The sequence below is a fragment of the Sceloporus undulatus genome, chromosome 1, assembly GCF_019175285.1.
Source record: "Sceloporus undulatus isolate JIND9_A2432 ecotype Alabama chromosome 1, SceUnd_v1.1, whole genome shotgun sequence".
Lineage (NCBI taxonomy): Eukaryota > Metazoa > Chordata > Lepidosauria > Squamata > Phrynosomatidae > Sceloporus > Sceloporus undulatus.
Window position 1 is genome coordinate 208,438,420 of NC_056522.1, and position 131,760 is coordinate 208,570,179.

At 40.4% G+C, this 131,760-nt stretch overlaps 2 protein-coding genes across 9 annotated transcripts; one reads left to right on the forward strand and one right to left on the reverse strand.

The window, feature by feature from the left end:
• Positions 1-26,173: 26,173 nt before the first annotated feature.
• DCAF17 (DDB1 and CUL4 associated factor 17) lies at positions 26,174-58,689 on the reverse strand. 6 transcript variants are annotated; one of them, XM_042456224.1, is made up of 16 exons: positions 58,594-58,689; positions 57,988-58,066; positions 53,415-53,639; positions 50,352-50,455; positions 46,667-46,757; positions 42,530-42,666; positions 41,648-41,726; positions 40,082-40,171; positions 39,455-39,562; positions 37,891-37,996; positions 36,491-36,633; positions 34,291-34,400; positions 32,898-32,985; positions 31,162-31,245; positions 28,920-29,075; positions 26,174-26,452 (listed from the first exon to the last, which is right to left on the reverse strand). In XM_042456224.1, the coding sequence occupies exons 3-16, from the start codon at positions 53,586-53,588 to the stop codon at positions 26,264-26,266; spliced, it is 1,659 nt and encodes a 552-aa protein (XP_042312158.1). In that variant the 5' UTR covers positions 53,589-53,639; positions 57,988-58,066; positions 58,594-58,689; the 3' UTR covers positions 26,174-26,263. The 6 variants fall into 6 exon arrangements, with proteins under 6 accessions (XP_042312158.1, XP_042312168.1, XP_042312179.1 ...); XM_042456234.1 differs by lacking the exon at positions 58,594-58,689 and adding an exon at positions 58,306-58,583; XM_042456245.1 differs by lacking the exons at positions 57,988-58,066; positions 58,594-58,689 and adding an exon at positions 51,476-51,522 and having other exon boundaries at positions 53,415-53,549.
• A 93-nt stretch (positions 58,690-58,782) lies between these two features.
• Positions 58,783-98,661, forward strand: METTL8 (methyltransferase 8, methylcytidine). 3 transcript variants are annotated; one of them, XM_042456285.1, is made up of 10 exons: positions 62,815-62,953; positions 68,366-68,521; positions 75,202-75,293; positions 85,357-85,709; positions 86,298-86,347; positions 89,041-89,104; positions 90,912-91,051; positions 91,991-92,097; positions 92,189-92,254; positions 98,615-98,660. In XM_042456285.1, the coding sequence occupies exons 2-10, from the start codon at positions 68,379-68,381 to the stop codon at positions 98,629-98,631; spliced, it is 1,032 nt and encodes a 343-aa protein (XP_042312219.1). In that variant the 5' UTR covers positions 62,815-62,953; positions 68,366-68,378; the 3' UTR covers positions 98,632-98,660. The 3 variants fall into 3 exon arrangements, with proteins under 3 accessions (XP_042312226.1, XP_042312219.1, XP_042312232.1); XM_042456292.1 differs by lacking the exons at positions 68,366-68,521; positions 75,202-75,293 and adding an exon at positions 58,783-58,953 and having other exon boundaries at positions 62,796-62,953; positions 98,615-98,659; XM_042456298.1 differs by lacking the exon at positions 68,366-68,521 and having other exon boundaries at positions 62,855-62,953; positions 98,615-98,661.
• Positions 98,662-131,760: the final 33,099 nt, after the last annotated feature.

The following is a 131,760-nucleotide window of genomic DNA, read 5'->3' on the forward strand; positions in this document are numbered from 1 at the left end:
TCAGTGGAGGTACTTTGATTCAGAGTTCCTGCATGGCAGAAGGGGGTTGGACTGGATGGCCCTTAATGTCTCTTCCAACTCTATGATTCATGTTTTCATTCTTCAGCCTTCTGTCCAGGAGGATTCCCAAATGCCCTTCCTTCTGAGAAGGCACAAGTTTGTCTTTATATTAGTGTTTTCAGTTTTTATTTTGTTTGGTTTAACTGGTGGTGTTTATCAATTGTTGTTGTTCCCCACCTCGATCCATGGGGAGAGGCAGGTAATAATAAATTCAGATTAATAAATTATTACAGTATTATTATTTTCCTTCTTACCTGCCTTTCCCCATGGATCGAGGCGGGGGACAACAACAATTGACAAACACCACCAGTTAAAACAAATTATTAATATTAACAATTTATTAATTAACACTGAATAAATAATAAATGTGCAATGTCCCACATTTTTCTTGCATGTCCTCTATTTTACAGTGGCTTGTCCTCCGGTTGACCACAGATCCTCCTTTTCCAGGACCTTTCCTCCATTCCAGTCTTCTGTCCAAGAGGGATTCAAAAAAGCATCCTCCCTTTTCAGCATGGCTAAGAAGCATGAGTTTAACTTTCTTTGGTCATCGTGGCCTCCCTTTTTCTTGAGGGTCCTCCATTTTACGGTGCCTTGTCCTCCTTTGTGTGGAGGACCTCTGACTCAAGCCACATTCAAGTTGGGCAGGGAACTGAGTTTGTCGTGCCATTTTTATTTTTTATTTTAATTTTAAATGTTCAGAATCTAGATTCATAGGGTCACAAGAGTTGGAAGAGACCCCAAGGGCCAGCCAGTCCAATCCCCTTCTGCCATGCAGGAACTCACAATCAAAACACCTCTGACAGATGGCCATCCAGCCTCTGTTTCAAAACCTTCAAAGGAGACTCCACTACCTTATCCTCAAAAGTGCCTCCAGTGTGCATTTATGCTGTAGAAATAATTAAGTTTGACACCACTTTCAGTGCTGTAGAGCTATCCGATGGAATCCTGGAATTTATAGTTTTACAATGTCTTCAGCCTTCTCTGCCCAAGAGTGCTGCAGCCTCCCCAAACTACAAATCCCAAGATTCTGTAGGATGCAGCCATGGCAGTTAAAGTGGGGTCTTTTGTTGTTGTTGTTGCTGTTGCCATGTGCTTTTATGTAGTTTCCAATTTATGGCAACCTTAAAATGTCTCCATCATGGGGTTTTCTTGGCAATATTTGTTCAGAGGAGGTTTACCATTGCTTGCCTATGAGGCTGAGAGAGTGTGACTTGCCCTAGGTCACCCAGTGGGTTTCATGGCCAAACAGGGGGTTGAATTATGGTAGTGGCAGTTCAAGGGTCAATCTACTACACTACACCTCACTCCCAAAACCTGGATTATTTCTACAGTATAGTGCAGATGCACTCCCAGTAACAGGGATTAAGGTCATCTGCCACCCAATTGTACATATACCTGCCTATCCTCAGGGGACTGCAAATTTAGGTCCGAAACACACTGCAGAAATAATCCAGTTTGAGACCACTTTAATTGCCATGGTTCAATGCTAGGGAATTCTGAGAACTGCAGTTTTGTGGGACATTTAGCCTTCTCTGTCAAAGGGCTCTGGTGCCACAATAAACTACAATTCCCAGGATTCCCTAGCGCTGAGCCAGGGCAGTTAAAATGGTCTCAAACTGGATTATTTCTGCAGTGTGTTTTGAACCTTAATCGCTCTCGCTTCTTGTGAGTTGATTCTTGTGGCAACTTAAAAGACTGCCAGAGTTTTCTTTTGATTAACTTTTGTCCACTTTCTTTGGGAATGAGGTACCCTTATTAGTAAGTCGTCTGGACTTAACAAACATTCATTAGCTCCTTAAAGACAAACAAACACATATCTGGTTTAAACCAATTTAATCTGATATGAAGTCAAAGGCTTTTATGGCCCCCAAAAAACAATGTAATCTGACATAAACTTTTATTCAGCTATGTTGGGCATGCAGCAAAATACAACAAAATACAAAATCCACAGCAGCAATACCATTTGTAGAGTCAACACCAAAGCATAAAATGCATTATGCAAGTTTTTGACACTTCATTGGTTTCCTCACCAGGGAAAGATGTTTAAAATCATACAAAAGAAAAAATGGTGATGATGTCAGAGCCATGCTCCTTATTGGCCTTGTGAGGATTAGGGATTAAAAAGCTTGTAATAACATTTCATCTCCCATTAGCGATAGAAAAGTAACTTTTCTTGAGATCCAGATGTCTCTGGATCAAATTCATAAAATGTGTTAAACTTTCAAGGCCTCATTCCCACTACCTTTTAAACTGGATCACAATTTGGTTTGAACTGATTCAAACAACCCTGGTTCCCACGTAAATTGATTTGCTGAAGTGATTTGGTGATGGGGACCATGCATTTAATCTTTTTGACACTGATTTTTTCCACGACTTTTTCACCAAACCGATTCAACGCAAATGTGAACCACAAGCGGTTCCACATCGATTCAAATTTGCCCTTTGGGTGACTGGAACCAAATAATTTTGAATGAATTCGTTTGTGAATGGGATTCATTTGTGAATGCACACCACAAGTGGGTTATTTGGATGCCAGGAAATGACAGAAAATATGATCGGGGCAAGTGTAATGTAAAGCACGATCCAATGTGAGTGTCAAATCGCCCATCGATTTATCTGTAAGTGGGAATGAGACCCAAATGTCACATATTTTGCAGTTGTTTTTGCTGAAACAGAATAATGCAGCTAGTTCCACACACAATTTTGACTGTGAAGTAAATGGGATTTAATTTTGTGTAAACCTCTGTATAATCTCACTGTTCATTTCTGACTTATGGTGATCATGGGGTTGGCAAGTTTCTTCAAAGGGGGTTTGCCATTGCCAACTTCTGAGGCTGAGAGAATGTGACTTGACCAAGTTCACCCAGTGAGTTTCCATGGCCAAGCCAGGATTTGAATCCTGATCTCCAGAGTCATAGTCCAATACTCAAACCACTAAACCACACTGTCTCTCAAACAGGGTTTTACCAGTGTGGTAAAGAGCCTCCATTGGTTTGAATGTTGTACTATGAATCCAGGAGACTCAGTACTCCACACAGTTCTCCAGAGCCACTGGGTGATGTTGGGCAAGTCACACACTCTCAGCCTCAGAGGGAGGCAATGGCATATCCTTTCTGAACAACTCTGGTCAAGAAAGCCATAGGATATGGCCAACATATATTGGAGTCAACTTGAAGGCACACAGCAATGATCTTTGACATATTTTTCACTGTTTAAACCTGGGTTAATCTTCCATATGTCGGGCAGTATAGGCAATAGTCACTTTAATGGAAGTTGTAAGCAGGGTTGATTTGAAGGCACATAACAGGATTACATCTTTTAGGACCAGCCCTACTATTAGGCAGATATAATTGACAAATCTCTGTACAAATCTTGCCAAGAATACTTGATGATAGGTTTGCCTTAGAGTCACCATAAACTGGAAACAACTTGAAGCTACACAACAACAACAACTACTTATTTGCCTCCCTATAAATTAAGGCTGGCAATTACAAACAATTTGACAAATAGAACTTGAAGGGGCTGCCCTGGGCATTTGTTTTGAGTATAATGGAAGGACAGTCAATTGTTACTTAATTTATTATTGTAATAAACACACACTTATGGACAGAACTACTTATCTTTCCTCCAAAATCTTCTTTACAATATACATTCTCCATCACGGTTAATAATGTTCCCATTCATCCTGTGAAGGAAGCATGTAGTCTTGGATTTATTTTTGACACTTCTTTGTCCTTTGCTTCCCAGATTCACACTGTAGCAAAGTCATGCTGATTTTGTTCTTTATAACATTGCCAAAATTAGACCTTTTCATTCTGCTTCCTCTGCTAAGACCTTAGTTCATGGCTTGGTTGTTTCCAGTCTTGAAAATCAGCATGACTTTGCTACAACTTCGTCTTCTGCCCTGCCTTCAACACCACCAGCCAGCTCCAAGTCAAACTGGGAGGCTGCCTGTGCCTTTTTCCACCAAGGCAACAGCTGAAGCTGTTTAATATTGTTTTTCAGGACTGGGAAAGGGAGGGAGGGGGGTTGAGAATGGGGATTAATACCCTATTGTATCTGTTTTGCCATGTTAATTGCTATGCATTTTTACTGTCGCTGTGAATTGCTATCCATTTCTTCGCTTTTTATCGTTAGTGTGATTTGCCATGTTATTTGATTATTATTGTTATTTGCTATGTATTTTTTTACATATTGTATTATTATAACTTGTTATTTTATAATTTTTGCTGCTTTTGATTTTAGATTGTACACCATAGGTAGGTTTTATCTGTATCTTGATTGATGACTATGTAAAGTGCTGTGTAAACTTACGGTGCTATATAAATAAACAACAACAACAACAACAACAACAATAATAATAATATCTTTTGACAGGGCTCCCATTGTCTCACCTTAGTCCTCTGGCTTCCATTCAACATTCTGCTGCTAAGATTACCTTTTTGGCTCATTGTTTTGACCATGCTACCCCACTTTTGGTATCTCTTTACTGGCTACCCATTCCTTTTAGGATTCTGTATAAGCTTCTGCCTTACATAACCTAGCCACCCCTTATCGTTCAGCGCTTATTTCCTTTTACCCGCCTGTTCGAGATCTGTGTTCCAGGAGTTCTGGGCTTCTTACCCAGCCAAAGGTTTCCTCTTCCTTGGCCCAGCTTTGTCCTTTTTCACTTGCTGCACCATACTCCTGGAATTGCTTCCCTGAACATCTGCGGACTATCTCTTCTCTTATTAGTTTTAAATCTAAATTAAAAACTTTGTTTTCCACAGCATTTGGAACTTTATTTTAATATTGTTTTATAGTGTTATATTTGATTACATGTATTAGTTACTTTTATAGAATTCTATTTTATTTCCATAATTTGTTTATAATTACTGCATAGTTTTATATTTATCATTCCTTAGATTGTACGCCTATGGCAGGATTTAATGTTTTAAATTGATTGTATCTGTAGAATCATAGAATCGTAGAGTTGGAAGAGACCGCAAGGGCCATCCAGTCCACCCCCTGCCATGCAGAAACTCTCAATCAAAGCATCCCCAACAGATGGCCATCCAGCCTCTGCTTAAATACCTCCAAGGAAGGAGACTCCACTACACTCAGAGGAAGTGTATTCCACTGTGGAATAGCCCTTACTGTCAGGAAGTTCCTCCTAATGTTGAGTGGAATCTCTTTTCCTGTAGCTTGCATCCATTGCTCCATGTCCTGTTCTCTGTTTATTGTGCTATAGAAATAAACAACAACAACAACAATAGGATTTTCTCCCCCAGGTGCCAAAACAACAGCTAATTTTGGATATTATGCACTTGGGCTTGTGGAAGTGGGTTGGATATGTTCTTCTCCCTGAACCATAAGCAACTATGACAGGGACTGGCAATTCTGTGCCTCTGTTCCCAGCTGCCCTAACCAACTCAGCCAATGGCAAGGTATTGTGAGAGAAGCAGCCCAGAAACATCTGGAAGGTTACAGATGTCTATGGGTACTGGCAGGACTTAACATATATTCTGAGATAATGATAAGGAGTCTTTGAACTTTGGAAATAGCATGTCTTAGAAGATTCTCCCTCCCTGCACCACACACAAACAATTATTTGCAAGACTTTTTAATTCAACATACAAAGAATGAAAAATGTACACAACAATCATTTTGTGGAATTAGTTTGGCTGTGAGAGACATAAAATGTGAGTTCTCAGGGTGGTCATTCTTTCACGGGAATCTAGCCAAGACAGGGTCATCCTGTATCATGACACTTGCAGGGGAAACAGGCAGCTGGAATGTCCTGCAGGGGGAAAACATTAAGGACAATTCCAGATAAATGGTGACTAGTGCGATGGAGTAAAAGTCACTGCACTGCTATTTCAATTAGTTTCAGAGCAAAGTACAAAGCGGCAATTATTACCTTTAAAGCCCTACATGGTACAGGTCCAGGTTACCTAAAGAATTACTTTCTCCCATACAATCTGCCCCGTACACTCAGGTCCTCGGGAAAAGTTTGCTCCAACTGGCCAGGACTAGACTGGCAATGATTTCCTAGAGGACCTTTTCATTTGATGCCCCCGACTGTGGAATGAGCTGCCAGAATTGAAATGACAGTTAAAAATGCTTATGTCATTTAAAACAACATTAAAAACACATCTCTTCTGGCAGGCCTACCCAGTTAATTTTAAAACATGACTTTTCAATTTGTATATCTTTAAAAACTGTACTCATATGAATGTATTTTAATGATTCTCTAGTACTGCATTTTCACTGTTGGTTTTATGCATTTTTTTCTTTTTCTTTTTCTAAAAAAATTGTGTTTTGTATTCTAATATGTTGTATCACACTTCAAGCTTTGAGGAGAGGCAGGAAACAAATAAAGTTGTTATTATTATTATTATTATTATTATTATTATTCCTTCTTCCCTTCCTTAATGGGAGGGTAACGGGAAAAGATGGACATCCTTCCACAGGCAAGCAAAAGCCATTGTATATTAGCTGAACTGCTATGGAAAAACCCATTTAACTGGGTGGGCATTCCTACCTTTATTGAGGCATTTAAAATTGTTTTTGGGTTATTTGAATTTCACATTGTTAGTTTCCTTAAGTGTCATTCTTTGGGTGATATGCAAAGTACTTACCCATTTGAGGATGAAAATACTACCAGGTGCAAGAATAGCAATAGCAGCTTCATTTATATATCACTTCATACTGAACTAAGCAATCTCTAAGCAGTTTACAACTGTAAGCTAATTGCCCCCAACAATTTGAGTACTAGAGACCTCGAAAGGATGCGAGCCTGAGTTGAGCTTGAGCCCTTTTGCTGGTATTGAACTCGCAACCTTATGGTTTTGAGTGAGTGGCTGCAGTACAGGCATTTAACCACTGCACCACTGAGCATTATGGATTTATAAACACTGACTTCCAACTACCAATTAAACTATTTTGTACTATACATCCTATTTACCCATTTACTAAACTATTGTTATTATGTAGTATAATTCTTTCATCTAAATATTCTTTTGTTATGTCTATCTCACTCCTATTGTTTTATAATTGGTGCCCTGGTGGCGCAGTGGTTAAATGCCTGTACTGCAGCCATTCACTCGAAACCACAAGGTTGCGAGTTCAAGACCAGCAAAAGGGCCCAAGCTTGACTCAGGCTTGCATCCTTCCGAGGAGGGAGCTAAAATGAGTACCCAGACTGTTGGGGGCAAATTAGCTTACTTGCTAATTAGCTTACTTGCTGTTCACCGCTATGATCTTTGGAATAGCGGAAAAAAAAACAAAAAAAACAAAAACAAAATAATACACTATATATTTCATCTTTCTCCTCCTCATTCCTCTTTCGTCCCAGACTTAGATATAATTCAAACATAACATTATTTTCCTCTACCAATAACCTAACATGCCACTATTTACCCATTAATTGTTCATGCTAAGCTTATTACAACTTCTTCCACCCCATTGCTCCTTCATAAAATTAATTACCAATTCCCAATCTTTGTAAAAACCTTCTAGTGATTTATTTTTGATCACCTGTGTTAGTTTGGCCAATTCAACTATATCATACAATTTCCACATCCATTTCTCTTTATCTTTGCCTTCCGCTTTTGTGAGAATGTGATTCTTGCCACTGTAGACATATAAAATAGAATCCTTCCATATTTTCTCCCATGCTTTCTTCAAACATTCCTAGTAAATAACTTTCAAGTTTTAACTCTATTTCAATATTCAATATACGAATTATTATTTTATTAATCACATTCCAATAACTCCTACCAAATCTGCATGTCCACCAACAATGGTAAGAGGTTTCTGGTGTCTCACTGCATTTCCAGCATTTGTTATCTGTTTTTTAAAAATAAATTTTCATTATTTTATCTGGTGTCTGATACCACCTTATACCAATTTTCTCTCAAATTTCACCTAACTTTGCCATACTCACCTAACCAAGGCATTGCTAAAATCATAAATTATGTTGGATAATGCCATAATGAGATACTTAGTCATACTTGAGCTTCACAGAAGCTGTTCTTCTATGCAACTCAACAGAAAAAAAAAATGAGTCCATGCTCTGGGACAAACTTGAGCAAAAGAAATGACCCAGTGGTTGAAATTCTATACATACATACCCAGGCATTCACTGAACTGTATATGACTGACTTCTGATATATATGGTTTTACACTGCAAAAGTGATGATGAAATATTAATACTTCCTCAAGTGGGCATGGTAAACCTCTAATGAGGGACACGAAGCACTGAACATTCTCAGTGCTCTCTGGATATTTTAGCTTTGTGAAAAATGTATTAGACAGTGCTAAATAAAGTTTTATTCTGCTTATTTGTGAAGATATCAGTGATACATTTACTCTACTACTGTAATGAGACCATACAAAATAATGACATTTAAAAAAAATGATACAACATACTGATTGGATTGTATGGGTAAATAAATATTTTATGTCACGTTGCGAGGATTACCATCACTGCCTGTATTTCATTCACTTTGCACATTCAATGATCTTTTCTCTCTGTTCATTATCCAAAGTATTACATAGTATCAAGTATCAAGCATTCTCTAAAGATGCCAGCCACAGATGCTGGCGAAACATCAGGAAGAACTCTTCTAGAACATGGACACATAGCTTGAAAAACCCACAAAAAAAACTATGGATGGACAAATACCATTGAAATAACTCTTTTGATTAGGTGGTATTTTCTAGAAATTAGATGAGGTATAAAAAGGCACTCAAAATTACCTTATTATGTCTGTTTGGGCCTCAGCTACTGTCAAGATTGGCCATGCTTTTAATCATCAGATCTGTAGTTCAGCATATCCAGGCTTAAATGAGGCAAATAAGAAACATTGTTCATGGAGTGGAGCTGAGCAATTAAGAATTTATTCTTAGTATAAATAATGTTTCTCCTAACACTGATGAATAATATTGCAAACGCAAAACAAATATTTTACAACATGAGGATTAAGACTACTGCTGTTTGGATTTAAGTGACATACAGCCTAGGGGTACTTCTATGTCCAGAATGTAAAGATTTTTATGAACACAATCCCACTATACCCAAAGCAAGAGTTCTGTACCTTGCTGGGCATCCTCTATTTTTCCTTTTATGGAAAAATAAAGAGCCAAAGAAGGCTTCTTGTGTCAGAATATACTTATAAATATGTAGCTGAACCTTTCTCATATACTTTTCTTAACATTTATTTATTCATTTTTCATTTCTTCAAAGAATACATTATCTCATCCACCAAAGTTTCACCTCGGCTTCTTATGACCAAGCCAATGTCAGGACTTGGCATAATCTGTCTCCTCCCTCAGAAGAAGGCCTAGTGAAAATCTTTTAGAGACTGAGTACCCAAACTGCAACCCAAAACCTACTTATTTCTCACAAAGTGCCAACACGGCAATTTAACCTGAACACTGAAAACAACTCATACATTAACATCTCCAAATGACATCTCCAGGCCTCTTGGAGTGATCTTCCACTATCTGTTTTTGCCGCTGGGGCCAGCGAGGGGTGAAGTGCGGCTCCCAGGCGTTGTCCTCATCAAGGGCTAAGGGGATGATGGAAGCTACAGTCCAGGCCTGCCTGACCCAGGGCCTTGAGAGACCCAAGTGGGAGAGGGCAGTCTGGTGGCGGGAGAGCCCTCTGTGCTGGGGCTCTAAGTGTGCCCTCTGGCACGTGTGCCATAGGTTTGCCACCACTTTTTAAGGGCCAAAATAATGGATTTTGATATGACCCATTGATAAGTCGAGTATAGAATTTAGGCGCAGTAACAAAGGATGTGAAGGGGGAAACAAAAGGAAAATATCACTTCCTTCCCCTTTCCCCTCTCCCAGCCACCAAACACCACTTCTATGGTGCTGGAGGAGAAGGTTTTAATAGCGATTGGAAAGGGAAGGGAAGTGGGGGAATGTGGGGTGTTTTGTGGGCAGAGAGATACAAGGAGAGGAGGAGGATGAGAGAAGCTTTTACCATCCTGTTGAGGAGGAACTCACCTCTTTTACACACACACACACACACACACACACACACCCTACCCTACCTCAACAGTTCTTTCAGAGATGATGTCTGAGGAAAGCCACCAAGAATACTGATAACTGCTCAGACAAACTGGCAGATATTTATAACAAAGCAAAAGGTCTGCAAACAAGAGAAACAAAACACAGTTTCAAAATACCAAGTCAAAGTTCAGTTAGAGAGTGGTCAGGCAATCCAATGGTCAAGGGTTCCAACAAGGCAAGTTTAGCAAGGCAGTCCGATGGTCAAGGGTTCCAACAAAGCAGGTTTAGCAAGGCAGTCCAAAGGTCAAGGGTTCCAGGGAGTCCAAATCAGTCAGCAGTCCGAGAGTCAAGGTTTCAAGCCAAGAAGACAAAGGGAGTCAGAGAGAAATGTGCTTTCACCTGGAAACTCAGTCTCTGACAAATGGCTCAGCATCCTGCACCTATTTAATATTTCCAGTTCATGATCACAGGTGCTTCCCAAAAGCTGAGCGTTTCTCGTAAAGTCTCCATGATCAGCAGAGGCACGCCCTTTCAGACCTTCTCTGGCTAAAGGTAGATATCTCTGCATCTTGCTCTTTCGTATCTCCTGTGTTAGAATCTCTGCTGTCTAGAGGCTGGGCTGTTGAGCCTCTTGACATGGCACAGACTCTGCTGGAGCTGGCAGAGCAGAGCTAGGGTCCGGCTCAGCTTCAGGTTCAGTCTCAAACTGGGACTCTAACTCAGCCTACTCAGCCTCCAAGTCCTCAACCTGGCTGAGCATGGCAGATGACTACACAGGCTGGGTGGGGAGGGGGGTGTTGGTGCTTTTCAGGACCTTTCTAAGCAGCATTAATGTATCAATCCATGTATAAGTCGACCCAGGATTTTAAGGTCAAATTCTGAGCATAAATTTCTTGACTTGTCATTGAATATATATGGTATCTCATACTTAGCACTATGCAGTGGGCCCCTGTTATCCACTAGGGTTTGGTTCCAGGACCACTCTGTAGATACCAAAATCCATAGATGCTCAAGTCCCATGATATTCAGTGGCATAGTAAAATGGTGACCCTTATATAAAATGGCTAAATCAAGGTTTGCTATTTTAAATTTATATATTTTTAAATATTTTCAAGCTGTGGATGCTTGAATCCATGGATAAAGAATTTGTAGATACAGAGGGCCAACCATATGTGGATACGGAGGGCCAACTGTATTATTTGCTCTTGTCCCTTACCACCATTCTTGCTTTGGGCACCCAATGAAGATTGTGTCTGCTGGGCAGAGATGTAAGACCTCTTTTATATTCTGTGAAAAGCTAAGGACACTGATAGTTTTAATTGCATTCTGTTATTGTGTGCCTTCAAATAATTTCTGACATATGGTGACCCTAACCCTTGCATGTTTTTTTTTCCAAGATTTGTTCAGAGGAGGTTTGCCATTGCCTTTCTGAGGCTGAGAGCATGCGACTTGCCCAAGGTCACTCAGTCGAATTCATGGCCAAACTGGGAATTGAACCCTGGTCTCCAAAATTGTAGTTCACACTCAAACCACTACACCATGCTGGCTCAGCCTTAATTAGATAGTCAAACTCATATTATACAAATACCTACATAAACACAATCTTTTGTACCTTTGCAGTTATAGGAAAATCCCAGATTTCAACTCAGTTGATAAATGTGTAATTTCTGATGTCTGTAATATAAGTCTTCCCTAGTCTGCTAACTGCCCCAGTGTGTTTGACTACAGTCTACACTATCCATGGCCATGTTTGGGTATGATGCAAGTTGTAGTTCAGTGCATTTGGGTGGGTGCTATGGAGAGGATGGTTGATTTCTGTTTCTTTAGACCAAAGGAAACCAGAAAGTGGCTCAGGAATGAGAACATATTGTTTGCTTCTTATGCCATGAACCAGAAATACACAAAGTCAGTGGTGGGCAAAATGTCTTCAGTAAGGCATCCTCTCACCTCCAGTTCTTCTAATCAGAGTTAGAGAAAGGCTTTTACAGTCAGTCCTCTGTATCCAAGAATTCAACCATCCACAGGTTGAAAATATTTTTTAAAAAAATATAAACTGAAAAACAAATCTTGATTTTACCATCTTATTCAAAGGGCACCATTTTACTATGCTGTTGTATTTAATGGGACTTGAGTATCCAAGGATTTTGGTATCCATGGAAGTCTTGGAACCAAACCCCAGCAGACACCAAGGGCCCACTACTAACAAAAGGCTATGCTCAACTTTTGCATAATTTTACAATGAAAGTCAGTTTCCTCTTCTTTGGAGCTGTTTAGAGAAAAGAATATTTTAACTGATAAATTTCTATCCAAAAAGAAGTAGAGGGATTGATTTGTTCCCCATCTTTTAGTATTTTTACCTTGTTCATAATAATGTAGGTATTTCTGTTGTTCTCTCTCCACCACCTATATTGTTTTACAGTTTTTACTTGTTGCCTTTTGCTATTTCACCATGGTGGCTAAGAGCTCATCCCACAAGCAAGACCAAATCCTTCTTCCTTTCCTTTTCTTCCTCCCCATCTTCCACATTTATATCCCTTCCCAGGTACTGGAACTAAGGTTGGTTTAATTAAAACAAAAGCAATTAAAGTAATTTATAAAAACATAAGTAAAAACATTTTTTAAAACCTGTTAAAATTGATAGAATTAAAGCCATTCAAACAGAGCCATTAAAATACAAAGGATACAAAACAGCAAAACAACACCACTAAAAGCTTTTGCGGTCAATTCCTAAAAGTCTGTTGGAACAGAAAAATTTTCACTTACTAACAGTTTGGCAGCAAGGAGGGGACCTCTTGGCTTCTCTAGGGAGGATGTATAAAGCCCAGGAGCAGCAACTGTATTCCCGTAAAAGATGCCAGGAAGATGGCAGGCCTGAGAAAGGGCCTCTCCTGAAGATCTTAGAGCCCAGACAGACTCACAGTGGGGAGACAGGGTCCTTCAAATAGCCCAAGCCCAAGTTGTAAAAGGCTTTATAGGTTATACTAATACAGCCACCCTTACTTTTTTGCAGGGAATCTGTTCTGCCCCCCCTCCCCCATGAAAACATATTTTTTGCTTATATTCAAGCTTCATTGGCTTGAATATAGGCACACACCCCATTGTTTCCCCCTCTGTTTGTCCCTTGTGCATAAGTGAGGGATGCGAGTTTAAAAACCATGAGAACGGAGGGAGGACTGTACTCTGAATTGAGCCCAGAAACAGGCCAGTGGCCAGTGGAACTCTTGCAACAAATGAATAGTGTGCCCCCTGTAGCCAGCGCTGTTAAAAATCTGGCTGCAGCTCTTGGGGCCAACTAAAGTTGCTCAGCCCTTTTCAAGGCAGCCATATAGAATGTTTTAGTGTAATCCCAATGGGATGCAATTGAAGCATATTCACTGTGTTCAAATCAGGTATTTCCAGGAATGGGCACAACTGATGTCCTAGATTTGAATCATGCAGATACTTTCCTGGTCATGGTAGAAACTCAGGCCTCCTGGTTCAAGACTGAGTCAAGGAAAATACAAACCTGCATTTTCAGTGTAATCCCAGCAGAGACAGAATCTCTATTCCTTGGTCAATCTTTCAATTGACTAGGAGGATCTTTGTTTTGTCTGGATTAAGCTTCAGTTTTTTTAACTTTCAGTTTTTTTTTACTAAACTGGGCTTTGCATCAGTAACACTTCACTTTTTATTACTTTCAAATTTAGAGGCAGGACAACTCCTCACTGTCCTTGTGCTCCATTTTGGGGACTCAAGAGTGAAGACAAACACTCCCTTTCACTGGCTGTTGATGACACATGTTTGGAAAATTTGGATACATATTTTAGGCACAACTGTCTTCATTCTTCTAGAAGCCAATACTTTGCTTTGTTGTTGTTGAAAATGCTCTTTCTTTCCAAAGGGACCATATGGAAGCTTTCAGGAATATTTTGTTACTCTTCTCATATTACTTTCTGTTGAGGATACTGAACAGTTCACAAGATGATTTCCAAATTATATCTCACTTGCATTAACTGAGACAGACAGGAAGGTAAATCTATTCTAGTTGTAATATCTACCATATCAGTACTCGGCCTCACAGCCAGCATATGACTTTGATGCATGGCGATACAATTCCACAGTATGAAATATAAACTTATGATTACAAAATAACTTAATTGTACCAAAAAAATTAAAGAAAGAAAGAAAGAAAAAAGACAGACAGACAGACAGACAGACAGAAAAAAAAGGAAAACATATCAACCAGGCAGATGCTGGATGGAATATTGTTAGTGTGCTTTTTCACTTCTTTAATTTCCTCTTCAAGAAAGCAGTTCCAACATTCCTCAGGAAATCTTTAATGGGAGCCTTTGACAGATTCTGAGCCATCTTAATTTTTCTTTTCTTTCTCCTCCGTCTACTTCTACTGGGTCTCATTACAGATAAACCTAAGCAAAGCTTTAAAGTAAATGTGAACAGAACACAACATAACCTTCATATTAAGAAACGTTATATGAAGAATCTGTTAAAAAATGTAACAAAGTCTGGAAATCTTTTAGGTCAGTGCTACTCAAAGTGGTGGTCCCTGGACCAGTTCCTGTCCCTCAGCAATTGTCAGTTCCTAGCAGTGGCATTATTGGGTGGGATGGGTGTTGTAGTGGTGTGGACCGCATTGGGTAACACTCCAGAGGGGGGGGGGGCACTCAGAAGGCTGGGTTGGGAGCAGGCGGCTGCTTCTGGGTCCCATGTGGCAATGGCCCCGCAAACATGGAAGGCTGGGGAGGCAGCTGAGAAGACAAAGTGCTCCCCCCACCTCACTGCTGCAGTGCCATTCTGCACACTGCAGCGAGTGGAGGGAGTGCCCTTTTGGCCCTGTCCCTTGAAGCCCCACCCTCATAAGCCTTGCCCCTCTGCACCAGGTTACACTCTGGGTATGAACACCACTAGTCCACAGCACATTTCAAGGAAAGAAACAGTTGTAACCACTGAGAACAAACATGATGCTGATCCTTGGCCCATTTGGGGAAAAAACCCTCTCAGATAGCCTGGGATATACAGTCAGCCCACCTTATTCATGGATTTTTTATCCACAGATTCTTGAAAATATTCACAAAAAGTCTAAATTCTAAATATTGTACCAAACCTTGCTTTTCCATTTTATATAAAGCACACAATTTTACTATGCCACTGTATCTAATGAGATTCAATTATCCATGGATTTTGTTATCCACGGGGGATTCTGGAACCAAACCGGAGCAGGTAACAAGGACCCACTGTACTGTTTTAGGTTAGGTACAAATTTAGGTACACGTTTTCTTATATCTATCTTACCTATATAAGATGGACAATTAGGATATTCTACTGGAGTTAAAAAGAAGACGTCTTGGGATTTATCACTTTCAGCACAAACCATACAATGTCTAAAGATTCCCTCAATGTTTGTACTTTGCTGGAAATCAATTTGTCTGGATCAGGGGTAGGCAACCTTTTTGAGCCAGGGGCCGGGTTGCTGTCCCTCAGGCGACTGGGGGGCCGAAGTCGGGGGTGGTGCTTCCACCCTCTGGTGCGGGGCCACGTGCCGAGGGTGGAGCTTCCACCCTCCAGGGGCGGGGCCACATGCCGGGGGCGGAGCTTCCACCCTGCAGGGGCCAGGCCTCCCCATCTTTGCTGGCCCGACGGGGCCCCAGGCCCCGTCAGAGACCGGCAAAAAAGCTGGTGGGGGCCGCCACAGCTGGAGGGCCCCCTGGAGGGCCCCAGCGACGGCACCGGGCCTCCCAGAGGCCCTCTGCCGCCCTTGGAGCCCTCCTGGATGGCCCCAGCGATGGCACCGAGCCCCCTAGAGGCCCCCTGCCGCCCCCGGAGCCCTCCTGGAGGGCCCCAGCTGCAGCAACGGGCCCCCCAGAGGCCCCCTGCCGCCAGAGAGGCTTTTCGCCTCTCTGGGCGCCGCAATTTCGGTCGGTAAAATGGTGGCGCCCATAGCCCTAGAGGCCGCTCTGGGTGCTGCCATTTTTTCGCCCAAAATGGCGGCGCCCAGAGCGGCGAAAAGCCGTGATGGGAGGCCGCTGCGGCAGCGGCAACAGGAGGTAGGGGCCGGCCAGCAGGCCTCTGCGGGCCGCATTTGGCCCACGGGCCGGAGGTTGCCGACCCTGGTCTGGATCCTTCATTAGTCGAATTCATTTCCTGATGACATTCTAAAGCTAATAATGTTGGTACAACCAAATGATCCACCACCAGAACTGAGTCATCAGTGAAGTATAATTCATTGTGTGCTTACCTGTAAGGAAGATGTGCCAGAGTTAACCTCCACTGTATATTTTGAGACTGGCAAGAATCATGTCTACATTTATCGATTCTCTTCATTCACAGTGATTGCCTCTTGAGTAGATTTGGCAACCTCTGTGATCACCATATCTCCATGTTCATCTGCCATGTTGTCCTCTAGGTTCAGAATTGGAAGGCAGGGCAATCAACCAACACTACTGTTCCAGGCATCTGGTAAATACAGTGGACCCTTGTTATCCGCTGGCTGGGATTTGGTTCCAGGAACCCCCGTGAATAACCAAATCCATGTGTGCTCAAGTCCCATTAAATACAATGGCATAGCAAAATGGTGTCCCTTATATAAAATGGAAAAATCAAGGTTTGATACTTGAATTTGATACTTTTTTTTGAATATTTTCAAACCGTGTATGCTTGAATCCGTGTATAAAGAATCCGTGTATAAGGAGGGCCAACTGTAACTCAAATTAAAAACAAAGTCCATCAGTTTAGTAATCTACTTGGAAATATTTGGTTTTGGTCAGCCAGATCCCCAGGAAATAAATAAAGCAGATAGTGCTTTGTGATTTGAAAATAAATAAAACTGTCTGCCCACCAGATATTTTCTGAAGTGCTGTACAGCCCCCAGACATGACAATCCTTCCCTTTCAATGACATAATTTGTTCAGTGTCAGTAAATGCTTCAGATGCAAAAGCAATTGTTAATTCCTCCTCCATTTTTAACTGTGTTAAGAAAGCACTCAAACTACATTCAGAAGGATTGGTTTTTTTATTTGAAATTCTTAATAGGTTTGTAAAATATTTACTTTCTTCTGGAGCTTCCTTAAAAATGTTGTGTAGCAACATGTCTGTCAACATGAAAGCAAAAAGAAAGACACTTCTGAATCCTAATGATTTAACTTAACTAATGAGTCACTGTTAGAATAATAAATGACCACTGTCCTCCTGGTATCAAAGGAAGTGCTAGATGTTCTGAGCCAGTTTGATTCTTTGAAAATGTCCTCTACATGCTGCATACCGTTGAAACTGTACATGCTTTTTCCACAGATGATGTAATAGAGCCACATTTACAGCAAACTGTTTCACAAAATGAGAATAATACAACGACCTAAGATAGACCAAAGTCTGCCTTTATTCTGTCATTCTGGTGCTTTTTTTATAGCTTCTACAAAGACTAACTTACATGAAATGTTCTTTTTGTGTATCCTAAACATGGATACAGGGACATAGTGGCTTAGTGGTTAAGATGCCAGTTCTTATGATCAGAAGGTTGGAAAATTGGCAATGCAAGGCCCAAGTGCCACGTGATGGGGTAAGCTCCCATCACTAGTCCCAGCTTCTGCTAACCTAGCAGTTTGAAAGAATGCAAATGCAAGTAGATAAATAGGTACCACTTTGGTGGGAAGGTAACAGCGTTTGGTGAAATCATGCTGGCCACATGACTACCAGATTCATCTTTGGACAACGCTGGTTCTTCGGCATAGTAACAGAGATGAGCACTGCCCCCTACAGTTGGTTACGACTAGACATTCTAAACATGTTACCAAGTTGTAGAAAACTGGCACGAATGCACATTGATAGTAAAACTATGTTGTCAATGTTGATGTAACCCCCCACCCCCCAGAATAGTATCATATTCTGTTATCATTTTGCCATGGACTAAGATGTCATCCTGGAAGTATTAAACTCATGACATAACAGCAAAAAGAATGCATGTAATTTGGTGAAATACAGAAACCATAGAAGCCAATCTTTTTCAAATGAAACAGACCTTCTGGTATGACAAAATCTGTGTACTTTCAAGATTTCATAATCAGAGGAATCTGGTGATGCCCTGCAAGACTTATCTAAAGTAAAGAATGAATCTTCCTTCAAGGAAAACAACATTCCATTGATATAGAGCAAAGAATGACAATATACTACTATGTTAAAGTTTACATCTCTAAAATGAAATGCAAATGTGAATAGATCCATTTTGTTTTTGTTTTTTCCAATATATCTTAATTCAGATGAATTAACAGTTCAAAATGCCTGCCTTGCACAATTTTAATGACTCATCTTTTAAAGCTTGCCATGGTGTTAAGGAAACTTTCCTCACCTGATGTTTTACAGATAGTACATTAACTTCCATTTGAATTTTGTGTCTGAAAAACTTGGCAACAGCTGTAGTATTGGGGGGAAAACACCTGAAAACTGGGTGGTAATCTTTCCCTCTGGTTCATGCTTCCTTTGTAATACAAGCTACATGCTATTAGAGCCCAAGGCTATGTGCTCTCACCTCTTTGATGATCTCACCTTAATACAGAAATTTCTTTTCTTTTTTTTTTGGTCACATGCACTTTACCTTCTGCAATGTGGCTCTTAAAACTGGCTTTGAAACATCTACTGACAATAGGAGGGTCTCCATAAGCATCTGGTTTTACAGTGCGCCCGCGTCATATGTGGGCGCCTTTTATGCAGCTTTCAGCTTCTGCTGAAAGCCACATGACGGAACTAGAACTAGAATGGCGCATGTGCCTGTGGCACGCGCACAGCACTGCGCCGCATGCATGAGCCCCATTATTTTTAATGGGGTTTGAGCATATACGCTATTTGCTTTATGTGGGGAGGGGGGTCCGGAACAGATCCCCGCGTAAAGCAAGCGTGCACAGTTTATCTGGAGTAAAACTCAAGAAGAAAACAAAACTAGTCATCATACCAAAATATGATCTAAACAATATCTTACCAGAATTTATCAAAATATAAGGAACAAATTTGTGTTACTACAATGATGAATGCAAAGAAATAAAAGACAATAACAAAAAAGGAAGAATGAGAGACATATTCCACAAGATACAAGAAATTAAAGGAAATTCGAAACCAAGGGCTGGGACCCTCTATGCCAATAAAAATAACATAATTCAAGACCAAGAAGGAATAAAAAGATGTTGGATGCAATACACAGAAGAGTTATATAAAAGAGATGACAAAATAAAAGACACATGGAACAAAGAGCCATATGAAGATGAATCTCAGATTCTAAAAAGTGAGATGGAAGTTGTAATAAAGGAAATGGCAAAAAATAAATCTCCAGGAACAGATGATATTCCAGTCAAACTGCTGCAATCCACATTGACAGAGTGGATTGGGCTAACTAACATATATCAACAGATATGGAAAACAATACGATGGCCAACAGATTGGAAACAATCAATATATATCCCCATCCACAAAAAAGGAGACACAAAAGACTGCTGCAATTATAGGACCATAGCACTAATCTCCCACATAAGCAAAATTATGCTCAAAACTCTGCAACATAGACTCCAACCATACATGGAAAGAGAAAGCCCAGAGGTCCAAGTGGGGTTCAGGAAAGGAAGAAGCACTAGAGACCACATTGCAAATATACGATGGCTAATGGAGTGCACCAGGGAATTTCAAAAGAAAATCAGCATGTGTTTTATAGACTATAGCAAAGCTTTTGACTGCATAGCTCATGAAAGGCTATGGAATGCCCTTAAAGACATGAGACACATCTGATAGTCCTGATGAGGAATCTGTACTCAGGACAAGATGCTATTGTTAGAACATGGAGAAACAGAATGGTTCCCATTTGACAAAGGGGTCAGACAAGGCTGCATCTTATCACCCTACCTATTCAACCTGTATGCAGAACATATTGTAAGAAAAGGAGACTTGGACAAAGGAGGAGGAGGAGTGAAAATAGGACATAATATCAACAATCTAAGATACACAGATAACACCACAATACTAGCAGAAAACTTCTCAGACCAGGAACAACTACTAAGGAAGATCAAGGAAGAAAGTGCAAAGGCAGGCTTACTGTTGAACATAAAGAAAACAAATAATGAACACGGAGAATCTACACAATTCAACCTAGACAATGTAGAAATAAAAACAGATTTCTCTATGTACAGTAGTAAAAGATTTTTCATGCCTGGGGTCCTAAAATGCAAACATCTACAAGTGAGCACAAAATTTAAAATCATAAAAGCCACTGTATTCCCTGTTATTATGTATAGATGTGAGAGCTGGACAATTAAGAAAGAAAATAGGAAGAAAATCAATGCATTTGAGATGTAGTGGTGGAGAAGAGTGCTGAGAATCCTGTGGACAGCCAGAAAGACTAACAAATAGGTCCTACAGCAGATCAAGCTGGAAATCTCCTTGGAAACCAAGATGACAAAACTGAGGCTGTTGCACTTTGGCCACATCATGACAAGGTACAGCTCACAAGAAACAACAATAATGCTAGGAAAGGTGGACAGAAGTAGACAGAGAGGAAGGCCACATGCTTGATGGATGGATTCTATTAAGACAGTCAGGAGTATGAAGTTATAGGGACTGAGTAGAGCAGTGGAGGACAGGGAGTCTTGGAGAGGTTTCATCCACAGGGCCGCCATGGATTGAGATCGAGATGAGACTACTCTGGAGCCAGGATTCTATTCCCAGCTGGACCATGAAACTCATTGGGTGACATTAGGAGTCACATACTCTCAGCCTCAGGGTAAGACAATGGCAAACCTCCTCTAAATAAATCCTGCTTTAAGGGTGCCATAACTTGGAAACGACTTGAAGGCACACAACAAGAAAATAGCTGATCAGGAATTATGGTGCAAGGAGACACAGAGCCAAGAGGCCGAGTTCATGTTCTCCTTATTTTAACCTGGAAGCTGGAGCCAGAATACCATAAAGGCACCAGATCCTGTCTGATGCTGGAAGCTAAGCAGGGTCAGCCCTGCTTAGTACTTGGATGGGAGACTGCCAATGAATACCAGGTGCTGTAGGCTATATTTCAGAGGAAGGAACTGGCAAAACCACCTCTGAGGATTCCTTGCCTTAGAAAACCCTGAGATTCATGGGGTTGCCATTAGTTGACTGGCAACCCAAAGGCACATACACACATGCTAGAGCTTGATGGTTTGTGCTTCTTAAGGGTATGTCATCCTTATTGCCATCAAAATGCATTTCTAAGAGCACATATACAGACACCCTCTCCCCCGGTATTTGTTGCAAATTATCTTTTGCTTGGGACACCCTGGAAAATGTGTTTTGCCTTGGGATTCCCACAAAAGTAACAAAAGTAATTTTGTTTGCTATGTAAAAATTTCTTTGCCAGGCCAAACTGAAATGGAAGATATTTTCTTGGGAGGATCTGAGATGCCTGCACTTCATAGCTTGAAATGTCGGAGAAGAGGCCAAAGAAAGAGATTTAGCACCGTGTACAGTAGTCTCATCCCATCAACAGCTGTAGTCAAAGGAAGATTTCTTAAAAGTTTCTCTTGGACTTTAGATGAGAAGGTTTTCATGGCAGCTGGATCCCTAATAATTTTCTCAGCAATGCTACTGAAATCACAAGTAGCAACAAGGGAATGTGAGCAGTGAATGACATATTGATCAACTAGCTCACCTGGCGGTTAAATTCTTGAATAACTTTTGTAAATTTCAGCAGGTATGTTTATAGGAAGGTTAAAGTGACTATGGAGAGCTACTTTATAAATATTTGTGCAGTGGGGTCACAGCAGCAGGAAAGGGTAAATGTTTAGGTATCGTCTGACCCAAAGCAATCAGTCAATAAATCTGCAGTAACATCGGTCTGGATAAGCTGATAATTGCCAACATATGCCTTCCCTTGTTTCTCTTGAAGAGGTGGTTCCCCTGAGATGGGCAGAAAGAAAGATGGCAGGCACACATAATCCTTATTGGTTGATAGATAAGAGCAGAGGCTGCAGTAAGATCAAGAAGGAAGGGATGTGAATATAGTGCCAGCTGCAAAAGCAGTAGGCCTTGCTTGATGCCTATGTCTCTGGTGATCTGAGAGCAATAGCAGAAAGAGAAACAGGTCCACAGCTGAATCACTAATATGATAGGATAGTTTGCTGTTTTATTAGTTCTGTGGGTGCCCTTTAAAAGTTCATTACCATTTGTTTTGTGTCTGCCCTTTCCTCAAAAAAGCAATTCTAGCCGTTTCTCAGGAATTCTTTATTGGGAGCCTCTTGCCAAATACAGCAGTCTTTCTTCCTCTATCCTCTCTTTCTTCACTGCAACGCTTTGGCTTGTCAGACCTTAAGGGCCTCATTCTAGACAAGCTTAGCCAAGACTCAAAGTAACAGTTAACCGGAGATAACAACTGGCAACCTTCCTCCATTTTGAAATGAGGGGGAGGAAGCAAAAAAGCAGTAGTTGAACCTCTAGATTTGATAAAGTTGTAACAGAATAATTACTATGTTGGGATTATAAACCTCCCAAATTCCTTTGATATAAACATGACTTTTGGAAGCAGAATTCTGGTTTGACTATACATAGTGTAGCAGATGCGCCAGATGGTTTGTTGTCATATAGAAATGCAAGGTGTATGACAGACAAAGCACACACAGTTTGTGCAACCATGCGCAATAGCTGTTTTATGATCAAAACATTAGCACCTTTATTTAAGAATAATTTTAAAAATATAGCTCTCAAGGGTTTAAGTAATTTTGCAGGAGCAGCTAAAAGACTGAATGGCACGCTATCCCTTCCATTCCATTCGTATCTGTGTCTTAGGTACTTCACAAACACCTTACACACTGTCTCTTTAACAAATCTATATAAATAAAAATGTAAATGTTTGTTTGTTAAAAATCTTAAATCTCTGAAAGTTCTTCACCGATTGCTTTGAAATTTTGAAACAACGTTCCATTTGAATACACACGTTTTTATATACCTAATATGTTTTTATATGTAGATGTCACACCTGTGACAGGTAATAATATGGTTTTTTTAAAAAAAACATCACTATCTGTTGGATGTAACAGCAACACACTCCAATGGATATGCCATTTCAATTTAAGAGCCTGCAATTCCCAATTCAGTTGGCGTTTGCAATCACCATCAACAAAGCTCAGGGCTAATCTTTAGTTATATGTTGCATGTTGCAGTGTCGGCAAACCAGACAATTTCTATATCTACACAGACAATGGAACAACAAAAAATATTGTAAAACCACAGACATTGTGAAATTAAATATTAGAAATATGCGCTTTCTCTTTTCTTTCTTTTCCATTTAATCAGACTGAGCCACAGCAACGTGTGGCCAGGTACAGCTAATAGTTAATATAAAGACTGCCCACAGAAAATACACTAGAAAGTTTCAGGGTGTTTTTAAGGGGGCATAAAAGGATTTGATTCCCCTGCCAGTACTGATGCCTAGTATTGACAGTACTAAGGTCAGTGGAGCAGGTGTACTGAGATGCAGTGGCAGTGATGTGCTTGTTTTGCTGGAGTGTGGATTCTGTGGTGCAGTTGCTTCCATGACTTCAGAGGATCTTTAATTCAGGTTTCAATGAACCATCATGGTTGGTGCCTGATTGACAAACTCTAGTCTGGAGGTGCCTGCCAAATTTTACGCCATTTTTGTATTTCCCCTTCATGGCTGGGCATGGAAGCCATTGTGCTTGTATAGCAGCAGCAGTATCCATTCCCAATTCGAAAATTATAGCAGGGTTAGGAATTGGGCACTCCTCCAGATCTTGTTGAACTGCAACTCCCAACACCCAAGTCAACCTAGCCAATGAATGACAAGGATTTCTGAGAGATGTAGTCCAACAACAATCCAAAGACCACCCCATTGCCATCTATGATACTGAGTTTCTTTCTCTCTGTAGAGCTGAAGTCTGAAACACCATTGCCATTCAACAACTGTAATGTTCCCTTTATTAGAAATCTAGAATGGAATTCTTGAGATCTCTTCTGACAAAACTTCCAGTTAGCTGCCTCTTAAACTTTTCATATTAAAATTTCATTTTGATATTAAAACATAGGACATTTTTTCAATAGAAAACAGTGTTTGTAACTATGGCTGAAAATATTAGTTTGCATTCAATATGTAGCTCCATTTGTAAATTTTCATGTGTATAATTTGTAAATTTTAATGTGTTCTATTTTGTTTGTTCCCCTCTAAAAATAATTGTAATGACATTTTAAATATTGCTAATATTATTACAGCTTAAGCAGTAAACATCTATTTACAAACTTGAACAAGAACATATAAGTCTGTTCCTCATGAGGTACTTCAGTTCTCTGCAGCCCACTGCTATCACGATACATTGGACAACTTGCAGAAGAAAGATGAGAATTTAGATATTAATGTCCATCACTAAACATGCTTAAAAATGTGATTATGGCAAAGTGGTGATTATAGATATGTTTAGGGAGGACCCAGGGGAAAGCGTTTTTTAAACAGGGTGACTTCCACCCAATTCCTGGTGTTTAAAAAAAGGTCTCTCCTGAGCGTAAAATGGCCAAGGAAGAATGGGTGCAGTGTTTCAGGTTTTCCTGGTGAAGGGGGCTAATGCACCCCTCCTAGTCTTCCATAGTTGCCCATCCTTGAGTTACATCACATTCTTTATCTGCTGGAATTTTTTTAAAAAAGACAACGAAGAGCACAATTATATACACCAGGACTTCGTGACACAGGTCCAAACACACTGCAGAAATAATCCAGTTTGAGACCACTTTAATTGCCCTGGCGCAATGCTAGAGAATTCTGGGAATTGTAGTTTTGTGATACATTTAGCTTTCTCTGTCAGAGAGCTCTGGTGCCACAACAAACTACAATTCCCAGGATTTCCTAGCACTGAGCCAGGGCCGTTACAGCATTCTCAATCTGGATTATTTCTGCAGTTTGTTTTGGACCCTAGTTAATTGCTTGATTACCAAACATACAATCTCCTACTCAAACCAAGTGCCAAATATCTGTTAAATTTAACAATGCATCTTGAATTTTATCACACCAAATATCTCATATATCAACCTGAACGAGGGGTGAGAGATTGCTGTGATGTCCCATAAAGACCTTGGTATGTTTATAGAGATAAGGAACAATCTTCTTGAAGTACTGACAGACAAAAGCTATGGATTGTATGTTAAGCAAATCTGTGTTTTTTCTTGTTACTTTGGTCACAATACAGTGATCAATAGTCCACAGGTTTTAAAACACTGTCAGCGTGCTATTTTTTAATGTACCTGTTCTCATTGTCTATTAGTAAATATGTATTTTCAGCCACAGGGTGATTGATTTTTAAAGAGAAATTAGTAGATTGGAAAAGCTTTGTGTGGTTGAAAAAAACACAACAAAAATCTTTCAACATTCACAACAGGAAATGGTACAACTCATATTCATTCCCAGGAGCATTTTTTCCCCCCAGAAATGAATTTTCCTTTTACAGATATTCTCTCTCAATCGTGTCATAGCTTAAAAGAGACATTTCTGGCAGGAAACTTGCATTAAGCCAATATAAACAGTCTGGAGAAATGGAAAAAATAGGATCCTCCCAAATTCATACAATAGTAGGATGAACAGCCAAACTGATTTCTTGCGTCATTATCATGATTTCCAACTCACTACTAGAGAACTTTATACAGCTTTAAACACACAGAACTTTATTCAACCATAGCCACAGTGCCTGGAAAAATTACTTGTTTTGTACTACAATTCCCAGCTATTAGCATTGTTTTCACATTAATAAATGACCTATTATTATTCTCTTATGAGATGTGAAGGTGGTTGAAATTTTCTTCTTTCCTACTTGAAGTTTTTTTTAAAAATAAATAAATAAATAATATATAAATATCAGCCAAGATCCTGCACCAGGAGATGTAGCTATGGTGATATATCTACAACGCCTCTCACCGCTATCCTCCTCATAGGCTCATAGCCAGTACTCAGGTTTTGAAGAGTGGAGTAGTGAGTAATGGTGTGTCCAGCCCTCTTCCAGCTTTGAGGTGCAGAGGAAGATAGTTGTAACTAAATCTCTCACATAACAGACTTTAAAAAAATAAATATTGCAATGCAATCTTAATTTGAGAAGGACTTCCTTTACCCAGATGAAGTTGAATAATATTTTTTAATTACCACAAAGAGGCTTGCAAGTCTTTGGTTGCTGTCCACAGAAAAGCTACTATAATGAGGGAAATTCTAGAAATATTCCAAAGGTCTTCCTATTTTTTTACAAAACTGTCGCTCTCCTTTTTCCTTCCTTACGTCTTCGTCTTCATTTGAACTGGTGCAGATCATTTGGTAAACATAACAATTGAAGTTCCTGTTGGACTTTTGTTCAATATGCAGAATCACGTTTCTGTCAAAGTAAACTTCATGGCTGTATGTCTACAAGGTAAACAGTAATTTTCAGTTTCATTAGGTAAGGTGGGGAATGTACTCATATGACATATAGATGGGTTGTGGTGAGAAACAACTCAGACAAGCCATCACATATTTGTTTCAGAGTTTAACTAGTGAACACAGCTCCACTTCAGACTCTTTCAACAACGTACTCCTTTGATGTCTTGGGACTACAACTCCAATCATCCTCAGTATCCTTGCTGACATTTGGGATATCCTTCAGACTAGGATATCCTCCTAGCCACATTGGCTGGTATGGCATGGAGTTGAGGAAAGATGTGACTATGGGTAAATAGCCTAATGTGACTGCAGTGTTCTAAAGCTGACAAGTGTCAAGGCTGATATTGGTTTGCCTCCTATACTGGGAGCACTGAGGCTTGTACAATAAGGTCACCACGGGTGTGTCTGTTTTCTGGGGTGTGAAAAATGAGAGAAGTGAGCCCTGGGGCAGAATTTGCCAGCACTGGAGGAAGTAGAAAATAGATTTTTTTTGAAAAAAATACTTGTTTGGATTACAACTCTCAGAATAACCCCACCCCAGGTGACTGGCCATGCGGACTAGAGAAATCTGAGAGTTATAGAATCTCAGAGTATCACTTCCAAGCTTTAGCAGAATGTAGGTGAAGCTTGGTACAGGAAAGATGGCACTTCATTTCTACAGAGATAGTGAGGCTTTGGGATTAAAAGGAAATGCAGCTGGCAAGGCAGGGTGGAGAGAGTAAAAAGAAGTAGAGTTAGGAGGCTTTCCCTGATGTGACACAAGATCTCTGTCAACATCTGAAAGCAGGTTCCCACTTCTGCTTGCTGCCTTGAATGTGCAGATTTAACAGCCCAGGCCTTAAATCAATTAGATTCCACATTGGAGCACATACTAACTAGGAGATATGAGGGTTAATAGTAATATGTGGAGAAAGACCAGGGAGTCAATGCTTTTATTCCAATGTCTGGGAGCCACATAGATTGACATTTACTTCTGGAAAGTGATTGGCTTTACCTTTGAAAACTTAAGTGGTTCTACTATAATTAGAAATGTATATTAACTAATTTTTGATTAACACATACAGTGGGCCCTTGGTATCTGCTGGGGTTTGGGTCAAGGACCCCTGTGGATATCAAAATCCATGGATGTTCAAGTCTCATTAAATACAATGACATAGTAAAATGGTGTCCCTTATGTAAAATGGCAAAATCAAGATTTGCTTTTTTAGAATTTATATATTTTAAAAATATTTTCAAGTCATGAATGGTTGAATCCATGGATAAAGAATCCATGAATACAAAGGGCCAACTATATTTCACAAATTTGACTTTGATAACTTTAACTAAGCCCACTATTAGACTGAATTTGTTTTACTATCAGCAAACATGCCTGCCTCCATTTGAAAAACTTAGCTGTTAGTTTTGTACCTTGCTTTTTTTAAAAAAAATTAAAAAAACGTTTTAAGTGTCGGTTGTATATTTATGCAAGCAGATATTCATTTTAAAAAGTATCAAATCAATTTTATAAAATTGCAAAAGTACAGGAGTGGGGGGATAACAACCTTACAGTCACCAGAAAAAAAATATAGTCCCAGCCAATTTGTGTATTCAACCCAGAAAGCTCAGCTCGAGAAAGGAAATATACACATCTGATAACAATGTGGTAGTATGGCTCCAGAGAATGGTGGCTGCTGTTTCTAGTCACATCTTTGTACAGTGGTCCCTTGGTATCTGTGGGGGTTGGTTCCAAGACCCCACATGTATAGTGAAAAATGCAGATGTTCAAGTCCCTGTTAATAAAATAGTATAAGACAGCAGCAAAGATGGGAACAAGCCCCAGTCACCAGGCAGGCATTACATATGTAGGGAGAAGAAAGAAACCCAGATTGCCCTCCCACAACTTTCCAAGTTCACCTCCACAATCTGGCTGAGCAGTCTGACAGTAGCAGAGAGAGCAGTAAGCCCAGGCCACCAGGCTTCAGGCTCACTGCCTCTGGAGAGACCACCAGCTGCTTGCTTCTGCCTTGAGAAGCAAGGAGGTGCACTGCTGCTTCATTCACTTGCAAGGTGGAAATTGGTGGTTGGCAGGCTTCCCTGAGGGAGTGGGGAGGAGGCAGAAGACTGCTTGTCTGGCAGCTGGAACTTGCCACTACCTCCAGTGCTACCCTGGGACTGCTTGGCCAGGCTATTGAGGTGAGCAAAAGATGACTGGGGGAGGGCAATTTGTGTTCCTTTCTTCTCCCTCCATATTTTTTCTGAATATTTTGAGTTTGCAGGTAGAGATACAGATACAACAGGCCCACTGTATACCGTTCCATTCCCCTCCCTCACCTTGCTTTATGAATTCTACATTTAGAGTCTTCATGGTACCGACAAATAGATAAACCACACCAGATTGAATTTATTACATTTATAATCTGCAAAGTATGTAAAGCTATTAATCAGAGCTTTCGTTAGCATGTTATATACTCACCACATCCCAAGATTCTACAAAAGGAATGCTCTTAAGTTGAGTCCCATGCTCATTACTGTGAAGATCAAGATGAGCTTTTCCATCAAATCCTATCTGAGTAACTGCCACAATGGACAGTAGATTCAGCTCATCTTCATAATCCACGATTTTGAAAGTCTTATTGGAGGGGAAAAAATGAAACTAGCTTAATGGGCAGTTCACATTTAGGACACTTATTTATAGTGCAGAAAAAAGAACTAACAACAGGAAGGAAAAGCAAAAGTAAATGTCCTGCTTTATAAAATGTGCTCATAGCTATTTTTCCAGTCACCATCTTTTCAACACATTTCACTCAGGGCATTAGAAGGTGGTGATAATTCCAGAGGTTTTAGACAGTGTACAGTTGATAGGATGGCCACATGGGAAAAATAGGTTTGGGCCTTTGTGTAGAAAAGAAAATTACAGCAGGTGTTGCTTTTGATGCAAGCTATACCTGTTGGAATTCCCTTTTCCAGACAACTATGGATACAGGGAAGCCTTGTCCTCTTCTTTGTGTGGCCACCCTAAGTGATGCTAAGTTCCACAGAACTACCTTGTTCATTCAAAAGAGCTGCTCCAGTCCAAGGCTCTTGTACGTGGAAAGGAAGATGAATGTATGGATTTGAATCCCTGTACTAGCAAAGGTCCTACTCAGCCATTATTAAATATAGAGGACTGTTCACAATCTATATTAGTGAACAGAAGGGAAAAGAAATGGCAATGAAAGGAAGAGAAGTATCATTAGGATTTAGACATATAGATGTACTTAGCTGAGGCTGAGCCAGGCTGGCCACATGATGAAGTAGATAGGGCTCTTTTATCTTTATTAGTTTTATGAAAGATGGGATTTCACTAGGTCTTTGGAAGTAGGGTCGTATATGAAAAATTTAATAAATAAATAAATAAGGTGTATCTTGTACCATACGGTACAGCTGCTGAAATATCCTGTTCACATATTAAAGGTACAGAATCTGTGCCTTTTCCCCATGTAATCACTCTAAATATAATATAGGCTGTATTTGCACTGCAGAAATAATGTTTCCTAGTTGGCTCGTGATTAGCAAGGATACTCTTTTTTTTTAAAAAAAAATATAAAGATACTGTGATTGTGTTCACAGAAAAAACTGATTTAAGGGATGCTAACCTTGTGAAGTTTTAGTACCTGAGACATCTGGCATAGTTCTAGGGACCCTGAAGGGAGATGGAATCAAATTGGCTGGTGAAAATTTGGGGTATCCCATTTTACTACTTGCTGTATTGCCTACAACCAATTTCAAGCTATTTGAGAGAATTCAGTTCATGACAAGATGGTAAATAACACAGGGGAAATAGTACGGATCTGAGCAATGTGCTCCCTGCATCATTAGCAACTATTTTTGGAAACCATTTTTCACCCTCCATCAGGAACTGTAGCCGAGATGACACAGCCACAAGAATTCTAATTCCTCAGCTTCTGGAAACCATTTCCAGCCTTGTTTCCATGGAAATGAATATCATCTGGCTGAAAACATGGCAAGGGTTCTTCCATGGCCTTTAAAACCTGTCGTTCATTTACATTCGACTTACTAAATTTAAACAGAGAGAGAAAACACACAAGCAGGCAGAATGTCACCCATTAAATATCTCCTTTTTGATTTTGTGGCCTAAAAGACATTTCACAGTGGAAAGCTGTTGGTTTAAAATGTTTTCCCTTATTTAGTAGCGGAATGGATTTAAATATTTGTCCAACATTCATGATTACCTGGATATATAGAGTGTTGAAGAGCCTGCCGTATTAGCTGCAAATTCCCCTGCATGCAGTTGCTTAGTTTTCCCTTTTCACTGCCTTACGGCTGAATCTACACTGCAGAAATAATGCAGTTTGACACTGCTTTAACTGCCCTAGCTCGGTGCTATGGAATTCTAAGATATATAGTTTATTGTGTCATCAGAGTTCTTTGATAGAGAAAGTTAAATAGCTCACAAAACTATAAATCCCAGAATTTCATAACATTGAGCCATGGGAGTTAAAGTGGTGTCAAATTACTCTATCACAAAAGGTGATTGCTCATTTCATTCCTATATAAATTCAAAGAATATGTTTCAGAGTATTTTAAATAAACAGATTATTGTTTTAAGGGGCTGGATATATGAGTAAGGAATATTTTATATGTATACACAATTCATTTTATTACTGCATTATTCAAGATCAATCTTTGATTGATAGTCTCAGAATTTAAATTACCTCTTGCTCAGGGTCATCATCCAATAAGTTAAAACGCTTCTTCACTACTCGGCCAGAAGCTGTTACAGTTACAGAGTTGTTAACCTTAATGATTAAAAATATAGAGAAAAGATGAGAAAAACAGATAAATAATAAACTACAGTAAATAATAATTAACTAAAGCGTTAATTTTGCTTTAAGCTAAATACATGTTCCTAACAATACCATTGCTACTGATAGATGAGAGACTGCTTTGTGCTTTTAAGGGTTAAGAAACCTGAAAACTGCACATGGCTCTTAGACAATAGGCACTATAATTAAAAAGCATTTGAGAGAACAATTAAGTCAACAGTACACTCTGAACTGTTGCAACAACAATAAAGACCAGAAGCCACAATCTTGAAATGTCATGTTTCAGCATTTTGGTCTTTCAAAGCCAAAGAAGCCACTTTGAACTCTTCAGTGATGAAATACTTTGCTGCTGTTCAAAATTATCTTAGAAGCACTATTAAGTTGATTCTCATGCAAATATCAGCTATATTTTTCTCTCATAAATATATACCAATTCATTAAAACAAAATAATTCAAAGTAGTAACACTATTAAATATCCTGTTACTCAGTGCTCAGTGTTAGATCCAATCAACATCTCTCATTATTTGGGACTGTGGTTCAATAATGTTTCCTTGAAAATGTCTCAAGTTTCCTTCCTACCTTACAAGCCATAAGTCACATTATGAAAAGGAAGTAGCAAAGGAAAAGAGAGAAAAACATACCAAGGTTACCAACTGTAGAATCTAAAGCTCATGACTACTGAAGGCCTATCCCACCTTTTTAAAAAAATATTTTTAACCTATATGTTCTCATAATTCAATCTGCAATGCCAGGGCCAGAGGCTCTTTGTTTTAATAATACAGGAAAAACGAATTTTTACAAAACCTAATCCTCCCATCCAGGCACTTGTTTTAGTTCTCCCTGTCACAAGCAAATGCCTGAAAAATACTATAAAATTTAGCAACTTATGCCTAGGGTGAAAACTTTCTGATGTTAGCAATTTATTATTGATCAAATCAAATACTGCCATAGAGACTATTATATATGATGATGCTAACTTACAACTGCCTAACATACTTTGTAGATCTGTTTGCAGGCTGATTTAAATTGCAATGCAGAAAACCACACAGTCTTCAAATGTAATTCACCACAGGTTACAGTGAGTATCTTCACCAGGGGTATGTCTGATCTTCTAGACATTTTGCCTCACAACTCCCATTATCACCATCCAGCAAGGACAATGGTACAAAAATGGGGGAGTGGCAGTCCAAAACATCTGGAGGGCCAAAGGTCCCTCATTCCACTTTTAAGTCTTTTCAACACTATGTTCCTGGAGTCTACTTCCATACACCTTTCAAGTAATTTGAAAGCATTTTAAGGCCGCTCACTCAAGCTGTTCATGGCTTCCGCACACCACCATGATTGCTTACAGGTGTGACAACTAAGGGTTAATTTATACAAGCATCTTCATTATCTGCTAACTCTCAGCTGAACTGAAAAGTACAAACACTAACTGGTTACACAACTCTGACTACAATGATTAATCTATAACAGAGAATTAATATATGTAAGTCTACAAATGATGAAGAGACACCTGTGAGCCAACAGTAATGTGTCCCAGTTAGATCATTCTTCCTCAGTTCACTTCTGGGTCAGTACTTCTACAACATACAGAATGCACAAATATAAAAAGGTATAATCTCACATTATTTTCCCTGTTAGCTTCTATGATAAAGTCTTCCTTAACTTCCTGCTGTTCAGCATTATTTTCCATTTCTTTCAGCTTCAAAACTCTGTTGGGGAAAAAAAAGAAAGAAACGAAACAAAGGAGAATTTCAGTTCGAAGAAGGTACAATGCAGGAACTCATTTTCACCCAGACATAAGTTCTGCATTCATTGAGAGAAATGTAGATATGGACAACTGAATTATAGAGCCAGTTTAAGCATCTTTTTAAAGGAGCAATGGAATTAAGACTCTATGATGTGCTGGGCTCTTTTCTAGCTAGATTTAACATTTGGTTGCCTGTAAAATTTCACCTTTCCTCCCAAATGACTTAGATAGTCAACAGTCTTATGATTTTAAATGTGAAGGGGGTAATGGGCTGTAGTCCTTTGGATGCTGACACCAGTCCTTGGTATCTCCTGCTAAAAGGATTAGGTAGCAAATAGTGCAAAACACATTTGCACCTAAGAGCTTGGAAAGCGACTATCAGTCAATTAGATGACACCAGGCTGTAAGGAGCTACAGTGGTACCTCGGGATACGAAATATCCAGGTTACGAAATTTCCGGGATACGAAAAAATCCCATAGGAAATAATTGTTCCGGGTTACGAATGTTTTTTCGGGTTACGAAAAAATTTTTGGTGCTTTTTTCGGCTTTTTCGCACGGAATCGCGGCTTTTCCCCATTAGCGCCTATGGCATTTCGGCTTACGAAGGCTTTTCGGGTTACGAAAGCGGCCGCGGAACGAATTAATTTCGTAACCCGAGGAAGCACTGTATAGTGTGACCTAGTACAAAGAAACTTTTTATCTTATGTTCTGTTATTATGGGCTATGGTAGGGGTAGGAATTATGCAGCCTATAAAGCTATTTTATGGGTCCCTCCCAGATTCACCCACCAGAAAAAAAGGGCAAATTGTTGTTCCTTGATGAGTGATTTTTCCTGAAACAAGGCACAACTCTTCCCACACACACATTTAGAAAATCAAACTAACTTTTTAGAAAATCAGAATGTGACATGGAATCAAAGAGAATCTTACTAGATTGTACTGACGGTCTTTCTAGGATTCTTTTTCCAACAGTTGACAGCCTAGTTTATCTAAAAAGCCCACAAGCAAAACCTGAAAGCAGCAGTCCACTCCCTTTCTATGTCCTCAGTATCTAGTAGTCACAGGTATACTGCCCCTGCAAATGGAGGTTCCATGTAGCTGTTGTGACCATAGGCCTATCTTCCCCAAATGTGTCTATTGACTTTTTTTTAAAGCATCAGCCAAAAAAAGTGAAATCTTGGCCAATAAATTCTTGTAATCTTTCAGTACGGACTGGAGAATTATTCTATCACAGTTTAATACAGAAAAGCTTTCAGCAAGCTCTTACTTAATCAAATTTGGTCCTACATGTAGTATCCTTCCAGAACTGTCTGGGTGGAAAAATATCCAGTCAGGCTCCAATGAGCAACATTTCATTTCCTGTACACCATTCTTTGCCTGAAATGATAAAATAGAAAATTGAGGATGTCTAGAACAAATACTGAACAAAACACATATCATGTTAACAATAAAAAACTCTGCCATGATATTTGTATCCTGATTGTCCTACCAGGAGATCTGGTGGTTCACTGTAAATGGTGCCATTCCCAGTCCAAATCCACAAATCCACCATATTTCATCATCTTCTCACAGGCAGGAAAAGGCCATTTGATTCAGGTGGGTCTTTGGCAACTGACCATGGTTGCTCTTAAAGGGGCTCTTAATTGGAGGGGGGGGGGAATGACTGGACTTTATACTGAAACGGTTTTAAAATGTGCTTGGAGCCCCCTTTTTGAGAAAAAGATAGGACATAAATACAATCATTCACAATATTACCCATTGTCTTATACAAGGCATTATTTTGAGTACTTGAAGATTTATGATTTAATTTGGACAGGAAACTCTCCCACTGATGCAGATCACAAGCATTTCACACCATTATTATGTTGATTGTTGCTGTGGCCGAATTATCACCCGATAACGAATGGTGATGACTCTCTCTATAATCTTAGAGCCTTATTAAACAAGAAAAATCCCAGTCAAAAATGTGATTTTAAAAGTAGACCCCCCCCCCCCGCAAATGTGAGATTTTTTCAGACATGTTTGCACCACATAGCAATTACTGTACGCAAAAATAAAGCAAACAGAAAGTCGACAAAAATGATACCTTTTTACTTTTGGCAACCTTCAGCGGTATCCCCTCACACTCATTTTCATTGTTTAGTAAATTGGCCAATAATCAACATTGAAGTATGACTTATTTCAGCCATATTTTTTATTCCTTTAGGCCTGTTTTAGGGCCATGGAAGTGCCCCCCCCCGAAATAACATCCAGTATTCACATGAAATAGAATTGTGTGGTAAACTTCACAATGTATATCACATTTTAAGTAATATTTTAACCTATAATCCTATTCCTAGGGTATAGTAACTGTGGGATTTAGATGAAAAATACACAGGGCCCTTGGTATCTGCTGGGGTTTGGTTCCAGGATCACAAACCCCCCCTCCTCCGGTGGATACCAAAATACATGAATGCACAAGTCACATTAAATACATTGGATAATAAAATTGTGTCCCTTATAAAAATGTCAAAATAAAAGTTTGCTTTTTGTAATGTATATTTTTAAAAATATTTTCAAGCAATTGAGGATTGAATCCATGGATAAAGAATTCATTGATATGGAGGGCTGACTGTAAGCCATTTCCCACCTAATTTGTTATATAAAAATGTTAACAAAGTGCAGTTGGCTTGTTTGTGACAAAAACAACAAAAATGGGTGAGCTAGAAGTTGTATGGGTACTTAAGCCTTTGGAAGTAAAAAATAATTAATCTGAAACACAGTTTCCTGATACAGCATTATTGGATATGACACCATTCCTAAGGATTATTCTTAGAAGCAAACGGGAGAGAGCACAATTCCTAATTTTACAATACACACCCCAGGTATCACTGCAAGTCAAAAATGGAATGTTCTCAATATAACAGGAAATATTAGCAGCCAATATTCCTAAATGAGAACCAGCGTGGTGTATTGCTTTGAGTGGGGGAGTACAACTCTGGACACCAGGATTCGAATCCCCATTTAGCCACAAAATGCATTCGGTGACTTTGGGCAAGTCAAACTTTCTTAGCTTTCAAGCCTCCCGGAATGAATCTTGCCAAGAAAATCCTGTGATAGGCTAGCCATAAGTCAGAAATGACTTGAAAGTACACAATAACAATGTTCCTAAATATACTGGCATAAGACACCTATTTCTGCAATGGCAAAACATCTACATTCTATATGATTATGGGACAGGTATTTTGCCTTTTTATGGATTAGTCATCTCATACTCATGTCTGACATTATAAAGATGCACTCTGGGCATTGGTTATCAATTTTCTTTTACACAAATACAAGCACAGACAGACAGAATAATGTAATACTGAAAATAATCTATATAAAACTCTCTAATGAAATTGATAATCAGGAAACGTGGAAAAAAGCTCTTGATTATCATCCTCTCTCTCAGGACACAAGTGTGTAAAATCCTGTGAAACCATTACCAAAGTGTGGTCTTTCAAAGAACAAACATGGAAGATTCCTTTTTGACTTTTCTTGTTAGGAGTGATGATGTAATGCCAGGGGTATCCTCCAATCTGAAATGTGCTTTCCAGGGATGACACTTCAAAAAGCAGATCAGGAGTATCTGTGAATAACACTGGATGTTAAGAATCCTAGTAAGATGAACAGCTTTATAAATCCATATGCTCAAGTAAAACTGTAAAGATTGATCAGTTTGTGCTGAATGAAGAAATATGCCTCTTACTATAGACATGATCTAATGTGGTCATTCCACAAACAGAAATGCTTCTATCAGCCAAACTGGAAAGGGCAGCCCCCACTCCAAAACTTATTTGGGTTTCTTCTGTGTCAGTTACAGTAACAGCACATTGCTTTCTTCAAAAACAGCGTATCTACTTTACCACAGAGTTGTACAGACAGAGGAGGATGTTAGGTACATAGCTGCATACACTTTCAGTTGATATGGCCACAAGGCCTAACTGGCTCCTCACATGAACATTATGTGGGCCTGAAAACATGTCACAGAGTCCTTTGCAATTTGAAGTGGAAAAGATTCCATGAAGGCAGGATGTTCTAAAACAATAGTGCAGTTCACTGAGATTTACTGGTAGATCACTAGATGATCTGAAGTAGGTGCACAACATCCTTTGGTAAGCTTCACATTTGTGTGAGGCACAGAGATCACAAAGAAGAAGAGGTTGCTTACCTGTAACTATGGTTCTTCAAATGGTCATCTCTGTCCTCACACAAACTTGCCCTAGCTCCCCTCTTTCAGGTCCCTGATTTTACTGTGGACTATGTAACTGAGGAGACAGTAGCTTGGTGGGCTGGAGTATGAGTGATATGCAGGAGAGGGCAGGGTATCTAGCCAAGCTACTCAGCTCTAGAAGTCTCTGAAGGGGATTTCTGCGCAGGCACAAAATCCATTTGTGTAAGGGCACAGATGATTACTTAAAGAAGCACTGTTATAAGTAAAGAACCGTTTCTTTCAACAACACCATATTTTTATACAGTGTGTTTTGTAATTGACATTTGGATGAGTGGCATTTGGCAAGTTTTAATGCTGTAGCATTAATGCTGTAGCATCCTGTCCCAAGCATGGGACAGGATAACAGTCCCAAGGAATACATATATGTTTAGGCTGAAATCCCATAGTGATTTACCTAGGAGTAAATCCCATCAAACTTAATGAGGCCTATCCTTGTGTGTGTGTGTATGTGTTAAAGCATTACTGTGATTACCAAAAAAGACTTATGGATCACATATAAATTAAATTAAAATAATAGAGCACTATGATTAAGAAAACATACACATTATAAAATCACCATTGACAAAAATGTGATTTTGCTACATTGATGAAACTATTAACTTTCATAAATACCTGTTATTTTAATGTTACATGGAACGCCAAAAGGGTATTTCCCCACAATCCCAATTTTGCCGTTCCAATTGTATTCGTGTCCCAAATCCACTTGGTGCTGCATAAACTAAAAGTAATTTAAATCTGATTAATTTTTTTGCCACATACAGTATATGATGAGGTTCTGATGTAAGGGACATTAGAAAATACACATACAATCAGGTATATACATGTGCATTACATCTTATAGCACATATACATGACAGCATATATGTATGTTCACCAGAAGGGATACATATAGCAGAATCTTATACATATCTCATTAAAAACTGCCAATGAGATCAGTACAACTTACTCCTAGACAAGTGTGTTTAACCCTGTTATTGTTAATTATTGATTATTGTAGTTGTTGTTACTACCATCACCTTCACCTTGTTTCTTGCTTTGTAGTACATATAAATGAAATAATGGTATTATTTGGGGCTTTATCTATATTTTAATATATTGAGGCTTGAATCCAAAGGTGTTTTGCTAGTGGAAAACATCTCCTCTCATAGAAGGGACTCTGCTTACTTTGCAGAAAAGTGCTGTCTGAGAAAAGTGACCCCAAATTCAGAGAAGATTTTCTCCTTTTTGCAGGCTACTGGGCAAGACTCTGCAAACGCTTCTTCTTGAGATATTTTAATGACTCACCAGAGGCTCATTCTCAAACCTGGCACTTTCCAGGCAGCCAATGGCTGTGTTGGCAAAAAAGATGAAGAGAGTTGCAATCCAACATATCTGGGGGGCACTAGGTTGAGGTATACTGTACTAGAGTTGGCACTGGGATGGGCAACTGATGGAGCATGGGAGCTATAGTGACCATGCAACAAGGTTTCCAGTTTGTGAATCCACTTCAGGTTTCATTTTGAATTGTGTCTCTTTTACCACCTTTCTTTACCTCCAGTTGTTGGGAAAGCAGGGAGAGAGGGAGGGAAACTGTCAGAGAAGAAAGCAGAAAGATGAAGCCAACTAAGCTAGAACTATCTCCTCTACCTCCTTAGAGAGCCTATACCCAGCTTAGGTGATGACATCAGGTATCCAGCACCTCTTACTAGACTCTGCTTCCTGCTGCTCAGTGATGATGGAAGTGAGGTGTTTAGTTTTTTTCTTCCCCAGCCATCCAGCTGAAAGAGAGCTGCCCACCACCAGTCCAGGCACACTTGTTAAGCCTACACACCTGCTCCCACTTTCCCTCAACTGTTTTCTTCAGCTCATGCTGCTGCCCAGCCAAAACATTCCCTTGCATAAAAAGAAAATAAATATCCTTAAAAAGGTATATTCTCCCATTCAATATAGGTGTCTCCCCACCCCCATCTGACAGGTTAGGGATCAGAGCACTGTAGGTATCACATTTTGATTATTTCTGCTTTTTGACAGGTGGAAGGCGATGCCTCTAACCCTTTTTGAAAATCGTCTCTCCCATTCCACTTAGGTCTCCTCCTTACTGTTTGTCCTAACATTGCCGATTGTGCTACCTTAGTATATCACATACTGTACACTGATGATGCTGTAACACTACCATTAAGCAAGAACCTTCTCTTACCTGCTCAGATATAGTCTGGAAGCTATAGAGTCTGACAAGACCTGTACTGTGAGTCACAATCAACATACCATGAGACATTGCAGCATCTGTCATGCTTTTTCCAAATATCTGATTTGAAAGAAAGAAAGAAAGTATCTCATAAGCACAGAGATCAGTAGAAACCTTCTGCATTTGACAAAATCATCAGAACTACAAGTTTCCCATAATGGAACAAACAGCAACTGAAGGGGGGGGGGGCAACAATGATATTTATCTGGAAAAACTAGCAGCATGAAAAAAAGATTAAACCCCTCCCCTAGCGGCATATTCTCATGTCAGATCTAGCCTAGTTTTGTTAACATGTTAATGGGAAAGTAACTGGTGCTTGGACAAGGCCACAGTGTTGTTCCTCATGTGCCTCATTCATTAACGTTTTTGAGAAGTGGCTATATTGTATGACCTAACGGGTAAAAGTACAAAAGTATAATTTTTGCAGTCTCATTCAGCAAGTGTGACATAACTGTGGGAAAAGGAAGTTGAGCATTCTAAGAGATCACAAGAAAAAAAGGTAATTGTGGTGATGTATTCTGATCCACATTATGATACTACAAGATGAGCGAGAAATCATCACTGAGACAGTAAACTTACTTTTTTGTCCAGTTCTAGCATTCCAATAAATGACAGTGGCAGAACTCTGAAGACAGCAAGAATGAAGAGCACAGATTGTTGGATGCCTGCCTAGGAAGAAAAACATTATAAATAATTATATATCAGTTTGTGTGACATGACAGACAAATGTGAATTGTCTTCAGTTCCCTCTCATGACACATATAAAAATCATGCACATTTACAAATATTTTATACACTTTTCTTCCATTTCACACACACAGGCAGAAATCCTACATTACACAGCCATGTAAAAATTCTGCAGGTGGAACCTTACTACAGCTCACCATTCAGCACTCATAGGATTCATGGTTTTGCTGTGATAGCCCCCTCACAGACATTCCATGACTAATGAGGAGGGGAGGATGTTAGAGGAACAGCTGGCTCTGTCCCATATGCAGATGCAGAACAATGACATCTTCCCATTGCAGGTGCTTCTCTAATTCCTTGAACTTGACACCAGCCACAGAATGGCCATTCAAAGGGGCTATCACAATAAAATATTGAATCCTGGGGGTGGCTTTGGTCACTGCAGTGTGTGGAAGACGAGCAACCTCCACAATGACAAAAAAAGGCATACAGAGGTGTAAGATGGACCTACATTTGCATTTATCACTAACAGGATACTGGATATTGACTCATTGCTGATCACTAACAACTTTTCCATATACAAAGGGATTTTGTAGCACCTTTGAGACAAACTAACTTTTAGTTAGGGCAGGAGTAATTATGACTAGCATAGTTACTGGTTGGCACCAATCATGGTTGGCACCAATTACTGGAAACGAGTAATACTTGGCTAAGAGTGGGATCATGTCAACCCAGAATAACATCCCTATAGTGCATTTGTATGCACTAGGTTGCCCAAGGCTTCCTATGGCTACTACTTGGATGCTTACCTAGCATTAGAGAGCATCGGCTGATGTACTGGGATGACCTCTTTAAGTTACTGCTGTGGGGCCAATTGGGAATACCCAATTCAGGTAATGATTATGACAAACCCTGGATGAGACAAGAGTATTGACTGTGACGATCACACAAGGTAGAGAGAAAATTACTGATTTTGACGGAGCGGACAAGGTTGCAGATAGACCGATTGTTGCGGACAAAGCAAACCACTGGACATTCCTCAAAGATCTTTATCTTAGGATGTGGGAATCTTGTGATGATTACCACCCTGTGTCATGCATATAAACATCATTGTGGGCACAGGAGTCATGCAGTCACATTACCAGCAGACCTTAAAACATGTGGATGGGTTGCATGAGGCTTGGTCTCCCTCAGAAAACTCAAAAAAGAACTGTCCTGGGTGATAGTTTTCTAAATAGCCTATGCTACAACTTCTTTTGTTCTGTTAGTCTCAAAGGTGCTACAAGATGCCTTTGCATACTGATATGCCAGACTAACATAGCTATGTTGCTGAATCATGCCATATAGAAACCTGTACCAGTAGTTGGCTCCTATATCAACAAAATGCTGGTCTAGCCAGACCTTTAATCTGATCCAGCAGGGCTTTTCTTAACATCTTTTCCTTTCAAGACAACATACCTGCTGTGCAACCCCTGAAAGCTTCTGCTGAGTTGACTTAACAGCCATAACCTCTTGAGGAGTGTCCCAGCTCAGATATCTATTGAGAATAAAGGGTAAACTGACCACATTTCAGCAAAATAAAATACAATATATTTCTGAAAAGACTAAAAGCCATGTTTTCAAAGTTCTTTCCAAATAAAGCACACTTGCACCAGTAGTGTTAGCTAAAGTGTCAAGTCCACCCAAGACTGACAGGCCTGCTATGAGCACTTCACTCTTTCAGATGACTTATTCCAGGGGCAGGGAACCTTTGGACTTCCAGATGTTTTAGACAACAACTTCCACAATCTGTTACCATTGGCTATGACGAGTTGAGGCATATGAATTCTTTGCCCAATAAAGAGTACCATTAAGACCATTCTGGACCATTTCCTTTGGATTAAAGCAGCTGCCATCTCTTGCAACTTCTCTAATCATTCTGTTATTAAACAAGAGACCTTCCACAATTTGATACAAGTTTTCAGCCCAGTCCTACATACTTTAATAGGAAGTTTTTGCAACTCATTATATTTTGAATTGCAGACATACAACCTATCTTATGTCTGTTTACTCAAAAGTAAGTCTCCCCAAGTACAGAGGTCAGAATTATGTGGCTCTTCTTTTGGACTGCAATTCCCAGCAGCCCGTTCCAGGACAGCCAATGGCAAAGAAAACTGGAAGTTGCAGCTCAGCAACACCTCAAAGGGAAACACAATTCCGACCCTGCCCCAGTAAATGGACTCAAGATTGTAGCCAAAAGAAGTAAGTTCCACTGACTAACTTGTCAATGAAAAGGATCAGGCTTTCACTCCTTTATTTCCAGTAATGTGAATAGCGTTCTAGAAAGCCTATCTTTATTACCTGAATTTGCACTGGGATGCAAGATACACTTTTTCAAGTATTTCTCCTGTAGTTGCAGAAAGACGAAAAAGCCAGTTATGAGCTGTCAGGACTGCCAAGGAAGATTTGTAGTCTGATGGACTGGGCAGCATTTCACCCTGAATTGAAAGGATTTAGCTATATAAAATGTAGAGAAAAGTCATACAGTATATACATAATGTTTCACAGTTAAAGTAAAGCAAATATGCAATTGAAACATTTACTTGGACATAGTAAAGTACACTGAAACCTAGAGGACAAGATTCCAAGTATTTAATTATAAGTTCCAAGGACAAATCACTGAACTACAGAAATAATTATCTGAAGGTGTAACTAAAATGGCCAGATGAGAAGGAGCTGGGGTTCATTTACCTTTAATAGTTGTGTGATAAGGAACAGATACTGAACTTCCCTATGCAGAAGCCCCATTCTCTTTTGTTTCTATTCACAGTAGGTCAGAGTTTGGAAAAGCTAAATTTTTGGATTATAGATCCCAAAATTCTCCATCCAGCATGCTCACTGGGAGTTAACAGTCCAAAAAAGCACTGAGCTAGATGTAGGTGAAATTACATAGAAATATAATTGCTATTTCTTTGTTATTTGGATGTTATTCTTTATGTGCCAATGCTGATGGTACTGGACTGGCATTAAACTTATCTTGCCTAGTGCATCATGCAAGGGCTTGGTCCCCAGTAGAATATTCCATCCCTTCAGCCACAGAGTGCTGCTGTCTACCATGTCATTGTCTCTTGGTGAAACAGGAACAACAGTGACCAACCTCAAGGAGTTATTCCAAGAATGGGCAAGACAGGGGTCACAATTCTATTGTTGTTTTAGGAGCAACACTCCTTTTTTCCTTTCTTTCACCATAATGCCAAATGAGAAACTGTTTCTGAAATTTCCAAACATACGATAGAACAAATGGGCACAAGTGTGCCTGTCTATACACTAAACACAGTGTGTCCCATGTGTCTTGTTGTGTAAATAACAGTTCTTAGATTATGAGTGCATGCACACACACAAGCAAGCATCACTTTATCCACTAAGAGAAGAAACATATATTAACCACAGAAGTGGCTGGCTGCTCTGCACTTCTGCTTTGGCCTTGACTATGAAAAGCAATTTACTGTGCAACACATGGGCTACTGTTAAAAAATAACCAGCAGGACAAATCTCCTGTGGGATCACATAAGCAGCTGCACAGGTACCTGGACCGTGACTGAGATTTCCCACCAAATGGTACTAAGCCAGCATGGGCAGCTCCTCTGCTTAAGCGCACAGGCTGCGGACACCACCCCATTATGTATTTTACTTTCTAAATTTTTATTTTTTTTTAAAGTGGGGAATGCTCAACTTATAGGCCACATGTGTCTCCCAAGAGCTTTCTGTGGGTCCCCAAGTTCTTGTACACACAGCCCAAATTGGGAGAGGGAGAATAAACTTAAATTTGGCATATCACCACTGCCAGAGGTTTCTAGGAATGGTAAATATTTCTGAAACACCCTTAAACACTCCCCTCATTTTTAAAATCAGTCAAATATAGCTGGAAAAGGAAATCAAAGGTAATTTTTCATTTAAAGGAAAGTCTGATAAAATACAATAAATATTGATCAGTTAGAGGGGAGTAAGTCATTTTAAACTATATGTTTAGTGTTTGTATGTATGTTATATGTTTGATGTTTGTAATGTGATTATGATTGTAAAGTCTAATTTAAATTTTAAAAAAGAGAAAAAAGTAATTTCTCATTTCATTCCAACCATTTTGGGGGAGATGTAGCTTGCTGTGGCATGAAAACTCCAACCCTTGTTCTAATAGCCACAGATAAAACCACTGTTCACTGTTAAGGATCAGGGGCTTGCAAAAATTAAACCAATATAAAAAGCAAAAAAGGAAAAGGGCATCCCTAAAAGCAGCTGGTGATGGAAAGGCACTTTACACACTGCCTATCAGAGCAACTACTGTTCAATAAGCATATTTGCAGAAATCTAAACAGAATAAGGCTTCAGGCCTGTGTATACTCTAGTGAAGAGTGTCCCATTGAGTTCTGTGAAATTTACTTCAAAGTAAACCTACAAAGGCACAACCTAGACTGAAATAGACTATTAGAACATACCAGTGACTGGCATTTTCACTGAGAAGCAAACTAGAATGTGGTTCTATATAGCCATATTCAGGCATTCTAAATGCAGACCAAATAAATAAGCAAAAGGGGGGGGGGAGGAACCATGGTAGCCCCACCCTATCCTTAAGAGGAAAGCAACAGCAGCTGCTGTCTACAGAGGCTCACCATGTAATTCATAAACACTGATTTCCCAGAGTTTTGAATTCAATGGTGAGCTTCCACATTGACGAGTGTCTCCTCTTCAGATAATGACTCACCATGTGGTAGAAGGGGCAACAAAGAAGAAGGAGATGGCATATCAATCTCACATGTTTAAGACCAGGAGCCCTTTTACATTACACAGTTATAGTATTAGGCTTCCATTGTCACTGCTATGTTTCTATCTTGTGGAATCCTGGGATTTACAATTTAGTGAGGCACTAGAACTCTCTGGGAGAAAATGCTAAATACCCTTCCCTAAACTGCAAGCTTAAGGATTCTACAGGATGCTGTCATGGCAGTTGTAGAATCATAGCACTATATTTATGCAGTGTGAAAGAGCATGCTTGAACAGGGAAAGATAGAAATCATTTCCTAACATTACTGCACATTCAATAAAAATGAAGAAGCAGGGCTATGCAGAAAGAAGGGGTAGGCAACGCTCCCTAAACAGAGTTTGTCCCCATTACAATTGGTGTGTCCATGAGGATGCAATTATTGGGAGAAATGTATAAGTCTGGCACAAAATGTAAAGGTTTGGGCTTCAGACAATAATAATAATTAATTTGTTTTATTTATATACCGCTATTCCAAAGATCCTAGCGGTGAACAGTAAGTAAGCTAATTTGCAAGTAAGCTAATTTGCCCCCAACAGTCTGGGTACTCATTTTAGCGACCTCGGAAGGATGCAAGCCTGAGTCAAGCTTGGGCCCTTTTGCTGGTCTTGAACTCGCAACCTTGTGGTTTTGAGTGAATGGCTGCAGTACAGGCATTTAACCACTGCACCACCAGGGCTCAACAATGTTGATAGCTTGCCCATTATAGTACAGACATTACACAGCTTGGTTCTCACTAACAGAATCCTGCTACATGAGGAAACACTGACACCCTCCCCCATGTGTTAGCCTTCAAATTCTTAAGTTCCAAGGAACTGTGGCAGTAGTAGTCTAAAATATCTGGAAGGCCAAAGAGTTCTCATCCCTGTGCTAGGTGGTACTATCCATCCCTCTGAATGGCACACACAGAGATATAAGGAGTCTCCCAACCACTTCGCAATACAGTATATACAATAGGTCCTTGTTATACACTGGGGTTTGGTTCCAAGATCCCCCATGGATAATAAAATCTGTGTATGCTCAAGTCCCATTAAATATAATGACATAGCAAAATTGCGTCCCTTATAAAAAATGGAAAATCAAGGTTTGATATTTGAAATTTATACTTTTTTTGAACATTTTCAAACCGTGGATGCTTGAATCCATGTATAAAAAAAGTGTATAAGAAGGGTCGACTGTAGTGTCTCCCCATCATACTCTGGCCATCCTATTAAGGGAGATTTTGCTACTGCAAAATATCTTCCACAAGCAATGTAGCATAATAAACGAGTATCCTGTTTCAACAGCCTCACTTTAAATTTTCAGAGCACATATCTGATTTTGCTTTGCAAATGATCAACCATCTTTCTTTAAGATATTTTATACATATTCAGCCTCCACAAACCTGAAAGGAAGGTCATCTAATGATGGATTTTTCTCCATGCATAGTGTATTAGAACTAGGCTACCAGAAGTTTCTTGTAAATAAGTAAATAGCTGAGCAGACAGGTGCTGTCCACTGAGACTTCAATTTACAACATACTGCTTATTTCAGTCCCATAAGATGCCCCATAGAGATTATTTCATTTGTTGGACTTCTAATTAAAAGGCGGATGGGAAAAAAACATACACTAAATAAGACACAAGGGAGTCTGGTCCATTTTCTGCTAAACAAAGTTGTTTTGTTCAAAAAAAGAATCTTACCACTGGACATTCCAATAATAAAACATCCTCTATTTTTTCCGATTTAGGGCATGCTGGCATTTCATAAATTATCCTTGGCTCTGGTGTGATGCTAAGAGGTAGGAAAAAAGGGAATTCAGGTGTTTCACTTTCCATTATTCAAATGCACTTTTTATGAACTATTATCAATCCTTCCTCATGCTTTGTGTGAGCTGCCTTCAGATCTTCCTCCCAGTTTTGTGGCATTGTTACCTGATCCTTATTCAGAATGCGAGAGCCTTCCTCTCCTCTCTTCTTCTTTATCACAAGATTCTTCCAGCAAAGGCTCTTAGATGTACCTGCTCATTCTGCCTTTTCCAAAAAGAGGCCCAGGTACATTGTAGCCACCAATCTTATGGACAATGCCCAACTATTCCAACCTGCAAGGTCTATATTCTGGGCTGATGACAGCTGTAATGCAAAACCTCTGGAAGATGCCAAGTTGGGGAAAACAGCCATGTCCAATCAACTCTATTTTCATCTAGTGTCGTAGCAAAAATCATTTAATTTTGCCCACAATACCGTATATACTCATGTATAAATCTAGAAATTTTAGTCAAAAAATTGACCCCCAAAACCTGAGTCAACGCATCCATAGGTCAATGTAAATAATGTACTTTAACTCTTATTTACAAAAGGAACCATGCCCTGGTGAAAAGCAAGAACAAAATCTGTCCTGGAAGCATTGAACCCCCCCCCCCCCCCGCCGCCGCCTTCTACTCTCTCATCCATCCGGCCTTTAGGATGAGCACAAACAGTTGTGCCTGCTATAATTTTGTAAGTTGTTTGGCATTGTTTTCCTTGATTCATCCTTTACATCCGCTGTCACATGCCCCTAAGTTTTATCCTCGACTTATACATGAGTCATATCAAAATCTATAATTTTCGCCCCATAACCTATCCTCGATGTATACATGGGGTTGACTTATAGTCGAGTATACATACAATATATGGTAAATAAATGAACTGTTAGAGAGCTGCAGTCCAACAGCAGTTGGGCTGCCTTGTGTCTTTCTGGAGTTCTACCTGGATGAGTTCCAGATCCTGGTATCCAAATTCACTCATGAGAATGAATAGGATGATATTCTGTTCTCTCTTGCTATATTTCAACAAAGCCTTTATTTACTGATCTAAAACCATTTCTATAAAATCACAGGGAAAAATTAAAGCTACACAAAAACATGGGCACAGTAAAATCCCAAATCACATGAATTCTCAGTTGAACTGTAAAGTGCCAGAAGTAAAAGCAACTTTAAAGTTTTTTGGCATGCAAGAAGGACACAATAAAACAACAACAATATTTACACTCCCAGGGAATGGAAACAACTATGGCTTCTGTTCTTTTCTCTTAGCTTTGGACAAAGCAGTCTTAAATCCACTGACAGCCACCCAAGAGGGATTAGGAAAAGGCAAGAGAAGGGATGCTCTCTGCCCCGAGGGCACAAATTGCACCTACAGAATGTTCTGCAGGCATCAATCTATCAGTAGCAGCCAAGAGCCCTGGAATGGGACATCCTGTGGGAAATGACAGAGATTGGATTGGATTTGTTGTGTAGTGGTTCGAGCATTGGACTATGACTCTGGGAAGCAGGATTCGAATTCCACAGGTGACTCCCTGGGAAACTACCAGGTTACTTTGGGTAAATCACACTCTCAGCCTCAAAGGATGTTTCTTCAAACATGCCAAGAAAACTCTATGACAGGGTTGCCTTAGTATGCTGCCACAAGTTGCAAACAACCTGAAGGCAGATAACAACAACAACAACATTGTATCCAAAGCCCTTTCATCTTCTGGAGAGGTCTCAGAATCAGAATTCTTCTGCCCTGGTCTGGGATTGACAAAAATAATTTCCCCCTACAAACCATTAGGGGGAGAGCAAATGAAAAAGCAACCATGTGGCCTCAAATAAGGCAAGACTTCCTCTTCAGTGGCTTCACACAACATGCATTCCTCTTGACATGAGCCCACAGGGCTTTGGAAGTGGCAAACAACCTGCCATTTCACACACACTTCAATCCTGCTGACAATTACACAGTATGCCAGCTTGCCAAGCACGTGCAGAGCATCTCTCAAAGATGCTGCCATTTCAAGGACATGGATCTGAAAGTAAACACCAGTGAAAGGGTTGAATTCAACATATGGAAGGCAAAAGGAAAAGAGGAAGGAAGTCAGGGCCCTGAACTGCCTGAAGAGGGCAGCTGAGAATCTTGAAAGAATCTCATTCATAGGTCACTATAAGTGAAAATTGACTAGATGGCAAATAACAATAACAAATGTCTGCTAGGATCTGTAGTTGTAGCCCTGTACAAATTTAACTGAAATAATTATAAATTTTCATATTTAAATTCCAAAACTGCTAATTATTACTTCGAAAGGCAATCCGACAAGGAGGAAGAAATCCTGGAGTTGACAATAAATAAAAAGAGCAACACTAAAGTATCAGCCTAGTTCTCCAGTTTGCTTTTAAAATTGGCCAGCTGGAAGTTTGTGGAAAATCTGTAAATTGAACACAGCTGCCAACAGCCAAACCCATCACCTGGTGATCAGAGATATAGGATAAATGGACATGGAGATTCCATTTAGCTAACAGAGGGGTGAAGAAGACTGGTGGCCAATTGGCCCAGGACTATGGTGACCAGATGCCGCAGTCCTGGGGCTGGCTGCTGTTACAGCCAAATGGGCCGCTAACAAAGAGTGCTTTTTCAATACTCCTTTTTTGGCCAGCTTTGAGTGGTCTTTGAGTGGTCTTTGAGTGGCCGCAGAGCAACTTCTGGCTGCTCCAAGGGCGTGCATCATCTACATACCCTGCCCCTGAAGCAGCCAGAAGCTGCTCTTTCCTGCCCATTTGTTTTGAGCTATGGCTGACCCATCTTCCATTAATTTGTACATTTTTTAAAAAAAATCTAGAACAAAGACCATAATAACACCACATGGAACTGAATTACATAAGCTAACTTTGTGTCATGTGACTACTTTCTCTCGATTCCTCTGGGCCATTTAATTTCACTAGCTGACTTCAAATTCCAGATAGTCTTGTGGATTAAAATGACTACAATATACTCATGCACTTAAGATGTGTGGAGAAGAGAGCTAAGGATACCATAGACTGCCAAAAAGATAAACAAATGGGTCCTAGAACAGATCAAGTTGAGCTCTCCCTGGAAACCAAAATGACTAAATTGATTCGGTCATACTTTGGTCACATTATGAGAAGGCATGACTCATTAGAAAAGACAATTATGCTAGGAAAGGTAGAAGGCAATAGAAAAAGAAGAAGACTCAATTGGATAGACTCAATTGTGAAGGCCACGGCCCTGAGTGAGCAGAACCTGAGCAAAGTGATTGAGGACAGGAGGTCTTGGAAATGTTTCATTCATGGGGCTGCCAAGAATCAAAGCCGGACTTGAAGGCAGTTAACAACTGAAGAACAACATAAAATTACATATTAAAATGATTATATTATTTACAATATTAAAACAATTTAAAGCATACACTTAAAATGATATAAGCAGTTTAAAAAGTTTACAGGCTTCCATTATATAAATATTTCTGTATGGGATCCCTGTGTTCCAACAGGACAAAACTACTCAATTCTTCACAAGATCTGGAAGAATAATGCATTCATAATGGAGATTTGTTTTTTAATATTAAAAATGCTATAGTTACCTGCTCACACAGCGGCGATAATTATCAAAATAGATCCTTCCACTCTGATAAGTTATTGGGGATGTAGAATGACCAATCCAAACATTTCTGAATGTTGTATTTTCCTGAAATAAATCACAGTGATAAAGAAAGGTCTGTGGTTTAGAAATTTAAAATGTCCATAAAAATTCATTATGTTTATTATTTTTTTAAATAAAGTATATGATGTTTTCACCACTGTACTAAAAGTTCTTAGGAATTCAAACTCCTGACTTTATTTTTAAAATGTGTTTCTATCTCAAGGAAAAGATTTTGTTGCTTATATTTTGTTGTATATTTTGGAGTGCAATTGATAAATCACAGCATGCATTTGAATATAAAGTCTAACCAAACAATCGTAAATCAGTGGTTCTCAAACGCTGGTCCTTCATATGTTCTGGATGTCCATTATCATTATCATCATCATCATCATCCTTTTTCTTCTTATTTATGTTTTGCCTTTTCCCCAATATTGGGTCCAGACGTGGGTCCAGACTATCTGAAGGATTGTATCTCCCTATACAAGCCATTTTGAGTGCTAAGATCGGCAGAGGAGAGCTTTTTCTCAGTACCACCACCTTCGCAGGTGCAGTTGGTGAGGACTCGAGAGAGAGCCTTCTCAGTGACTGTTTCCAGACTGTGAAACTCCCTTCCACAGGAGATCAGGTCAGTCCTCTCTCTGTTCTCTTTTCACTGGCAGCTGAAAACATTTTTATTTAACCAAGCTTTCAGTGGATGAATTTAACTTGTATAGTGTGTTGTGCTATTTTAATGGTTTTATTGATTTCATCTAGGCAGTTCTTACTTATGTTTTAATATTAGTAATATTTTTTAACTTTTGTAATCAGTGTTTCAGTTTTCTTTTTAAATGTGAGCTGCCTTGAGTCCCATTTTGTGAGAAAGGTGTGATATAAATCCCCTAAATAAATAAATAAGGACTCAAGGCAGCTTACCAATTAAAATGATTACAATATAATTAAAATCATACAAAGAATCAACATTAAAACAGAATTAAACTATTAATCATATCAGAACAACTAAAAGCACACACATAAAAAACACACAGTTAAAACAGTACAGTGTAAAACAATACAGCACCCACTTACCCTAGCTAGTATGATCATTGTTCAGGAGTTATGTGGATTTCAAATATCTGGACAACAAGAGTTTGAAAGCCACTGTTTTAAATAATATCTACCATCATATAGTCCTGCTTACTCTATCAGTTGTTCTGAAAAACTCACTTCAGCATTTAAAGAGCCAACAATGTCTAGCAAAATCAGGTTGCTTCCATTACTAGTAGAATAACTGACTATGTAAACATTAACAGGAGCGCTGCTTTGGCGCAGAAAACTTAACAGATCACACATAATAACACAGGATGCAATACTGTGTGTACTTATTTATTTTGTTAAAAATATGCCCAAAGTTTCTGCTCACTAATGGAAATCAAAGAGCCCAGCAACAGTAAAATCAAAGAGAAAGAATTACAATTAAAACATAAAGCAGAGGTTCTCAAACTGTGGGGTGGGATCCCTGTGGGGGGGCATGAGAGCTGTTCAAAGGGGGGGGGGGTTTGCAAAACTTGGATGTCCTGATCCCTTCTCCTCCTCCTAAACTTTTTTATGTGTAAAGTTTACACATGTTGAGCTAAATATTGAATTTATTTAAATAAATTTGTTCTAATTTGAATGATGTTATTTCGATATAAAATATGATAATACATGAACATGGAAATAAAAATCCACATACTAAACAAATGAAATATTTTTATTCATAGACTACATTGGACGGAACATGATGTCCACACATAAATATAATGGGGATCATAATGGTTGAAAGTTTGAGAACCACTAACAATTTGAGAACCACTGACAATACAGTTGACCTTTGGGGTCTGCAGGCTTGCCATTGGCAGATTCATGGACAGCAAGCATGCGTTATGCCCAATGGTGATGTGTGCACATGGGCACACCATTAGGGACAGTCACATTGTCCTGTGGCAGTGGGCCGCACCGCTATTAGGTTCTGTTGCCCCAATGGCGGCATGGCCGCATGCACATGCTGCCATTGGGGACAATGTGGACTTGAGGATCTACGGATTTTGGCATCCGGGAGTGTGTGCCTCTGGAACAGACCCCTCACGGATACTGAGGGCTGACTGTACAATTAAAGCATTAAAGACAGCTGGTGACTCATGGTTGAGCAAAAATTGTAAATAACGATGGCCAGAATTCTGTTGGGGATTTACGGTGCTACAAAGATCCCACTCCAATGCTCCCAATCCCCACCTACTGGGAAGCAGCCACTGGGGTTCACAGGGTCTGTTTCTCTGTTGATCAGGAAGCTGATTAACAGTCCATTCCAACCCCTTCCTGTGAGTGATCTCCAGTGTGACAGAAATAACCAGGAGGCCTGTCACAGTTTCCCCTTGACAGAGAGATCACTCACATGAAGGGAGGTAGGATTGATTGCCACCTGCTTCTTGAGTGACAGGGGAATGGACTGTTGTTAACCACTGAATGTACTCCAGGTGTTAATCCAGGCTTTAAAAGAACTGTTCTGTCTGCTGAAGCCCATTACTAAATAGTTTCAGCATCTTATAAAACTCCTTTTTAGTTAACAAAAAGCTAAAATGGATTTGTTGCCCAACAGGCATAGGAACTACCAGCCACTACTGCCTTAAACAACAAAAAGTACTATTAATCATGATTCAGTACCACTTCCAGAGGAAAAAAAAAAAGAAAACTTCCTTAGTATTACTTCACACAATATGCATTGCCTTCATGGAGAGGATATCAATGTAGAAAACAGCACTACATCAATGTACAGAAGATTAGAAAATGGCAATTTTAAATTTCTATGCAGAAGAATTCAAGGAATATAATGTTAGGGTGGGCAAAGTACAGGCTTCCAGGTGCTGTTAGACTACAACTCCCACCATTCCTCAACACTGACTGTTCTGACTAGAGCTGACAAAAGCCATAGTTACACAATATTTGGTATGCTGCCCCCCATCAGCAGTAATGGGCTGAGTAGTGTTACCTGGCATATTAGCTTCTTCAGGATTTCCATGTTTTTTCTATAAACCAAACCAGCATCTTTAGTGTAAAATCCCTGTGACCTTCTCATCAGCAGACAACACATATTGTGAATTCTATATTTATCAGAGGAGTGGAGTCTTGTCGTAGTAGCTGAGGTAGATGAATTAGAATCCATTTTGGAAAAACATCCAACTTTCACTTTGCTCACAACTCATTCAGAAGGTGGCTAAAAAGAAGAAAATGTATGATGATTCACTTTTCCAATTCAAAAATCTGTTACAGCAAAATGATGTCTGTACAATCCTACATATACTGATTCAACCCACACTCATTTTGTTCAAGAGGGTCTACAGGCTCCTGCAATCCAATGCTCTGTTACTCTTATGTGAATTTCACAGAACGCAGTGGTGGTTACTACTAAGGAGATTGTACAGTGCCTTTTAACTGCTTGCATGATAAAAGCCTCTTTGGAAAGTTACAATGCTCTTCCGAGTCTAGAAGACAGAAACATTACTACAGAGTATTTTATTAGTTTCCAAGCCTCTGATGCCATTGTTTATCATCAGTTCTAAAGCAACCTTGACTCTTTCATCGCACTTTTCCTATAATCCAAGACTACCTTACCTATCAAAGGAGCAACGTATTTTTAATTCTGTCAGTAAAATGTTGGTTGTAATCTCAACACTGGAATCTCTGACACATCTACTTGGAAGGAAAACCTAATGAGCACTCTCAGACCTTATTTTTAGAACAAACATACACAGGAGTAGATTGGGTGCATCACTGAAAGCATAGTCAGCCTTCCATATCCACGGATTCTTTATCCACAGATTCAACCATTCATGGTATGAAAATATTTTTAAAAAACCTTTAAAATTCCAAAGCGCAACCCTTGACTTTGTCATTTTATGTAAAGCACAGCATTTTGCTATGCAATTGTATTTAATGGGACTTAAGCATCCAAGGATTTTGTTATTCACAGGAGACCTGGAACCAAACCCCAGCAGATACCAAGAGCCCACTGTATGTCGCATGTAGAATAATGTTATAAGAAATACAGTCACTCTCCCCATAGGTGGGCTTGCCTCCCGCGGCTTTGAGCTTATGTGGAAGGCAAGCCCCAGCAGGAGTAATAGGGCATGTACCTGCACGTTGCCAAAAGCACGCGCCCCACTGTTTTCTATGGGGCTTGAGCATTCTCTCTTTTTCCCATATGCGAGGATGGTGGTTGTCTAGAACAGATCACCCACGTTTGGGACGATGGACTGTATTTGCATAGAAACTACTGTCCTAAACATGCTTACTCAGAAAGAATTCCTATTGCATCCTTTGGGACTTTCTAGGGATTAACACAATTGAATATAATAGGATTCAGTTCAGAGTAAACATATATGAGCTGTACTGAAAATACCGAAGTGTGGGAAACTCAAAAGCTCTTCTAGTAGTTTTCAAAGAAGTACAGTTGACTCTCCTTTTTTGCAGGGGATCTGTTCCAAGCCCCATTGGCTTGAATATAGGTGCAGGCACACACCCCTTTCATTCCCCCTCCGTTCACCCCTCATGCATCAGTGAGGGACATGAGTCCGAAGACTGCAAGAACAGAGGGAGGAATGTAGTTCTGTTTGTCTCTTACAGTATACTAAGGAGGAATGGAAGCGGTGGAGAAAAAAAAGCGTAACAGCACCTATAAGATTAAGGGTGCATCTACTCATTGTAGAAATAATGCAGTTTGCCAACACTTTAAGTGCTGCAGTTCAATTCTATAGAATCCCGGGATCTGTAGTTTTACAAGGCCTTTAGCCTTCTCTGCCAAAGTGTGCTGGTGTCTCACAATACTACAAATGTCAAGATTCTGTAGGATAGCTGCATGGCAGTTCAAGTGGTGCCAGACTGCATTATTTCTACAACTGTACATGCACCCTTACTGGTTTTTATATTAACATGAGCTTTTGTAGATATAAACTCATTTATTTGGAGGCAGTACAGAGAGATATCCAGATCTCAAGATGTAAAGCACATTTACACAGTTGTGGGAATGGGAGTGGGATGAAATGTAATGGGAAATCACCAGCAAATATTGGGTGATGTCAACAATATTTCAGAGGAAGGAACTGGCAAAACCACCACTGAGTATTACTTGCCTGAGAAAACCCTGAGAGCCAGCATGGCATAGTGGTTTGAGCATTAGACTATGACTCTGGAGAACAGGGTTTGATTCCTCACTCAGGCATGGAAACCCACTGGGACAGCTTGCTCTCTGCTTCAGGGAAAAGCAATGCCAAACCTCCCCTGAACAAATCTTACCAAGAAAACCCCATGATAGGTTTGTCTTAGGGTTGCTGTAAGTCAGAAACAACTTGAACGCACAAAACAAGAAACCATTATATGTTTTAATTGATGTGTTTCGACTCATTTTGTTTGTTTGTTAATTGTTGTTGTCCCCCGCCTCAATTCATGGGGAGAGGTGGGTAAGAAATAATAATAATCATCATCATCATCATCATCATCATCATCATCATCATCACAGTGGGCCCTTGGCATCTGCTGTAGTTTGGTTCCAGGACCCTCAAGTCTCATTAAATAATGATACAGTATAGTAAAATGGTGTTCCCTATATAAAATGGCAAAATAAAGGTTTGTGTATATTTTCAACCTGTGGATGGTTGAATAGTGGATGAGGAATCCATGGATATAGAGGGCCAACTGTATTATGAATTTCATGGGCTCGCCATAAGTCAACAGGTGACTTGAAAGCACAAACACACATACGCGCGCGCGCACGCACACACACACACAGAGTTGATGTGCAAAAGCATAAAATCTGCTTACCAAAATTCAGTTATAGTCATAGAAATTATACAGAATAAAATGGAGGGAGAAAAATCTTAGGCCATGTGCACGCAAATGATTTTGCAAGGACTCAGCAACTGGTGTTATATCTCCACTGAATGTGAATAGGGGTATCTAGGCTTCAGCTCAGGCAGAGGACAAGCTCTGGCTGCTGAATCTTTCAGGGGGGGATTCACACTCATTTTCTTTGTCCCAAGGAGATGCAGATTGCCATGCTGATGTAGATCAGGTTTGTTGTTCCCATTTTGTTTTGGGTTCCCGAATGTCATTGTAATCTCTTTGTTATTCGTACATGCCATCATTTTGAGATAAAATGGAGCTGCCTCCATTCCCCTGAATGATACAGAGTGATCAGAATCAATTCAGAAGCTTATTCACACTGCCAATGAATCATAGAATCATAGAATTGGAAGTGATATCTAGGGCCATCCATCCAACCCCCTGTCATGCAGGAAATCACAATCAAAGCATCCCTGACAGATTGCAATCCAACATCTGTTTAAAGACCTCCAAAGAAGGAGGCTCCACCATAGTCTGAGGGAATGTGTTCCACTGTCAAACAGCTCTTACTCTCAACAAGTTCCTCCTAATGTTGAGGTGGAATCTCTTTTCTTGTAGCTTGCATCCATTGCTCCAGGTCCTGTTCTCTGGAGCAGGAGAAAATAATTTGCTCCCTCTTCAATATGACATCCCTTCAAATATTTAAACAGGGCTATCATATCACCTCTTAATCTTATCTTCACCAGGCTAAACATACCCTGCTCCCTAAGGCCCCATACAGACATGCCAAAATAAAGCTGCTTTGGGTCACTTTGGAGGTATGCTGTTTAAATGATGCATGTGTCCTAAGAGGCTGGAAGCCACGCCAAAGCCACACACCAGTCCTAAGGAGTGAAGCACAGCTTTGGTGTAGCTTCTGGCCTCTTAAGATGCATGTGTCATTTAAACAGCTTACCTCCAAAGTGACCCGAAGCAGCTTTATTTTGGCTTGTCTGTATGGGGCTTAAGTCTCTCCTCCTAAGGCATGGTTTACAGAGCCTTCACCATTTTGGTAGCCCTCCTCTGGACACGCTCCAGCTTCTCAACATCCTTTTTGAATTGTGGAGCCCACAGGATGCAGATTGATGCAGATCTTTCAGGAAAACTCAGGGGGAAACCTCAGTATCGAATATTCCAGATTAAGTGGGGGTTTTTGCCAGCCCCCCTTCCCAAAGTGCACTGAGTACATTCGGAACATGTGTGAACAACAAGGATTCAACCTGGATTCATCCCAGATTGTTTTCATAGTGTGAATAGGCCATAAATTTCATCCCTATTTCAAAGGAAGGAACTGTCTTAAAAGCACCTCTGAGTACGCCTTATCTCATGTTTGTAAAAGGGCCGGATTGGGATGTTGCTTCATTTTAAAATGTTTTATACAGTTTTATTTTTTTTTTAATGTTATTTTATTCTTTTAATAGCTATCTGTTTTAACACTGTAATAGTTTAACTCCTTTTTCATACACCTCTTTTCTATGTTTTTAACGGTACTGTTCTTTTAATGTTGTGAAGCCGCTCAGAGTCCCAGTTCTGGGAAAACAGTGTGATACCAATAAATATAATAATACAGTAATAATATCCTATGAGATTCATGGGTTCACCACAAATCAACAGGAGACCTGAAGGCACATAAACACACACAGAGAAAGAAAGAGCTGGTGTCTGAAAGCATTAAATCTGCTTACCAAAGTTCAGTTTCCTTGGTTTCAAACCCTTCCCTGAGAGGATTCCTCTTCTTACATGTTAGAAAGGCTTTTCCACACACTGCAAGGAACAATATACAATATAAGAAAATAAATAATAATAATAATAATAATAATAATAATAAATTATTTATATCCCGCTCCTCCGAACGATCGATGAGGCTTACATTAAAATAAAATACAATATCAATACAATATCTTATAATAACATTATAACCCTCCCCCTCCCCAACTCTCCCATCAGTAATAATACAATTATCAATTATTAAACAACCATTAATAGTTAAATAATTAACGAACACCGAGTTAGGAACCTGGCCTCCCAAAACAGGGTGACCAGAGGCGGTCCTCTTTTTCCAGGACATGTCTCATATATCAGCCTTGTGTCCAGCCAGGAGGCAGTACAAAAAACACCAAAACAAAACCATCCTCCATTTTGAGAGTGACCAAGAAGCATGGATTGACATTTCTAGGGGTGGTTTTGAGCTTGTTATTTATTTGGCCATGTCCCTCCATTTTAAGGGAGCGTCCTCCATTCTGCCCAGCCTTGTCCTCCTTTGTGGTGAGGAGGGCTCCACTTTCACCCACCATGAGCCCCTAAAAAGCACCCCAACAAGGGAAGCAGCAGCACACAGGAAAGGGAGTTGTTACAGGACTGCTAGCCATCTTTTTAATGGCCGCTTCGCAATGCTGAGTGGGAAGGGTAGTTTCCATAGCTACCTTTCGAAGAGAGAGCCTGCGAGCTCCGGAACTACCACTCCCAGGATGCACTGCGCTCCCATTCTGGGCTGGGATAGAACTTCAGAGGAGGAGGAATCTGTCCTGGTTGCAATGCTTCTTCTGCACAAGCAAGGAGCCACACTTTGAAAAGCATAATAGCTGCATTTGGAGAAGAGGTTGAATGAAGGATATCCGGGAAACGTTTCCTGCAGTGCAGAGTTTTAAAAGGTATAGTTTTGTGTTTTTTCCCCAATCAATCAATGATTTGAGTGCATCCGCACTGCAGAAATAATCCAGTTTGACACCGCTTTAACTGCCATGGTTCAATGGTTATGGAATCCTGGGAACTGTAGTTGGTTGTGGCATGATAGGAAAGGCTATCTCACAAAACTAAAATTGTTTAATATTTATACACGACAACAATAAATAATAATAATAATAATAATAATAATAATAATAGACAATACTAATGCTTATTATTATTATTATTATTATTATTATTATTATTATTATTATTTATGGGATCTCAAGATTCCATAGCATTGAGCCAAAGTGGTGTCAAACTAGATTAATTCTGCAGTGTGCGGATGCAGCCTTACTCTAGAGCAGTGGTTCCCAAACTTTGGCCCTCCAGATGTTTTGGACTTCAGCTCCCAGAATTCCTGGCTATTAGCCAAGCTGACTGGGGCTTCTGGGAGTCCAAAATACCTAGACAGAGGACCAAAGTTTGGGAATCCCTGCTCTAGATTAAAAAACAGTCACACACCAATAGTTTTGCTTTCTATATAGGAGGTGCCTCAAAGCAGAGGGACCCAGGACTGAGAGCCAAGGTGATGGTGTGGTGGTTTGGGTGTTGGACTAGGGCTCTGGAGACCAGGGTTCAAATGCTGGTTCATTTAATTAAAAATGTTTATTTTGCTAAGTTTAGGGGCAGGGAGAGTTTTTGTTCTTGATCTTGAGGGCCATATTACTTGGGGATGATCTGTAGAGCCAGCATGGTGTAGTGGTTTGTGCATTGGTCTGTGACTCTGCAGAGCAGGGTTCAAATCCCCTCTCAGCCATGGAAACCCACCTTGGGCAAGTCACACTCTTTCAGCCTCAGGCAATGCTAATACCCCCTCTGAACATATCATGCCAAGGAAACCTTTTACAGTCACTATACGTCAGAAATGACTTGGAGTTACACAACAACTATACACACACGCAGACACACCCACTAGGTGACCTTGGGCAAGTCACACTCTCTCAGCCTCAGAGGAAGGCAATGGCAAACCCTCTCTGAAGAAATTTGCCAAGAAACCCCCACGATACAGTTGCTTTAGAGTCACCATAAGTCAAAAGACTTGAAGACACTCAATAACAACAGAAATACAGGATTCGAGTCATGGAAATTTTGCTTAGTACAGGATGAGTCTCCCTTATCTGAAATGCTTGGGACCAGAAGTATTCTGGATTTTGGGTTTGTATGTTGTTTGGATTTTGAAATATCTCTATTTGCATATGCGTACATAATGACATAACCTGGTAATGCGACCCAAGTCTAAACAAGAAATTCATTTATGTTTCACATGCACCTTATACACATAACCTGAAGGTAAATTTTATACATAAATTTGTGCATGAAACAAAGTTTGTGTACATTGAGCCATCAATATTTCAGCCACACATTTAAAATGTTTTGGGTGTTGGAGTTCCCAATAAGGGAAACTCAACCTGTACTGACTTTGCTACTTTACTTCATTTGATGCCCACCAGCTACTCTTTCCTGGATGGGGATAACCTGGCCATAGTAAGTCTGTGCCCTGGCCAGAGGCAGCCAAAACTATCACAAAACCAGTCCCCCAGTTCTTAGAGATGTGGGGGGAATTTTTGGTTTAAAAATAAAATAGAGCTGGGAAGGTACATGGGCCACACTTTGTGCATCCTGCTTTCTAGGAGCCACATGACACTAGCTCTGAAGGAATTGCCCTGGCTGGCTGCCAATATGCTTCTGCTCTGAATTGAGAGTGCTGGAAATGGCATTACTGTACAAGCCCTAAACAGTTGCTCTGGTGCTGCAACAAACTACAGTTCCCATAATTCCATAGCATGGAGCCATGGAGTGGTTTTTTTCTGCAGTGCGGATGCAGCCCTAGTGTCCCACTTTTTGAATTCCCTTCCTTTGGACGACTGATTAACTGAAATGTGGCTCTTGATTAAACTTTTCAGGGTCTCGGGACTATAGCCTAACTAAGGCCTCATCTGCACTGCAGAAATAATACAGTTTAACACTGCTTTAAATGCCATGGCTCCATGCTATGGAATTCTGGGATTTGTAGTTTTGTGAGACAGACTTCCTGGTCAGAGAGCTCTAGTGCCACAACAAACTACATATTCTAGGATTCCATATCTAGGAGCCGTATCAGTTAAAGCAGTGTCAAACTGTATTATCAAGATAATGTTGAATTGTGAATTAAGTTGTTGAATTTTAAACATAGACTGTTTTAAAATGTGTATATTTTCTTTGTCCTTTTAAAGGGTTGCATGTTTTAATTAATGTGGTTTACTTGATGTTATCAATCGCTGATTTGTTGTCGTTCCCCGCCATACTACTAATAATAAATTATGCAGTGTGGCAGCTGCCTAAAAGTTGTGAAGTTCTGTTTCAGTGCTTATGGTTTTAACTGGTTCTTATTTATTTTTAATTGTTTTAAATTCCAATATGGTTTTACATTGTTTAATGTTTTTCTTTGTTTTCTGTGTCCTGCTCTAAGGTAATTTCACAAGAGACATAAATATTTTAATAAATAAAATAAATGACATATTTTAGAAATCATGCTGAATGTCTGACTTGAAGTAAATAGATAGTTTTACTAACTATGCTGCTGTTATATTTGTTTCATTTATAGTTTTGATTATTTTAACTGGGTCTTGTTAACCACCTTCCCTTGAAGGATGTTACAATAGGAAAAGGCATGTATTCCCATATGACTTTTGTTTAGATTTAATTCCTCTATTGGAGTCTCTGCTGTCTGTCTTGTATTTCCTTGTTGGCTATCTCACCAGTTGAAAATAACCAACTGGTGACCAAAAATTGCCAAAGAGTAGTTAAATATTTCAAGTATTTTTATTGAAATATTGGCAGAATATGTTTTATGTATCAACAGGTTTGTTACATATGCTAACCATAGAAGCAAATTAAGTATCTTTCATAATGTTATGTTATATAATTTAAAAAATTAATTCCATTATTACATTATTTGGAGGGCCACACAAATCCCGCCCTTGCATTGCATGGATAGAAGTAACTTTGTTAAACCTTAATTTCTAACAATGTTAGGAAACGTTTCTGTTCTTGTGAATGATTAATTGAATAGAACACCAGCCTTCTGCAACCTAGTGCCCTCCTGTTGTCCTGGATTACATCTCCCATTATCATCCACCAACATGGCCAACTGAGAGTTGTAGTCTGTCTAGCCCACCTGTAGAATACGAGACCCTAAATCCAATTGCTATTCCCAACTACAGTAGAACATTGAAAATAGATACATACCTAAATGTTCACTTACCATTCAGCAATTAGATCCATGAGTTTACTCTAATTGGATCTAGCAACTGGATTTAGACCATAATTGAGGAAGGCTTGCCCAGAACTACAAATGTTTTTCTTTCTCACTGATGTTGGCCATTGCCTTTTTGCTCTGTTACAAGGCATGCACTGTTATAGGACGTTTACCAGTAGATGAGCTTTATTGTGCTTGTTGTTGTTGTTGTGTGCCTTCAAGTCATTTCCAACTTATGGCGGCCCTAAAGTGAACCTATCACCGGGTTTTCTTGACAAGTATTGTTAAGAGGGGGTTTGCCATTGCCACCCTTGAGGCTGAGAAAGTGTGATTTGCCCAAGGTCACCCAGTGAGTTTCCGTAAGTAACAATTCTTGCTAATGAATAAATAATAAATAATGAAAAAAGAAAACTGCTGTCTAAACCACATGTGCCCCCCGATACTGTTTTGGCACCTACACTCAGCCTTACCAACACAGATACAAATGCACCCAGCACTACATAAATGAACATTTCTTTTCTCTTCCAGAAGGGAAATAGATGCCAAGTCCTGTCTGTCTGCAAGGCCCTATGGCGCTAGAGGACATTCTGGCACACTCCTGCACCATCCAATATTGCTGCAGAGTGCTGAACTAGTGGCAGACATCTTGGAAGCTGCAGCCGAATATTTGGTCATTTTGGTTACTTGTGAGTATAAAGTGCTATCTTGTTCCATGCTAGGAAATTCTCTGTGTGTTTGTGTTTGTGTGTATGCATGTACCTTCAAGTCACCTATCGACTTACAGTGACCTCATTAATTTCCTAGGGTTTTCTTAGGCAAGGATTATTCAGAGTTGCCTTTGCCAGTTCCTTTCTTTGAAATACAGCCTACAGCACCTGGATTTTATTGGTGGTCTTCCATCCAAGTACTAACCAGGGCTAACCCTGGTTAGCTTCCAAGACCAGGCAGGATCTGATGCCTTTAGGGTATCATAGCCCCCACATTAACCAGCACCATTTTTGGCTTCTTGGAATATTTGAGGCTGTTGACAAGCATGTCAGCTCTACATTAGTTTCACTGCCAAAAACCTTTTTCAAATACCATTACTTTCTGCTGAATCAGTAATGTTGAAATGCTCCTCATCTATACGCTAGTCAGTGTCAAGGAATCTGTCCCAGTGCTTAATGGTACAGGAATGTGTTAGAAAAGAGCATTTAGATATTATTGTTTATTCACAGAACTAAGGATCAGTAAACTACGTTTTGTGACTACAACTCCCAAAATCTCCCAGCAAGTGTGGCCACTTGTCAAACTCTTGGTAAAATCCCACCATTAAAGCAAGCTGACAGCCTGACCCTCTTAGCTCACAAGTGTTTTTGGTCTATTGATTTGTCTAATCTTTATTGAAACCACCCACACTGTACTCTGTAACCACATCCTGTGGCAACTGATTACATGGATTGCATTATGTAATGAAATGTTTTTCTTTCCAGCATATTGCATAGTGTCCTCTTTGCCTAATATAAGGCCATGCAGGTGTTTGATCCTTGCTGACTATTTCCAAAATCTTCCTAAATTGTGCGTGGGTTGGGCTATTTAAATCTAATAGAAATCAATGTTTTAAGTCTTCATAACATATGCCCCATAGCCAAAATAGATGTGCTAGCAACAGATCTGTGTGCAAAGTTTTGCCTGTTATCGAATGCCAGTAAGGCAGCTTACTGCATGGGCAAAACAGTTTGAAGTGCAAAATGAAGGGGCACGTGCAACTCTCCTTATCTACACTCACCCCATATTTAACTGCTGGTCTGACATTAGTCAAAGCTCTGAGACCAAAAGTAGCTCAGTCAAGAGGAAATCAACTAAAGCAGACATAGACATTTTGCAGACAGGTTGTATAGGGTCCTTGGGCTCTTTTGAAGTACTGTTGAAGTGATTAGTTCAGATCTCTGGCAAGAGCAAGTCTGTCTTCCTTGTAGGCTGCTGGGTGGGGAGAAGAGCAGGGGTGGGCAATTTCCAGGGAACCAGGGTCCAGACCCCCATCCCCTGGGGGCATCATCTTGCCTCTTAATAGTTCTTGCAAATATATCTACCCTCATCTGAGTCCTTCTTAAAATAGTGATCAGTCACTTCCTGTTACCATTTTGAGAAGGGCTGTGATGAAGATAAAGGTATTTGGAAATGCTGGAGGGTTTCTGTGTGGCACTGGGTTGTTGTTGTTGTATTTTGTCTTGTTCTGGGGCCCCAAAATCATGCTTCTTTAAAAGAAATTAGGGGTTAGAGAGATTGAGAGGGGCTTTAATGGCTGCAAAAGTGCAGTACTAGAACCACACGACATAGCCCACCGTTGGAGTAGAGGGGAAAAAAGGGGATGGAGGAATGTGAGAGTGAAAATGGTGCTCATTTTTGGCTCTGCCCCCCCTCACTGACTTTGACTCCATCATTCCTTCAAACATCCTTCAACAGATTGTTGTTGTTGTGTGCCTTTAAGTCATTTCTGATGTACAGCAACCCTAAGGTAAATCTATCCCGGGTTTTCCTGGCAAGCTTTGTTCGGAGGGAGTTTTGCCGTGGCCTTCCTTGGAGACTGAGAGTGAGACTTACTCAAGGTCACTCAGTGGGTTTCCATGGCTGGGCAGAAGTTTGGTTTCCAGAGTTATAGTTCAGCGCTCAAACCACTTCATCATGCTGGCATAACAGATTACCTCCAAGTAATACTGTCCTCAGCAACAAGAATAAAAACTCTTGCTATCCTTAAGCCTAATGAAATAAACGTTTTTTCAGATAGAAAAGTTTGGAGAAGAAGAGTTTTCCCCCCTTTTGCCAACCTATGTTGCACTATAAATCCACACCTATCTTCTGTGTGGTTAAATATTCATATTATTTCCTGAGAACAAAGATTTTCATTTTTCATTAAAGGGATGTTATGTTTTTCCCCCCAGAAATGTTTCATTCTAGAAAAAATGTTTGGAATTATTTTCAACACCTTAAATTGATTTGAATCTAAATTAGTATGTTTTGATTAGCTATACAGTATTTCTCTTTTTACTTTATGCTCCTCAACCCACTTTCAAAAAGGTAACCAGATTACAAATAAGAGTGTGCCCTAAATCCCATTGTTAGTCCTGACTACAGTAGATCCTTTGAATCAATGGCATTTACCTATATGTTGATGCACCATTCAACACGTGAATCAATAGGTTTACTCTATTTGGGTCTAACCAATAGCATGTCAGTTATTGGGTTTCTGAGAGAGATTAATATTTTTAGAGATAGCATTCAGGGAAAATTTAGTTCTAATTCTAAAATTGCCATATTTATTGATACTGTACCTATTATTGAGCTAATAATTTTCTAAAACTTGGGCCCGAGTTATTTGAGGGAGTGCCTCTCCCTACATAATCCGCCCCGCACCCTCAGAACAACGGGGAAATTTTTACTTGATTGCCCCAGGGTAAAACTAGTTACAACTCACCGGAGGGCTTATACGACAACAGCCCCTACTCTCTGGAACTCTCTCCCAGAAAAGATCCGACTCTGTCCCACATTAGAAGCCTTTAAGAAGGCATTAAAAACTCACCTTTTTCAAGTAGCATACCCTCCCGATTCTGTTTAGATTAGGAACTTCCCCCATAACTGTTGGTTTTAATGATTGTGATATGGCTTAGATTTTATGAAACTGTGAATTTGTAACTAGTGAGGTATTTTATTGTTCTGTACTGTGACATGTGTCACATACCCACTATATTGTAAACCGCTTTGATCTATAGGAAAGGCAGTATATAAATAAAGTTTTTATTTTTATTATTATTTATTTATAAAACAGTACATTTTCAAATGGCAAATCTTCAATGGAAAAATATTGTCAGAGAAAACTTTCTTTTCCATAAGCATTATTGTGTTTTCTAGTGAGTCATGTCTTCTCATGATATAGTCAAAGTACAACAGTCTCAGTTTAGTCATCTTGGCTTCTAGGAGGAATTCAAGATTGTTTTGTTCTTGGTCCCCTTTATTAGTCTTTTTAGCAGTCCACATATTTCCCAAGCACTCTTCTCCAGTACCACATTTCAAATGAGTTGATGTTCTTCCTGTCAGCTTTCTTCACTGTCCAGCTTTTACAACCATACATAAAAATTGGGAAATATGATGGCATGGACAATCCTACCTTTAGTATTCAGTTATATATCTTTACACTTCAGGATCTTGTATAGTTCCTTCATAGCTGCCCTTGAGCACTCCCTGGCATAGATCATCAGTCCTCCCCCCATTAAAATCCCTTCCTGTACATTGGAGGACATTCTGCCAAGGCCCCCTCCCCACAACACACACTGTTTTTGACCCAACAGAGTCTGGAAACCACTTGGATGTTACCTTCAGGTTTGAAAAAACAAAACAAAACAAACTACTTAATTAAAAAATGGATGGAGACTGGAAGAGTCTCAAAATGGCCTCAAGGGCAGTATGCAATACATGCACTGCACTTTCCTCACCCTTGGACAATCTATTCTCATCCAGAAACACAAATACTTAGTTTTTTCAGCCATAAACTCGCACCATGTTGGGGCACATTCTGAGCAGTCAACCAAGTACAGTACAAAACAGCATGAATGTTTTTTGCTATATTATCGTTTGCATTTTGCATAGTATTATTTTCTATGTGAAGCGTTTAATAATGAAATATTTCTCATGCAAAAGTATCAGTCCATTGAAAACTCTATTTTTTTTCCTCCTGCTATTCCTGTTAGATATTCTTGACCATCATGTGAGATGTTTTCCATGTTACTATATTTCCGGGCTATTAGAACTATGACTTCTACCAGGAGTGGAACTTCTCCTGTATATTGGGCTTGAGTTTCCCTTTGTTAACATGCTTTGGATAGAAAGCCGTTCTGCTTCTTTATTCATCTCTACTTCAATTGTCACTTAAACTGGTGGGACCTCCATCAAGGCCTAGCACATCACATCAGTGCTTCCATCTTAACCTGGGCTTTTTAGAGCAAGAAACATGAGTTTGCAAGCTGCTGGTAGAAGAGCCACAGGATGGAGACAGCAACAGAGGTGTTCCAAAGTGGGTGCCACAGTCCTGCACTGGCACTGGCCTGCTAATATGCAGGCACAAAGATGTACATTTTCCATGTTAAGTCAGAGTATCGGGGTTTCTTTTTGCTCTGGTTTTCAGCCCCAGAGCATGGTTTCGTTCCACTTTCCACCCGCTTTCGCCTCATGCATCTTCTAAATGTTCCACCTTCAAAATGGCTGGAAGCCACTTTATTTTTCCATGTGTTTCACCCCTTAGAATATTTGGAGGTGGTTTTGCCATGAAATATGAAATATTGCTTAGAAAATTACAATATAAATCATAACAGTGCTGAATTGTATGCTTGTCTGTGATTTCTATGATTAAATTGTTCAAATACTTACTGTAGTCCTGTTTAAAATACAAATCCAGGATATAATTTTGGAAGCATTTCCTGGAGAGGGAGGGGGGTGGGGTAGATAATGAAAATCCACTATCTGTATGTATGGGGTTGTGTATATCTATATACATATACCTGCCTTTAGCAGCTTTGCTTGAGTGATTAAAACCATAAGAAAAGCTGGAGGAACAGAAATGTCAAGCAGAAGAACAGTATGTATAACAGAGCAAGGTGTTTCTTCTGTGATCATCATTTGATATTGTGTGCGTGTGCACATGCATGTGTGTTCTGAACTCCCGTTTTTGAAACACATTGCTACTATTTCTCTCTTTCCATTGAAAGCTGTCACACTTAAGCAAACAATCCAATAAGCTGATCTGACTGTACAGTACTGCATTAGAGTATCTTTGTCTCCAGCAAACACTTTGTAACATACATTGTGCTTCTTTCTAGTCAGACTTACCATTGCTTGAATTTAGAAAGTGGTGAATAAGTTTATGTAAATCTGCTGTCTTGAGATAACACCCCATGCAATTGATGAGATGGACAGTGTCTGCCGAAAGCTTGTGCCATAATAAAATTGGTTAGTTTTTAAGGTCTTACAAGGTGCTTTGCTGCAGCAGACTAAAAAAGCTATTCCTCTTGTAAATGCAATAATGATGTCTCAAGAAATATATCTTTTTATTTTAATTTTTGTTCCAGAGGTTTTGTCGAAATGCACTTCATTGAAAGGGTTTGTCTTTCGTATCTGAGGAACAGCATTTTACCCAAGAGGTTCCAAAGTAAGAAACGACCAACGGCTCCCCTTGGTTCACGGATTTTGTTAGATCCAGATAAAGTTTTTGATCATAATATGTGGTAAGATCAAAGGAGTTTGCTACAGCATCATCTGTTTGACTATTAATGTAGATATGAGTGTTTCAATTCTGTGTTATTACTAGTCAACCAAATACAGGCTACAGAAAAAAGAAAAATGGGTAATAAAGCAAGAATACAATAAAAGGCAGAATCAGAAGAATAAAAATTCTTACAAGATGTATCAAAATTGCAGCATCATAATAGATACAATACATTATATAATGCAAACAATATATAAAAATACTGTGCTTACAAAGATAATTATCAAGTCCACATTTCTTGTAAGAACTTTTAATCTAAATTGTTCTCAAAGGCAATTCTCAGTAATGCTACTTTCACTTCAAATAATGATACGTTAACAAGGACCAACTTAATTGAGCAAGGCAGCAAGTATATAATATTATCCCTATCATTAAATTTAGCTACAAGATCTAAACATCTTACCAAGTATCTGTCTCATGGAATTTCATACAACTTACACTGTAATGCATAATGTGTGGTGCCCTCAATCACTTGGCTTCCACAGATATAGAGCTACTGTTCTATGGAAATTTTCTTATGGGAATATGCCTTCCATAAAGTTAGTCTTTGATGGGCTGAAGCAGACAGCCTTTGGTTCCGATCGGCCTGGGACCTTGGCAACCAGACGGCCCACTCCTGAAGTGGGCCACTGCCACAGTCCTGAACATGCTGCTGTCAGGAGCAGATTTTTTCCACTCCTTTTGTGCTGGCTCTTGCTGCCTCAGTGCAGCTCCCAGCCACTTTGGGAGCATGTGAAACCAAAGTTCTTCAGATGTGCTTAATACCTTGGTAACCAGGTACTTTGGGAAGCATCCATCATTTTATTTATATCCAGCCTTTCTCCCAGGCTGGGACTCAGGGTGGTTTACAAAAAGACAGAGAGTACAATAAAACACATATTGGATTAAAAAAAACAATGCAAAATAAAGGTCAAAACAATATAAGTTGAGTATCCCTTATCTAAAATGGAAACAGAAGTGTTCCGTATTTCATATTTTTTTCAGATTTTGGAATACCTCTATTCAATATCTTGGAGATGGGACCCAAGGCTAAACACAGAATTCATGTATGTTTCATATATCCCTTATACACATAGCCTGAACTTAAGTTTATACAATATTTTAACAACCATCCTAACTTCCCTAGGGAGGGAGTTCCACTGTGTGAGAGCAGCCACAAAGGCCTTCCCCCGTGTTGCCACCAGCCTTGGCTGTGAAGACAGTAGGGTAGAGAGAGGTGCCTTCCTTGCAGATCTTAGAGCTTAGGCAGGTTCATATGGGAAGCAAATATCTTAGCTCTCCTACACATGGTATTACCAGTGATGTAGACTCAAGTCAATTGACTCAGACACAAGTCAGACTCAGGTTGCTTGAATGATTTGGCATGGATTCAACTTGGCATTAAAAGACACAGACTTGACTCATAACTTGTGTATTTTTAGCAACTGACTTGTGTTATTCACTTCATGCAGCAGGCAAGATTCACCCCCAGAACATAGTCATGTTTCTTGGAGGGCAACAGCAACCATGTTAGGCAACATGTATAGCACAAAGACCAATACCTTGAAAACAGACAAAGCTTTTGCTTGCATTCCTTTTATTCAGTGCAGAGCTTGGAAAAGTTAACTTGCATTCGATTAGCAGCTCCCAGAATTATCCACCCAGCAATGCCAGTGGTCATGCTGTGAGGGATTCTGGAAGTTACAGTAGAAAGTAACTTTTCCAAACTCAGGCCTTGAGACTGTAACAACTCTAAGCAGTGGGCTTTGGCTGCTGGCACACAGCAGAGTAAATGCAGTTTGACACCACTTTAACTGTCATGGCTCCATCCTGTGGCACCCTGGGCTTGGTGCTAGTGGTCTCTGACAGAGAAGGCTAAAGATCTCATAAAACTGCAAATCCCAGAATTCCAAAGCATTGAGACATGGCAGTTAAAGCAGTGTCAAACTGCATTGATTCTACAGTATAGATACAGTCTTTACTCAGTTTAGAATAAACTGTATTTTCATCTGATGGTGGGGGATTCTGGAACTTGTAGACCAAATAAATAACTTCTCTAAACTCAGACCAGAGTCTGTAACATTGCTAGCAGTGTGGTTTGCTTTGAGGTTCATTGTTCAATCTGAGTAACAATTCATCCCAGTTTAAATTCTGTTTGCATCCTATTAAAGATTCTAGAGCAGATCATTAAACAGAGAGTCTGTGAACATCTAGAAAGCAATGCCATAATCACAAAAAGTCAACATGGGTTTCAGAGAAAGAAGTCATGCCAGACAAATCTAATCTCCTTTTTTTAAATAAAATTACCAGCTTGTTAGATGAAGGGGAATGATTTCAGTAAGGCTTTTGACAGGGTTCCCCATGACATTCTTGAAAACAAGTTAGTGAAATGTGGGCTAGACAATGTAACTATTACATGGATTTGTAATTGGTTGACCGGCTGAACCCAAAGGGTGCTCAACAATGACTCCTTTTTATCCTGGAGAAAAGTGAGCAGTGGGATCCCACAGGGCTCTGTCCTGGGCCCAGTGCTGTTCAACATCTTTATCAATGACTTGGATGACAGAACTGGGGGTATACCTATTAAATTTGCAGATGACACCAAATTAGGAAGAGTACCTAATACCTCTGAGGACAGGATCAAACTTCAGAATGACCTTAATAGATTAGAAAGCTGGGCCAAAGCTAACAAAATGAATTTCAACACGGAGAAATGTAAGATACTGCACTTAGGGCAGAAAAATGAAATGCATAGATATAGGATAGGGGACACCTGGCTGAAAAAGACTACATGTGAAAGGGATCTGGGAGTCCAAGTAGACCATAAGTTCAACGTGAATCAACAGTGCAATGCCGTAGCTAAAAAGACCAATGTGATTTAAGGCTGCATTAATAGAAGTATAGTGTCTAGATCAAGGGAAGTAATAGTGCACTGTATTCTGCTCTTGTCAGGCCCCACCTGGAATATTGTGTCCAGTTCTGGGCACCACAATTCAAAAAGGAAGTTGAGAAACTGGAGCGTGTCCAAAGGAGGGAGACCAAAATGGTGAAGGGTCTGGAAATCATGTCCTATGAGGAATGACTTAGGGAGCTGGGGATGTTTAGCCTGGTGAAGAGAAGGTTAAGAGCTGATATGATAGCCCTGTTTAAATACTTGAAGGGATGTCATATTGAGGAGAGAGCAAGCTTGTTTTCTGCTGCTCCAGAGACTAGGACCCAGAGCAATGGAAAAGAGATTCCACCTCAACATTAGAAGGAACTTCCTGTTCGACAGTGGAACACACTTCCTCGGAGTGTAGTGGAGTCTCCTTCCTTAGAGGTCTTTAAACAGAGGCTGGATGGACACCTGTCGGGGATGCTTTGATTTAGATTTCTTGCATGGCAGGGAGTTGGACTGGATGGCCCTTGCGGTCTCTTCCAACTCTATGATTCTATACACTATAGACCCTGATATGAAAATAAAAAGTGTTATTTTATTCCTTGCTGATTCTTGTAGGGAGGCAATCAATAACTATGCATTCTGCTGTCTGCCAAAACAATATGTAATCTTGTAGGAGATACTAGATGTCTTTGATAACCTTTCCCTATCCATGCCATGCGTATGTACGTGTAATACAAGGATAATCTCTTTTAGTCTCAAAAGCAAAATTACTCAATATTATAAGTATTTTCAACAGTACGATTGGTATCACCTCTCATCGCTGAAACCAAAACTGGTGGAATACTAGAGGACAGATACTAGAGGACTGATTACAAATAATGGGAATGTAGATGGCAACATTTTTCTATAAGCTTAAGAAAGTAAAGCCAAAAGAACATGAACTCACCTATGATAAATTTATTGGTGGCTTTGTAGATGGCAGGAATCCATCTGCATCTAAAGGAGATGCGAGTAGGCACTCATTTGCTTCTACCTACTCTTTGGAAGACTATAATGTTCAGGTAAGTTAGGACACATGAATGATGGAAGAATGAGAGACAGCCCAAGTGGAGTCCTGCTGACTACTTTCCTATTCTTCCAATGATACTGGTTCACAGTTTGGATGTGCTCTTGGATCCATCCCTGAGTTGGGATTCTCAGGTTTCCTTGGTAATTGAGCATACTCCTCTGCAGAGACAGCTAGTTTATCATCAGTGCCCATTCCCGGAGTTATATGATCTGGCAATATCAGGCTGAGTCTCCTTTATCCAAAATGCTTGGGACCAAAAGTGTTTTAGATTTCAGATATTGGCATACATAATAAGATATCTTGGAGATGAAACCCAAGTCTAACATGAGCTTCATTTATGTTTCGTATACACCTGGCCTGAAGGTAATTTTATACATAGCATTATTTATACATTTTAAATAATTTTTGTGCATGGAACAAAGTCTGTGTACTCTGAATCACCAGAAAGCAAAGGTGCCACTATATCAGCCACCCATGTGGATAATTTCGGATTTTGTAGTATTTTGGATTTTGGAATTACGGATAAGGGATGTTCAAACTGCAGTGGCATATACCTTAGATCACATTTGAAATGCACACAGAAGCTTCACCTAGTCCAAAGACCAGTTAGATTGTTGACAAGGGCTCATTAAATGAAGCATATGAGTGCCAGCTCCACATTCAAAATTCAGCTTGTGATCTACAGGGCTAGGTTGTCTGAAGGCCTGCATTTTCCCACATCAGCTTTTTCAGGCTCTGAGCTTTGTGGAAAAGGTCTTTTGGTCCCACAGATGTGTCTGGTGGAAACTTGAGAGAGGGCTTTCTTTATGACTGCTCTCAAAACTCCCTCCTTAAAGAAGCTATGCTGATCTCTCTGGTCTTTTCCTTTGACAGGGAAACATTTTGTTCTTGTTCTGAAATGCTTTTGAGAACTAAGGGGTGAAACAGGACAAATGGTCTGCCTTCAGGCTGCATTGGGGGTGTGGTGTTTATACAATGCAAATGCAGTTTAAAGCCACCCCAACCAGGAAGAGCCAACTTGAAAAGGAATGGGAAAAACCACTGCTTTTCAGAAGGCAGTTTAAAACATCTGTGAAGAGCTAGATGGGGGCCGCAGGCATGTGGTTGCCACGGATCCAGGGCTAGTGCTGCCAGGGCAGTCCCAGTCTCCCGTTTTGGGTGATCTGTTTTACCCATTTCTTTTCTATTAACATCCCATGGTATCTAGAACCCAGGATACATTTGTGTGGCTTAAAGAGCTCCCTCACCTTGTGATTTCACATTTTTTGTAAAGGATTGTTGATGTGAAAATTGTAGTACAGTACATCTCATAATCTGCTAAATTCTCTTGGGGAGAAGAGTGAACTTAAAACCTATCACTTTAGTGGAGACTATCCTTCTCTACCTATCATTTATCAAATTCTTGACATGGGTTGTGATTTGTATCTGGGCAAGGGATGAAAACCAAGAGGCTGCAATCCTGTGAGGGGCTGAACCATGCCAGGTAGTGAATGCTGCATTTTAAAATTAACATTGAATGTTAAAGGGTAATAAGATATGTCAGCATATTTCCACCCTAATGCAAGTATAATCTTGAGTTATATTGAGGTGTGCCATCGTAGCCATTAGTGCACATTACCCTAAATACTTACCAGCTTCTGTGGCAGGCCTTAAGGCCTAGCTGGTAAATTGTTAGCTTCTGTGAATTTCTAGAACTGAAACCCAGGGGGAATATCTTAACATTGCTCAGCATTTTCTGTTTTGTTTTGGCATAATGTTGTGGTATGGTGCTGGCTTCAGTAATCCTTTACTTCAACCCGGCTACAGTTTGAACGCCATTATTTCACTGGAGAGATTTAAATCTTTATCCCACTCAAATCCATCTGTTGCGCTATATAATTAAAAGCTCCATGAAGCTTACTTCTGGATGCTGTTTTGGTTGCATTTTGTGGCTCACTAACACATGGGAGTAATCAGAAGTATTGCTTTAAAAAACAAAAACAGCGCCCAGCTGCAAACTTCTTTTATTATATTCATATGCCTATTAAGTACATTTCTGTAATAATCTATATGGAATGCTTTGGCTCACCAGGAGGCTAGATTTTGATAGCTATAAATCTGTGCCGAAACGGCAACCATGTTGTTTAGCTAGTATGTAACATGCCGATGTTTCATTTTGGCATAATGAATCACTGTTATTCAAGACTCAAAAGGCACAGACAGATCATGAGCTCACAGGCTTGCTTTCTCTGTGTCTGTGTGTGTGTGTGTGTTCAAAAAGACAAACTATTAAATGGAAGCAGCCCTGCACTTTCCATCATTGCAAGCTAAAGAATGTATAGAGGGGAAGTCTGTGAAATGTCCCACAGAGAAAGCAACAAAAAGACAACATACCACAGAGACATTCAAATGCTCAAGTGCTACTGTGGACTGTGAGGAAGAGGGCATTACCAGGAGCTGTCAGCACAGGGCCTGCTGGAATGCAGAGCTGCTGGAACAAAGCAAAAGAATGGAACATAAGAATGGTAGGAGTTCCAGAGTGCATCAAGACCCACTTTAAAAACCAAGGCAGAAAATGGAATCTTGACTATATACAATGCGGCTGATTGCATGTGGTGTGCTTAAGGGAGGGGGAAAGAACAGAAAAGCCTATGGAAGCTTTTAGAAATAAAAAGCATATTTTTCTTCCTGCAAATTGTATATTTTTTTCTTTTCTTTTTTTCTCTCCAAGGGACCACATGCAGTGGTCCCAGGAAGAAGAAGAAAGAGCCAAGGAAAAAGCCACCGCAAATTCTCTTGTAAGAGTCCAGTCAGAGCTGCAAGGTAAAACTTCATCTGAAAAGTGAATCTGACAATATGGCCGTTTATCTGTTTACATATTAATTTTTAATGTTAGTCTCCTCGTTTTCCTGCACATTGCATTAATAGTGACAAACAGGATCTTTGTTTACCCTTGATTTGCAGTTTTAACATCTCACTCATCTCTGATCTCCAATCTGCCTCAGGCACTGGGTTTTATGATCTCTATGTGATGTACACTGAGCTCTGGGTTAATTGGAGACTTCACGTTGTTGCTGTATGGTTTTTTTAAATTTGTAGTTGAGCTTGCAAAAGGGAACATAGAGCCAATGTTGGTGTATTGGTTTGAGCGTTAGACTATGACTCTGGAGACCAGGGTTCAAATCCCTGTTAGGCCATGGAAACCCACTGGGTGACCTTGGGCAAGTCACATTCTCTCAGCCTCAGAGGACGGCAATGGCAACCCCCCTCTGAAGAAACTTGCCAAGAAAACTCCATGATACAGTTGCTTTAGAGTAGCTGTAAGTCAAAAATGACTTGAAGGCACACAATAACAGCAACAACAACAAGCTGAGAACATGCAAGGACAAGGGACCCTTTTATAGTACTATGATTATTACACTTTTAACTGCCATGGCAGCATCTTCTGGAATCCCGGGGTTTGCAGTTTAGGGAAGGACATTTAGAATCCTCACCCAGTGAGCTCTAGTGCCTCGCCAAGCTATAAATCTCAGGATTCCACAAGATGCAGCCTGGCAGTAAAAATAGAATCACTGCTCTATAACTCTGCAGTTTGGGAAGGTACAAGATATACCGTGGCAGGAGTGGAGAACTTGTGCCTAGGGACTGAATTCCAATTTAGGAAGGGTCTTGAGGCCAGATTCCTGCAGTAGGTGGGGTGAGCCAGATCAAAGAAAGAGAGCTGAATACATACCTTGCCAATTTACATCAGTAATGCAAAGTATTGTATACCTTAGTCCTGTCCATGTCTTCTCAGGAGTAAGCCTCAGTGCAAAACTTAGCCAGTTTGCTAGTCAGAACTGCTGTTCTTCATAAAACCTCCCTGTGCTGTGAATAAAAGTTCATTTCCTTGCAGAATCTTCCTGGTATGGAAATCAGAGCTCGTTTCAGGAAAAAATCTTCTTGATCTGAAACCCAGTTTACAGCTGTTTCATGCAAAATCTTGCTTTCATGTCACAGAGTCTCAAGAAATAGATTGCTCAATTGCACACTGTAATTTGGAGGAAGTTTTTTCTACCAGTTGAAAAACCACTTCTTAAATTGGTTACAGTGTATTGTCCTCCTTCACACTACTTATCCACACTGAAGTTAGATTCACCTAACCAACCTCTGCCTCTGGTGTCTGAATCCAAATTTGACTATGTACCAAATTGGTGTGGATGGTACAAACTGGATTGGTACCAAGGAGGAAAGTGGCACAGTAAAAGCTGCATGATTCAGCAAATTGAACCCCAAATCTAACACAAGTTGCCCTTTAGTTGACCATACAACAATTTTTTGAAATATATATGCTTTGGTAATGGTCAGGATTTAATTCTAGCAAGTGTGTACTCAGTATTGCCTAGTTTCAAACCTAACTGCCTGTTTCCCCTGCTCCCCTCTTTTTTTCTTTTTTTAAACATGTTAGCATTTGGCAATGTTAGCATTTTAGCAGAAATTTGCTGCCCATTTTTCAACCTTGGGAATTTAACATCAGTGCCTTAGCTCCCTTCTGTTTTCCCAACTTTTTTCCTTCCTCGGGAATCTTAGCAACTTCACCTAAGAGAGCCCTCTCTTGTTTTCTTGTCCTTAAAAAACAACAACTTCCCAATGAGTTGTGTCAGGTCTCCATTTTTGTTTCTAAGAAGTCCCCCTTAAAAATTTCCATTTGAAACTGGGCATTGTAACTTGGATGAGAACAGAATCAGAGATGTCTGCTGTCTTCTCCTGGTAAGATATGACTGTTCCTCATCACTGGGAAGCCCCCTCTTGGAGTTTCAGCTTGAAACTGGGCACAACAACTTAGACAACAGTGAAACTATTCTGTCTAGTTTTGAAGCATCTAGCATCATGGCCTGGTGCACTGTACCTGTTGCAAACAAACATTCCCTTTTATTATAACAGATTTTCATTTAAAATGTATTCTAGTAGCAGTTAAAAAATAACAAGCAATGTTCTTTCCCCCCCTGATTTGAATAGGCATAAACACTTAGAATTTTAAATACTGTAAATACTCCAGGCTGCCCAATCGCTGTTGACAAATGTGAAGTGGAAAATGCATAAATCTTGATGGAAGAGGACTTCCTGTTGCTTATCTTACTGCATGCTATCTTGCTTCATTAGCAAATAACTGTGGAGAATAAAAGGTTTAAAATCAAATGGATGAATGGAGTTCCTTGTGATCAATTCTTTATCTTTATGAACTGCCTTTTCAGAAACATTGATATCTGTTTAATATTTGAATAACAGTTATCAGTATGTTAAAATGGATGGAATTTGATTTTACTTTCTATTATGATGCTTCTGCCAAGAATGGTAGCTGTATATTGATTTCTGCTCCACCTCAATGTTGGAAATACATGTTGAGTCTCCCTTATCTGAAATGCTTGAGACCAGAAGAGTTTGGAATTTTAATAATAATAATAATAAGATTTATTTGTATACCGCCCTTCTAAAACAAATTAATCAAAGCGGTTTACAACAATTTGCATAACAATAACATAACACTGCATATTTCAAATACATCATAATATCAATAAATAGATTTATTTATTTGGATTTTGAAATACCTGTATTTGGATATACCTATATAATAATATATTTTAGAAATAGGACACAAGTCTAAATACAAAGTTCATTTATACACCTTGTACACATAGCCTGAAGGTAATTTTACACAATTTTTAAAAATAATTTTGTGCACAATGTTTGTGTACACTGAACTATCAAAAAGCAAGGTGTCACTGTCTCCATAATCCATTTTAAAATAATGGATTTTAGAATATTTTGCATGTCGTAATTCCAGATAAGGGAGAATCAACCTGTAATGAGTTACAAGTGTCATCATTACATGTAACCCATTTCTTCTTTCTAATTAAGCAGTGAGTTGAATTGTTTGATTTTATTTGTCTGTGGTACAACATCTATTATAAAATACTATTTTAATATTTGCTAAATAAATTGTTAGCAAGTGGAATGCTCACATAAACAGTAAATGATAAAGGAACAAACCCAAATATTAATCAAATAATGTATCACAACAGATGAACATTAGTAGTGTCAAGTAATATAACCACTGATCTTGCTAGTTCTCTTAATTCACTGAAGAAACTCTATTTTCTGTGTCTTTGTGCACATTCTTTTTCTCCCAGTTCTCTTCTCGCCAATTAAGGTGATACATTTATTCTAAGTTTATTTTTCATATAACCCCTTTTCTTAAAATCTAAAGTAGGAATAAGTGAGAACTTCTGAAAATAATATTCCTCTTAATCTTTCAAAAGAATAATTTAAAGATGGTGAGCATTCACCAGAAATTAAATAAGCTTGGCATAGGCAGTCGCTTATTGCTAAGATATATTGAACTTGGGGAGCCATTCTTTTCTTCATGAATGCCTGCATGTTTAAAATGGGAATAGGTGAACATTGCCAATAATGTTTCCTCCTAAAGCTTCATCTTCTTTCTGCATGTGGCAGCACATTTTGACCTATTTATTGTTAACAATGAGCTAGGCTGAAACTAATGAGCAGGTTATTTTAGGTCCTCGGAAATCACTGTAAAAAAGCAATAAATAAAAGACAGCATTTTCCCGATGTGTTGCAGTATTGCTAAAAAGGAGTATTGTGAAGGTCCCTGCTACAAAAAAGAAGAGTGAGAATGAATAAACTGATAGGCATTCAAGCACTTGTGTGCTTTATTAACATAGTCAGCTGCTTCTTAAGCAATGCTTATTAGGCTAAGAGGAGCCATTGCCTTTCATTTTTCAGGAAAGTAGGAGTTTGTGTCACCATTTTCTATGTGGCTTGGTTTTGATTTCTCTTCTTTCAGAGCACACTGAAAATTGGCAAACTCCTAACCAAAATGGAACACAGTCATCAATGACAACAAAAAGCCAATAGCCATGTCTGATGATTTGCATGGAGAAAAAGTTCACATGGGGACTTGGATTTAGAGTGAAATACAGGGAGAGGGATTAGCTCAGTGACAGATGGCAAGATTTGCATGCTGGAGGTCCTGTGGTCAATCCACAGTATCTCCAGATAAGTCTTGGAAAAGTCTATATCTGAAACCCAGTGTAGATGAGGAAAGGGGACCCCATCCCTTGTGTGGACCAACCCTTAACCTAGTGAGGTCCCTGGATTGCCCTTCAGAGGTTCCTTTGTTGCAAAGTTCTGGCCCTTCAGGAGGGAGATAACACAAGAACATGGGATTTCCACATTCATTTTTCACACTGAGAAGGGGGGGGTTTGAAGTGTATTTACCTGGACATTCAGCTGACACTTCAGGAACCAGCTGAATGCTCACAGCTGGATTTATCAAACTCTAGGAGTGTAGGCCAGGCGCTCTTGTCATCATTCTCCCTTTGCCTGCTTACATGGGAATGTGAGTAGGTAACAGAGCCAGCTCCTTAGCAAAAGCACCAGCTAGATAACCTTCTGTTCACAATTTGTGGTGGAGGGGACCCGGATATGTCAGGGGAGATAGTCATACTTTCTGACACCTTCTAGTCTGCATGGGGTCCACCATCCCAAACTGGTTCCTTGTTCCTGGGGTACATAATGTTGAACTACATGGGACAGGTGTGAAATGAGATAAAATGGTAAACTGCATGTGTGATCTCAGATACCTGCTGTATCTCTCTATATTGTTTGTTATTGTGTGATGTGTCTGAGGTCAAGTTATTTCTGATTTATGGCGACCCTAAGGCAATCCCATCACAGGGTTTTCTTGGCAAGATTTGTTCAGAGAAGGTTTGCCATTACCTTCCCCTGAAACTGAGAGCATGTGACTTGTCCAAGGTCACCCAGTGGGTTTCATGGCCATGCTAGGAATGGAACCCTGTTCTCCAGAGTTGTAATCCAGCACTCAAACCACTAGGCCATGCTGGCTCACACTGGATCTATATTACAACTCTGTTATATTGGTGTTTGATGCAGACTGATGTTATAAACACAAAGGACACAGAGTATTCCAAAGCCACAGAGCTGCATTTGAAACACTTAACACTGAAGTGCCACGGAAATGAAACGGGCTCTAGTGCAGAGTCTTTGACACTGTAAGGCAACATCCCATATTCTTTATAGGTGATTGCAAAAGATTAACCAAGATGTATGCAATATAGTTCTGTGGGTACTTCCCATTCAATTTAACAAGCATTTGCTTATTTTTTTTTTTTTTGGAAGAACTGGAATTATTCATTTATTGTCAGAATTTCTATCTTGCCTTACACACACACACACACACACACACACACACGTAATAGTACAATGGGTAATATAAAACAAGCAATAGTGAATCTTCCAAGGAAGGCTGGAAAATATGCATACGTTGACTTGGTCAGTGGTCCAAGTTTTCCAATGTTGAGTACCAAATCTCTTCAAAACAAGTTGGTTGAAGTGTCTGGCACAATGGAGAGGTGATTTAGGTGTTCCTTTTTAGCTAGTTTGACTTGTATCTCAAATGCATAGTGTTGTTGTATATCATGGTATGTGCCATGTTTTGTATTTACATGTCTTGTTTTAAGCCACAAATTGCCCTACAGACAGTCAACTAAATTGGTATATCTTCTCCATTTCTGGTCTGTTTTTCTTCTTTCCCTTTTATCAGTTCCTGTTTTCTAACATTGGCAACAGGGGGCAAAAGCCACTGTTGCAGTTTCAGATTTCATGAGAAACCATGGTTTAAATAAGCCAGCAACAAGCTGTGGGTTCAGATTATGGTTTGTGGCTGGTTAGCAGAGACAGGTTTCCTCACTGTAATCCACATTTTAACAAAGCAAATTGTGGTTTGTGATGTGCAAATATAGTCATAGTCATCAAGTTCTGAAAGAGTTTAATACTCTTTGATCAGCTTTTCAGATAAAACATTTAAAAGCTAGTTTGCGGATGAGACCACTGTTTGCATTCTAAATATACAGTGTATATTTAGTGAGCTTGAATTTATATACAGTGAGCTTGAGTTTTAGGTTCTGGAGCAGTTAGTGTAAACCAAAGTTATCAATCTGTATTTATATGCAAGTAGGCCGTGCTCATGAGATCTGACCACAGCAGGGAAAAGGGAGAGCCTTGAAGAGTAATTGGTGAGGTTCAGACTTTAAAATACTTTCGCATCTCTTCCCTTTGTCTTCTAGACATGATCTTTGATGCTTATTTGTGGATTAATGAGTGGCACTCTTTATCTTTCAGTTGTTTTCAAACAGTAAAGGATGGTTTTTGTTCAATATTGTTTACATTTCAGCTAATTGCAGTGGAACATTGAAAAAAAACAAGACCAGAAGACCCATTTGGATCCTTCTGCTGCAATTTCTTACTGTTGTTGTTAGCAGCCCTTGAGCTGACCTCAACTCATGGTGACCCTATGGATGAGACATCTTCAAGCCCCCCTATCCTCCATAGCTCTGCTTAGGTCTTGTAGACTCAGGCTCGTGACCTCCCTGATTTAGTCTATCCTCCTAGCGTGCAGTCTTCCTCTCTTTCTACTGCTTTCAACATTACCTAGCATTATTGTTTTTCCTAGTGAGTCATGTCTTCTCATAATGTGTCCAAAGTACAACAGCCTCAGTTTGATCATCTTGACTTCCAGGGAGATTTCAGACTTGATCTGTTCAAGAACTCATTTGTTTATCTTTTTGGCTGTCCACGGTATTCCCAGCACTGTTCTCCAGCACCACATCTCAGATGTGTTGATTTTCTTTTTATCCCCTTTTTTCACTGTTCAGCTCTCACATCTGTACATGTGATGGGGAATCCAATGGCTTGGATGATCCTCACTTTAGTGCTCAATGTTATATATTTGCACTTTAGGATCTTATCCAGTTCTTTCATGGCTGCCTTTCCCATTCCTAGGCTTCTTCTTATTTCTTGACTGTCGTCCCCATTCTAAACAATGTTTGATCCAAGATATGGAAAATCTTTAACTATTTCAATTTCTTCATTAACTAAGTTGAATGTATGTAGATCTCAAATGTTCATTATTTTGTTTTCTTTGGGGCTGTACAAATAGCCCCTTCTTCAGCCGGATTGGGGCTGTGGCAACCGCATGCTGCGGCCCCGATCTAGCCTTTAGAGAGCACGAAAAGGAGCCATAAAAAGCGGCTCCTTTTTTAACCCTGGAAAGGGCATCATAGCTGTGGCACTGCAGTGCTCGTTCAGCACTGCGTTGTATGGATGTAGCGCCGGAAGAGCCATGGTGCCGCACGCTGTGTGGAGTGGCACATGGTGTCATGGGGCCCTGGGGGTGGAGTCAGAGCATGTGTCATGTGGAAGCGACACCCCAACTCCGCCCCCAGGCCAGCCTTAATGGCCAGTCTGAACAGGGCCTTTATGTTCAGTAGCAAGCCATAAGCTCCCCTGCTTCACTTGTTTAGCTCAAGGATGGGCAGAGGGCAGCCCTCAAGGTGTTATTGAAATGCAACACTATGATCTCTTATCATTGTCTATGCTGGCCAGGCTGATGGGAGCTGGAGTCCAAGAACATCTGGCAATTTTTCCTATAGACTCAGACCTGCCGTTTTTAAAGCTAGAAAACAGTACTTTTTAAAAACAACTATATCTGAGAATTCAGAATTGGTTTCAGTTGAAGTGTTCTGAAGACATGGGAGTGGTACAGACCACGCAAAAGCGCCGTGCTGGCACATCACGACATCACTCCGGCAGCGCAAAAAGAACCCGTTTTTTCTGGGTTCTTTTTCTTCCAGAGTTGCAGCGTGCGCTTTGGGGTAAAAACAGGTGCTGGCAGGCCGCTGTTTCTCGGCAGTCTGTACTGCACCATGGTCAAATTATTTGCAGTAATTCATGCAGCCACATAGAATCATGTTCTCTTGATTGTTGCCCCATCATGGCTGATCATAGGGTATCAGAAGGTGATGGCCAAGTGGATCCAAGCAACTGGAAGTGCTTTTGTACTGAGGGAGTGGTGCCCCTTGCCTTTAAAGAGGCCATGGTGCAGCTGCTCCTAAAGAAACACACTTTGGATACATAGGGGGGATACAGCCAGGTGGCTCCATGCTGCCCATTTTTGCCCCTCATCATTGCCGCACCAGCCACACGGCGTGGCACCAACGCACTCCCTAAAAAGAAGCTGCCCTAGGCGGCATCTTTTAAAGGGCATCATAATGGCGGTTGTTTGCTATAATGTCCTCGCTTCCAGCGGGCACAGTTTGGGTGTTCGGATGCCTGTGTGTCATCATCACACACCCCATGTGGGGGCGTGGCAAGATGGCGCACAGGCACTGAAAGTAGGGCTGGATGTGTATGGATGCCCAGTCCTATGGAGCCCTAAAATCAGCCCCAGGCTGGTGCAAAGCACCAGTCTGTACAGGGCTATAGTCTTTAACAATATTTTGCCATTAGCAAGCACTCCTTTTAGAGGAAAAAGTCCTTGAAAATGTTGTGACAGTGCAACTGTAGAAACTTCAGGATGATAATGTTTATCTACATCTATTTCAATCTCAGTTCAGGCCAGAACTGATCTTGTTGTCTTGATCAAGAAGGCAAAAAAGATGAACTTTCAGTGCCTTCCCCTTGAAATTTGACATGTTCCAACTATTACAATTGGCCCTCAGTATCAGTGGACTTGTCATCCACAGAATCAAGCATCCATGGATGGCAAGCCTGCGTTGTTTCCAGTGGTGGCGCGTGCACATGGCTACACTGCCATTAGGAACAGCCCTCATTGTCCCATGGTGGCACATGCACATGGTCATGCCACCATTAAGTCCCATTGTTCCTAACACAGCTGTGCTGCCACTGGGAACAACAGGAGCTGTTCATAAAGGCAGCGCAACCATGTACACATGCCACCATTGAAGTTCCATTGTCCCTAATGGTGGTGTGGCAGTCCTCACATGCTGCCATTGGGGACAGTGGAACTTGAACATCTGTGGATTTTGGTATCTGTAGGGGTTGCTGTAACGGACCCCCCCCCCCCCCCCCCCCCGAGCGCTGGCTATACTTGTTTTTATATATGTTAAAACATATTTATGAATATCTACATTTTTATACATTTATTTATTAACATACATAGTTTTGACATTTTGGATCCAAATCATATTCAAACATTTGTAACCAAGTCAGTAAATAAATAAGTAGAATTCCCCAGCCGGTGAGGAAGTCAGGGATTTGTGGATTTGTAATCCAAAATAACATATCTCTGCTCTGCTCTTGGGCTATCAATAGTATTTTGTGAGGGAAGTCTATCTTTCATATTTTAAAAATAATAAATGTATAGTTCTTCTAACAAAAAAACTAAGTATGAAAATGTATGGATATGAGTGAGTAACAATGGTAAATTCATTGTGCTTTTTATCATTCATTATTTACCAAATCTGTAGAGCAAGATGTTCAAAGAGATGAGCCATGCAAGAGCAGCAGTCTTTGAATAAGGGTATTATAGAATAAATATAGCATATCCTCCAGTCATAATTGGTTCATGGTAATATGATGCAAATCTTTTTAATCATTCACAACCAAAAAACCAGATTGGCTATGCTCCTCATGCTGTAATATTGTTCATGTGAGCCCTAGCAACTTCAAAGAAATAATTGGGCTATTAATTTTTTATTTTTGAGAAGTAAAAAAACTGCTTTAACTTAATGTGACTGTCTATTGTATGATCAAATTAATTTGTATTTTAATATGTGTAAGTAAGTAAATAATGTATATTTTAATATGTGTAATTTATTCTATTTTTACTGCTAGTTCTTTTAAAATTATATTGGAACCCGTCTTACATCCCAACTATGGGAGAAAGGTTGGACATAAATCTGTTAACCAACTCACTAAATCTCCACCTTTGTTAGCAGTGTTTACTTGTAACTGGTTTTTCACTGTTTCACATCAATTGTGCCCATCTGTGTGTTTTTACATCTAGACAAGTACGAGAGGGAAGCCAGTAAATACTGGGATCAGTTTTACAAGACCCATAAGAACAATTTTTTCAAAGATCGCAATTGGCTGTTCTTGGAATTTCCAGAAATTCTTCCAAAAAGAAAATATGACGATTACATAAAAATGGATACATCAATAGAAAAGAACTCTCACTTGACTTTGACCAGAATACATGAAGACAACTGCCTTTGTGAGAATAATTCTCTTGTAAAAGGTTCTTCTGTACAAGGAAGTAATATTAGTTCATGCCACCACTACTCTGGAGATGATCACCACAGTGTCAAGTGCTTCGGAAAACAGTTCCCTGGTAGTAATGCTATTTACAGAATATTAGAGGTAAAGTATGTTGAGGTGGAAGGTCATTTTAGCCCTGGGGACAACTGGGTCAGGGGCCTCACAGATATACTCACATGCATACTCTTACTTCCATACACACATTTCAGCGTAGATGTGCCGCTAAGATCTCAATATAAACTTCCCTTCCTTCCCCATTGAAATCAGGGACATAGAATTGCAAAGATACAGGAATTTTATTTTTATTTTTTAATTGTTTTTTTAGGATGAGCTTTACAATTATACATTCTTAACTGTACTTTTCAAACAATACAGTCAAAGGATACAGAAATTTTAAAGTGTTTCTACTCTTTCTCCCCATCTCTTAGAAATTTAGGAATTATTGTCTTTGTCTAGTCATTTTTGTATCCTAGTAAAGTAACTTCTTAGTATGCTGTCAGATGGGTTGGTGCCCTAAATGATACTTTTAAGTGAAGAGGGTTTGTAGAAATATAGCTTGAGAATTTTATAGAAATCGTCTTTAACCTGCTCCAGGACTTGAGAATAAATTAGAAGGGGGCACAAATAATGCATTTATAGCTTTCTTTTCTTTTCTTTTCTTTTCCTTTATTTATTTATTTATACTTCCAGGTTGGCTGTGGTGTTGGAAACAGTGTTATTCCTATTTTGAAAGCTGTTTGGTAAGATGTTTCACCTTGACTCAGAGCCAAAGTCATCTGTTAAAATAATGATGCAAGAACAATGTGGTTTGCTGTATTCTGTGCTTGAAAGTTTTACTGTATGTCAGGAATGGGACACTCCTCACTATTTGCTATGTAGGCTAGGATTGATGAGGTGTTGCAGCCCAAAGCTGTCCAGAGGGGCACACAGTTTTCATTCTTCCTGTAGTGTGTTCCTAAAGAACTTACTTGATCATACAGCTCCTGTGACACATCCCCATCACTGGTACAAATAAATTATTATGATTAGCCAGACATCATTATGCTGGTCAACTCAGTCAGTAACAAAGATGTCATCTATCTTGTGTTCTTGATCCTGCATAGTAGTATTATGAGCCAGACTTCCCCAGCTACCACTCTCATTCGCCCCAGGCAGCATGATCAGTGGTCAAGGATGATGGCAGCTGTAGTTGCCAAGTTAGAAGGCTGCATTAAGCACACTAACTACTGAAGGTCCTCTGACAGTGGTGTAGCTCACAGATGCATGATGATTTCTTAACGTCTCAGTAATGGATAATTCACAGTATGAAAAGTATTGCTAACTCAACCAATCATTTGATGTTACTGTCTCCATATAACGCATAATCCACAGTCAGTTTCCTGAGTAGATATTCATAATATCTACTTGACACTTCTCTTTGATATTTCACTTCACTAATTTATAATAGTGGCACAACTGTAAATGAGTTGTTTAAGAGCAAAAGCTTGTATTTTTGTAGCTTTATCTTTTGTTATGAAAAAATCATATTGAGGAAAAAATTGGGGGGGGGGGGAGGACAACCAAATTAGTTCAAAAATTATAAGCCAATAGGCCAGAGGGGCCTCCAGGCCAAATAAATTATCTTGTAGGTTGTATGTGGTTCATGAGCCACATTTTGCCCACCCCAATGTAGAAGGAGGTCATAAATCAGTAGAACACCTGCATTGCATGTACAAGGCCCTGGGTATTTCCATCAGAGAGGGTCAGTTTGCAGGTAATGGGAAAGACCTCTGCCTAAGTTCCTGCATGGCAACTGTCAGTCAAAGTAGATAATGCTGGGTTGGACAGATGACTTGGCTGAAGTCAACTTTATGTTCTGATGGCAAATTGTTTTTATATCTGTTGATACACACTAGCTATGTGTTCACACTTTATGCTTATCTCTAGTTTATGTTAGCAGTGATTTGTAGTTCTAGCATGAATTGCCCCGCAGAAAAACAGGCAAGCCACATTATTGGTCTCTTTCTCTTCTGTTCCTTTTATAGGTTCAGGGTGGGCAATTAGGGAAACATGTTTTGGGGTGCAAGCATAACAACAAGCCATGGTTTAAACAAGCTCCAGTTCATAAGGCAATGACAAACAATGACTTCTCATTGTGATTTGTGGCCGGCTAACAAACCATGTTTTTTTGCAGAGATAATGTAGGATTAAACAAGAAGCAGAGTTGAACAAACACACATCTTGGCTTACTATGATGTGTGAACTCAGCATTCTATTTCTCTAGAACTGATTTACATGTTCAGCAGCAAGTTGTCAAGCCATAATAAACAAAGTGAGATCCATATGAACTTGCCCTCTGTAGTTCTGTTTACTTCCAAATACTTTTACTGCAAATTAATAATTCTGCTTGCTGTTGCTGGTCGTTCTTAATAGAGAGAACAAGAAACCAGTTGAATAAATATTACTCATATTTTAGGGTTGTTTTGTTTGCTTGAGTAAATGTTTTGTCTTATTCTGTAGAATGCCTATTTTTTTCTCCATGCACAGTTACTATTAATTAGTGCTGGGGAAATACATCTGTATGTTTATTAAAAGTGTGAGAGGGAACATGGAGCTGTCTCTGCAGTATCTGTAGGCTGGAGGCGACAGGGGAGCTACTATTATAACAAAGCCAATCATTTTTTGTTTCATTCAGCTACAGTGACAATTAAGATGACAATATCTGCACTTATGTTCCCTGGGGATCCCCATTTCATTGTACTAAAAATCTGAAACTATCTTCTGCCAGAATCTTATACCAGAGAAGGGTACCATTGGCAACTCCTTCTGGACAGAATTGTAAGAATACAACACAAGTAATCTTGTGACAGATCAGACATAACATATCAAGGTGCCAAAAATCTTTTTCCTAAGCTATTTTACCACTTCAGGCTTTCCCCCACAGTTCAATTTATTGTAATTGCATGACTTTAAGTTGTTTCCAACCTATGGGGGTTCTTATCATGGGACTTTTGGGGGCTGAGAGTGTGACTTCCTTGAAGTCACAGACTGAATTTCCATGGCTGAGCCAGGAATAGAACCATGGTCTCTAGAGTCGTAGTCCAATGCTCAAACCACTACTACATTTCCTTATACCCTTCCCCATTTACCCCAACAACATTTATGCAATGGATCATTTTTGGTTGTTGTTGTGTGCCTCCAAGTCATTTCTGACTTATGGTGACCCTAAAGCATCATGGATGTTTCTTGGCAAGTTTATTCAGAGGAGATTTGCCATTGCCATCTCTGAGGCTGAGAAATTGTGACTTGCTCCAGGTCACCCAGTTGATTTCATGGTTGAGGGGGAATCAAACCCTGGTCTGCAGTGTCAAAACCCTAGTCTGCAGAAGGCTTAGTGTCAATTACTGTTGCTTCACAAAATCAATTGGGAAAATTATAATTTATTTTTTCCCAGCCATATTCCAGGAGTCTTTCTGTATTGCTGTGATTTTGCCTCAGGAGCAGTGGAACTGATCAAGGTATTTTACATGTAATATTTGTTTTGGTGCATAGATTGCATCCCTAACTCTTGATTTCAGCAGCTAACAGAATAGGCCTCTTTTTAAGATACAGAGTTCTAAGATTGCAACAGTTTAGAATTCATTTCTTTTTCTCTTTAAACATCATGACTGTGCAATGAAAAAAAAATAAGTAGTATCACTTGAGCGGATTAATGTAGTCACCCTGCCTAAGCATGCACATAATTCAGAATCAGAGCTGCTACTCTGTGTTCCCCTGCCTAATAAACCATGGCAGTTGGATGGGGAAGTCAGGGCCTTTTCGGTATTGGCACCAGTCTTTGAGAGTGCTCTCTTCAGCAGAGGAACCCATCTGGCTTCTTTCCTGCTGCTTAGCCCAAATGTGGCTTGTACTTAAGATTTACACTAGGTACATACCAGTCAGACTAGATAATGCTGGGTTAGATAGATGAATACTCTGATTGGGAAGAAGGCAGCATGTTCCAGTGGCGAATTGCTTTTATATCTGTTGATACACATTAACTGTGTTTACATATCATGCTATCATGCTTATATCCACAAGTTGACTGTTATTGTTGTTTGGGGCTGACCCTTTTTGGAAGCTGTATGGAATATGGGGACAAATGTAAACATTCTTGCAAACAAGCTAGTAAATTTTGAGTTAGACAATGCAACTGTTAAATGGATTTGTAACTGGTTGACTGGCTGAACCCAAAGAGTGTTCAGCAATGGCTCCTCTTCATCCTGGAGAGAAGTGGCCAGCGAGGTGCCATAGGGTTCTGTCCTGGGCCCAGTGCTATTCAACATCTTTATCAATGACTTGATGAAAGACTAGGGGGCATGCTTATCAAATTTGCAGATGACACCAAATTAGGAGGAGTAGCTAATACCCCAGAGGAGAGGATCAAAATTCAAAATGACCTTAATAGATTAGAAAGCTGGGCCAAAGCTGACAAAATGAATTTCAACATGGAGAAATGTAAGGTACTGCACTTAAGGTGGAAAAATAAATGCACAGATATGGGATGGGGGACACCCGACTTAACAAGGCTACATGTGAAAGGGATGTAGGAGTCCTAGTAGACCACAAATTGAACATGAGTCAACAGTGTGATGCAGCAGCTAAAAAGGCCAATGTGATTTTAGACTGCATTAATAGAAGTATAGTGTCTAGATCAAGGGAAGTAATAGTGCCACTCTATTCTGCCTTGGTCAGGTCTCACCTGGAATACTGTGTCCAGTTCTGGGCACCACAATTCAAAAATGATGTTGACATGCTGGAGTGTGTCCAGAGGAGGGTGACCAAAACGGTGAAAAGTCTGGAAACCTTGCCCTATGAGGAAAGACTTAGGGAGCTGGGTATGTTTAGCCTGGAGAAGAGAGACAATATGATAGCCTTTTAAAATATTTGAAGGGATGTCATACTGAGGATGGATCAAGCTTGTTTTCTGCTGCTCCAGAGACTAGAGCACAGAACAATGGATGCAAGCTATAGGAAAAGAGATTCCACCTAAACTTTAGGAAGAACTTCTTGATAGTAAGAGCTGTTCAACAGTGGAACACGCTCCCTCAGATAGTGGTGGAGTCTCCTTCTTTGGAGGTCTTTATACAGAAACTGGCTGGCCACCTGTCAGGGGTGCTTTGATTGAGAGTTCCTACATGGCAGGGGGTTGGACTGGATGGCCCTTGTGGTCTCTTCCAACTCTATGATTCTATGGGTGCAGGGAGGCTTAAGTATTTTTGCTTGATAGGAAATATTCTAACTGGTTTAAATTTCTCTGTTGTTCTTTCACTCGGGCCATAACAGTCACACTCATCCTTCGACTCCTCTCGCTGTTTTGCCTTTGTTCATGACCTGTGCGATAATGCCTCCCCCTATCCCTTCCCAGATGAGAGCCTGGATGTCATTCTCCTCGTCTTTGTTCTCTCTTCTATTCATCCTGACAGGTGATTGAAAGCTGAAAGGGCAGGGTGGGGGGACCATAGCAAGTGTGGTTCACGTCTCTCTACTGTGAGTAAATTTCAGGGCTACCTAAGGGAGATGATGAACAGTATTACATTCTCTTACCTAAAAGAATGTCTTCATGTCCCATTTCATGTACTGTGCTTTGTCACTTTCTTGTGGCTCAGTCCTTGGAAAGTTACTTTTAAAAGTATCCTGTTACTTGGTAGTTGGAATAAAATTTGTAATTGCATGGGGTATACTGTTTACATTACTAGTTATTGGTTGTTAGAAGACTAATTTGTTGTCTTTCTTAACAACACACATTCTTATTTTTATGGTTTTAAAATTAGTTTAAAATACAAAACTAGTCTCAAGTTCTCTAAAACAATTTCTCAGCAAGATAGGATTTTTGTAGTAAAAAGTAAACTTTACTTGTTATACTTCCCCAAAAAATCTAATACAGCAATAAGTAGTAATTAGAATTTTTTTAAAATAATTTTTTAAAACCTGTAGATAAAATGATTACTCAAACAATAATGCATTACAGCCAAGGCTGCTTTCTGTAACATGTTACTGCCAGCCCTTGGGCAAACTCCATATTTATTTAAGAAGATGGACATTCCAAAGTGTTAGTAGGGGACCTCTTCTTTTAAAAGACCCTGACCCCCCAAATACCCAAATTGATTCCCCCTGTCCTGCTTCTTATAGTATGTAAGCTGCTTTGAACATCTTGACTTTATTTGAAAGAGAATGGGAAAGCAGGGTATACATTCCTTAAATCAACAGAGAAGACCTGTCTTGTTAGAGTTTCTAATGGAGGCAGGCTATTTGCACGCCCAATAGTGGGGTTCAAAAGCAAGATGCAAGCTACTGCTTTATGTGGTTTTATTGTTAAATATGTATGTGTGTTGATGGGGTGGGATTCTGTTCTCTTTTCACAGGATACAAGGAATTGTAAACAGGCTGGCTAAATTATTGAAACCTGGAGGGATGATGCTATTTCGAGACTATGGAAGATATGATGCTTCTCAGCTACGTTTTAAGAAAGGTATGCTCAGGGAAATAATGGCTTTCTTTGTTTATTTGTGAGTCATTAATGAAAATGGCATCCTCTTTTTCCTTGTTTCCCCTCACCCTAGGCTGCTGCCTGTCAGAGAATTTCTATGTAAGAGGCGATGGCACCAGAGCTTACTTCTTCACAAAAGGTATTTGGGCCAGTACCATGGTGGGATGTTGTCAGGTGGCCTAGAGCAGGAGAGTGGTAGCAGGAACTTTGGTCTAGGAGTTACTGTGAGAAAAAAAAAGATTTCCTCTCAGAATTCATTTTGTCCATGAGTTGTTGCTACTTTGTGCTGAAACAAAGTAATATTGAAATTTTACTTTTCTAGATTACAACTTCCACTGGCCATGCTGGCTGGAGGACTCTGGGTAGACAGTCCAGAAAAGTAATTTTTCCATGCTCTGGGTCAAAGTAAGCCTTAATGATTAGATATAATAATTAAATACTGTAATTATAATAATCTAATAATTCAGGTTTAATAGTTAGATCTTACCATAAGACCAAGTGATTGGATCTCCTCGTGTAATCTTGCTTGGAAAATACTAGCCAGGAAATGGGCAATTGTGGTTTAAGGACACTGAAGGGAAAGGTGACATTTTAGTATCACCGTGACTAAGCTGAAGTTAGCTTATATTGGACACATCATGAAATGGCAAGACTAATTGGAAAAGACGATAATGTTTGGTAAAGTGGAAGGCCGTAGGAAAAAGAGGACGACCACACTGCAGGTGGATTTACTGTCAGGAAAGCCATGGACTGGAGTTTGCAAGACCTGAGTAGGGTTGCTAATAACAGGGTCTCTTGGAAGTTTCTCCATTTACTGCCATAAATTGAAAACAGCATGACAGCACATAACAACATGAACAACCTGAGAGCACAGACTAGAAAGTTAGAATTTGGGAAAGTGACATTTTTGACAACGACCTCAAAACAAACAAACAAACAAACAAACAAAACCCTCCACTGTCAGTATCACTATGCTGAATAGATTCTGGAAATTAGAGTCCCAAAAAGTAAACTTATTAAAACCTGAGCAGGTCTGTTAATAACAGGGTCTTCATAGGGGTGCCCTAAGTTGAAGCCAACTTGACAGCACAGAGCAACAACAATTGTGCCTCACAGATTCTGTGATGCCAGTCAGTCTCTCACTAACATTCCATATTCAAGGCAAACTTTGAAGTTTGCGTGTGTCACAGTCTCTTTCTCAATAGTCAGGAGATGTTTATAGAAATAAGGCTCCCAAGTAGAGAGTTCCTTTCTCTCTATGTGTTCATTAAAATGGAAATTCATCTATGATTGTATGTGTAGTGGGATTATACTTGGAATGTGCCCTCTCTTCAAGGACTCAGGGCAAATAACAGTACCTCTCTAAAAACACTTGATAGAAGCATTCTTTTAAAAGACAAGCACACAAAATAAACGGAAAATAAATGTGTTGCTTTTATAACTCACAGTTTTTATTCTTCGGCATCAGTGCCTTCTTGCATAATGGTTTGTGTAAGACAAATGTTGAATAATCCAATCTCCTTGATGGAGGTTAAAGAAGCTATTAAAGAGTGCAAAAAAGATGGGGGGGGACCAGTCCTGATGGTTTCACTGCATTGTTTTATAAATACTTAATTACAATATGTAATGAATAATATCTTAGATGAGAAACTACCAGATACATGGGGGAAAGCAGACATTGCCCTGCTCCCAAAAGATGATAAAGATTTAATGGAGCCAAAAAACTATATATTAAACTATATATATTAGCAAATCAGCTTTAAAAATGTTTAAGAAACTGGGTAGATGAAAACCAAAGAGGGTTCCTCCCAGTTAGACAAAAGAGGTAAAATATAGGAATATTATTAGATGGACTGGAGTACAATGAAAGACATAATGACAAGAAATTAGCATTACTTTTTTTAGACCCGGAGATGTCTTTCAATAATGTTAATTGGCAAACAATATTTAAAATTATGGAAAAAATTAATATGGGTACTAATTTTAATAATTAGGTAAGGAAAATATATCATAACCAAAGGACTCAAATCATAGTCAATATGATTTTGGAATAACCAAGGGAACAAGACAGAACTATCCACTCTCCCCACAGTTATTTCTCATAGTGATGGAGGTGTTAATTGCAAATATTAAAAAATATATAACATTATAAAGGGTATCAGAATTAAAGAACACCACTACAAACTAAGAGTCTTTGCAGATGATCTCATGATTATGTTGGATAATCCCTCAATGAGTATTGAACACTTAATGCAACTATTGAAGGAATTTTGAAGAAAATACGGGATGTAGACTAAATAAAGATAAATCAACAATAATTGAGAAAAACGTAAATAATTTGGGGAAACAAGAGGTAATTAACAAATCGGGACTAAGTATAGCAAAGAAAGTTAAGTATCTGAGTGGTAATGTCAAATAAAACATCGGTTTAACTTTTTGTTTCAGATGATTCCAATAATTATGTCAGATAAGACTTATCAAAATTCATATGGAGAGGTAGAAAACCCAGAATTAAACTTAAAACAATACAAAATGTGTTGAAAGAGGAAGATTGGGAGTTCCTAATTTGAAGCTTTACTATGATGAGAATTGTTTAACATGGCTAAAAAAATGGACCTCCCTCCTTCTCTCTCTCTCTCTCTCTCTCTCTCTCTATATAATATATTATATATATACACACACACACTTTTTTCTCTCTTTTTGCCCTTTTTCCTTTTTCTCTTTCTTTCTTCTCTTTTTTTCCTTATTATTCCTTTAGATTGTTGATATTCTTTATATTATATATTTCTTTTTGTCTTGTTTAACTGTTACTGTTTGTCAACTTTATAAAATTTTCTTAAATTAAAAAAAGGATTCATTCTCGAGATTAAAGAGATTATTAGAAAACAGAAGGTGAAGGTTCTTACGTGGGGGGTGGGTGGCGTGCCTATTTAAATATATGATATGTGAAAGATTATTAAATAGGGAATGTAGTAATTCATTGTATAAGATCCTTTTGAGACTATGGAAAAAAATATATAAGTTAAGAAACCATTCCGAAAATAATCCCTTTGGAAACTCCCCCAAACCGAAGTTATTCTATAGAAGAGAGTCCCTGATAGAGTCTAATGGCTTTAGATTATGGCGACATATTGAAAAACACAAAAGGGTGGGTAAATAATTAATTGAAATATCAATGGAAGAGATGGTAAAAGAAGTAATAAAACAATCAGATGTGTTTCTTTATAGACCAATAAAACATGAGGAAATGATTGATGATGGTAAAATTAGAGGAGGCTTTCAAAAAAGAAACTTCACAGAATAGGTAAATTTTGCTCTGGAGAAGGCAAAAAGATCACTGCAAAATTTATAGTAACGTCCTCTTGAGATAAGTGGGCTTGATGCCCAAAAAAATATCCAAAATGCTATAAAAAAAATTAGCTAACAAATGTTGGAAATGTGGAGTAAGTGGCACAGACTTTTTACCATGCTGGTGAAACACGGTCAGGAGTGCTAAAGGAATATGGATGGAATATTGATTAATGAAGCAATTGGTGAATCCTGGGGAAGGGAAAACATATCCAGATGCTGAAGGATGTTTTACTGAAATTTTTGAGGAAGCGGAAGAACCTGGAAAAAAATACGGCAAAATATATTGTTTATTTGGTGTCCTCAGCAAACGAATAGTATTTGCTCAATATTGGGGTGGGTGGGGGGGGAGTTCATTCCCAACGGAAGACCATTGCTTCATTTAACTTATATGACATTGTTCGAACTGGTCTAAAACTTATTAATGGACTGGCAACATGAATTATTATTCTAAGAGGATATCATTGGATACCAGTAATCGAATATTAGAGAAAAATTTGGTGCCTTTAGCAGTAATAGGTCTAAAAGACAATAAAAATAAATTTAAAGAGCAGTCATCGATAGAAGTTAGATATTTATAACTGATGGTCCAAAAGGGGTGTTAAGAGGGCTTTTTTTTCCTCCTGGAGGGAAGAGTGACCAGTGGGGTCCCACAGGGCTCTGCCAGTGTTATTCAACATCTTTATCAATGACCTGGAGACGGAATAGACTAGAAAGCTGGGCCCAAAGCTAACAAAATGACATTCAACACAGAAATGTAAGGTACTGCACTTAGGGCAGGAAGAGAAAAATGAAAATGCACAGATTATAGGTGGGCGCACATTGCTGAATGAAAGTTACATGTGAAAGATCTAGGGGTCCAAGTAGGCCATAAGTTGAACATGAGTCAACAGTGTGATGTGGCAGCTAAAAAGGCCAATGCAATTCTAGGCTGCATCAATAAAAGTATAGTGTCTAGATCAAGAGAAAGTAATAGTGCCACTTTATTCTGCTCTGGTCAGGCCCCACCTGGAATATTGTGTCCAGTTCTGTGCACCACATTCAAAAGGACATTGAGAAAACTGGAGGCGTGTCCAGATGAGGGCGACTAAAATGTGAAGGTCTGGAACCTTGCCCTAGAGGAACGACTCAGGGAGCTGGGGTGATGTTTGCCTGGATAGCAAGGTTACGAGGTGATATGATAGCCCTGTTTAAATATTTGAAAGGATGTCACATTGAAGAGGGAGCAGCTTGTTTTCTGTCGCTCCAGAGAACACGGACCCAGAACCAATGGAGAAGTCCAGGTACAAGGAGATTTCCACCTCAACCATTAGGAGAACTTCCTGACAGTAGGCTGTTCGACAGTGGAACAAACAAACTCCCCCGGCGTGGTGTAGTGGAGTCTCTTCCTTGGAGAGTCTTAAGCAGAGCTAGATGGCCATCTGTTGGGGATGCTTTGATTTGGATTTCTGGCATGGCAGGGGGGTTGGACTGGATGGCCTCTTGTGTCTCTTCCAACTCTTGATTCTTTGATTCTAAGACTCGAAGGGAGTCTCGTTGAAAATTTCTATAGACAGGACAGAATAGAAGTAATTAGGAAAATTTTTGAGTTAGTAACTATGGGCTAGAGTCCCATTGGAACTATTGACATAGGAGGCAGAAATCAATTAGAAATAGTCGAAATAAAACAACAAGTAGGAAGTTATGGTGTATGTGTTGTATGAAGGAATGGATAGGAGCCCGAACAGTGTAGTATGTTAGTAAAGTGATTGAAGAAGTTAGAATGGAGATTGAAAAGAAAGAAAATATGCATGTAAGAGATGTTAGAATGTGATTGTTGAACGCTGTTGAAACGCATTGTTGTCTGGTTCTTATTATTATTTATTATTATTTTTGCAGGGGGGTGTTTTTTTGTATTTTTTTCTTTCATGTTATTTTTTCCTTTATTTTTTCTTTTGTAGTTTTGTTTTTTGTTTTTATGCATACGGTATTTTAAACATTTAATAGCATTGTCCGACACCATGACGTCTCCCGCTCTGCTCTTCTGGGTGTCTCCTCATTCACATGGACCTCGCGTATTGGTGTCTGCCTGGCATGCAGCCTCTCTGTTTCTTTTGGAATCCCGTGGCAGATCTTTATCCACTATGCCCATTGCTTGTGGAAGGCTCTGGGTAGACATCTTGCTCTTTTATATCAGTCCCATAAAAGACTATTCTTTTGGATTTGAGATGTGACCAAATTACATGTGCTTCCTGAAATTTGATGCTAGCTTGCAGCGGGAGACAACTGGGTGTCTGTGGAAGAGTGCTTTCAAGCTCAGTAGACTAATGATTTTGTATACTACTAGCTGAGGATTCTGAAGTGCACTTCATACAATACCATGAAAAGTTTCCCTTTCTGAGGGTTGTTTCTGCTAGTTGGCTGCCAGGAACTGGAAGAGAGAATCATCTCATTCTGGTGGATGTGGTTTGCTATTTGCTTATTTAAATAACAGGCATATGGTTAGGAGACCGCATGAATTTTGAATTACAAATTTCCGAACTACTGGCTATCTTCAGAGTTGCATTATTTATTCATTAATCAATATAATGCCTGAGGATATGCTCAGGTTGTGTATGTATTGACAGCTAGCATTTAGCCTTGAAGTGGTTCTTGTGCCAGTACAGCAGGTACAGACTGTATACATTTGTTCCACTTGGACAGTTTGTCCTGATAGGTCTGTGGACAGAACCAGTTAGATTGGCCCATCTTCCAGACATAATTGTACTACAACTTCCATCATCTCTCACCCATTAGCTATGCGGATAGGTGATGGACATTACAGTCCAACTTACATTGGAGGACCACAGTGGTGCAAACTTAGCTATACAGTTTGTCTTTTGCAGATTTGATTATTTGCTGTTTTGATTGGAGTGTTCTCTCTAGGAATCTCTAGGTCCTCGAGTGCAACTCTGCCAGAAGTTGACCACCGAGTTGTGTTGGAGAACCTAGAAGTTCCTAGAGAAGACACTTTCTCTAGGCATTTGTAGGTCCTCCAGCATGACTCTAGTCAATTTCTGGCAGGTGTTGACACATTGAGTTGCACAGGAGGACCTAGAGATCCCTAGAGAGATGTTCTCTAAGGTAAAAAGAATATAATGTTTTTTATTTGCATTTTTTTCCACTTTCACAGGGGTCCTTCACCCCTAACCCCAGCGAATGTGGAGGGACCACTGTACTGTACTGCATGGAATTGAGAATATGGTCTTGTGCTGAAAATTGGGATGCTGGAGCATGCAGAGGGGACTGTGGTTTATTTCTACAACAAAGGGCAGTTATGAGCCTTTGCTGCCACAGAATCCTGTATAGGATTGACATATGTATAAGCATCGGTATTACAGTGTTGCACAGTTGAATCCAGGCCCAACCGCCCCCCCCCCATCCCCACTTACTGGGAGACAACCGCTGTGATCCATAGGGATCTCTTCCCCTGTTGATTGGGAAGGAAGCAGCTGATTATCTTCCCCACTCCCTCCCACGAGTGATCTCCAGTGCTGCAACAGGCAGAATCAGGGCCCTTGTCACATTCCTCCTTGCAACAGAGATCCCTGGTGCAAGGGATGGTAAGGACTGCTGGCCAGCTGCTTCCCAAGTGACACAGAAGATGGACCTCTCTTGATAGTCAGTAAGGCCCGTTACATTACGGGCTTAAAAGTACGCGCAGAACCCGTTACTAGGGTTTAGACGGGCGGTGCTTCCGCACGCCCTAACCCTAGTGCGCGCTGCGTGTGCACAATAGCAGCGGCCGTTCCACACAGCCGCCGTCTATCGATCACGTGAGACTGCGCCGCCTCAAAACAGGTAGGTGCGTGTGGTTGTGACGTATTGGGTCGCGGCAGGGCGCCTAGGGGGCGCCCTTTCCGCGGACCCCGGAAGGGCTCCATTTCGGAGCTCTTCCTGGTTTGGTCCGCTGGGCGCAGCCTTCAGACGGCTGCGCCCATCGGACCAAAGGGTTCTCCTTCTCCCCGCTCGCCTGGGTGGGGTGTCCTTGGGGCTTGAAAGCTCAAGGACACCCCTTCCAGGCTGCCAGGGAGGGGCCTTTTGCCGCTTCCCCGCAGCCCGGAAAGCAGCGGATCGGGGCTTCAGCGGCTGCTGCTCTGGCCGCTGAGGGCCCGATCCTGCGGGGAAAGGTGCACCTACAGGCCGCCCAAAGGGGTTGTCTGTAACGCGCCTAAGTGAGGATTGGGAACTTTTACAGTCTCTACATAGTTCCACAAACTAGGGGCTACTTGGGATCATGAAATATATAACAATCATAAGACACTAATGCAAGATTACATATTGTAACTACCACCGAGGATTCCGCCATTATGAATAAATAAATTGGACATACTGAGGGAGAAAGAAAGGTGAAACATGTACACAGAGGCCACATGTCTTTGCAGACAAATGGAGTCCAGAGTTCAGTGCATTTAAGTTGCCTCACGTGGGAGGCTACCATTCTGTGTGGTAATGGGATTGCATGCTGATGCAGCCCTGGCTGCTTGGTAGGGTTTCCCATGTCACAGGCAGAAACCATCCACTTTACATTGAAAATATACTCCTAGCAACAGACACAAAGCAAAAAGTGAAGCGTTCCCGCCTCATTACTGCAAAAAGTACCTAGTGCCAAAATAAAACTTGTTAGAAGTAACATATAATTTCCACGCCTCTGTAAATCCTCCAGTTAAGAAGAGCCCATCACTCTGAGGCAATCTTTTCATTGTCACAACACTCTTAAAGAAGTTATCTTCCTCTCTTTTAATTTTAATTCATTTGTTCAGGTTCTGTTTCTCGGGAGCAGCAGAAAATGTCTTTGTTTGATCTTCCATGAGACAGCCTTTCAATATTGGAGACAGATATATTTACCCCAAGTCTTGTCTAGCTCAATATAACCAGCTCATAGGGCTTGTTTTCAGACCCTTGGCCATTTTGTTTACCCTCCTCTGGGTATATTTTGTGGGAAGCTAGCAACACAAGCAGATGTTGGACATGAGCGATTCCGTTGAGGAAGATCCTGGAGAATGAGGTGGGGGGAGGGGCAAGGATTTAAAAACTTGTCTTGACAGGAGTATGCCGTCTTACCCTCCCCAAGATAGATTAGATGGCTAATCTTTCTATGTTTTTTTGGACCTACACAATGATCTATTCTAGATAGATCTGTTCTTATTGACTTAGTGTACCGTTTACTTTTATTTTTAAATACAGATGAGTCCATCCATTTTTCTCCTCTGCTGGCTTGACTGAAGTACAGAATCTACTTGCTCGGCGTTTGCAAGTAAACAGGAAAGAAAAAGGTGAAGATAATCGTGTCTGGATAACGAGCAAATATCCAAAAAACAAGTGCAGCTGGCTCCGAGCCGACAAGAAAGATGCTCTGGAGAAACCACAGTAACTTAGCCTGATGTTTCACTTCTTTTTCTAAGACATTTCTGTAAACTGGTCAAAAGCCAGGAGGACTTTGAACAGACTCCCCCCACACACCCACACACCACTTGTTAAAATCTGGACTCAGTTGTAATAAAACACATGGCTAGTTTAGACTACAATCAGTGGTTCTTTTTTACTAACAGCAACCAACTCCTTTCACATGGTAAAACATTTTGTTTCTGAAGCCAAGTAGAGTGGTGGAGACAAGATGGCAGGGGAAAAACTCTAATACAATAAATAAATAAAAAATTAATACAATAAAAGTCGATTAACAATTAATAAAATACTATCTATAATTTCTTTGGTGTTCTCTCCTCATGTTCTCACAAAGGGTTTTCAGTTTTTTGAATGTTGCTGCTACTCCTTGTGCTATCTTGAGCTACTTTTTCTCTGGGGAACACATGGGGTGAGTCTTGTGCTAAAGGGGCTTACTTTAGAGGGTATGCCAAAAGGAAATTAGGGTTTGCATGCAGCTCACAGGTCATATTTCCCTTCTGAATGCATCTTCTTATACGAAGCTTCCTGTTACTTGATTTTCTGCTGAAGCCCTCCTTCAAGTTTCTCCCTTAGTTTGGCACTGTTTCAGTGTCAAAATGGTATCTTTTAAGTGTTGGGCGCCATGGCCGTGGAATCTTCTCCCCAAGAGACCTGCTTAGTGACAGTGTTGCAGTCCTTTTTACATGGAGAAAGGACCACAGAGACTCTACATAAATTCAACCTAGACAATGAGGAAATGGAAATAGTTAAAGATTTCCTGTACCTTGGATCAAACATTGATCAGAACAGAGACTGCATTCAAGAAATAAGAAGAGACTAGAAATGAGAAGGGCAGTAATGAAAGAACTAGACAAGATCCTAAAGAGTACAACTGACCACTAAAGTTAGAATCATCCAAGCCATTGTATTCCCCATCACCACATACAGATGTGAGAGCTGGACAATGAAGAAAGTAAATAAAAAGAAAATAAACTCATTTGAGATGTGGTGCTGGAGAACGGTGCTGAGGGTATTGCAGACAGCCAAAAAGACGAACAAATGGATCCTTCAACAGATCAAGCGTCAACTCTCCCTGGAAGCCAAGATGATTAAATTGAGTCTGTCATACTTTGGCCACATCATGAGAAGCCATGGCTCATAAGAAAAAGCAATAATGCTGGGAAAGGTTGAGGATAGAAGTAAGAGAGGAAGAACCATATGCCAGATGGATAAACTCAATCAGGGAGAGCATAGGACTGAATCTACAAGACTGAAGTAGAGCAGTGGAGCACAGAGGGTCTTGGAGAGGTTTCATCCACAGGGTTGCCATGAGCCAAGGTTGACTCAAGGGCAGTCAACAACAATGTGCAACATGAAGGCACATGCACATGCCCACACCATGTTTATCCATCTGACTTTCCCTTTAGACCTGAGCAGCCAAACAGTTTCATAATGAGACCTGCAAATATGTAAAACTGTACCTGGAATACAACTGGAATGGGATTTTAGTAGAGTCGTCCCTTCTCTTACGCAGGGGATCCGTTCCGCTCCCCCCCCCCCCCGCATAAGGGAAAAAATGCAGATGTTAATTCAAGTGAATGGGGCTCGTGCCTGTGGCAGTGTGTGGTGCGTGGCGACGCATGTGCCATTGCCTTTTCCAGTGCACAGCACTGCTCCTTCCAGCGTGGCTTCCAGCATATGATGTGGGCGCACTGTACTATGCTCCTGTTAAGAGCCTAGCTGCTACATGTCAGTGACATCACTAGGGTTGGTGTCATCTGGTAACTCATGGTATCACCTCTCCATTAACTTCCCATTTCACACCATACAGAATCCTTAGTAATTTTTTTTGCACTAATGTTACTTATAAATTGTAATTCTCATATACCACTGAATGTAATGCTAATAGTTGTGACATAAACAACTAGGAAAATTAAAATCATAGCTTCTAATTTCAATATCATATGCACAACCTAAATGTTTTTACATATACATAGTGAATATTTGGTTAAAATGTGACATTTGAAAAGAATTTTTTAAAAGCATACTTTAATTTTTTTAAAAAAATCTATTTGAAATTTTAAATTTTAATTATACAAAATTCTGAGGCCACTCCTTTCTCCTCCCACTGAGCTTCACCCCACTCCCACCATCTCTTAAACCATTTCAAAGGGAAGCAGATGAATGTCACAACCCATTTCTGCCAAAAGGTAGGCATTTGAGGAGCAGTGGTGTCACCCTCCCCCACTTTAGGGTGTTATCTGGTGTGGTCTGCACCCCCTAGTGATGCTATTGCTACATATTACACACATTGAAACTTCCAGACTTTCGTCAAGGCAAGTTCTATATAAAATGCATTGCAGAAGTCATGATGTAACTAAGACTTTGATGGCTAAGTAGCTGATGCATTCAATGGAATTATGCAAAGGTGTCTCTTTGCACTAGCAACATCCTACTGGTAACATATGTGTGTGTAAAATGTGGCTTAAGCATGCATATGTCTTTCTTTGGACAGGGTGCAGGAAGCTGTTCTCTAGCCCAGGGGGAAATAAAGTGTGGCCTGTAGTCTGCATGTGGCCCTCACTGCCATTTTTGTGGCCCCCCAGTGGCCCCATGGAGTTAAAAAAAGTCACATGTTTACCCAAAATGCTCTCAAGAAGACTTAGGGTCCATTCCCACTGGAGGAATAACCCACATCCTGATTCGGCTCTGCCTCGCTATATCAATCGATTCCAAAAGGCCCCTTGTTCCCACCATGAAAATGGGACCTGTTTGGAATCAATTTTTTGGGAGGGCACACTTGTTCCCATTGGGGCTACAAGCAGCCCTTCACCCCTTCATCCAGTGCCCTCTGGACACCTTCGGAAGGTCTTTCCCTTCTCTCTCCCTTTTTCTCTTGCTTCCCTCCCCTCTCCTCCTCGTGTTCCTTCCTTCCTTCCTTCCTTCCTTCCTTCCTTCCTTCCTTCTCCCTCCCCCCTTCTTCTTCTTCCTTCCTACCTTCCTCTGCAGCTTCCCCGGGGCTGGCAGCATTTCTGGCGCTGCTGCTGCGAGTCCACTACTCGCATCATGCTGACCTGCACGGCAACAGCACTAAAAGCGCAGCCAGCCCAGGGGAAGCCACGGAGGCCCAATAGCAGCGCCGGCTGCCCCACCAGCCCCAGGAGAAGTGCCGGTGCAGCAGTGGGAAGGAAAGGTAGGAAGGAAGGGAGCTGGGAAGAGGAGAAGGAGGATGGGGGTTTGGGGTCCTTATTTTTTTAAAAAAAACCACACACCAAAAGTAATCGCGAAATCGGTAGAACGGTTTAGCAGCTATTCGCCTTTGCAAGTAGCTGCTTTGCCTATCTATTAATTTTGTGATTAGTTTTAATTTGAAAAAAAGGACCCAAAATGGCAGCACTGGGTGTGTGTGTGACATCTGGAGATGGATGAGACACACACGCACACACACACACCCCTCTGCCATTCTGAAAGAATCGATCCCAATCTGACGTTCCCACATTTTGGACGTGTATTGGGATCTATTCCTATCAAAAGAATTGCAAAAGAACCGGTAACAAAATACCCCAAGATTTTGGTGTTTACCCCATTTTTTTCTCCACTGGAATCAATCAGATGAGGATCGCAATCGATTTTCAGTGGGAACTGGGGCCCTTTAAATTGATGTAGGATGTGAAGCTTTTGGTAGTGGGAATGGGCCCTTAGGGGACATTTTTGCTCCATTTTGGCCACTGCTGGACTATTTTAGGCCCAGGGGAGGTTGTTACCTTTCTTTACTTTATAAAAACTATTTTTATTGATTTTCAAGTCTTTATAAAACAGTGTAAAATAATACCATATATAACAATAACGATAGGATGTGATGTTACTCAGTGATGATTAGTTTGCAGGATTCCATGGATGGGATTAGTCTGGAGTCAGTTCAGTCTTTGCACTGAGTTGTAAAGTGTCTTTCCAGAGGTTGCGGTCAGAGTCTGGAGGTTGGAGGTGGTGTGAAGGTTCATTTACAATTCAATAAAGAGTTTCCAATCCTCATAGAATGTGTCCTGATTTGAATGTCCGTTACAAAGTCTCATTGTAGTGGAAAGTTTTTCCATTAACTATAGGTTCTATACCCTTTCCCACCAGCCTTCAATAGACAGATTCCTATGTTTCTAACATTTGGCCACGTCAAGTTTCACAGCCGTGGTTTAAAAAGTGCAAGTGAGCTGTTTCTAAAACCAGAAACAAAGCAGAATTTGTGTCCAGTCACTCTTGTTATATAAAAAAAAGACTTCCTGGGCCCAGGGACGTAGCCAAAGGGGGGGTTCTTGGGGTCCAGACCCCCCGACCATAGAAAAATGAATGGTGCATGCTGCTGCGCCGCCACGCTCAAGCCCCATTATAATGGTGGCACTTAGTCTGGACCCCCCCTTCCTAAAATCCTGGCTACGTCTCTGCTGGGCCTAAAAACATGGCACCCTATAAGGTGTTGGGGGGCATTTGATGACATTTTTTAGCTTTTGGCAGTGGGAGATGCTGGGGGGTGTCTTCTAGCCTTCCAAAGTTGTCCATGCTTTCTCTGGCCCTTTGGGGTGCTTGAGTGGGGTGAGCTGTCAAAAAAGAGATTGGGGCTTCCATGCAGCCTGATGGGCACTTTCTTCATCCTGATGTAGATACTGAGTAACTCTGGAGGACAGAAAGGAATTGTGGAACACTGTGTACCAAAGGCCATGTTATTAAATATTTATTAAATATCTCCTACACATTTTCTTGGTATCACCTGAAAGGAAAGATTGGAGCCACAGCAATGCAATGATTCCTATGCACAGTCCAACTGTAAGGATATACTGAATGTTCCTGAAAGCTGCTGAGATGTTTGAGGAAAATTTTAGGGCCATGATACTGACATGCAGTTGCCAGTGTAGGACATCTGCCAAGGCAACCAAAGCACTCCAATGTGCTGCCCAAATTCCCACCCTTATTTTAAGAACTCCTGGGCAAACATATTTTTTCTCTCTCAGTACCTACATCTCCGGATTGGGACAAGTGTTTTGTAGTAACTTAAGAAATCTTTCATAACTTTGTAAGGCACTCTTCCTTGGGTGTTTCAGCATTAAAAACAACCCTGCTGAATAGCTTAAATGAAAGTGAGTGACTTGCCTCAAATTATATAGTGAAATGTGACTTTTATTTGTCCTCATCCAAAGTCAACATTGGTTATTTCACTACTGTGTTGTCTGTAAGTTGCTTATGCATGAAAGAGCTGGCTTGAAGTAGTGGTTAGTGTTGGACTTAGCCTTGAGAGATCTGAGTTCAAATCCATACTGAGCCATGGAACTCCCTGGAAAATCTTCACACTATCTCAGCCTGACCTATGTCATACAGTTGTTGTGGCTGTACAGTAGGAAGAAGGGTTTCTGTGTAGACTTTCTTTTGCTCCTTGGTGAAAAGTAAGATATAAAAGCAACAAATAAATAACTACTGTAAAGGATCAAAATCTCTGACTTTTTCAGATGAGCTACATCTAGATGTTTCTAATTTTGCAATGGCTGGATTAGGCAAGCTTGCATTATTGTTATTATGTGTCTTCAAGTCTACTCTGATTTATGGTGATCCTATCCTAGAGTTTTCTTGGAATATTTGTTCAGAAAGAGTTTTCCATTACCCTCATTTGAGGCTCAGAGAGTGTGACTTGCCCAAGGTCACCCAGTGAATTTCCATGGCCAAGCTTCATTACTTCTAAGAACCAGGATTTTTTTTAAGTTAACAGAATTGTTGACTCTGCCAAAAAGGGGCCAGAATCCTGTTGGACAGTTATGAATACATAGCCTTGGCTGCATCCACACTGCAGAAATAATCCAGGTTGACACCACTTTAAGTGCCATGGGTCAATGCTATGGAATTCTGGGATTTGTAGTTTGTTGTGGCACCAGAGCTCTCTGGCAGAAAAGGCTAAATGTCTCGCTAAACTACAGTTCCAAGAATTCTGTAGCACTGAGCCATGACAGTTAAAGTGGAGTCAATCTGGATTATTTCTGCAGTGTAGAGTTATATACTGGTGACTGTTGCATATTCACGTAGGCTATTTGAAATTGTGAAAGTCCCCCAATGCCCACATACCGGGATGCAGCGGCTGTAATTGACAGGGGTCTGTTCCCCTGTTGTTTGGGAAACAGAACAGTTCCTCCACTTGCATAAGTGATGTCCAGAGTAAGGGGGAATTGCAATGGGGTCCTGCCTGTCACACCAAAGAGACCTTACAGGAAGGGGTGGAGGTGTCAGTCAGCTACTTACCAATTGGCAAAGGAACAGATCCCTGCTGCTTGCATTGGGTGCTTCCTTATACATAGAGATGCCAAGGGGTATCGGGACGAGATTCACAAGTCTTTAGCCTTGGAGTTTTAACTAAGTATAACTAATTTCTCACAATAAATAGTAAGGTATAAATGTTTTATTAAATTAATAATAATATGCTTCTTAAAAGTAGCTTTTTGTCTTACATTTTGGGGATTGTTTAGGAGGGGATCATTTCACTTGAGCAATAAGTGCACCTCAGACACTTGAAGGGTTTGAGAGCATCATTTCCATCATAGTTTTCTAATATTTGGGCTGAGGGATCCAAACATTAGGATACAATCAAGGCATTTTATTGTGCGATCATAGACCGATTAATGCCAAACACTAAAAACAAATAATTCAGACTGCACTGTTACTCAGAGAGCTGAACTAAAGTATCATAATTAAATGAAATATATGAAAATGTATACTTGAAATACAGAAGAAAGACCTTCCATGGTAATCTTAACCAACAAATACAAGTATCGTCTTCTGTCAGAGTTCCAAATTTAATAAAAATTAAGAGTATTAATTAAATGTGACGCATCACATGTGAGAAGGATCCACAGGCAGGCTTGCAAAATCCACTTCTACACCATGTGCATTCAAGACAGCACCCAGTCCTGTCATTCATGCTATGACAGAATGATCGGCATGAACATATGCAGACTTTTAACACTGAAGCAAAATGTTTTGTGCAAAACATTTCTATTTATATCTAGATTGGACTCCAAAAAAATCTTGTCTAAATGTTGCGTCCCTTTAAAATCACAGTGTCAAACTAACAACGATGTGATAAAATCTCTATTTTTCCCCTAGTCATCTTGGGAAAGATTCAAATATTTCAACGCCCAAATAAAAGCTAGCATTGTTGCAAGTGGTCCTAAGGCTATCTTTGAACCAGTGTCTTGGACTATAGCTCTCCAAGATCATGTGGACTAGAGGATTCTGGGAGTAAATCCCCTTTCTTTTTCTAATAATGGTCAGCAAAGAAAGTGGGTTTAGATAATTAGGACACTGATTATTAAAGGCAGTTTTGTAAATGAAAAAGAAGAAAAGAAAATGCAATTATTTTACCAGAGAAGAGGTGTCATCTGACTACAACCATGTGTAGGTCTAATTTGAAATGCTAGAAAACTACTACTGTTAGATTAGGGTCTCAAGGGAAGAACAGTGGGCAATATGGTTGTCCTTTCTCATTTATTCATTTTCTTTCTTTTCTGTACTTTTGATAAGTCAAGGGGTTTGAGGATTGGAAACGAAGAGCTGATGCTATGACTGTTTATAATCAAGACTTGATGCCACAAGGAAAAAAGCCAATAGTATTTTGTATTTCCAATCACAAGTATGGCCTATTTATGTGTGAACAAAAATTAGTGGAGTGAAAGGATACCAAGCTACACCTACTGAAGTGTGAAATGCTGTTTATTTTTAAACAGGAGTTCTCACTTTCTCACACACAAGGAGAAAAGCAAGTCACTCTGCCAACAAAGACTGTACTTGACTTTCTAAAAGTTAATTAAAAATCAATAGATATTTCAACAAGAGTCATTTCTTGGGGTTTGATAATTGTTATACCTCAGTGAAGGGGAAAGCAACCCCTGCCTCTATTAATTTAATGGGGTGGAGAGAACTCTTATGAAGAAGCAATGCCAAAGAAGAAGGCAATGGCACACCTCTTGAACATAACAACAAGAGAGGTAAATAATGGTTGGAAGTTCAATTTAAAAACCAGTCTTCTTTCACTGTATATTTGCTACATCTTCATCTAATCTAGAAGAGATTGTGGTTCTTTTTTAAAAATAAATGTGACAATAACATATCCTATTTGACTGGCTGGCATGTAGTCAAATTAGATGGGAAATGGTTAAAAACAGGTGGTTGTGGCATAAATCTGTTTTAAAAAAACAATAGGCATACTCCTGGTGGTGAAACAAGACTCATCTATCATTGTATACTTCACATTTTTAGCCTGTCAAAGATGTAATGGACACTATTCAATATGTGCACAATTAGCATTTTCACAGGAAAGCATGAGGCTAGTGTTTGGTGGTTAATCCCTATTTCCCACACAATTGATGGCATGATCCTTTGGTTCTGTCGGTTGCTAGCACAGTAGTTTTCCTTTCTTCTGTGGAGTTGCTGTGTTTCACAAACATCAAGTCCTGAAAAATTAGCATAAAATACGTAGTAAAATATACTACCTGGAAAACTTGATAGATGTACATCTCCTCCCCTAAACTACAACTCTACTTGTAAAGAAGCAATGCAGGACTATGGCTGTTCTCACACTGCAGATTTAATGCAGTTTGGCATTAAATGGCAACTATCATGGCTCCATTCTATGGAATCCTGGTTTGTTGTGGCACCAGAGCTTTCTGACAGAGAAGGCTAAATATCTCATAAAACTACAAAACCCAGAATTCCACAGCACTGAACCATGATAGTTAAAGCAGTATCAAACTGCATTAATTATGTGGTGTAGATGCAGCCTATGACATCCCCAATGTTCTGGTGTAGCCCAACAGTGCCCTCTAAAGTATCTGGAATATTTGTCACCCTCTTGGGCAGCTTGGATACGCCTGATGTTTTCTTTTGTTCTCCAGTATCTCTCCAAAGCTTAACTTCTGTCGCATAATAGTTTCAGCAGTTAGAACTGGCCAGCTCCTTTATAATTTAAGGTTTAGGATCATAAAAAACGTTGATTCTTATTCCTTGGTTGCACCACTTTGCATCACAAATGGACAATATTACTTTATTAGACATGACCACTATCTATCTCTGTACAAAGGGGCTGCCTTTTACCTAATCTAGTTTCCACCTGTGTAAAATGTGTTCCTTCCTCTGGGACTTTCCTAATAACATTCAATTGAAGCCCAAGATGCTATATTTCAGATCACACACTCTGCCATGAACTCTGCATCCTCCTGGGAGCCCAAGACTCGACGGCGTTAGTAGAACTGTGTGTGTATGATTGTTGTATTCCCCTTTCTCCCCTCCCCCTCCCCATAAATGCCTTTTTCTAGTTGGACTGTTGCCTTTGGCCTGTTACAGACAGCCAAAATAAAGCTGCTTCGAGTCACAGTGGAGGTATGGTGTTTCAATGATGCATGCGTCTATAGAGCCGAAGTTAGCACCAAAGCCCACTCTCCAGCCCTAAGGACTGAGGGGGCTTGGTGTGGATTCTGGACTCTTAGGACGCATGCATCATGAAACACCATACCTCACCTGTGACTGAAGCAGCTTTATTGGCTGGCTGTAACAGGCCATTGTTATTAAAAAGGGAGTTTCTCATTAAACCTCCCTCTGAAGGCCTGCATGGTTGCAAGCTATCCCTTGCTTTCTTAACATTTTCACAAGGTTTTGTTAACTTCTGTGTTCCCAGGTTTGGAACAAATCAATCAATCAACATCATCGTCCCTCCTCCCCACACAGATGGTCAGAGCTGTTGTGGAAAAACAGATTCAAGAGTGATAACCATGAGAGGAAACATGGGTGCAACAGTAGATTTGTTGATGCTTTATTGGATGTGGCAGAAATTTACAGCAGAGAAAGGTGTAAATATGTAATGTCATTAGCAAGCCCCATAAATGAAAGTGGTGCTAGAATTACTCTTATTCACTGGATAAGGATGGAATAATGGTGACATGTGTGGACGTGTCTGATAATCTTGTGGAATTGCACGATAGTGATGGGAATATCCTGTAGCTTCTGCTGTCACTTTTGCATATGAAAAGTCATAGATGGGTCCACAAGCCAAAAGAGAGAATGCCCGAAGTCATCAAGTCATCAAGTGTATGTGGCACACTTCCACCGTGAGGTGAAGCCCAAAGTATATATCTCTTTTTTATATCACCCAAAGGCAAGCTCTAACACAAAGATGTGAATTCTAGAGAGAAGCTGATTGAGAGAATGGGATCACACAGAAAGATGTAAATACGATGGGAACAAACAAAGCTTCAAATGTCATACATACACCAATACACAGACTTCCAGAAACAAACAAGAGCAGGAAGGCAAATATGATTTTAAGACATAACAGAGACCTGTGGGATGACTCCCATTATTGGAATATTAAAAATTGAAGGGTATAAAACTTTAAAAAAGGAATAGATGTGACAGAAAAAAGAGGAGGAGTCACATACATGTCAAAGAAAATACAGGTGTAAAGAAATCCGTGAGAATGATTAGACACATTGAGAGAGCCTTTTGTAAAAATAAAGAGAATAAATAAATGCAACAATGTGATGGGCTTTTACTGCAGGTGAGCAAACCAAACAGCAGCAGTATAACGGGGGGGGTGGGGGTGGGGGTGGGCTGCACCGGGTGATACCCAAAATGGTGGTGACACCCGGTTGTCTCCCTGTCTCCCACGGCATTTTTTTGCCATGTGGCACTGCTCCGCCACATGGGTTTCTCTCTGCTTTTGTGGTGCTTCTTGAGCCACGCCACCTCTCCCTGGGCCTGTGCAGGCATGGTTGCAGTCCTCACAACAAACGTCCTTCCAATGCCATCCTCCAAAAACTCCACCAGAATCCCCCCCACCAGGTGTCACTCGATGCGGACATCACTGCCAAAAAGAGATGTGGATGATGCTTATCAGAAACAAATCGCAGAAATCTCAAAGATGCAAGAATTAGTAATTATGGTGGGGAGGACTTAAATAATAACCTGATATCTGCTGGAGACTTGGGGCCAAAGCAGGCGAGCAGGAAGAAGCAGCCAGACGTCGCTTCCAGCCTGATTGCCCCAAGGCTATGGCAAAGACACGTTACAGCCCTGAGGGTGCTCTTGCTGCAGCCTCAAATAGGCTCCATCATTGAGATTGGGAGTCGGGGCTGGAAGAAATCCCTGGGGCTAGGCTTGCCATATCCCGCCTGGGGGCGGGACTTTCCCCGTTTGGGGGGGGCCACAGGTCCCACCCCGGTTTGGGCCCCCCCCAGGACCTCCTCCCCCCCAGCAAGGCCTGGAGGCAGCTCCAGCCCTCCCCATGGCTGTATGCCAACCTCCCCCGCCTCCCTGCCTGGCTTCCTAGAGAGCGGTCTAAAGACATCTGCCCACTCAAGCTATGGCCAGCCACTTGGTATATAACCCTGCAAGAGCTTACTTTCTAGGTTACAGTGAGTAAAGAAAAAAAGGCCATCAATGGTTCCTGTTTCACTGGGATCTAAATGCCTCATCTTTCAAATGTCTACCAGTCAGTATTGTTGTAATTCTTTATCACAGGGTCGTTTTTCAAGGCCCTAAACAACCTTTACTTGTAATATGCAAATTTCTCCCGAAGCTGACCAATGGGAAAGAAGCATCAGCCCCCTCCGCTTGGGTTGTTTTCAATGGCTTGGAAAGGAAGGGCTTTTGCCTTGCAATTGTAAATAGGAAGGTTTGCGGTAGCAAAGGCTGCAAGAAATAGTTTGACCCCCACCCTTAAACATCCATGGCTCAGTGCTATGAGATTCTGGGAATTGTAGTTTCTTGTGGCACCAGAGCTCTTTTGACAAAAGGAGACTGAATGGAGGCGTTGCCTGGCTGGGGGCAGAGCCTCTTGCCAGCAGTGAGAAGGCTGCGATGATGAGAAAGCAGGGCTCCTCTGGTGGTCCTGGCCACTTCCCTTGGCTCCCTCCCTCCTCCTCCTCCTCCTCCTCCCCTCCTCCAGAGCTCATTCACACTCCCTGGCTGTTCTCTCCCCCCCCCCCCTGCACTTTGAGACCCCTTAAACTGCCAAAGCTCAATGCTCTGGAATGCTGGTGTCTGTGAGGCATTTGGCCTTCTCTGCAGAGAGCTCTGGTGCCCAATAAACTACAATCCCAGGATCGCATAGCACGGACCCTGGCAGTCCAAGCAGTGTGTTTGGAACACAGAGATCCAGTCCCTAGCTTTATATCTCTCACACACACTGCAGGAATAATAACCCACTTTAACTCAGTGCTAGGGAATCCTGGGAATGCTAGTGTTTGGGAGACATTGAGACTTCTCTATCAGTGATGGCTCTGAGGGCCACAATAGACTACAATTCCCAGCATTCCCCAGCACTAACCCAGGACAGTTAAGTCCACCTCTCAACTGGATTATTTCTTCAGTGTGGATGCAGCTTTGGTGAGGAACTCTGGGCATTTCAGTCCAGCTATGTTTATTTTCTGCAGTGCATTTGGATTAGAGACAAGGTGACCAGGCATCCTCCTCCTTTCCAGGACATGTCCTCTTCTGTCACATTTCAAAATGTCCTCCATTTGGATCATGGCTAAGAAGCATGGATTTATAATACATGGGTGTTTTTAGCGTTTTATTTTTGGCCATGTTGTCCACAATGTTTTTGCTTGGGTGCCTACATTTTGGGGTGGAGGGCATTGGTCACCTTGGTCAAGAGCTTTCCAGGGTTAACTGCATTCGGCTGTGGTGCGTGGAACAAACCACCATTCCCAGAATTCCATAGCATTCAGCCAGACAGTTAAAGTGGTCTCAAACCAATTATTTCTCCAGTGTAGATGCAGCCCAAGCCTTTGCCTCGCTTATGCTGAGATTTCAAAGCCCGCCTTGGCACCACAAAAACGCACAAATCCCAGGATTCCATAGGATGGAGTGATGAGAGTGAAAGCAGTGTGGCAGCAGCCTAAGTGTGCTAATCAGTTCGTAAGATGGTGCACCTCTTGCCTACAGAGTCTCACAAGAGACTTTTTGTTTAACACTTGTACCATAACTCCATTTCATGTGCTCCTTATTTAGTGGGGAGGAATACAGAGAAAACAAGTCAAATGAAGAAAAACCAAAGGGTTTGGTTGTGGAATAAGCCTCAGAAATAATGCAAAGGCAATGTTAAAATAAAGCCATGTTCAATGCTCAAATGTACTGTTTGGAATGGGGAGAGGGGGGTGGCCAGAAAGGGAAGTACATTTCCGTGATCTGTCTACAAACAGTGTCAAAATGTCCTCCATTTTGATCATGCCTAAGAAACATGCATTTATATTAACATTTCTAAAAAAAGCCTCAATTTTTTTGCGTGTCCTCCATTTTTATAAAATGTGTCCTACATTTGAAAATGTTGTCCTGCATTTGTCCTACATTTGTCCCGGTTTGGAGGTCCTCACTTATGGCAACCCTACCTGGGGCCGTATGTGGCCCACAGCTCACATTTTACCCAGCCCTGTTCTAGAAGCTACTCTGAGGCAGAGGATGGAAGGAGGAGATGTAATGTGACTTCTGGCCAACCACTTAGCAAAAGAAGGAGACCTCTCTACCTCCCGTTGAGATCAAGCTTAGAAATGCAGACAAGCTTGTCTAGCCAGGCTGCTGTCAAAATGTTTACATTTGTCTGCTCCTGCCTGTTTGTACAAAAGGATTAAGCTAAAGACCCTAGCTGACCTTATAACAGTACTTGCCTGGCCTCCTATTAAGGAGAATTGTGACCTCTCTGGGACCACTTGAGCTATGTGTGCCATTCTATGCCCACTTGCTCTGTATGACACCATTTTGTACATTGCTGACAAGTATTTTTGTTAGCCAAGCCTGCTCTCTCCACAGCTGGGCAAGGACTTTGGAAATGGGATTTAAAATCTCCCCAAGTAGTTGGATAGACTGCCATCTTCTGCAAGTATCTGCAAAGAGGGAAAGCCCTCCCTCTAAAAATACTTATGGAGGCCATGATGATGATGATGATGATGATAATACACAGTAGAATCTCTGGAGGCTTTCTTCACATTAGGACCTGAGCAGTTGATATCCTTATTTATTTTCAGCTTTCATGAGGCTACAGCACAAACTATTTTTCTTTTGATTATGATACTTCACCCACTTTTAACCACAGTCAATGATCAGTGGATTATATAAGTATAAGACAAAGTAGCTTTCAATAGAAACCTGTGCTCATGGAGGCAATTTCCCCTCTTGTTTTAAACATAAAATATTCAGTCTTTTCTTGCCATGGTAGTAACATTCAATTAGCTATACCAATTCGATTACAATCAGTGTAGTCCACTTCTATTTGCATAAAATATACTGTGTGGGAACAAGATGTAGCTTGCATTCCTATTTTCTGTTTAGAAGGTTGATGTACATCCTTCATTTTACTCTCCATCACGCACTGCTGAGCTGTCATTAATGATCTGTGTGATGACAAGATCAGTTATGTAATATAATAATGTTCATTTTTAGTTGCATGTATTTTTAATTGTTCAGAACAGTGGCAACAACAACAACAAAAAAATCAAAGAAACTCTTATTTATTTCATGCCACCCATGTGCATAGTGCTTTGCAAATAACAAGAGCACAGGCCCCCGCCCCCAAGGAGGTTACTATGTTAAGTTACTTCATAACAGCAGTGGAAACACAGCACACAAGGCTGTGTTAATTGTGAACCTTAGAATTCAATGGACACTGAAAAAGAGACTATAATTTCTCAGCCACGATTAAATTTCTTTTATTTGTTCTCCCTCACTTACCCTGTATGTAACTGGTTTAACGCAACCACCTAGATAAGGTTTTTGATTTTAGATAACTTGGCCATTATGTAACCATACTTGAGCTAAAATTATTCTGACTTTGGCAGAATGGGTGCTGCCATTACAACGTCATGGCCGCGCCGCAGTCAAACAACACGGTGCGGACGTGACATCTTGGCACCGCTGGGGGGCGCATGTGGCACCCTTTCAGCAGCGCCAGAAGGAGCTCCGTTTTGGAGCTCCTTCAGCCACGCCTATCGCTGGCGTGGCCTTTAAACGGCTGCGCCAGTGATATAAAGAGAAAGGGGCCAAGCGGCCCCTTTCTCCCTTTCCCTGCCGCTGTCGGGGTGTCCTTGGGGCATGAAGCCCCAAGGACACACCTTTCCAGGCCGCTGGGAAGTGGCATTTTGCCGCTTCCCCAAGGCCAGGAAAAGTGGCAGATCGGGGCCTCAGGGGCTGCTGCTGTGGCCGCTGAGGCCCCGATCCGTCGGGGAAAGGGGCGGGTGCAGGCCGCCCCAAAGGGGTGGTATGTATCCCACCTATAGAAAAAAGGTGGATAATCGTTTCTAAATTCTCAGCCTTTCCTCTTTCATGCAATTATTCAAGTAAGGCATACTTCTGGTCTGTGATGATGTGTAATTTCTTCACAATGTTGTTAAATTGAAGGGAAATATTACAGATTACTATGGTACTGTATTTGGAGAACTCAAAGATATATGAGCTAAATCTAGTTGCATGCACATTCTAGTATAAGTTATATTACAATATTGCCTGCTTTATGGTTCCTCTAATGAGGAGGACTTTTTCTCAAAATGTGTAAGAACATCAGGTATCAGAAGCTTGACTTTAGTATTCAAAATAAATTGAGCTAAAGATGTTTCACTGGCACAGTAATAATCATCTTCCTAATTTCTCTCAGTTCCCTCCTGAAAATCCACATTCTTCTCTTAAGCCTGTGGTATCACCTTGTAACCTCAATATCCATTCTCAGTCTGAGACATTCCACTGCCTGAAGTGCTGCCCTTTCGGGGACAGTTTATTAAAAAGCCTTACTGCAACATCAAGACCTAAGTTCCTGTCCCCTTATGATGTTATTTTGGGTAGGTTGTGTCCCTGCTGCATAGCAGGGGTAGATTTGCTCATTCCATGCTGCAGGAAACAGCAACCTAGTGGTGCTGCCTGGTATTTATGGGAGCTGTAGTACAAAACAGCAAGCTCTGCTGGTGTACCTTTCTTACTTTGCCTAAAATGAATCATTGCCAGAGCTTAGAAATGTTGATCTATTGGGAAACAACTCCCAGAATCTTCCAACAAGTGTGACCACTTGCCATATGGGTTGGGGATTCTGGGAGCTGTAGTCAAACTTTTTCATGCTGTGTTCCCCCTTCAGTTACAGCAGCTATGTCTTTCTTCCTTTCTTCTTGAATCCATGTTGCTTCTTGTTTCTAGTTCATGAGTTTACAACTTGTGATCCGCAAAATGTTATAACATCACAAGTCCCACTTATTTAAACACAGTAAATAGTGAGGGATAGCACCGCTATCTTAATATCTTGAGGGCCACACATTGCCCATCTCTGGCTAGAAGATAGAAGAGGCCATGGAGTCAGGGACTTCCCCCTCATGCTTTGTAGTCCATTGTGTACATGGATTTATGTAAATTAATAAAAATAAATAAACACAATTGCATGTGTAATAATGTAGAGAGATAAGCAATTGAACCTGAATTGCAGTTTCCAATTTTGGGGTGAATGTTAAAGTAGTGCTATTAATTTGCTAGTTGAGACCAGCCATCCTATTTGAGACTAGCCACCATGCCGGACTAATCTTATCTCCTTTTTTGATAAAATTACTAATCTGGTAGATGAAGGGAATGCTATGGAAATAGCATATATTGATTTCAGTAAGGCCTTTGACAAAGTCCCCCACGATATTCTGGCAAGCAAGGTAATAAAATGTGGGCTAGAAAATGCAACTGTTAGGTGGATTTGTAATTGGTTGAATGGCCAGACCCAAAGAATGTTCAGCAATGGATCCTCTTTATCAAGGAGAGAAGTGACTAGCGGGGTGCCGCAGTGCTATTCAACATCTTTATCAATGACGTGGATGGAAGAATAGAGGCTATGCTTATCAAATTTGCAGATGACATCAAATTAGGAGGTGTAATTAATACCCCAGAGGACAGGATCAAAATTCAAAATTACCTCAATAGATTAGAAAGCTGGGCCAAAACTATCAAAATGAATTGCAACAGGGAGAAATGTAAAGTACTACACTTAGGGTAAAAAAATGAAATGTACAGATATAGGATGTGGGACACCTGGCTTGTCAACACTACATATGAAAGGGATGTAGGAGTCCTAGTAGACTACAAACTGAACATGAGACAACAGTGTGATGCTGCAGCTAAAAAGGCCAATGGGATTGTAGACTCCATGAATAGAGGTATAGTGTCTTGAACGAGGGAAGCAATAGTACCATTCTATTCTGCTTTGGTCAGGCCTCCCTGGAATACTGTGTCCAGTTCTAGGCAACACAAAAAAAGATGTTGACCAGCTGGAGCATGTCCAGAGGAGGGCAACCATTATGGTGAAGGGTCTGGAAACTATGCCCTACAAGGAGAGACTTGGGTTGCTGAGTAAGTTTAGCCTAGAGAAGGGAAGGTTGAGACATGATATGATAGCCCTGTTTAAATATTTGAAAGGATGTCATATTGAGGATGGAGCAAGCTTGTTTTCTGCTGCTCTAGTGACTAGGACATGAACAATGGATGCAAACTACAGGAAAAGAAATTCCACCTCAACATTAGGAAGAATTTTGACAGTGGTACACACTCCCTTGGAGTGTGGTAGAATCTCCTTCTTTGGAGGTTTTTAGACAGAGGCTAGGTGGCCAACTCTCAGGGATGCTTTGTGTCATTCTCCATGACAAGGGGTTGGACTTGCTGACCGTTGAGGACTCTTCCAACTCTAAGATTTTATGGTCCCTCCCACCACAGAACCTCCAAAATAAATTGTGAGCTTGGTTTCACAATCACCTTGGATTACTTGGTCCTGGCACATGCCAACTATGTCATCAGCATGGACCAGACCCTAGTCAGTGGAGAACAGACAGTGGCCTGGGTAAGATCAGGGTTCATCAGTGTTCCGGTGGAGTCATCACTAGGTCAGTGTCTGCTCCAGATTCCACTTTAAAATTATAGTTGGTGAAATGCTGGAGGATTTTACTTGCACAGGCAGCAAGTAAAAGGGAAACTATGGTTCGATGTCTCTACACATGCCGCGCAGATGGAAATAAGCAAGATGAACTCGAACTCCTAGTACAACAAAGCAATATGATATAATAGGATCACGAAACCTGGTGGGATGAGTCTCATGATTGGAATGTGGAAATAGAGGGTATAACCTATTAAGAGAATAGGCCAAATAAAAAGGAGGAGGAATAGCACTATATGTCAGAGATATTTACCCAGTGAAGAGATCCTGGACATCAATCATGGAAGCCAGGTGGAGAGCTCTGGTAAGAATCAAGGGGAGAGAAACAACAAGATGTTAGTGGGAGTCTACTACAGACCCCAAGTCAGAGAGGAATTGGATGATTCTTTCTAGAAAAGATGACCACAAGTCAAAAAGAGAGATGTAGTAGTGATGGGCGACTTCAACTATCCTGATATTTGCTGGAAGTCAAACTCAGCCAAAATCCTCAAGGCCTAGCAAATTCCCTTGCCTGGAAGACATTTCATGGTCCAAAAGGTGTGAAGAGGCAACAAGGGGTCACTATTTAGATCTGATCCTAACCAACAAGGATGACTTGGTTAATGGGGTGCAAGTGGTGGGATCATTAGGTGGAAGTGACCATGTTCTCCTGAGTTTGTAATACAGTGGAAAGGAGAAGCCAGGCATAGTCAGACACGCATCCTAGACTTTAGGAGAGCGGATTTCAGTAAACTTAGAGAAGTATTGAGGCGATTCCATGGTCGAAATACTAAAAAATAAAGGAGTTCAGGACGGATGGGAGTTTCTCCAAAGAGAGATACTGAAGGCACAATTTAAACAGTTCCAGTGAGAAAGAAAACGGGAGGTGTCTCAGAAACCAGGATGGATGACTAAGGACTTTCAACTAGCTCAGGTTTGAAACGGAACATGTATAAGAATGAAAGGGGAAATCACAAAAAAGGAATTCAAGAATAGCAGGCAGTGTAGGGGTAAGTCAGAAAAGCTAAAGCGCAGACGAACTCAGGCTTGCTAGAGAGGTTAAGAACAATAAAAAAGGCTTTTTGGATATGTCCGCAGCAAGAGAAGAAGAAGGAACAGTAGGGCACATTCGTGGGAAGATGGCAAATGCTAACAAAGACAGACAGAAGAAAGGCAGATTACTCAACACCTTCTTTGCCTCAGTCTTCTCAGAAAAGGCAAAGGGTGCTCACCTGAGGATAATGGAGCAGAGGACAGAATAGGGAATTTCAGCCAGAATAAGTAAAGAGATAGATAGTAGAGGAACACCTTATTAATCTAAATGAATTTAAGTCCCGGGACAGATGACTCCATCCAGGGTATTAAAAGAACTTGCAAAGTAATATCGGAGCCATTGGCAATCATATTGAAACTCCTGGAAAACCGGAGAGATCCCAGCAGACTGGCGGAGGGCAAACGTTGTCCCCATCTTCAAAAGGGGAAAAAGAGGATCCCAACATTATCGTCCGTTAGTCTGACATCAGTACTAGAAAGATTCTGGGCAGATCATTAAAAGAGAGTCTGTGAACATCTAGAAGGCAATGCCATAATCACAAAAAGTCAACATGGGTTTCAGAGAAAAAGTCATGCCAGACAAATTATCTCTTTCTTTGATAAAATTACCAGCTTGGTAGTGAAGGGATGCTGTGGATATAGTATATCTTGATTTCAGTAAGGCCTTTGACAAGGTTTCCCATGACATACTTGCAAACAAGCTGGTAAAATGTGGGCTAGACAAGGAAACTGTTACATGGATCTGTAATTGGGTGACCGGCCGAACCCAAAGGTGCTCAACCATGCTCCTTTTCATCCTGGAGAGAAGTGACCAGTGGGTCCCACAGGGCTCTGTCCTGGGCCCGTGCTATTCAACATCTTTTCAATGACCTGGATGACAGAATTGGGAGCACACTTATCAATTTGCAGATTACACCAAATTAGGGGGAAAGCTAATACCCAGAGACAGGCCACATTCAAAATGATCTGAATAGATAGAAAGCTGGGCCAGAGCTAACAAATGAATTCAACACGGAGAATGTAAGGTATTGCACTTAGGGCGTGAAAAATAAAATGCACAGTATGGATGGGTGACACCTGGCTGTTAATGAAACTACGTGTGAAAGGATCTAGGAGTCCAAGTAGACCACCAAGTTGAACATGAGTGAACAGTGTGTGATGGGCAGCTAAAAAGGCCAATGCTATTTAGGCTGCATCAATAGAAGTTATGTGTCTAGATCAAGAGAAGTATAGTGCCACTGTATTCTGCTCTGGTCAGGCCCACCAGAATATTGTGTCCGTTGGGCACCACAATTCAGAAAAGGCATTGAGAAACTGGAGCGTGTCCAAAGGAGGGCGACAAAAATGATGATGAAGGGTCTGGAAACCATGCCCTATGGGAACGACTTAGGAGCTGGGGATGTTTAGCCTGGAGAAGAAAAGAAGGTTAAGAGGTGATGTATGATGAGCCCTGTTTAAATATTTGAGGATGTCATATTGAGGAGGGAGCAAGCTTGTTTTCTGCTGCTCCAGAGAACAGGACCGGAACATGGATGCAAGCTACAGGAAAAGAGATTCCACCTGAACATTAGGAGGAACTTCCTGAAGAAGGGCTGTTTGACAGTGGAATGCACTCCCTAGAGGGTGTATAGAGTCTCTTCCTTGGAGGTCTTTAAACGAGGCTGGATGGCCATCTGTTCAGGAGGATGCTTTGATTTGGATTTCTGCATAGCAGGGGGTTGGACTGGATGGCCCTAGTGGTCTCTTCAACTCTATGATTCTATGATTCTATGATTATTTTAAAAAAGAAAATAAGAGTCTCTTCCCCTCCTTCTTTCTTCCATGATGAGGTACATCACTTGTAACACGCAGCAGATTTTAGGGGGGGGCAGTATCTGGAATAATTTAGCAGCAGCAGAATGGGTCAAAACAAAAACCTCTCCACAAACAGCTCCTGTTCAGTGTTTCCCTCTCGAACAGTATCCGAATAATTAGCATTTTTTAAAATGGTGGTTCTTTCCATTTAATTGGTTTTACAGAATCCATTTGAGATGTCAGCAGCGGCTGCTATATGGTACACTGTACACCGTACTTTCCCCCCAAATGAGAGAGTAACCCTTGGAAACTAGTTGGCATGTGATACATTTCTGTGGAGTATAATAAGGGAGTCATGCAGGACTTTGAACCAAGTGTGGCAGATTTTCTTAGTCATTCACTAGTAATGATCGCCTGGCCTGACTGGGATTGCAGGCAGATCTGAAATTGTATAAAGATATTAATAACATTTCTATTCAAGATAGGGGGACTTCTTGTTTCATTTGTTCAACATTTAAAATACAGTTTTAACCTCTGTGGCTAAATGAAATAGGAGGAATGAGGGAGAAAATATCATTTTTCTTGTGTAAAGAGATCTTGTTCAATTAAGGTCTTCATCAGCATCTGCCATGTAAGCTGTAGAGGACATATCAATCTGAAAGTATGACAAGAACATTTTTGCCTCCTTCCAAGGAGAACAGATATGACACAAGAAGGTCTTGACCTCATCCTGATACCATCAAGTCCAGTCCCATCTAATGACTAAAACACAAAACATGCTCTGTGGTCCTTCCTTCCTTCCTTCCTTCCTTCCTTCCTTCCTTCCTCTTTGCCTTCCAATCTGAATATCTTCATTATAAAACAAAAGCTGCAAATAAGCAATTTCAGTGCCTTTGGCCAAAGGTGGAGGACTTTATCACACTACCAAAAAAGACAGGATCATAGTGATGTGCTCCTGTCAATATCGTGCAATTACGTTAAGATTTTTACAAGACGTATTGTGATATCACAGTTATTGTGTGATTATCCCATGAATGAAGAGGCATTCTAGTGCTGCTTTTTATTCATGGAAAAATCCTGTGAATAAATTGGCACTAGAATGCCCTTTTATTCGTCGGATAATTGTGCGATAACCGTGACGTCATGTGAAAATCTTAGTGTAATTGCACAATATTGACAGGAAAATAGCACTATGCTCCCGGCTTTTTTTGGTAGCGTGATAAAGTCCTTTGTCTGAAGGGCCAAATTCCACATTAAAAAAAAAAAAGGATTTTAGGAGTGGCATTCCAGCAGTGGTGAAGATTTGGAGTATGAGGCAAAAGTCAAAGCAAAGTGAACTGGGGCAAGTGTCATTCTGACCAATTTGTATATTATCTCACTGAACACAGGCCATGTCTGCACAAGACAAGAAACTCTGGGGACAGCCCAGCATATCCTGGACCTACAGCTGCCCTGACCTGTCCCCCATTCCTGCACTGTGCCAGCTATCTGCACAGATGTTCCACTGAACTGCCCGGTGATCTACCATCGCCACAGGTTGCTCGCTTCTGAGGTCAGAACAAGTCCCCCACTGAAAATCATATGCTAGTCACTCATTCTGACCTCAAAGCAAGTGACTTGAAGCAGAGGTGGATATACTGGGTAGCTCAGTGGAACATCTGTGCAGACAGCTCTGATGGCATGGGAACTGAGGTCTCCCAATCTTCCAGGAAAATTTTGAGTAACAGGTATATTTTTAAAATCTATTTTAAGGCTGTTATACCCGATTCTGATGTGGAACATGCCAGGCATCATCCAGACTATTCACATCATAACTGGGGGTAAATGGGCATTTTGTCTTATGCTGACAAGACCATTAAACGCCAAGTTTGAGTTGATACATGTATACTCAGGTGTGAGCCCCAATGCAGTCATTTTCATACCTACAAAGAACAGCTCAGTTCCATGCAACAGCTTTCATGAGAGCAAAGCAACTCGCTATTCTAAATACCTTTAAATGCCTTTGTCACAGCAGAAAAAATATATAGGCTGAAAAGAAAATCTGTGAGGGACATATCTGACTTTTAGGCCCGAGGATCTTAAAGACTTAAGGACCACCACATATTTCCATATCTTTCTGCTCACTCCCTAAGATAAGGTGAAGCCTTTCTCTGTGTCCCATCTGAGGCGGAGGCACATTGGAAGATGACATGACAGATGGACATCTTATTCATTATTCAGACTATGAAACAGCTTGCCTTGAGAACTACTTTCTTCACTATTTCTCAATGGTTACTAACAACTTTTTTTATTTTAGCAGGTTTTTATTACATATAACGTAGCAGATAATGTTTAATGTTTGAGTCAAAACACCTGGTGTTACTTCCATATTGAATTGTTTTATATAATGTTGTTCTTGTTAAGCTGTAATTTTACATGTTACTAGCAGCCCTTGGTGGTATTTTGGAATAAGTAGGGCAGAATATTAATCAATAATAATAAAGGGATATCTCTAAGGCCTGGTACAAACCGTCGCTTTGCAGTGGCTTTAGGGCTCAGGAGAGCAGAGCGTCTGCATGGTCCGTGCTCTCCCGGTGCCATTTTGAGCACGCGCACATTCAGATGGCATGAGTGCCGATGATGTGCCTTGTGTGCTGCATCCAAATGGCACGGTGCACAAGAGATGTCACTGCGCTGCTCCAAGGCGCTAATGGTGCATTGGCAGCAGCACAGAAAGGAACTGTGTTTCACAGCTCCTTTTAGGAGCGGATCTTTGCCGTGCCCGTCTGGTTGCCACGGCAATGATCCAGGGGAGAAAGGGATGGCCTCTGGCCGCCCCTTTCTTCTCATCTGTACAGTCCCTAAGTGTCTGTGACAGCCATACATCATTGGGTCATCATGTTAGATGCTTCAAAACTTGGTAAAAATGTTGCTCAGGTTGAAGTGCTGCTATGTCAGAGAGCAGTTTCAAGTTGACAAGTGTACATTTCCAAAGGTGGAACTTCCTAGAAGCTAAAGAAGGGGCCTATTATAACCTATTGAGAAATTGTGTTAAATGCCTCAGAATTGGACAATACAGCTTCAGTCTCCCTTATCCAAAATGCTAGGGACCAGAAGTGTTTAGGATTTTGGATTTTTTCAGATTTTGGAATATTTGCATATATGTAATAAAATATCTTGTACATGGGACACAGTTATACACACAATATTCAGTCATGCTTCGTATACACCTTATACACCTGAAGGTAATTTTATGTATAATATTTTTAATAATTCTGTGCATGAAACAGAGTTAGTGTACACTGAACCATCAGAAAGCAAAGGTTATATTATCTCAGCCACCCGTGTGGACAATTTTGGAGTATTTCAGATTGCAGAATTCCAGATAAGCGAAACTCAACCTGTGTTTTTATTATTTCATCAACATTTTTTCTATGGAGTGGAATCAGGAGAGCAAGGAAAAAATGTGCATTTTTCAATAGCTGGGTAGGCAGTAAAGGTGCCCAGGAACTGCAGCAGTTGCCATTATTCCTATTGGGATCTGCATCCTATGTGGCCGTACCTACAGTGGTCATAAAACAGGCAGTTTTCCCAGGCCCTCTGCTGCTGCTGGGACTTATGGAAGGCCTTGTCTACACTAGTTGGTAAGTTCCAGGCTGGTTCACAGCACTATGCTCCAGAACTGGTGATACAGCGTTCTCTGCATGGGTTGGCTAGGCCAACACCACATCGGCATGGCTGGCCCATCTCTGGAAACATTGGCACTGCAGGAGCTCCATGGACAGGCCTCCCAGTGAGCTGTTGCTTCTCTGGAGAGAAGCAACCAATGAAAGTAGAGGGTAGAAGAACCCCCTGATCACATTGTGAGGGTCTCTGGAGTCCCCTGGTATGGAGTTGGATGCCAAAAGCTCTCGCTGTGTGTTTGAAGTCAGGCTGTATAAGAAGGCAAGAAAGTTTCAAAACCCACCCATTCCCCAGCAAAATGAATGTGGCATTTTGCTCTCTGTGTGTGTTTTCAGCTCCCTTCCAGCAAAATGAGTGTGCATGAAAGGGAAAGGGGGGAGGGGGAAAAAACTAAAAATCCTGGGATTCCTTTGGTTGAGTTATGACAGCTAAATTGGTATCAAACTGCCATAATGGTGTGGTAAGCATACATCCTATGTTGAATATAATTGAAGTATGTAATTTAAAGACCTAGCTGTATTAGTCTGGAAAATCAGGATGCAAAGGGATCTTGTAGCACCTCTGAGAGTAACAGAGAAAAAGAAGCTGGTGGCATTGGAGTAAATTATTCTTCCTTTACAAGCATTCAGTGACTTGTCCCAGCTAGAGTAGACCCACTGAATCTATGGGACATACACAAGCCTTGACTTAACTAGTTTTGTTGCTTCAATGGGTCTGTCTTTCCAATATTTTGCTTTTTGTTATAGGTAGAAATTTGCAACCCTGGGAAGCATCTGGAATACAGATTGGTCAAGTGCAACTTGTTTATTTGCTTTGCTATAATCACAAAATCCATTAATTGAAGCCATGTGTAAAAACAGTATATACAGCATTACAGCACAGGGTGCTTTTGAACATATTTTGAGTCTAAGAATATTTTTCTTGATACTAATTTTAAATGGGTTGAGAGCCAGCATAGTGCAGTGGCTTGTGTTGGACTGGGTCACTGGGAGACCAGGATTCAAATCCGTGCTCTGCCATGAAAAGCTACTTGGGCAAGTCACACTCTCTCATCCTCAGAAGTCAAGGGCAAACCCATTTTGAACAAATTCTGTCAAGAAAATCCTGGGATAGGCTTTTCTTACTGTCAACATAAGTCAAAAGTGCCTTGAAGGCGCACAACAAAACAGATTTCAAATGGAGTGCAGTCCTTTTACAAGGTACTCCTGGTTATTGCAAGCTCCCCCCTCCCCCATTTCAGAATCAATTTGGACAGTAAAAATACAATTTATTTTTGGGTCCCAGAACTCTGCTAGCCAGATACTTAGTAGTAAATGCTGATCTACCTTATACATACTAGTTCCTGTCAAGAGCTGTATTTCCCAAAAGCTTAAATTAGAAGACGATTTTGCATATGGGAAATAATCCCTTATGAGAACAGAAAGTCTTCAAGCAGTGAACTCCCTCAGCCTCAAAGGAAGACAGATACGTCTGATGGTCTCTAAAATGCAATAATTTGTGTTCTGTACTAATAGATCTAACAGGTTCAGTACGAAATGACTATCTATAAAAATTTTGAGCAATATTTCAGCAAAAAAATTATTATTATTAAAAATATCCCTGTAGTTAGTTATAACCACAAACACATTTTTCGTAAACCCAGTTTACATGTCTCAATTCACCTACAAGACTAAAACTCTATGCTAATTAACTTTTTGAGCCTTCTAATGCACATGCACTCCAGTCAGAGGTGTCATTATAATCCAATTACAATGATGTTGTTTTAGTGCTGTTTGTGTTTTATAGTTGCTGATTTTGTCAGATTACTAAGGATTCTGTGTAATCTGGTACAGGAGGAGGTCTATGGGGGGGGTGACACCATGCGTTACTGCATTGGGTGACACCAAACATAGTGACACCACTGCTTACCAATCAGGATACTGGTGCTGCTTTCTCTGTTTTGCTCCAAATGATATGATAGGGCCACTGTGCATACATTCACCACTATAACAAATAGTTAAAAGCCCTTTCCTTCTAAACAGTCATTTCCTACATACTGTCTGAAATAAAAAAGTCAGCCCATACAGATAGGGCCTAAATACCCTAAAGGCACCAGATCCCATCTGATCTTGGAACCCCCCAAATAACAACAAGTTTTGTAGGCTATATTTCAAAGGAATAGACTGGCTAAACCACCTCTGAGTATTCCTTGCTTTTAAAAGCCCTATGGGGTCATTGTAAGTCAATAGCTGACTAGAAAGAACACACACAAACAATGTCAGATAGAAGGATAACAATGAGAGAGCTAATCTGCATAACCTCCAACATGTCACAGATGAACACCGGGACACATGTGGCCAGGCAACACAGGGATGTAGCCAAGGGGAGGGGGGTTCTTGGGGTCTGGACCCCCCCTTCCATTAGAAAAATGAATGGTGTGTGCTGCTGCGCCGCCGCACCCAAGCCCCATTATAATGGTGTCACTTAGTCTGGACCCCCCCCCCTTCCTAAAATCCTGGCTACGTCCCTGGGCAACATCAGAGTGTGGTCAAGATACCAAAAATTATTGATAAGGATGAACTCACAATGTAGGAAAGGCTGCAGCATTTTGCTATGGCCTGAGTTTACTGGGAAAGACAATAGTCTGTCACCTCCTCTCCCCACTACTAAGTTTACAAATGATTTTTGCACTTGGAACTCAGGACTTTATCACATGACACTAGTAGGAGAACTTTCAACAGGATGAAAGCATCTGTTGCTGATCCTTATCATGTCCATACTGCGGCTGTTTGCATTCCATCCATTTCTGAAGTGCTTCTTTTCTCAATCTAGTTAGTTTCCCCTTATGAATTTCCATGCACAGCAGTTTGATTTCTCAGACAGATGTGAGTGGGCATGATTCTGCTCCTACCCCTCACTCCCCTCACTATTTCCAAACAGTCTGTTTTTTTTTCTTTTTTCAAAAAACTAATTGCATTGCCAATTGTGGTAAGAATAGAAATAATAAAAACTAAAAGGCATGCTGGGTAGGGCGTATGGCAAGAAGGTGGGATTATGGAGGCTGTGTGAAAGGGAGATCACATAACCATGGAACACCAAAGCACTGTTGGAGAAAACCAGTATGCTTCCATTCTTAAACTAGTGGGATTGCGGCAAGACATTGGGCTGGTGAGATAAAATCCTCAGTTTGTAGCAGCGGAAGTAAGCTAAGGACCAAGAAGGAAAGTGGGAGGAGGAGAGAGAAACTGGGAAGCTGTTGAAGAAGTGGAATGACAGAAAATTAATTGGGACTGTCCCTGTCAAACTGGGACAGTTGGAAAGTATGAGTCTAGCTGCTCTAGAGCTTGACAAGGTAGAAATAACAGCTCCTTTACTAAGAGGCACAGCAGTCTAAACTGGTGTAGACCAGGAAACCTCTGCCACCTGATTCTGCTTCCTGTATAAACTGGTTCTTTGCACTGTGTAAAAGTAAACAGATAGACAATACCATTGCTTTTGTTGAGTAGTTTGGATACTAAAGTAGCCTGAAAGCAAAACGGGGCAACTGCAAAATAAGACAGTGGTTTGTGTATCCTCAGGGGACTTTGACTAGGCAAATAATGTTCATATGTAAAATTAGATGACTGAAAAAAAAAAAAATCACACACACTCCAGTCCTATGTTGTGACAAGGCACTATGCATAGTGCCTTCAGATATCAATGGACTGATGAAGGAAGTTCAGCCAAGGAGGTTTGAGAGTTTCAGGTGGAGGAGAATAAGTAGGGACACTGTTAACCACTAGTCATTTATATTGTCTTAGATGGGATGGATTATGGCTAGTCGCATGATGATACATGTGATGGTGATAATGATGACAACTAATTATTGATAAAGTATCACCATCACCACCTCTTGGCATTATACAAGGAGATAGGTAGAAAAGGAAGAGAATAACTTGTTGACTTCCATACAGTAATCATAGACTTAGGATTCAGACTGGCAACCAGGTCCTAATCACAGAATGAGAGAACTAAGTGTAATGTTTGGTAAAGAGTATACACACCATTATAACATTTTAACACCAATTTTATTGACTTGGCCTCATCCTAATAAATCCTGTGATTGGTAGTTTGAGGAGGGACTGCTACAGATACCTAGTGCAGTAATAAAAGGGAATGCACTAGAGCGCTAGAACTATTGGCATGCGTATCTGCTCTCACACGTGAAACCATTTATGAGGGCACATGGAGATGGGCGGGTGGGCAGGAAGAAGAGGAACAGGTGTGCACCTGTTCTTCTTCCCCCACCCACCCAGGCCTTCAGTTGCTCCCAGAAGGTGGAAGCCCTGCCCTTGGGAGGTCGAAGTCCCACCCCCAGGAGGCAGAAAGCTTGCTCCCCCGCCCGGCACCAGGTAGCATGTTTAAGTTTGAGCACTCAGTCTCTAAAACGTTTACTGTCAGTGCACCAAACAATTATGTAGCAAAGAATTGTAGAGTCCTTCACCAAACCACAAACTGCTGCGGAAAGGCCAAATTGGGGCCGTGGTGTGTAGTTGCCGTGGCCCCAATCCCCGAGGAAAGGGGCAGATGCAGGTTGCTCCAAAGGGGAGGTCTGTTGAGCCCTTGAGATATCTATTATGCTGAATTATAGGTAGAAACATATGAATAGGTTTAACACATTATGTGAAATATAATTCCCCTTTTGTAGGTGTTAATGCAAGAACTGTATGTAACTGTGCAGATACAGATTTTTAAAACCATGTTTCCAATTAAGATCGAGGTTGATACATTAAATGTTTTAAAAGTACTACACAGTTATTTCATATCTTCTTCTATTATAGAGAGGTACAACGAGATCCCTTCCCCTATTTGCCCGAGAAAAAGAATGCTGAGTCAACATGTTTACACTTCTCTCAGATTCAAGAACTTCACAACACTTTTTTTTTCTTTTTAAAGTCGACCTCCTAACTTCCTTCCTGCTTTTCTGGCACTGAACTCCTTTGTACTGACAATACTGTTTATCTCTATATCTTGCAGATGTGGGCTGAGACTGTGAGATAATGTTTTTCTCTATATGTAGCCATCTATAATTAGTTTGTATGTGAGGTGAAATGAAGACTTCTAGCTCATGTTCTCATATGCCACACCATACCATCCCTCACCAGCTTTTCCCCAATTGTTTCTGTTATCTTACCACTGCCCAGTCATGTGTGTTTGTTTTATATAGGAGATATTGGCCTAAATCCTATTGTTAGTTCCAACTAGAGTAGAGCCTTTGAATCAGCTGGATTTACTTATGTGTTGACTCACCTTTCAATAATTGATTGAATGAACCTCCTTTACTTGAGACTAATCACTGGAATTCCAACACTGTTGGTTAATATTTGTAAAATATTTTGTAAAATACATATTTAATGAGATTTAGCCCTGTCTTCTTCTCATTGTTGTGTTTTGGGGTGTTCTTTTTGGCAGGAAAATTTAGGATTGAATTAGGAACTGGTACTTGTTACACCACTAATGTTATTTTCTTTTCATTTGTGTTACCTTTTAAATGTAACTGTGTGACATCCTTAATATAAAAAGTAACAACTTAAATGTAATTACATTACTTGTAACTTCTTGCTTTCATACTCTGGCTAATGCACTACTGTGCAAACATGATTTCAATCATGCATATCAGGTTGCACTTGGGGAAAGTAGGATTGGCCCAGTGCCACAACACATTCTGAACCTATTTAGGGATTGTATTGAGAACCTTAGGTAACTTGAATTAAAATCTGCAATGGATTCACTGTCCCACTTACATGGGATCTACTGACCACCACTAGTTGAGACAGTAAAAAGTGTCTAATTTTCATAGATCTTGTTGGCTGGTGATGTATTGGGCTTGTCATGTGATTGATGTCATATAAGCAAAGGAATAAAGGATATTTCCCAGAGAGGGTCACTTCATATGTGTGTGTATATATCTCCAAGGTGATATGGGACAAGCATTTTGAAATATGTCTTATGATACATAAGACAGACTGTGACCTTCTGCTGAGCGCAGTCAGTAGCAAGCCAATGTTTATCTGCATAATTTGTGGAATGGTTGTGAATCTAACTCCTGTCTTGTTGTTTTACTTTTGATGTTTTTGTAGCAGTTTACATGGAAGACTGTTTCTTCATCTCAAGCATTTGTGATTCTTTCATTATACTGTAGCACTGTTATTACACCTCAGGTGCTATTAACTCTTGACAGGTGTGTTTATGAGAACAAGGACCAGAGCCCTCATTATCAATCCAGTTATTAGCTATTCCCTTCGGAGAATCTCTTTGCTCTCTTGTACACACAGTGCCAGCGTATTAATCCCCCACTCATAGATGCAGAAAATAACTCAAAGTATGTACACCATCAACAGGGAACAGCAAGGAAAGAAGGGAAATGCCACCAATGTGTGGGTTTGGGGCCTATATACACTGTATTATATTAAAGACCATTCAGA

Bases quoted from the DNA above. Each gene is read 5' to 3' on its own strand.
- DCAF17 (XM_042456224.1), bottom strand. From the start codon at position 53,588: ATGGATTCTAATTCATCTACCTCAGCTACTACGACAAGACTCCACTCC. The intron at 46,758-50,351 runs GTAACTATAGCA...CCTACCTCTTAG, and splicing joins TATCGCCGCTGTGTGAGCAG to CATCACACCAGAGCCAAGGA. The intron at 32,986-34,290 runs GTAAGAGCTTGC...TTTCCCCAACAG, and splicing joins GTAGGACCAAATTTGATTAA to AGTTTTGAAGCTGAAAGAAA.
- METTL8 (XM_042456285.1), top strand. From the start codon at position 68,379: ATGCACTTCATTGAAAGGGTTTGTCTTTCGTATCTGAGGAACAGCATT. The intron at 68,522-75,201 runs GTAAGATCAAAG...TTTCTCTCCAAG, and splicing joins GTTTTTGATCATAATATGTG to GGACCACATGCAGTGGTCCC. The intron at 89,105-90,911 runs GTATTTTACATG...GGGCCATAACAG, and splicing joins GAGCAGTGGAACTGATCAAG to TCACACTCATCCTTCGACTC.